Raw genomic sequence first — 125,467 nt, forward strand, 5'->3', positions numbered from 1 at the left:
AGGTGTGGTTAATCCTAGAATTTGGGAAGCAGAAGCAGGCAGATCTCTGAATTTGAGGTCAGCCTGGTCTACATAGTAAGTTCCAGGACAGACCAAGCTGTGTAGAGACCATCTCTCTCTCTCTCTCTCTCTCTCTCTCTCTCTCTCTCTCTCTCTGTGTGTGTGTGTGTGTGTGTGTGTGTGTGTTCCCACTAGCACACACTCATTGTATGTGGTACTGTGCTACATAAGAACATTTTCAGATAGATGTGTAATGCTTTCTGAGCACACTCTTCAGAGCCCTCCCCTCCTCTCTCTCACCTTTCACGTGCCCTCCTATTAATCTCCTCTGTTCCCCTAGATAGACTTCTTTCTACCTTCTGAATGTATTTTATGTATCTATATAAAATCTGGTGTGTGGCGGGGCTGAGTGGAGAGAATGGCTCAGAGGTTAGGAGTGCTATCTGCTTTTTCAGAGATCCAGAGCTCAATTCCCATAACCCAGATTGGGCAGCCCACAAGCACCTGTAAGTCCAGCTCCAGGGTGTCGGATGCCCTCTTGTGGCCTCCTTGGATACTGCACTCACATGTACAAACCCACACTTTGAAATCTAGGAACCTCATATGAAAGACATTTGACATTTGTATTTCTGAATTGACCATATTTGCTTAATATGATTGTCTCCACTCACATTTATCTGCCTGTATATGATATAATTCAATTCTTGGGTTTTTTTTGTTTGTTTGTTTGGTTGATTGGTTGGTTGCTTTTGCTGTTGTTTTGGTTTTGAGACAGGGTTACTCTGTGTAGCCCTGGCTGTCCTGGAACTCCTCTGTACACCAAGCTGCCTTTACCTCCTGTGTGCTGGAGGATTAAAAATGTGTGCCACCACTGGAAGATTTGATTTCTTAATCACTGTCATTCTGATAGGGTCTCAAGTAGGTCAGACAAGTCTAAAACCAATATGTTGTCAAGGATGGCCTGACCTCTGTTCCTTCTTTCTTCACCCATGACGTGCTGGGGTTACAGGCATGAGTCACCACTCATGACTAGGCATATGAATTGTAAATGTGTACACCTGAAATGGTAACTTTGACCTTGTCTGTGTAGCCCTTTTCTTGCCTTTCCATTCTTTGACCTGCTGTAATCATTTAGGGCTGCGGAGTACCTAGAGTGGCTTTCACAGAATCTCACCTCCATAACTACAGTTCCCACCATGGCATGTTTAAAAACGTTTTCTAACATATCATGTTTATTCTTTGACCAAAATGTGTTATTCAAAGTGTATTTTTTATTTTCAAGCATATGGCTACACTCTGGTTATCTTGTTACTGATTTCTAGCTTAATTGCATTATGGTTGGACAATATGCTCTATGTGATTTTGTGATTTTAATTCTTTGATTTTTTTAAAAAAGACTTTTCTAGAATATGACTGGTATTTAGAATTTCTGCATATGTTTAAAAACATTTTGTCAGTGACAGCATCTTTCTAGATGGGTCTATCAGGTCAGGTCTGTTAATTCTAGTCAGAATTTATGTGTCATTGTGGTTCACTTATTTGTCCATTTGATATTTTCCTTTTCCTTTTATTTTATTCTATGTGCATGGGTGTTTTATCTGCATACACATGGTGATATTTTCTTTGTAATCTAACAAATAAAGCTTGCTTGAAGATCAGAGTGCAAAACTAAGCCACTAGTTAGCCACACACCTAGTTAAGAAATAAACCACTATTTAGCCATAGAGGACAGGCAGAGGTGTCCACACTTTTAATCCCAGCCCTCAGAAGACAGAGGTAGATGGATCTCTGTGAGTTCAAGGCCACTCTGGGCTACATGAGAGTGAATAAATCTAAAAGAGAAACAGCGCTCACACCTTTGATCCCAGCACTTGGGATGACACTCTTTTAGTCCCAGCACTAGGAAGGAATATAAGGCAGGAGCTCAGTGCAGTGTCAGGGCAGCTGAGGTTTGGTGGAGAGCATTGCAGTCTATAGCCATGCTGAGGACAGGATTGCCATTTTGATTGGGATCTTGGTCGAGGTAAGAACTCTCTAGTGGCTTGGCTGCTTTGCTTTTCTGATCTTCAGATTGAACCCCAATATCTGTGTCTGGGTTTTTATTATTCATGCTACACACATATATTTGTGTATCATGTGTGTGCTTGGTGATTGAGGAGACCAGAAGAGAGCTTTGAATTCCCTAGGACTGGAGTTATATGCTCTATGTGATTTTGTGATTTTAATTCTCTGATTTTTTTTTTTAAAAAGACTTTTCTAGAATATGGGTGGTATTTAGAATTTCTGCATATGTTTAAAAACATGCCTATTATTTCTAGAAATGCATGTTGACTTCAGTCTATTTTGTTAGATGGTAAGACAGATAAACATGCCTTAGGGCAGGGTTGTTGGGGTTTATCCTCAGTTTGCTTTCTCTAAGCTGCTTTTAAATTTTAGAAGTCTGGGAATGCTGGGGAGATGGCTCAGCAGGTAAGAACACTGACTGCTCTTCTGGACAATCTCAGTTTGATTCCCAGCATGTACACAGGCAGCTAACAACCATCTGTAACTTCTGTCCAAGGGGATCTGATACCCTCTCTCTTCTGGTCTCCCAGGCATAACACACATGTGGTATACAGACATACATGCAAAACATATAAAATAAGAACAAAACTAAATATTAAAAAAAGAATAGAATGTACATCTGGAGAGGAGAGAGAGAGAGAGAGAGAGAGAGAGAGAGAGAGAGAGAGAGAGAGATTATTAGCTAAGAGTGTTTGCCTGAATCCAATTCCCAGTACCCATGTTGAGCACTTCATGCCTGCCTGCAACTCCAGCTGCAGGAGATCCGATGCCCTCTTCTGACCTCTGTGGGTACTGCACACATGTGGCATACATTTTCACAGATTCCCACATATCCACAAATAGAAATATTAAAATAGATCTTAAAAAATACATTTTAGGCCAGTTGGTAGTGGCTTAAACCTTTAATCCCAGCACTTGGGTGGCAGAAGCAGGCAGATCTCTGAGTTCGAAGCCAGCCTGATCTATAGAGTGAGTTTCAGGACACACACACACACACACACACACACACACACACACACACACACACGAACCAATAAATAATTAAATAAATAAATTTTAGAATGAGTCTTTGTTCCCAAGTACGATTTTCCTATTCTTGGTTGATTGGTTGGTTGGTTTTTCAAGACAGGGTTTCTCTGTGCAGAACCTGCCTATCTAGGAACTTGCTGCACAGACCTGGCTGGTCTTGAACTCACAGAGATCCACCTGCCTTTGCCTCCTGAGTGTTGATATTGAAGGAATCACCATGTCCAGCTAAAAATGCCTTTTTTCACTTCTTTTCCTGAAGAGGATTTTTTCTAGCTATAGATTTCTGACAGCTCTCCTCTATTCCTGCTATTCCTTCTTCTTATATGTAGCCCAGGATGTCCCTGAAACCATAGCAATCCTCTAGCCTTAGTCTCCTAAGCGCAGGCATCTGACCCAAGAATTCTTTTTCTTTTTAAAATGCAGAACCCTTCACAGGTTTCATGTTTTCATAGCACAGGGATCATGCTACTCATTTGTCATTCCACTTTTAGTACTAATCCAAGTGCTGCCCTGGTGAACACAGAGACTTCCTGTATTTTGGAATTCTAAGATTATGTCCCTCCTGTCTCCCATGTGTTCTTCTTAATGAACTATTGGTTTCCTAAGCATGCTCATTGTTTTCTCTCTAGATGTGTTCAAAAAGAAAAGAGAGAAGAAGGAAGGATGAGAGGGAGGGAGGAAAAGAGGGTAGGAGGGAGGGAGGGAGGGGATGGGATGAAGGAAATGAAGTAGTTGGGTATGGTAATTCAGGCACCGAGGAGATGGAAGTTGGAGGATTGTGAGTTTAGGGCCAGCCTGGGCTACATGGCACCATGTCTCATGAATAGATAAATAAAATAATTAATAAATAAAGTTCAGGTAAGTTCTTCCTGAATGAAATGCCTCACCCTTGCTGTGTCCTCTAAGGACTAGACTGTCCTTGCTCAGCACCTAGGGCTGGGTATTTTCCCCTCTACTCTGAAAGCAAACATTGTTTCCCTTTTTACAGCTACACCAGAATGGGGCAGCGAAAGTTTCTTTTTCACCACCCATCACAGTGTTGCAGGACCTGAGCTCACTGTGGGAGGCAGTGTGTGTTTGGATCTGATGTCCACAGCCTCCTGTGTTTGAACACCTGTCTTCAGCAGGTGGTAATGCTTTAAGAGCTTGTGGAACCTTTGATATGGGATCTAGCAGGCAGATGGAAACCTCTGGGGGGTGGACCCTGAAGGTAATAGTCATCTCTGGTTCTGCTCAGAACTCTTTGCTTCCTAATCCTCCAAGATATAAAAAGCCATTATTGAAATTTCTGCCTCTACAAAAAAAGGGTCTCTTCGGCCACCATACTCTCCCCACCAGATGGACATCTCCCTCTGAACTGTGAGCCAAAATCAACCTCTCCTCCCTTAAATGGCTCTCTCAGGTATTCTGTGATAGCAACCAGATGTAACTAATATGCCGTGTCTTCATGGGCTTCATTTAACAGCTTGCCAGCTCTGCCAAGTCTGCTCTGTGCCACGATGTAGTCCTGAGATACCCAGGCCAGTGACAGAGTCCTACTGGCCATATATATTAGAGACAGCACATCTACAGGTTCCACAGGAAGGAAACAGAAGCTACCAGATGCCTGGCTGGAGACACGGGCATGCCAGGATGGGAGACCAAGAGTCTGTCCCAGCCCAGCACTAAATCCTCACGGCCCAGGGAACTGGGGCAATGCGGCAAAGAGAGAGGAGGTGAACTCTGGGGACAATATGTACAAAACTTGGGGGTGTGTTTCTGTTCACCAAGTAAATCTGTGTGGGGCTCAGAGAGGGGAAGTGTTGAGGAGTCTGTTAGGCAACACCCTACCATTTGGTGCTTTCCACCAGTGAAGCCAGTCATGTTCCAAGTGTCTGTAGGATATGAGAACATTGTATTATAGACCTTGATAGGATAACCACAATCAAGGAATATGGAATGCATATATATATATATATATATATATATATACATATATATATATATATATATATGTCACACACACACACACACACACACACACACACACACACATTTTCCTCTGAGAAGTTCATGGGATCTCAGCAAACCATAGTTCATACATCACTAAGACCATATAATGTAAATTGTCAATTGTTACTAGCTGTTACTGGCCCCACCAAACTTTGAAGATGGGTACGTAACACAAAATGCCACTGTAAAAGGAAGGAGGTATGATTGAGACTTGTTAAGGACTGAGTTACCCCCCACAAGCCACCAATAATCCATATGTTGAACCCTAGTCTTCAATACAACCATTTAGAGATAGGTTTTTGTTTTGTTTTGTTTTGTTTTTTGAGACAGGGTTTCTCTGTGGGATGATCCTGGCTGTCCTGGAATTTGTAGACCAGGATGAACTCCAACTCATTGAGATCCGTCTGCCTCTGCCTCCCAAGTGCTGGGTTTAAAGGCATGCACCACCAGCAGCTGGCTTAGAGACAGATCTTTAAGACACTGCGTTGTGTGAGGACACAGCAAGAGGATGGCCATGTGCAAGCAGAGGTCTCAGGAGAAACCAATGGCACCAGCATCTTGGTGTCAGACTTCAGGTCTGCAGGGTCGTGGCTGGTGACTTCCTGTTGTTTGATCTAGTCAATCTGACCTGTGCTGTTAAGAGAGCAGAGACAAGACTGACCGGCTCCAAATCTATCTGAATGTGTCCAACTCTAAATGACTCAAGAGCAACAGCCTTGACTGAGTCATTTCACTTTAAGTATAAATGGCAAGAAAGACCAACTCTGTACATCTTGTTTACACAAGAGACAGGCATCATCTGTCAGCAAAGCAAAAGGCACAAGCTGGTTAATAATTTACTTATGTCAATCAATAATGCTACCTGAAAGTACCAGAAACACCAGATGCACCAGCTTATCAACTACATCAGATGCAACCCTATCATGGGGGTTATAAAAGAACTATCTGGAGACTAAGATGTAGAGGGAAAGACTGGTCACCTGGAGAACCGTCAGAGAAAAGGACTCCTGCCTCTGCCCTTGGGCTCCAGCCCAAGTGTGTCCTGACTGACACTAAACTGACTGTGCCTTGAACAACCTGTCACCAGAGCTGCACTTGACATCACTGTACCTGAGTAGCTCTGTGGTCACAGGTTAGTGAGGCTTCTTATCTGGATCCTACAGACTGTTTCCTGTGTCCATAGCCTGTATAACTGTTTCTCCCCACCACCCTCATCATTGTGGGGAGTAGAATGTGTCATCTGAAAAGTAATATTAATGATTAAGATGGAAATGTAAGGGGCAGGAGAGATGGCTCAGTAGTTAAGAGCCTTTGCTACTCTTGAGGAAGACCCGAGTTTGATTCCCAGCACCCACATCACACAACTCACAACCTCCTGTAACTCCAGCTCCAAGGAATCTGCTGATGCTCTACCCTGCTTCTAGCATATAAACACATACACACACACACACACACACACACACACACACACACACACAGAGAGAGAGAGAGAGAGAGAGAGAGAGAGAGAGAGAGAGAGAGAAACTAATAAAATAAACCTTTAAGAAAAGATTACTATGGACCTGTGACTATCAATGGCCAAGCATCAAACAAAATCAAGACTACTTGGTCCATTGCAGCCAATGAAACTGATGTAGCTTGTGAATCTTCAAATGTGTCTATGTTTCTGATATAACTCATACTAGCCTAATAAACAAAAATAAATACAAGATTGCTTTCATTTGGGTGTGTCTGTGGAGGTGGAGGATCAGGATTTCAAGGTCATCCTCAGCTATATAGCAAGTTCAAGGTCAGCCTGGGCCACTTGGGAATCTATGTCAAATAAAACATTTAAAAAATAAAGGATCTGGGTATAGTGGCATGTGGGTTTTATTTCAGCACTTGAGGGTGCAGGCAAGGTAACCAGGAATTCAATGTCATCCACTGCTGCATGTCCTAAACTTCTCCATCTTGTGGCATGGGCAGCTTCCCCCTGAGTGCACTTGCTTTCCTGCTCCCTTCCCTGTCATTCTATCCGCAGTTATGGTTTTATGAAAAAGTGCCTAAAACAAGTTGGTTGAGACATACAAGTAGAGCCATGGTACAGATGATTCTGCCCATGGAGGTTGGCACAGGTTCCAAGACTTCTGGCAGCTCCAGAGTGTTCCAATGGGCCATCAATGTGACTCCATACCTGGGTAGTCAGCAGTGATCACTCTTCGTTGGAACAGACCCTTATTCTGGGTATGTGTGTGTTTTTTTTTTTCCCAAGACAGGGGTTTTGTCTGTGTAGCCCTGGCTGTCCTGGACTCATTCTGTAGACCATGCTGTCCTCAAACTTACAGAGATACCCTTGTCTCTGCCTCCCAAGATCTGGGATTAAAGGCATGCACCATCACAGACCATGGGTATGGCTTTTGTCTTCAGTCCACTGAGCTTTCTTTGGTATTGTCACATGGACTCATTGACTTGACACCCTCTCCCCGTCTGTCTGTCTGTGTGTGTGTGTGTGTGTGTGTGTGTGTGTGTGTGTGTGCCAGCGCGCAAGTTTGATCAGCATCAAACTCAGGACCTCACAAATTCTAGGCAAGCATTCTGTCCCAGAGCCAAACTCTGACCAGGCTTGTTGACATTTATGCTAACCCATTTACAATAGCTTCTGACCAAACAAACAAACAAACAAACAAACAAACAAACACACTGCTCATGAGACTTACACTTCTTTTTGTTAGCTTGTTTATTTTTCTCTTTAATACAGAATCTTGTATAGCTCATGTTGGCCTTGAAATTGAAATCTTTCTGTCCTTTTGTTTTAGCTATTGAGTACTGGAATTGCAGGCAAAAGCCACCACACCTGCCTGGCTCATGGTACTTACACTTCGCCCATTTTTTGTAATCTCAGAGCCTTGGAACAGCTTGCTTAAGGACTCCATTGGCCAAAGCTGGAGAGCAGGCCTTGCAGGGCAGAACCCTGTAGTATCAGATACAATTTCATGCAGTCATTAGTGAATGGTTCCTGTTTCCTGCAACTAGGATTGGAGACTCCTAGAGCTTGGGGAGAGGTCAACCTCATCATTGCACCTAATGGTCCACTTGCAAAAGCATTTGCTTCCCACGTGCTCTGTGATCTGCTGACTTAGATCCCCAGCAAAAGGTAAGTGTGTGAGTGAGTGTGTGTGTGTGTGTGTGTGTGTGTGTGTTGTGTGTTACCCTGGCAGCAGGGTGTGTGTATGTGTGTGTATATGGTGTGTGGGGTGTGTGTGGTATATGTGTATATGTGGTGTGTGTGGTGTGTATGTATGTATGTATGTGATCTGTGTGTGTGTGTGATGTTACCCTGGCAGCAGGGTGTGTGTGTATTTGTGTGTGTGGTGTGTGTATGGTGTGTGTGGTGTGTGGGTATGTGTGGTGTGTGGTGTGTATGCATAAGTGTATGGTGTGTGTGTGTGGTGTATGTATGGTGTGTGTGTGTATGTGGTGTATGTGTGGTGTGTGTGTGTGTGGTAATGTGTGGTGTGTGTATGTGTGTGGTGTATGTGTGGTGTGTGCATATGTGTGTGTGTGTGTGTGGTGTATATGTGGTGTGTGTCTGTGTGTGTGTGGTGTGGTGCGTGTGTTCTGCCAGATCATGGTCTACCTGATGGAACTCTTCATTCAGGTATTCCCCCTCCCTGGATTTATCCTGTCATCCAACCCACCAGCAGCTCATTACTCACTCTTATCAGGGGCAGGCCCAGACAAAATATTTTGTGAGGTTTGTTGTTCTGTTTTGATACAGAATCTTATTCTGTAGCCCAGGCTGGTCTGGTTTTTACTATATAGCCCAGGCTGACCTCTGACAATCCTCCTGACCCAGCCTTTTGGACTGAGATTATGCCACCACACCTGGTCACATTTAGAAGTGGGAAAGAAAACTAACACGGAGGTACAGACCTGTAATCTCAGCTTCTCAGAAGGCTAAGGCAAGAATATTGCAAGTCCAAGAGCTGCCTGGCTACACAGCCAGAGGAAGATAGTGAGATCTGTCATAGAATTAAAAAAAAAAAGGCCGCCAGTTGTCTCCAAGCATGCAGCATGCACTCCTTTGGAGGCAGATGCAGGGGCTCATTGTAAGTTAAGGCCAGTCTGGTCAATATAGTAAATTCCAGGACACCCAGGGAGCCTGTTATCATTAGGTTATTTTATATTAATTAGTTAATTAACTTGGAGGCAGTGCCTCATTATGTAGCCCTGGCTCCCCTGGAACTCCCTGTGTAGTATGTAGACCATGAACAGAGGGTTCTTTCTGCCTGCCTCAGCCTCCCAGTTGCTGGGATGAAAGGTGTATATCACAGTACCTGACTGTTAAGGTTACCTTTAATTGTAGCTTGGCACCTGGGAAGAGGGTCTCAATGAGAGATTGTCTACACTGGCCTGGCCTGTGGGCATTTCTGTAAGGAACTTTCTTACTAATTGCTGTGAGAGGACCCAGTCTCCTGGAAGCACCATTCCTATGCAGCACCTTTCCCCCCAACTGTATAAACATGAAGAAACAGAGCTGGACATGAGCGAGCAAGCAAGGAAGCATTTGGGTTTTCTCAGTTTTTGACTGCAGATATCATGTAGCTAGCTTTTCGAAGTTCCTGCCTTGACTTTCCCAAAATGGTAGACTGGAATTGCAAGCTGAAACACACCTATTTGTTCCCAAAGTTGCTTTTCATTGGGGACTTGGTTATAGCAGCTGAAATGAAACCAGAACACCCTATCACAGGACAAAACAAAAGAGTGAGGGAACAAGAGACTGGGATATAGCGTATTGGCACAGCACTTGGTCCTAGGTTCTATTTCTAGTATAGGAAGGGGCATGGAGCAAAGAGAAGCAGGGAGGACAGAACTGAGTGTTGGCATCCGGAATAGCATTTGCTCACTGAAACCTGAAAGCATCTCTCTGGCTACAGAGCCTTGGAAAGCAGCTCTAGGAGCCGGGAAGTCAAGGGTTAAGGGTTGGAACACCCACGTGCAACTCGCGGGCGCTGCTCATGGCTGCTCACATCCAGCACGCAATGAGGGTGAGTGATTCCTACCAGGGATAGTCCCGCGTACTCGCGTGGCCCTCAGCGACCCGCAGGCACATTTAAGCAGGCTGGTTTTTAGAACCCCGCCTTGCGTGGCAGGGTCCTCTGCAGCCCCAGGGTCATTTTCAGCAATGTCGTCTCTCACTTGAACCGACCCGAGACTTATTTCTTAAAGGAATAAGCGAAGCGATCTGGGGAAGCCAGGGGGCGGGCGACGCTGGGCCGGCGCCGGCTGGAGCGCCTGCAGGGGCGGGCCGGGGTTCGGGGCGCTGCCCGCGGTGACGCGCGGCCCCCGCCCGCCGCAGCGACACTGCGATGGTTGAGGCCGTCGGACTCCACTGCCCGAAGCCTGATCGCGGGGAACCTTGGTGAGCAGTGGCGCTGTCCTTGGGATCCCACACACCCCACAGCTGACCCGGGAGGGGACGAGGGACGCGCTCATCAGGGCCCTTTACGCTCCGCCGGGCGCCTGGCACCGAGTGTCTAGGGCTGGCGGCTGCCCTGCGCTGTGGGCTGGAGGTGGCACGGGGTACTGGGGATGACACCGGGATGGAACGAAGTGGTGACGCCCAGGGTGGCGGAGATGGCACCGGAATAGAAAAGGGTGACGACGCCCAGGGTGGATGGGATGGCGCAAGGTAGCGACTCTCGGGGTGGCACCGGGATGGAGCAGGATGCACCGGGGTGGAGCAGGGTGGCGGGGCTCGCTCGACTTCCTCTTCCCCCACCCCCTCCAGTGACCAGGGGTCCGGAGGCCTTGCCCAGTTTGGGGTCTTCTTTGCCTCTCTAGATTGCTTGCGCTCCATTGGCCATTTATTTCACCGAACCGGTTTCCCGCGGTGTGCCGGAGCAGGGCCAGCCCTGCGCAGGCCTAGGGAGCCGCCGGTGACGCTGCGCTGGGTGTGGACGCGCAGGTGCGCCACCGCCAGGGACTAGCGACCGACTCCACAGTACCTCCTCCAGGATGGTGCTGCTGGGAGCCTTTTTAGATTTTTATTTTGGGGCAGATGGCTTAAATTTTTCCCATGTCCCCCTTTCCGGAATGGACATACAGCAGTGGGACGCTGTGGATATGCGGAGACCACCGAATTACCATTTGCTTGCATTTGGGAGTTGGTGAGGGGATACCAGCCTTGCCAGTTTTTCTAAGGAAAGGAGGTGCTATCCACTGACCTTGCCCTGTTTTAAAAAACAGTTGGGATTAAAAAACAAACAAAAAACAAACCTTCTGCTTCCCAGCTAGACTCAGGCTTTCTCCACAAGGTGGTGAACCGCGCAAAGCCCCCCTATGCAGGCTGCCTGTAAATATAGTAAGCTGGTGGTGAAGCCGGTGGTGACTCACAGATCTGGGTGCTCACTGGCAGAACAACAGGACACCAGAAATGGTTCTGGCCTTGGTTGTGGGTCCCAACTAGAGAGCGGAGTTGCAGGAGGATGTGCTTCCTGCTTGTGGTGTGGGTGGAGTAAAAAAAAAGGCCAAGACTTTCTTTCCATCAAGATACGGGATTAAACAGCAGAACACAAGGCCTTCTTCTCTCAGGGAGCCAATGTGTGGCTGTGAATTCATACGCTTATAGCAGTCACCTGCAGTATTGCACTCTACACTAGGGGAGGAGGAGCCTGGTTTACCTTCTTGTTTGTAACCAAGCTTTGAGGCACAGAAACACGGAAGACGTTGGACTGTTTTCTGCAGGAAGAGTGCTGGCCAAGCCCATGTGGTTCCATGTGGTTTCTGTGTCTGTGAACCTGTTTCCCCTTGCCAGGGGTTGCCCTGGCAGAGCCAGGATCCATGGCTGTAAGGAAGTGCCATGCAAACTGGTTTGACCCTAGTTTACAAGAGTCAGGCATGTGCGAGCCACCACAGCTAGCTCAAACAAAGACTAGGTAAGTAAACATTGCGATTTGGAGAGGAAAAGATGGATGTAGGCTGAGTCCCGATGGCCCAAAGAACCTGTCACCAGTGGTCTTTGCTGTCCTGCCTCTCCCATTTCTCACACTGGAAGAATCTGCCACCCACAATCTGATCATAGCAGGCAACTGACAGCAGTCGACCAGCTGGTTCAAGGTCTGGAGTTTGGGTACCGAAGTTTGTGTTCATTGTGATTTCAAAATCCAGGAGAATGAAAACTGCTATAATAATTAAAATATGCTGCTGGTTGTGGTGTCTCACACCATAGTTCCAGCACTCTGGAGGCTGAGGCAGAAGGATTGCTTTGAGTTTAGGCTGGGCTATAGAGTGTGCTCCACACCCTGTCATAAGTAGCAGTTCAGACATTGTCCTGATTCTCTTATGGCTGGAGACTGCACATGAATCCTTCACCATCACCTTGCCTAGGTCTCTAGTGAGAACAGCATAGCCTGCTCCATCAGAACAACCAGATGGGCCCTTCCCCCACCTCCCTGCTATTTTTGGCTTTATTATGGCAGGTGAGAGCACTTTTCAGGATGTATATATCCTCTTAACAGATTCTAAGCATAATGGTTTCAGTGTGAAATGTCTCCCACATGCATGAACATCTTGTCTTCAGAGCCTCAGCCACTGAGCCCCCCTGCTATGAACCTGAACAATACAATCAGTCCTCCTTTAAGTTCCCTTTGACCTAGCATTGGGTGGCAGCAACGAGAAAAGCCACACACAAAGTTCATAACACTTCCAGTGTCGGTCATGGCCAATTACCAGCTGTGAGCAGTGTTCCATAGTAGATATCTAGAGCAGGTGTCTGCCCCTACTGTTCACCATTGCAATCTTATGAGTGTCTGGCTTGGCCATGGAGGACACCTCATAAGTGGAGGCATATGGCTCTTGTCTGTGATTGATTTATTTGACTTTCCATAATGTCCTTAAGCAGCATGTTCAGTCATGCTTCTGTAAATGGTAAACTCCCTTCTTTGTCAAATCCAATTATATCACCATGTGTACCCCTCCCCATTTTTCAATCCCTTCTTGAGTGCTCTTAGCCCACTTTAGTCAGTGGATTTGCTGTGGATCACTACAGTACCATGAGTGTGTTTTGCAACTCAGGAGTTGATTGGGAGGAAAGTGGCCACAGGAGATCTATGTGTGCTCTGCTGGGCTTATCCTGTCCTATGTGGTTGTGTGTAGGAGCCAGGAATGGTGCTGTCCAGCTTGGGTACAGGTGTCACAGCCTGGAGCTTGGGAGAAGATGCTGCTAGCAGTGTTCCTGGCCTGGTTAGGTGCTTCCTTTGAGTGTTAAGAATATAGGAGGTGCAGCCCACACTCACTGGCTGACCTAGGCCAACAAGACTACTGTATTCACCAGGTCTCCTCAAACCCCGTGGGTATATTCTATGGTTGGTGATTGTCTAGGAATAAACAGAATTGAACAGAAGCTGTTGCCTGGCATGACTGGTACAGGAAAGGGAGCAGCTAAGCTACAGAGGGCCTTAAACTCTCCCTGGAAGTAGATAGAACTCAAGGGCAGGGTCTATGGTGGTGTCTGCAAGGACCTTCACCTTTTAAGAGACCTGGTCTGCCCTGCTGAGGCCCTGAACTTCGTTTGCACAAAATGTGTCTGTCTCTTTCTTCACTTCCCTCTGTAGTAAGCCAGATTGGATTACCTTGTGTTTCTCACCTGCACTGGGACTGGAGGATCAGAGGGTAGGTCCAGCATGGAGACATTGGTGACAGCATTCCTTTTGCCACTGGGGCCTTGCTGGCCTTACAGCTATGCTTTCATACTTTGGGTACCTCTGCAGTTCTGATTCTTTCAGAAAGATTGGCCCTCCCAATTGCCCTTCACACAAGCAGTAGACTGTAGACTGTGCACTCAGAAAGAAGCATCCCTTCCTACTGGCTCATTTGCTTTCCTTATCTCTCCCTTTCTTCTGTCTTTTGTGATGTGTGTGTGTGAGCATGCATGTCAGTACATACATCATATCACACATATGTGGAGGTAAACACTGATCCTCAACTTCCATCTTGAGACAGATCTCTTGTTGTTTGCCACTGCACAATGTTAGGCTAGCTGTCTCCAGAGGCTCTGGGATTCTTCTGTCTCCAACTCCCATAAATCTCAAGTAGGGGCACTAGGATCACAGACACATGACCCACACATGGGTTCTGGGGATTCAAACTCGAGTTTTCATACTTTCATGGAGTGGTTAAGACCTATTGAACTATCTCGCAGGCCTCTTTTTCTTCTCCTTCTTTTCCTTTTTTATTTGATGTGTATTGGTGTTTTGCCATGGATGTTGGGTCCCCTGGACCTGAAATTACAGTTGTGAGCTGCCATGTGGGTGCTGGGAATTGAACCCAGATCCTCTAGAAGAGCAGCCAGTGCTCTTAACCACTGAGACATCTCTCCAGCTCCTCTTTTCCTTTTGTTATTTCTTTGTTGTTGTTGTTGTTTTGAGGCATTGTCTCATTGTGTAACCCAGGCTGGCTTGGGCTGAACTCACTTTGTAGCCCAGCTCACACTTATGGCAGTTCTCCTGTCCTAGCCTCTTGTGTGTGGGGATTACAGGTATACAACACCATACCTAGCATTTTGACCGATTGCTTTCTAACTTAGCTGTTTCCCCTCTGCTGATGTTTTATGGCCTCTGTATTATATCCAGTTTTGTTACACACGCATGTCCCTGCTACAAACCAGGCTACTCTCGGTTCTAGGCTGGCATCTTTCAGAGTGGAGAAATGCAGAGCAGGATTGTGTTGGTTCAGTGCTCACCTTTGATAGGAGGTTGGCAGGTAAATGGTTTTTGCCATGTCCATTGGGCACTGGTGAAGCCTGTGTCCTCAGAACTTCAGAGTGAACTGTCGAAGAATCACTAAGAAGCCTGGGTTAGGGGGACCTTCCAGCCACCACCACCCTCAGCTGATATTCCAGAGAGAGGAACCTTCTGGAGCCAGGGCTTGGGAGCCTGTGTGTTCTTCCCTGGGCTCCAAGGCTAAGGATCTTCTATGCCCTCTCCTCTCTCCCCACCTCATAGCACTTGAATTAAAATCCCTGGAGGAGAATGCTTTGGAAGTAAGCCTAGGTGGAACTGAGGTTCAAGATTCTTCTCCTTCTTCACCCATGCCCAGTGCCAACCCTGACTGTCTGAGGGCGCAAACAGGCTGTGTAGGGCTACCCAGGGCAAGGTCAGTGGAGGCCTTTCTGGAGACACCAGAGGAAGCTGCTATCTCCCACTGTCCCCGGGGATTCTACTACATGACAGGCTTAAAGAGGGATGGAGGTGACTTTGTAGGCTGTGTGCCTACAAAGTTTTAATTGTGAAGAAACACACATTATGCAAAAGGACACCTGGGGGCTGGAGAGATGGCTCAGAGGTTAAGAGCACTGACTTTTTCCAGAGGTCCTGAGTTCAATTTCTAGCAACCATCTATATAGGTGGTTCACAACCATCTATAATGAGATCTGATGCTCTCTGCTGGCACCCAGGCAGACATGCAGATAGAATATTGTATACACAATGAATAAATAAATCTTTTTAAAAAATGAAATACAATAAAATTGGGCACCTGAACCTGTTATCTTGAGCATGGTTCTGTGGCATTAAGTGCATTTATACTTTTGCAAAACCATCATGGCCATCACCCTCCTCCAGCTCCATTTTCGTCTGGCATAACTGAAATGTTAGGAGCTGGAGAAACAGCTCAATGGTTAAGAGTCCCTTCTGCCCTTCCAAGTGTTAGAGACACTTGGTGTCACACAAAGGAATTTTCTTTTTATAAAAAACAATTTTTTGATATAAGGGTGTCCCACGACCCAAATAGGCCTAGTAAGCACACTGGGTCAGGAAGAACACTTACTTGGTTTTTAGTCTAAAGCAGGTGGTGACTGTACCCCGAGGGGTACAGTGTAAACAAAAGTTTTAAAACAAAAGTTTTAAAAGTCGGGGGAGCTTAATGGTGTGTGTGTGTGTGGGGGGGGAACTCGTGACCCTTGGCAGGCCGACTACCTCTACTAGAATAAACTTTATTCAAGAGGACCTAAGTAGAGTTCCCAGCACCCATGTTGGGTATCTCATAAGTGCCTGTAAGTCCAGTTCCAGAAGATTTGACACACTCTCCTGGCCTTTGTAGAAACATGTAGACACACAGACATATAAATTAAAAATAAATTATATATATTATACGTATAATATATATATACATACATAATATATATATATATATATATATATATATATATATATGTGACAGGGTTTCTCTGTATAGCGTTGGAGCTTTGGAACTCACTCTGTACACCAGACTGGCCTCAGACTCACAGAGATCCACCTGCCTCTGCCTCCTGAGTGCTGGGACTAAAGGCATGTGCCACCAATGCTGGGCCCAAAAAAAAAAAAAAAATCTTTTTAAAAACCCTGAAACTTCATCCTCCTTAATGACAACTCCCCGTGGATCTCCCATGCCCCCAGTCTCTGTTCTGGCTGTTCTGGGGACATCAGAAGTGAAAATCACAGTGTGGATCTTCTTGTGACTGGCTTATCTTACCAAGCGTCATTTCTTCAGTCCTCATTATGCTGCACTGTGACACTCATCTATGCCGCTGAGTGTGCTGGCATCCCCTTCTGTCCTCTTCTTTTTAATTAAAAAAATTTTAAATTCATGCATGTCTCTGGTGTCAACAGGCTGGAGGAGGGCATCAGATACCCTGGAACTGGAGTTGCAGGAGTGGGGAGCTGCCTAACACGGGTGCTGGGATTTGAACTAGTATCCTTTGGAAGAGCAACAAGTGCTCTTAACTGATAAGCCTTCTTACCTTCTTTCCTTCTTTCTTAAGGCTGGGGAAGACCATTATTGTTTGCATTTATCCTTAAGTGTATGTGTGTGTTGTCCACATCTTTACCTTGAATACAGTGCCTCTGTGGACATGGCTGTGGGAATAACTGAGGCTGTTTTCATACTATCTATATCCAGAGTCCACTATTAGTGTGAATCCCTGAGCCACTCTATTTATTTATTTAGAAATAGGATATCATTATGTAGCCCTGGTTGGCTTCAAACTCACAGAGATCCCAAGTGCTGGGACTAAAGGTATGTGTCTTTTTCCCAAGTGCTGGGATTAAACGTGTGTGCCACACTCATCCTGAGCCCCTCTTTTTTGTTTGTTTGTTTGTTCTGTTTTTCAAGACAGAGTTTCTCTGTGTAGCCTTGGCTGTCCTGGAGCTTACTCTGCAGACCAGGATGGCCTCGAACTCAAAGATTCGCCTGCCTCTGCCTCCCAAGTACTGGGATTAAAGTTGTGTACTTCCACCCTCTGGTGGAGACCTTTTAAAACAAAACAAAACCCAAAAACAAAACAAAACAAAACAAAACAAACAAACCCAAAGCACTGCCTGCACCCAGAGTGGAGTTCCAGATCATATGGCCGTCTGTCTGAGGTGCTGCCACAATGTTCCCATAGTGCCAGCCTCAGTTTCCATTTCCACCAGTGGTATAAAAGGTTGCAACTCCTGTGCCGCACTTGCTTTCTGTTTTTTCCATGGGCACACATCATCCTGTGGCTGCAAGGTGGTGTCCCCCTGTGGATTTGATTGGCATGTCTGCGGTGGTTACTGACAATAAGCATCATCCACCTCTATGCTTGCTGCCATCTGTATGCTGGTGTCTCTCTTCCTCTTGACATCTCTGGGAAGCTCTTCCAGTAGATTTTAAGCCCTTTGAGAAGATCCATACCTGACTTTCTTCCCCACTTCCTAGGTGCAGGTAAGGACTACACTATAGGTGTAGTTCAGGTTCCCCATATCTTAGAGGAGCCTGGAGTGTAGTGAGCAAAGTAAGCGAAAACTCAAGGCATTTGTTTATAGTACTTTACTAAACTAAGCTTTAGTCTTAGATTTGGTGAGGGGGGGAGGTTGGGGGTAAGATTTACACAGTGACATCTCTTTGTGGTAAGCACCTTTCCTCCTGGGGTTGCATAGGCATGAGGACACACACCCCAGCCCTGGCACATGCAGGAGAATTCTCATACCAAGAGCCCGCCCCACCCCCAGCTCTGCTGTCCCCACAGGAAGAGGTAGCTCTTTCCTTAACACATTAGCTCAGCCCCCTGCACTTCACAAGAACAGACCTGCCAGGCTATGCCTTTGTGTCTGGGCTCTTTCACGAGTGCCATGTTTCTGGGCTGACCCACTTTCATCCGTGTCATACTCGTCATTGCTGAGGAGCCGTGCATTGTACGGTTCTGTGTCTCTCTCAGCCATTCACCTGCTGAGGGACACAGGGGCAGCTGCCAGTCTCGGGCTGTCATAAAAAAGTGTTTCTTGATATTCCTTTTCTTTTCTCCTCCTCTTCTGCCCTAGCTGTGCTGGAACTCAGGCTGGCCTCCAATTCACAGAGACCCACCTTCCTCTGCATCCTGAGTGCTGGGATTAGAGATACACCACTATGCCTGGCTTGATGTTGCTTTTATAAAAATCAAAGTTTTGTTTTTGCCCAATCTGTTTTAGTTTATTTTTAATTAGTTAATTTGTGTGTTGGTGTGTGTGTGTTTAAGGACAATTTGCAGGAGTCAGTCGCCTTTCCATCATGTGGGTTCTAGCAATTGCACTCAGGTCACCAGGCTTGGCAGCAAGTGCCTTTACTCTCAGAGTCATCTTGCTGGTCCTAGTTATTTATTTTTCAATTAAATATTTTAGATTAGCATACAAAGTAATGAATTATACCAAGGTGTCTTCATACATGTGTTAAAATTATAATTCAGCTTTGGTTATCATACAAAGAAATGGGTTTCACGATGTCATTTCCAGACACAGATATCATGTTTTTTATTTTTATTTCTCCTCTCCCCAACTTCCCTCCTCTGTCCCCTCTCTCTTTTCCTGGTCCCTTTCATCCCCGGTTCTCCCCTGTTCTGTTTCATGTTACACTTACCCTATTACCATTTCTTCTCCCTACTTACCCTCCCTTTATACCTCCTCTTCTCCTTTAATCCTAGCACTCAGGAAGCAGAGGCAGGGGGATTTCTGTGAGTCTGAGGTCAGCTTTATCTACCTAATGACTTCTAGTCTGGGCTACATAGTGAGACTCTGTATTACAAAAAAGTGAAAAATGGACTATCAACCTGTCCTTATTTTCTGTCTCAGAGTCCCATCCTGGTCCCTATGGTGCACCAGTTATGTCTCCTGGCTCAGCCTTCCTGTTTTCCATGGCCTTGAGGCTTGGGAGGCTACTGATGTTGTTTATCACTTGAGTTTACCTGATGTGTCATGTCAAACAGAGGGAGGATGTGATCTGGGAACAAGAAAACCTCAGCAGGGACACCGGGCCCAAGGTGTTGGACATCCTGTAGTTCCCAGTACCAATGCCCCTACCCTGGGATGAGGTGCTCTGTAAGGTGGCAGCTTTCCCTTGCTGGTTGGTATCATCATGCTGAGCCTGTGCAGTCATTTCCTGTTCTGCTTCTGGCTTGAAAACTGTGCACTTGCATCTTGTGGGCTCTGGTGGGGCGCACCCAAGGCTGCAAGTCCCTTCTTCCCATTTGCAACCATTAAGTGCAGTTTTGTGGCGAGGAAAGGCGGTTCACATTCCTTGGTGATGAACTTATTTCAATCAGCAGAGGAATCCAGTAGTAACTTTATGCCAAGGCCAAATTCCAGTGATAACAGCCTTTATCTATCTCTGCAAATGTCTCTAGTTTCAGCTTTCAGATACAGGAAGGCCCCTGTAAGCTTTCCATAATCCTGGGTCAGGGGAGAGGCTCTCATTCCATAACCCAGGCTGGCCTTTGACCTCTTGCAAGTGTGAGGGTAGCAGGCATGCGCTGTGCCTTGCTCTGTATCCAGAGCTCAATGCCCGTTTGCTCTTGATTCTGGAACTTAATTGATCTTTTTGCCTGAAAGCCTTGAAGACTTTGTCTTTCTGTAGCTTTGATGTCTCATAGTTTTACTAGATATGTGTTGGAGTCAATAAACTGGATTTAGCTTTCTAGAGACCTGGTGAACCCTTTGACATTCAAGGGTTCTTTTTAAATCCATATGGGAAGCTTCCTTGTTATAGCTTTAAATTTTATTTATTTATTTATTTATTTATTTATTTATTTATTTTATATGTAGGGGCATTTTTGACTCTCTCTCTCTCTCTCTCTCTCTCTCTCTCTGTGTGTGTGTGTGTGTGTATTTAGTGTTCCACAAGGCCAGAAGAGGGTGTTGGATCCCCTGGAACTGGAGTTACAGAAGTCTGTGAACCTTCATGTGGGTGCTGTAATAACACATGTCCCTAGAAAAGTAGCCAGTGCTCTTAACTGCTGAGATATTCTCTGGTTGTCCTGGTTATAGTTTTAAATGTTCTCTGGCTCTTTTGCATGTCTTTGCCTCTGTCTCTCTCTTCCAGGGACATGTGTCTCTCTCTAACTTTTGAAGAAAGTTCCTGTCCCCTCCCCTCCATTCCTCACATTTCTTTACACTGTAGCCCATGCTGGCTTGGAATTCACTGTGTGATCCCCACTGGCCTTGGACTCATGAATTCTGCACAGTCCACTCAAGTGACTGAAGATAAAAGGCATGAACTCTGGAGACCAGGCTGGCCTCGAACTTGGAGAACCAGCTACCTCTGCCTCCTGAGTGCTAGAATTAAAAGCATATGTTACCAGGCCTGGCCCTTTTACTGTTTTCTTTTCTGAGACAAGGTTTCTCTGTGGTTTTGGAGGCTGTTCTGGAACTAGCTCTTGTAGATCAGCCTGGTCTCGAACTCACAGAGATCCACCTGCCTCTGCCTCCCAAGTGCTGGGATTAAAGGCGATTACCACCAAGGCTCAGTTTTTACTGTTTTCTTTATGTAATTTTATTTTCTTTTATCTCTTTCCTTATTGATCTTCAATGTCTCTTATTAAATTTTCATTTGAGTCTGTTTTCCCTTGAGCATCTTAATTTCCCATTTTAAAGGTATTTTTCCTTATCCCAGCACTTGGGGAGTAGAGGCAGGTGGAACTCTGAGTTTGAGGTCAGCCTGGTCTACAGAGTGAGTTCCAGGACAGCCAGGACTACACAGAGAAACTTTGTCTTGAAAAAAACAAACACAAAAAAAGATGTGTGTTTTTCTTCTAGTCATTCAATAATTCTTTTATTTCTTCTCCCCCTCCTTCTTCTCCTTCTCTCTTCCCCTCCTCCTTCTATCTACTTTGGCTTTGTGATTTTTTCTTATTTTACCCCTCATGACAGGATATCTTGTAGTCCAAGTTGGCCTTGAATTCATTGTGTAGCTGAGGCTGACCTTGAACTACTGCGTCTATCTCCAGAGTGCTGGCATTATAGGTGTATGACCCTCCTTCTCATTTTAGCTTTTGAACAATAGTTATGTTTTTTGTTTGTTTGCTATTGTTTTGTTGTCATGCCCTCAGACTGTTTAGGAAGTTGTCTTTTGCTCTGTGTACAGTTTTCCTGCCTTGGGTTGTTTTAGAGACGAGTGTGTACCTTGTTCAGTTTTCCTCATGGGAAGTCTCCTTTCTCAGTTCCCGCAGATCTCTCCTGTGGACGTGGCTTCCCTGTACAAGATTGCTTTGAGGGCACACTGTCGTTCCAGGTTGATGGAACCCTGGCATTGAATGATAGCTTTCTCTTTCTCCTTTTCTCTCTCCTTTTTAACTTGATTATCTCCCCTCCACCCCGTCTCTCCTTTATGTATTCAAGACTGGCTTTGAGCTGGCCTGTTCTCTGACCTCAGCCATCACAGGCTAGGATTACAAGTGTGTACACTATGCCCAGCTATCCTCGATTCCTTAGGCAAGAGCTATAGCACTGAGATACAGTCCCAGACCTTAGATTTTTATGGGTGGCTCTAGGTATTGAATCTAAGGCTTTCAACAATCTAGGCAAGCCCTGTGCTCCTGAACTTCATCCCTGTCCCTACCCTTGCCTCCCTTTAAGTCACATGTCTGCAGCCTGCTCTTTTCCAAGACAGTGGCCTTCTGGGTTCTTTGAGATCCCTGCTGTGACCTGGCCAGCAACTGCCCAGTTTCCTTCAGCTGGTGGCTCCCACTCACCTGGGCTGTACACTCCTTCCCTGTCTGTTTCTTGTGAGTTTCCCAGGCCTGCCTTTGCTTTCCACAAGGGCCTGAGGCTGGAGTGGGTGAACAGCAGGAGGGTGCAGCCTGGGATCTGTTCCTTTTTCTTTTCACTCACATTTGCTTGGCAGTTTTGATGTTTTCTGTCTCTAAGTGTAGATCTGTGAAGAATTTTTAAGGCCATGGAGTTGGTTGTATGGTTTAGGGAGTTGGCTAGTCCAATCATGTGTGATCTTTCAGGATGCTCATTCTTGTACAAGTCTGTGAACTTGTATTCTGGGGCAATTCCTTAGAGTAGAACTGTTGAGCCATAGGACAGGGGTGTGTGTGTGTGTGTGTGTGTGTGTGTGTGTGTGTGTGTGTGTATGGTTATGAGTGTGAGTGGAGGTCAGAGGTTGATATCAGTGTCTTCCTAAGTCAACATTTACCTTATTTTTGGAAGCAGGGTCTCTCACTAAGTCTGGAGCTCATTGCTTCCACTAAACTGGCTGGCCAGCAAGCCGTGGGACCCTTCTATCCCTGCCTCCCAGCCAGCTGTTCTAGGGCTGGCCACTGGCACTCTTGCTGCTTTTTCTGTCTCTCCAGGAGCCTTTCAATGGCTGTGAAAGGGGACAGCAAGCTATTTCCACAAGAGTCCTTTTTGGGTAGACAGAGGAGGAGTTAGTTCATCACCAAAGGACTCTACACTCTTCTTCATGGATAGCTGCAGAGAGGCTGGAGCAGGTGTGAAGTGGGCTGTCCCAGTACACGTGACAAGTGTCCTCCTGTGATGTACAGAGCGCACGCCAAGTTGTACTTTGTTGCCTGTGTGCAGAACATCAGCATTTGAGAAATGATGTGGGTAAATTAAAACACAACCTTCTCCCCAGCATTAGAGGATACCAAGTGCCAGTCAGCTTTGCCAGAAGCTGCAATGGAACCAAAAGGCAGAAAGAGAGATTGTGACAAAACACTGTCATGGTCCACATGGCAACAGAACCAGCTGGCAGGATCTGGGCATGGAAATTGCCTCAAGTCCCAGCTTTAATTAATGCCTGCTTGAGTGTGTCATGTCCCTGCTTGACCTTTCGGTTTATTTCTTTCTGACGTCTTTTTATGTTATTGTTTGTTTTTTTTTTTTTTGAGACCGGGTTTCTCTGTGTTTTTGGAGGCTGTTCTGGAACTCCCTCAGGCAGGCCGGAACTCCCTCCCTCTGGAACTCCTCCAGGCTGACCTTGAACTCACAGAGATTCGCCTGTCTCTGCCTCCTCAGTACTGGGATTAAAGGCATGCACCACCACTGCCCTGGCTCTTTCTGGAATCTTCAACCTTTTGTGTGAACTTGAGAACTTTGTCAGCAGGAGCTTAGCACTGATGTCCTGGCTTTGACTCCTCTCACACCAAAGTTTGTGTGCCTTCATCTTAATAGTTAGCCTTCTCCCCACGTGAACTGTGGGCTTCAAACCCCTATTTCCTCATCTGGTTCAAAGACCCTGAGGAGAAATTTCAGCCCCACCTACACACTGGGAACAATGTCATTCCAAATTCATTTTCAAGGTGTTGTTGACCCTGGTCTACCTGGGCACTAGTGCTACTCTTGTCTGTCTGTCTGTTCTTACCAGCATTGGCTGCAACTTGTCATTGCATGAGAGTGTTTGGGTGAGTATTCTGTCCTTGTGACATTGGGCTTACAAAGAAGAAAGGTTTTTTTTTTTTTTTTTTTTTTTTTGGTTTGTGGTTGTAGAGGCCATGACTAACTTCCAGGGTCCCTACTGAGCCATGGATGACACTGCACATTATAGCAGAGGAGGCCACTTATCTAGTAGTGGTCAGAAAGGCTCTGCAGTCCCAGTGTCCCCTTCAAGGCACAAGGCACACTCTCTAACCTAACACCCTCCACCAGGACTTACCTGTTATAGGTTCTGCCTTTCCAGACTTTCACACTTGGTTTTTGGGGAACATGCCTTCAAGCTACAGCAGAGCTCATGGCTCTCAGTCTCGCCCTACAGTCTACCACTTGGGCACAGCCTGCCTTACTTCCAGTGGGTAGTAGGCTTTGGCACATCCTCTTGCTTTGGTGAATCCTGACTTTCCAAAACCTTGACCTTTCCCCCAGCTCAGCCTGTTAGGCTTGGATAAGGAAGGTGCCCAGAGCCAGGCACCCGGAAGTGGTAGATGTGACACATCCATAACAACTCCTTTCCGTGAGATGGTTAAAAGCCTTTGAAATACACATGTCTACAAACCTTGGCATTGATGGAAGTTGTAGAGGGTGGGTCTCACAACTGCAGAAGGGTACTGGGCTCTTTAGAGGGTGTGGGAGTTGCTATGGGCTTAAGTGAATTCTTAGGAAAGCCTTTATGTTTGCTCCAGAGTGTGAAGGTATAGAAACTTCCTGCCTTGCATTGCCTGCATGCTCCGTCCTCATGGATGATGAGTGGGCCATGACAGCTTAGAAAGGACAAATCAGTTCTTCCTTAGAGCCAACACATAAAGCCCCAAACCAGACTCTGCCTGTTGCTGTTTGGGCTGTCAGGTGTCTCAGGTGAGCAGGGCTCATGGTGGACTGGTTGTGGAAGTAGGGTCTCACAGGATAGCTCTCTGGGCTGTTTACCAGCACTTGGGATGTGAGGGCAAGCTGCCTTCCCAGGGTGTTTCAGTGGCTCCTGGAGTCCCTGAGGCTGCATGCAGACTGTGACTTGGGCAAAGGTTTCTGTGCTAGTCGAGCACAGAGGGGCTTCTGAGAAGGAGTTGGCGCTGGACTAAGTTAGAGGTAGGGATGAACTTCCTTCCTAAGGACTAGGATTGATTTACGGTTGGGGAGCTAGTGCAGGGCAGATGGCTTCCCACAGGATAGGCAGGTACTCATGCCTTATTTCCATTGCAGCTTTGAGTGTGCCTCCCACACTTCTGTGTATCTTTGAACAAAAGCAATCAAGGCTTAAGCCTGCAGCATGTACTCACAAGGTTTTCTCTGACAGGAGTCTTAACCAGCCCGTGAGACTTCATTGGCCCCATGTTCCTTTTGCAAGTTGAGGATATAGTCCCTGGGCCTTGTGTACCTGGGCTGATTTTTCTCCCACAAGGCTGTAGGATCAGGGTCCTCTCCGTGAACTTGAGTCTTGGCTGTGTCCTATAGCACACTAGTAGGTTTTCTTTTTAAACATTTAAAATTATATTTATTTATTTATTTATTTATTTATTTATTTATTTTTGTGTGGTGGATGCACGTGACAGAGCATATTGCAGAAGTTAGAGAGGATACTTTGTGAGTCAGTTCTCTCCTTTTAACATGGGACTCCCAGGAATTGAGTTCAGGTTCTGAGGCTTGGTGAGACATCTCACTAGTCCCCAGGAATTGTTTTTCTTTATCATTCTTTCAAACATGGTGACTCTTGCATGGATTCTCCTGTCACCTATGCCTTGGGTACCTTCTAGTTTTGCTATGCCCAAGGTCTGCCTGCATATGTGTTGTGTCAAGAAGTTATAAACTTGGTGCCGAGAGGGAATAGATTCCCACTGTGAAGTGTTCTTGCAGGCAGGTACCCATGGCCCACAGGTATGAAAACACAGCTCCATTCCATTTGGTATCCTGCAAGATACCAAACAACACATGATCTGAAGTCTGCTTAGATCTCTGTGAGTCCACCCTGGATGGAGCTGTGGGTCTTCACAATCTTGGACGAGGCCAGGGAAGGAAGGAGGACTGATGGCTCTCCCACAGGCTAACAAACTATTGCCCTTCCCCTTTGCCATTGGAGTTTGAAATGGAGGCAGTTGCTAGGTGAATAAATGGTGGAACAGATTGCCTGGGCTTTACCAGTTTGAGCAGGGAAGACCTACATTAGACATGGCAGCTTCCACTGGAGCATAGAGAGTTTCTCCTGCTCCTTGGTCTACTGTGGCTGGTTCCAGATCTTCCAGGTGGACGGGGGCACTGGTGTGGTTGCTCCTGATCCTCTGAGGCTCTGAAGCCCATTTCTAGGCCTTGTTCTGGAAAAAGAAGATTCTCCCTGGTGGCTCAGCCTGGGTGTTGGGCGTAATTGTGGGGACCTATGTGCTTCTTCTGACTGTGCAGGGAAGGAGTTCAGTGTGCTCTGCAGATCCTGGGCCTCTCCCCTCCCCCAACTCTGCACCTGGCAGGCTGTGTTGTGTGGTTTTTTTTCCAGAGAGATAGAAAAAACAAACAAACAAACAAACAAAAACCATTCACCCAAGGTAGATAGGCCAGTGCCAAGGCAAGGAACAGGTTCCATCCATGTCTAGCTTGGTGATCCTGTGAGTTCACTGGGTTACGTATAGAGCATGGGGACTCACCCCTGGGTGACTCACAGGCAACTACACTTCTGTATGTTTCTCTAGCCAATTGATTGGTTCTTACATAGTGGCAATTGGAATCTTGGGGAGTTTAGAGACTACCTGTGGATCACAGGAAGGCCTTATGAGTTTTATGACCCATACCCCTTCCACAAGAGATCATTAATGGGCATGGTCTCATGAGATCTCAAGTAGGTCATCACATCTGCTCTGTTGCCAGATGCTGATAGTTATGATAATCCAATCTAAAGGAAACAGCTATACAACACTTGCTTCATCCACTACCTAGAAGAGCTCAACACCACACTCCCCGGGAACCCTTGATGGCATTTTATATCTCCTATGTCACTGTCACCTTGGACCCTATGCCTTACATCCTCGGAAGGTCCATGCTTCCCTTATGCATTCTCTGTGGTAGATAACTGCAGGCCTGGGGGTGGAGGGGAACCAGGGCAGAGGATCAGGGCATACTGTGACTAGTCCATGTGGGGCTGTCATTCCTCAGAGATTGGCTATCCCTTCCTCCATGGACTCTAGATCTGTGACAATCTTTGAGCTCGTGACTAGTGTGACTTGAGATGCTCTGAAGTGACATAACTCATGTACTCTCTCAGCTAGGGAACCCTGGGATCAAGCAGATGCTGAAGCCCCTCCTCTTCCTCTGTCACTTTCCTCCCACCTCAGGTGGATGTTGGATGCCAGGGATAGGGCCGCCCCAGGCCCAGCAGCAGCAGAGGCTTATCGAAGCAAGTATGACAAATATGTTTTTGGAATCCCACTCACAGAGTACCAAATCTGCCCTGAGTCCAGACTCCCATCCTGGATTCCATACTCCCATGCTGAGTTCCAGACTCCCTGTCCTGGGTTTCAGACTCCTGTCCTAGGTTCCAGATTCCTGTTCTGGGTTTCAGACTCTTCCCCTAGGTTCTATACTCCTATGCTGGGTTCCAGACTCCTCTCCCAGGTTCCAAACTCCCATACTTGGTTCCAGACTTCTGTCCTTCATTTCAGACTCCCTCTTAAGCTCAAGATTCCCTCTTAAGCTCCCAGAACCACATTCTGGGGCCTTCTACCTCCAGCCCCTGACTCCAGGCACATGCTTTCAGCCTGCATTCTACCAGAGTTCCCCTTGAAACAGAAGCAAATATGAAAAGACTCACATTTGCCGGCCCTTGAAAAGGAAGGAGAGGGCAGAATGCTTGGCAGAGCATTGCTTATGCCTGCCTTGTGTGAAGGAGACTGTTTCTAGAGTGCTGAGCAGACCCTAAGCCACACCCTGTGGTGGCAGGAAAGCTGGAGCCAAGAGTTTGCAGGAATACATGACCAGCTTCTCTGTTGTCAGGCCATGGTGGACAGAGGATGGTCAGAACAAATCCACCCTCCCTAGGTGGAGCACATGATTGAACTCAGCATACAGCTGAGGCCAGGAGACCAGCAGTTATGGCATGACAGGTACTGTTTGTGCCCTTTTGCTTTGGTCTTTCCACGGCCCCATGTACAGTTACCTCCTCCCTTCCAGTGTGGCAGAAATGTGGGGCCCTCAGCTCTGGGCATGCTGGACTGAAGGCAGCAGCTGTGCCCCATATTAGCCCCCATGAAAGTGGCACCATCCTCTTCTCCCCTCCACCAGCATGAATGCCTGCATTCTCTAATCTGGTTTGCACGACATATGCCAATTAGCAATGGGCATAATGGCACTGTGTTCCCTTTGGGTACTGAGTACAAGTCAGGGAGAGGACTCAGAAGCAAGAGGATCTGCCACCAGCCCTTCCCAGGACCAGATGGGTGTTTTGTGGGATCTTTAGCCATCTTTCCTGGAGATGAGTGTACATGGTACTGCTCTCAGAGCCTTTGAGTGCCACTTGCTCCAAAGTGGGCCCGGGGCAGGGCCTAGTTAGTGTGGCAGATTGCTGAGTTACTTCAAGTGCATGTGTGTGTGTGGGGGGGTCTGTATGGGTCTGTGTGTGCTTGTGCGTGGGAAGGACTATATCAGGGAGTAGGTGATCACATTTTCTGAGTGGATGGCACTATTGAAAATGTATACCTTAGGTTCCAGAGTCCCAGCTGCAATGCACTGGCCACACCTTCCAGGCCTGTGGTGTCCCAAGGTTCAGGGGGGCCTTCAGGGCCAGACATGGCAGAAGGTCACTGCAAATTGTATTTGCAGCTACACACCCTTACTTTTGGGTTTGTAGGCGTGAAGAAGAGTCTTTCTCCCTTCTGAGCTTTGCTTCTCCTTTGGGAGGCCCCAGTGCCAATAGGCAAGGTGACGTCATGATGCATCTCAGTGGTACTGGCTGTGTCCCATCAGCCTCTGTTCTCTAGCTGGGAATAATGCTGTGGAGTTTGCCTTCATAGAAGCCAAGCTTTCCTGTGGATGGTGGAAGGGAGGAACGTTCGGGTCAGGAGGCAAGAACCCTGACATGTCAGTGTCCATCTATTTCTACATAAAATATTCAACATAGTTAACATGGTCACTGCAAGGAGGCAACTCTGACCATGTATGGAAGGAAAGGTCAGGACTAAACCTACCACTTCTGTATTCCCAGTCCCACCTCCACAATGACTAGTGATGCTGAGCCAGTCCTCAGGATGCCCCAGCCTCAAGTCCCATACTGAAGCCATTTGCTCCATATTGCTGTATGAGTGCTCTCAGGAGAACATGGAAGCTGATAGCTTGCAAAGGCCCTCTCTACTCACAGTGGAGACAGGGGGCATAAGTTAGAGATATGGCCTGGGCTACCCACCACTATCACCAGCCGCAGTGACTCTCAGTAGTCAGACATCCAGAGACAAGGCTATTTGAATCTTGAGGGATGTTGGGAGTTTACCCATGGTTTAACCTTTTGTTGTCAGAGTACAGATGCTACTTAAAATGGTAAATAGAATTGCTGGCACCATTACAACCATGCTACATTCTTCTTCACCAACTCTCACAATGCTGGGCTTAAATGCCACTGGAATCGGCTCTATCCCAGGGTTCAGGAGGGAGAGGAAAAAAATAGAAAAATAGATAAGGGAGAGAGGAAGGGAGGGGCTCATTTAGGTGTTAGAAATATGAACCCTGGAGCTAAAAGGCACCAGAGCCAGAGCTGCAGCTGCTATGGCTAGTGGTAATTCTCCTTTCTCATGCCCAAGTGTATGTATTTTCTTACCCATTCATACACAGGAGTGGAAGGGCAAACACTACGGTAGGAAGCTACAACTTAAACTCTACCCAATACTCAGACCTCACCCCCCAAGAGCTACCTGATATGATATCAGGCTCAAAATTCCTACTAAGCCTCAAAAAAAACTTGACTGTCACCGCCATCTCTGTGTGGAAGCACTTTAGGGAGACTGAAGAGCCAGACCTTTCCTCTCCCACACTTGAGGCTCCACTTGAGATTTTCCAATAAAAAGGCAAGGGTGAGATGGGCCTGGGTGATATCCTGGTCAAGTGAGCAGCAAGCAAGAGATAACATCTTGAGGGGCACGGATAAAACAGCACAATGATCTAATAGATACTAAAAAAGAGAGAGTTCAATAAATTGCAATATCCATTCATGATGGCAAAACACAAACATTTAGCAAATTCAGAATATAGATGGGTTCTTGGACCCGATGAAAGGTGCCCAGTGGATCTACAGCCAACATCGTGCTCAATGAGAGACTGTTGAGAATTTCTCAAGTCAGAACAGTAAGGCTCTTCTTACTGTTCTCAAGTGTTACTGGTACTTATCCAAGGCCATAGAAGGAAAAATAAAAAGTAGAATTAGAAAGGAAAAAGAAATGAAGCTGTCTTCCACATATATCATCTATGCAGAAGAAAAAAAGTATGGAAGATGCTTTCAGAACTTATTATTAGTTTATCAACCTTCTCTCCCAAGGTCAATAGCAAAAGGATCACTGGCATTTTAGTGAGGGTTCTCTAGAAGAACAGAACCAGTAGTGGTGTGTGTGTGTGTGTGTGTGTGTGTGTGTGTGTGTGTGTGACTAAGGATCAAATCCAGGGCCTTGTGCAATCTAGGTAGACACTCTATCATCAAGTCACATCCCATACAACTTCACTGAAAGACATTTGAAAATTCCCAGATGAGATGTGAATGATGCTATGACAATGTCACAGAGGCATCAACTTCCCTGAGGCCCTCTAACTCAGAACAGTCCCAAAGCCCAAACAGGACAACAGGACTTAACAGAACTTCATAGAACTTGGCATACTGGCTCACAGGGGCTAAATCTGAACCAAAGGGCAGAGGGGATAGCTTTCTAGACACGAGGCCTTTGTCCAGCATTAGATCAGTGACACTGGTGCCAGAGGCCAGCACGCTGTGAGGTGACTATGACCTAGTGAGAACCTCCAGGCTAGTGGCTGACATGGGAAGACCAAAACTGAGAAAAAAAAAAACTTCCAAAGAACTAATGAAGACTATTTTTTACTTTGCAAGTAAAGATGTCTTAAACAATAAATGAAAATATCATCAAACTTAGAAGAAAAGATGGATGAAATGATTAACATCACTGTAGAGAGAAGACAATCTAAAAGATCTAAAAACCAAAGAAAACCTAAAACTAGTGACAACTTAACCCGTAAAGGTTAATAGCCAAGAAAGCCTTATTCAAGGCAGTGAGTGATAATCACTCCTACAGAGACTGAGAGTGAAGGAAGGGACCACATGAGCCATGGACATAGAGGCAGCCAACACAGACATCTAAGATGGCTCTCATCTGTCACTAGAGAAGAAAGCAAATCAGACTCAATCAGTGTGGCCAGCATGGAGCATCACCAGGTGTGGTGAGGAGGCAGTTTACCATGACTGGGGGACAAGCTCCAGTGTTTAACAAAGTTGAGATTCCTGTTCCCCTTTGCTAGCCACCCCCACCCCTGGTTACCTGCTCCAAAGATGGTGGGTGTGAGATTCATACCAGAGTTTCACTGTAGTACCATTTATGAAAATAGAAACCACCCAACTCCTCATCAGTAGAGAGGAGGTAGAAATCTCAGTAATGTGATTTTTTATATCTGTGGGAACACAGTGGAAACAAACGAAGATCTACACACCCAGTGTGGATAAACATCAAGAGCACAATGTTGGGCAAAAGGCTCTGCAGAGTATGACATCATTTATGCCATGTTCCACAACATGAGAAGCAAGAATAGGATGGTCATGAATATAGTTGTGAAGGGAAAGTCTGAGTTGTGAGCAATTGCCGTGGGAGGTGTGACCAGGAATGGGACATAGGAGCACCCTACCCCTGGCAGTAGCTGATGTGGTGGTAGCTTAGATGGATGGTGGGTTCTGACGCTGTGGGGTGCAGGAGATTCAGGGGCCAGGTGGTGAATCAGGAGGGGAAATGGAAGGAAGAATGGAGTTGGGTGTGGGGCAGATCATCTGGACTTTACAGGTCTGAGACATCTCTGAGAAGCAGGGGAAGAATGCATGGAACTGGATTTCCAGTGAGGAGGTGGCAGGTCTGTGGGTTTGGGAGTTATTGAGTCTCTCCTAAAGAGAACAGGTGACAGTGGCCCACTAGCAGGGAGGGAGGACAAGGGTGAGGCTGGCAGAGGGTGAAATCCAGGGGCCTCTTGGTGACAAGAAAGATGACACAAGATTCCCTTGGGGGTCACAGTTGTCCAAGTGCTGTGACAGGAGTGGCCCTGTTATTTGAAGCTTCACTCCTCACATTGGCCTTAGGGCCCACTCCTGTTAGGCTGTTGGTTCCATCCTGAGGGCGGAGCCCTGGTTCTGAGAGCTGGAAGGGCTTCTGCAGGAGGTTCATGAAGGATTGCTGTTTTCTCATTGGTTTTCAAATTTTGTACACTGAATAGATTTATGCTTTTAATTAAGTGTATGTGTGTGTTTGTGTGCACATGCATGGGTATAATTGTAAGCTACCCACTTTCTGCGCTCCGCTGGCCTAGAGAGCAAGCAGGGTCTGGACATGCAGACCGATGTGTTCGTGGACCTGTATGTGCCGCGGAAATGCTCCACGAGCAATCACATCTTTGGTGCCAAGGACAACACATCCATCCAGATGAATGTGGCCGAGGTTGACAGGTGCACAGGCCAGTTTAATGGCCATTTTAAAACCTATGCTGTCTGCGGGGGCCATTCACAGGATGAGTGAGTCAGACGATACTATTCTCCGATTGGCTAAGGCTGATGGAACTGTTTCAAAGAACTTTTGACCAGAAGAGATGGGAGAATATTTGTCATAAATAAAAGTGAGACAGTAAAATAATAATAATAATAATAATAATAATAATAATAATAATAATAATAATAATTGTAAGCTACCCGGCATGGGTACTGGGAACGGGAATCAGGTCCTCTGTAAAAGTAGTACATGCTCTTAACTGCTGAGCCATCTCTCTCCCTACCATCTCCCCAGCCCCCATAGACTTCTTCCCTCCTTCCTTCCTCCCTCCTTCCTCCCTTCCTTTCCCTCTTTCTTTCTTTCTCCCCTTCTCTTTCTTTCTTTCTTTCTTCCTTCCTTCCTTCCTTCCTTCCTTCCTTCCTTCCTTTCTTCCTTTCTTTCTTTCTTTCTTTCTTTCTTTCTTTCTTTCTTTTTAGGTCAGGGTCTCACTGGCTGTCCTAGAACTTTGTTGTCCAGGCTGATCCATCTGCATCTGCCTCCTCTCTCCTCTGAGCACTGACTATATTTTATTTTTATACTTAGGAAACAGATATGCTTCAAATCAGCTGTTACTGAAGGGTTATGCCTTAGTATGGTTACCCAGACCCTGTCCCTTCTACTCCAACTCAGCCTGGGGTCTCTAGGAGGGTGCTGTCCCTTTCTGAGGCCCAGGTAAGGACAGCCTTTGGGGAACACATTTTTTACAGTGACAAATGAATACACCTACTTAACACATTTGCATACATTTGTTTTTAAAATAAAAATAGATTTTTCTGACTTAACAATACACATTCATGGCCTTGAAATGCATGTAATCCGGAAACAGGCAAAGCAAAAGGTCAAGTCCTCTGGGTTTCTGTGACTTAGAGGTAAAGCCATGAGATATTTTGGTATATGCATGTTCAGACTTCAAAAGCGTGCATTCCAGGGATCAGACTCAAGTTTAGGGCTTGCGTAACAAGTGCCCTTACCTGCTATGCTATGCCCACAGCTTGCGCTTTTTATTTTTCTGTGACTTTTCTGTGATGGCTGTGAAGAGCCCATGCATAGGTGCACATGTACTCATGGCAGCACACATGCACCACACACACACACACACACACACACACACACACACACACACACACACTGTGCATACTTTTTCTTTCTCACCATGCTGGGACTTGAGCCCAGGACCCACCATGTGGTTGTTATGTATATACATTTACAGCCATCTTTCAAAAGTTTAGCAATAAGCTGCCAGCACCTGACCCACTGACAGCACAGTTGTAGGGCACTTGTCAATGGTACCACTATTGGACCTTTAGGTTGCTTCCAGGTTTATGCTTTTGTGTTGTTGGAAACATCACCATAATCTTTATGTGAGTCATATTTAGTTCTTAGAGCACTGCCTGGTTTGGAGTGTAACCAGGTGTACTGTGAAATAAAATAAAGCCTGTGTGTGTTCTAATAGAAAGAGGAGTTGTCCTCCAAATGGGTGCTGACACTCAGGATGGCCCCATTGTGATGATGTTCTGGCTTCATGGTCCATCTTGTGCTACAGCACAGAGTGTGGTTAGGATCCTGGCCTCAGACTCCGTTCTTTTTCCTGTGGTTAAATCCTAGTAGGGCAGCCAGGGTTACTTTAATTGTTTCTTCCCCAATTCAAGCAAACTAGGTGGAGCCAGAGTGCTGCCTGCTGCTGGGGGGAACTTAGGAGACCCACACTTGCTAAGGAACTGCTTTTCAAGGCCAGCGGTGTTCCCCCGGAGTCACTGAGACCATGTCGTTAAGCTGTGTGGCAGTCTTCCATTTTCATTATTCATTGCTCTACCTACGTGCCCTTCAGAATGAAATCACCCTTCTTAGTGGAAACACATTCTGCTAGTGACCTTATAGTGACATAAAATCCCTATAGGGATTTGGAGCCCTAGAGGAAGAGAGGAGTAGAATGTATATGCTGCCCACAGAAGCAGCATGAGACAGACAGAGTAGGAGCTGTCTAGCCTCTGCTCCTCACACTCCCTTTCATGTGAGGACCTATCTCCATCCTCTCAGGAGCCAGCATTCCTCCCTTGGCTGTGTAGCTCAGAGCAGTCAGGATTCCCAAGGCAATACAACGCTAGAGTCTCCCCAGCTGTGGGCCTCCCGAGCTCTGAGCCTCCATATACAGCGAGTGAGCCCAGAGTAAGGAGAGAAGCCTCTGTGTTTAGGGAGAGCTCCAGCCATGATGGTTGCAGGGCTCTGCTTAGAAACGGCTGGAGAGATGGCCCCTCCCCCTGGATGTAGTCACAGCATGGTAAATTCCATCTGAAAAATAAAAGCAGAGTTCTTTGCTGAGTCATAGAAGCTTCAGAGCTGATTTGCACAAGCTGGGCCGAGTCTGGGCAGAGACAGCCACAGCATCATCTAGATGAGAGATGGGCCAAGAGAGCAGAAGCTGAGGCTTGAGAATGTAAGTATGTGTTCCAAGTACCGCAAATGCTTTGTTATTTTCCTTCCGGGCTAAGGTTTGTCTTTCTAGGTTTATTCTGCTCTAATCCTTTGCTATATTTAGCATGTGCATATATGTGCTAAAAGTTAGCAGTGTGATACCTTGAGTGCAGGAACATGTAAAGGAAGATGCTCATGCATGTACTTGGGGGTGGCTGGGCCTGATTCTTATGTGGTACTCCTTTAAAACATGGCTGTCTGTTTAATTGACTATGTAAGCAGAGCCTTGTCCCTGGCAGCTGGGATGGGGTGGAGGATCTGGGTGACAACTTTACTTGGTACTATGGAGACAAAAATCCCACAAGCAGAGCCTCTGGAAACTCTGGGCACAGCCTGGGAGCCTCTACTGCCTTTCCCTTCCCAGATGAATGGGGTGATGGATTGGACTTGCCTCTTGTTTTCTTGTGTGGTTTTGGCTTCTGTCCTCATCTTCTGCCTGCCCTCTGATTGGAGGGCATCTTCTCTTTAAAACTTAGTTAGGAATCACTTCTAAGCAGGACACTAGGAGAAGAAGCAGCTTGTATCAAAAGATATCCTCCTGTTATCTTAGAAAGGAGACATCACTATTACATGGTACCTCAGTTTCCCCAGTTGCTCAGAGAAAACGCAGTGCCGATGGGGTGGTGGTGGCTGGAAGGGCCACAGTGGAAAGGTATTGCAGGTAACTAGTTATCCTAATGATACCATGAGGCATCTGAGCAGCCATGAACCTGCACATCCGGGCTATGTTTACAGGCCTTCACCTGTCATCTTGTTATTGGTTCATAATAGGAGAAGAATACAAACAAGTCAGTCTTCCTTATTCAAATCCATGATCAGAGTTGGAGACTTGAGACTTCTTGGATTGAAGCCTCTGAGCAGATGAGCACCAGTGTGCATTCTTTACCCCTTCGACAACAGAAAAAGGCTGAGCATCAGGTGGTTCGAGGGGGCACAGACTGAGTTCTCCACCCATATTCTAGCACTCAGTGCTGCTGCTTCTGCTTTGGAAGGATAGTTTATCAAACACTTGACCAGATCGAAGGTAGCACCTTGCTTGCTTTTCACTGTTGTTCCCCTGGAGAACCCTAGGAGCTGCACCAGGGCAACTACACTGTGTGATAGCTTGAGAAGTGTGCCCAAAGCTGTCTGTGTTGTCATTCTGCTGGTGTCTCAGGGCATGGGAGGCATATGGACCATGTTAGCAACAGAGTAAAGGCTGGCGGCCTCACAGGAACTGGATTCTTTGTGGTTCAGTCCAGCTTTGTGAGAAGGCTGAAGCAATGGATCGAACCTCCGTGCTTGATATGGGGTGACTTCAGCTGGGCAAATGGGATGGTTACTCCAAGAAAAGAGAAGTTCTGCCCAAGGATATGTCTTCCCTAGGATGTGAACTTACTAAAATTCCCAGGTTTGATGGTGTATGCCTTTAATTCCAGCAATCAGGAGATAGAAGCAGATGGATCTTTGTGAGTTCGAGGCCAACATAGTCCATAGAAAGTTACATAGAAAGTTCTGAGCCAGCCAGGGTTACCCAATGAAGTCCAGTTTGTTATTTTTGTTTGTTGTTTGTTTAAATGCTCTCTGAACCAAGAGTAGGGGATGTGAATGTTTTAATTACTTTTCCTGTTGCTATAACATTACCCCAACAAAAACATCTTATTGGAGAAAGGGCTTGTTTTGCCTCATAGCTTGAAAGTCCAGTTCATCACAGTGGGGAATTCCTGGCAGCAGGCGCTGGAGGCGGCCGCTAATATTGCCCTTGCAGTAAAGAAGCAGAGAATGGTGAATGTTTGGGCTCAGCTCGCCTGGCTCCATTTGTTTACAGTGTGGAATCCCCTGCATAAGGGACAATCCCACTCACACTTAAGATGGGTCTTTTCACTTCAAGTGACATAATCAAGGAAATCTCCTGCAAGCATTCGAAGAGATTTGTCTCCAAGGTGATTCTCGAGTCCGTCTAGTTAACAATAACCAACACAGCACACCTGTAACTCTAGCACTCAGGGGACTAAGGCAGGGGGATAGCTGAGAGTTTCAGGCCAGCCTATAAAATGAGACTGTTTAAAAACAAACATCAACAACAACAGAGCCAAATTTCCTCTGAGCCACTGCTTTTAAAAACTTGATTTGTTATTCTTGTGTGTGTGTGTTTGTATGTGTGTGTTTGTGCACATGTGCACATGCATAGCATGATGGGTATGCATGTGGAAAGTCAGAGGACACCTTTGAGGAGTAGGTTACATTAGGTGGGACCAGGGAACAAACTTAGTTCTCCAAGCCTAGGCAGCAAGTATGTTTACAACTACTAACTCATCTCTCCAACCCTGAACCACCTTTCTTCTACACAACCTTGACTTCTGATTGGCTGACTGGGCTGGCTTTGACTCAGAGGAATGCTAGGGTTTGAAATTCCCACTGGAAGTCTGTGTGAATACACAGTCAGGGTCAGCCATGGTACAGCCCAGCCAACAGAGTCTAAGCTGAGAAGAGCTCTGTGTCTGTGTGATGCTCACATCACACAGCTCCACACCATTCTCTACTCTGTATTAAGCTGAGATCCAGTGTCAACTTGGCTGTGGGAAGGGTATCAGAAGTGGAGACTTTTGTGTGCTTTGTTCCCTGCTTAGAACTCCTGGTGATCTTCGTGGGCCCCTGATGAACTCTCTCACTAAGAGATAAGACTAGAATAGCTCCTGAAGCTCAAGGGTATGTTTGAAGTGGCTTCCTTCCCATGATTTGCACAGTGCTAACCCTGAGTGCTCACCTCAGGTTGCTGTGGTTGGCTTCCTGATGTGCCAGCTGGTGGATCCCTCTACAGTTTATTAAAAAGCACACTTGGCAGTAGTGTAGATTTGGTTGCTTGCTCTCTGCCTTTGACCTCAGAGCAGGAAGGAAATAAAGTCAAGGGCAGAAGCCCTACCTGAGACATTGATCTAAGGAGAGCTAGGTTGGAAAGCTTGGTCACTCTGGAGCTTTCCCAGGCCATCTCTTCTGTTTATGCATCAGGAAGTCCTCTCCTGTCCTCCAACCCCCTTTCCCTCCTCTTTCTTCCTCTCCTTCCCTCTCTTTCCTCCCTGCCCACCCTCCACAGAGTCTTGTGTTGTATGTAGTCCAAGATGGATTGGAATTTGTTATCTTTCTGCTTCAGCTTCCCAAGTGCTGGGTTACAGCATTATCATCTCCATTTAGGTTTCCACTTTTTTTCCCCCTAAGTAATCTTTCCCTGGTTCAGCATCCTGAAGATGCTGTTGATTTTCATCTTCAAATTCATGTTTGTCTAGGTGGTTTGTAATGGCTGTGGAGTGTGGTGCTACATTTTCTTTATTAAATTTATAACAGTTCTTCATTGTTGTGGTAAAGTACCTGACAGAAGCTGCTTAAGGAAATGTGGTGGCTTGAATAGCATGGCCTCCATAGACTCATGTATCTGAATGCTTGGTCCATAGGTAGTGACACTATTAGGAAGTGCGGCCTTGTTGGAGTAGATGTGTCCTTGTTGGAGGAAGTGTGGACAGTCATTGAGATCTTATATGCTCAAGCTATATGCAATATGGTACATGGGGATCACATCCTTCTGCTACATGGGGATTAAGGTGTAGAACTCTCAGCTCCTTTTCCAGCACCATATAAGCCTGCATGCCACTACATTTTCTGCCATGATAATAATGAACTAAACCTCTGAACTGTAAACCAGCCGAAGTTAAATGTTTTCCTTTAGAAGAGTTGCTGTGGTCATGGTGTCTTCACAGCAATAGAATAAATACCAAGACAGGAAAGAAAAAGGATTTATTTTGGCTTAAGGTTTAAGAGACCATACAATCCATCGTGTCAGGGAAAGCTCAGCAACACAAGTGTAAGACCCTGGTCATGTTGTATTCAGTCAGGAAGCAGAGAGATGAATGCTGGTGAACAACTAGCTTCTCTTTCCTTTCATTCTGAGACTCCCTCCATTCTATAGGACAGTGCTGACCACATTCAGTGCTGGGTCCTCCCACCTCATTAAAACCTCCCTACACATACCCTCATTGACATCCAGAGGTGTACCTCCTAGGTGACTCCACATCTCATCCAGTTGACAAGACCAACCATTGAAGAGTTCTTTTGGATCCTTTGTCATAAATCAGTGACTACATAGTACAATGATGTACTTTCCTCCCTTCCTCCCTTCCCTCCTTCCTTCCTTCCTACTTTCCTCCCTTCCTTCCTTCCTTTTCTTTTTCCCATATGTATACCAGTCTTATGCCAAAACACACTACATGCTTGCTATAGCTTTATTGTAAATTTGAAATTAGGTAGAAATTCCTAAGTCCGAACAAATTGTCCTTTGCTTTCCAGAATTGCTTGGGTAATTTACATACTTCTTTTTCAATACTTATTTCAGAAGCACTTCGTTTAGGATTTTCACTGTCTTGTTTTTTCAAACAGCATCTTAGCCACAAGTTCCTCAGTCCCTGAACATGGTTTGTTTCTCTGTGTACTTCAGGATTCTTTAATTTCTTTCCAAGAATGACTCCTAGCTCCAAGTACACAAACATTGTAACTATTCAGGTAAACTTAAACCAAAGTATTTAATTTTATTTTGGCGTCATCATGTATGGAATTGTCTTGAAGCAAAATTATTGCTGCAATATAGAAATATAATGATGGTAAACAGCATTGATAAACTAATAGTTTTCTCTTTTTGCCTTTCTATCATTTTAACTTTCCAAACTGTCAAATGTGCTCATGGTAGTTTCTTTGGGCCTTTATGGTTTTTTTGTTTGTTTGTTTTTGTTTGTTTCTTCGAGACAGGGTTTCTCTGTGTAGCTTTGGAGCCTGTCCTGGAACTAGCTCTGTGGACCAGGCTGGACTCAAACTCACAGAGATCTGCCTGCCTCTGCCTCTGAGTGCTGGGACTAAAGGCATACACCACCAACACCCAGCTTGGCCTTTATGTTTTGGATTGTGAGTCTAGTCTTTAATGGCTGAGCCATCTCTCCAGCTCCTTTAGGCCTTTATATGTAGACGAGCACATCCTGTGTGATTATCATTTGGCAAGCCCTTTAACATGTTCCCCTCTACAGTTTTGAGGACAAGTGATGAAGAGAGAGTTTCTTGCCAGGGTGCACATGTGGAAGTAAGAGGACACTTTGTAGGAACTGTTTCTCCCTGGGTCTCAGAGCTGGAAATCAGGTGATCAGGTTTGGTGACAGGTATCTTCACCCACCGGGCCACCTCACCATCCCCACTATGATTTTTAAATAACTGCTGATGGTGTTCCCTTTCATTTCTAATTTGTTTAAATTTTAATCATGGATATATTTGGAATGTTTTCAAAGACTTCTACATCTTTTGAAGTTAATTTTCAGTATATTAGCATAGTGATACATTGAATGGATTCACTTAAAATTATTTAACCAATTTTCTATATCGTTAATATGTTCCCATGTGATAAAACTTACTGATGAATTTGAGTAGCTAGTTTTGTTAGAGATTTTCATCCAACCTCATGAAAGAAAATCTCTTTTTGGAATATTTTTGCTAGAGTTTTTTGGTGTGTGTGTGTGTGTGTGTGTGTGTGTGTGTGTGTGTGTGTGTGTGCCTGTGTGTGTGTGTGCTCGTGTGTGTCCTTGTGTGTGAGTCCTTATGTATATGGAGGCCAGAAGTAACCCTCAGATGCCATTCCTTAGGAGCCATCTACTTTATTTTTTGAGACAGGATCTTTCACAGGCCTCAAGATCACCAATTAGGTTATTTTATTTGGGCAACAAGCCTGAGGGATCTGTCTGTCTCTGTCTGAACCCTGAGAGTGCAATGCCTGGATTTTCCATGGGTTCTAGGAATTGACTCAGGTCCCATGCTTGCTGACTGAGCCCTCTCCCTACCCTCGTTTTGGTATCAGGTAGGTTGACCTCTTGAGATGACTTGGGAAGTGCTCTCTATTATTTTTCTGAAAGCATTAGTACAGAATTGGTACTCTTACACTTTAAACACTGGGTGTATTTCCCTTTCTTTCCTTTAGCACATAAAAGTCACTGCGGTTGCCAGTGAGCATCCTTCTCTGGGGGATTTCAATGTCACAGGGTGAGTGGTGACTCCCTTCTTCCATCCTGATGTTGGTACTGTGTTTCCTCTTATTTCATCGGTTTTATTAGATGTTTATCAACATTATTGTATCTTTTCTAAAAACAAAAAACTTTTGGTTTTATTTTCCTGTTTTCAAATATATTGATTTCTGCTAATGTCTTTCTTCATGATTTACATTTCTTTTTTCTATATTCTTTGTGTATGTGTGTATGTGTCTTTTTTCTATAGTCTTAAGATAGAATTTGCTCATGATTAGAAATCTTTTTATGTTCCAACTTAAGCATTTTAAAAGGGATTCATTACTTTTAACCTAAAAATTGTATCACATTTATTGGTTGACTGACTTGTATGTGTATGTGGGTGGGTGCACACATGCCACAAGCCATGGAAGTCAGGAGACAACATGTGGGAGCCAATTCTCTCCTTCCACCATCTGGTCCCTGGGACTGAACTCAGTTCGTTAGGTTTGATGGCAAGTTATTTTGCCAACTAAGTCATCATGCCAGACCCTCAACACAAGAACTTGTTTAATTAAAATTTGATAATAAATAAAATTGTCATGACGTTTGTTTCCTCTTTATTTCTACTTTTAATATGTCCCATAAATCTCGGTATATTGTGTTTACATTTTTTATTCAGTTCAAAAATATTTTCCTAATTTCTACATTGGTAACTTTTTGTATATGAGTTACTTAGAAATTTTATTTGTTGTTGTTTAAATTTTAAGATAGTTACCTGGGAGAGGAGGCACACATCTGTAATCCTAGGACATGGGAGATGAGGGCAGGAGGGTCATCCTTGTCTCTGGAGGGTCCAGCTTGGGCTACATGAGGCCTCACCTCACACACATACACAGTTCATTTTTTTTATACATATATCTTTCTAGTACATATTCCTAATTCAATTTCTTTTTTTTTCCAGATACTGTACATTTAATCATTTAAGTAATTTAAATATTAATTGTATTTATCACCTAGCATACTGCTGTCTGGAGGTAACTGCATCCTACCAATGCCAGTTAGGTTATATTGGTTGATAACATTGTTAGGGCTTTTTATATCCCAACTAATGTCTGCGTATTTATTTCATCTCACTGAGGTTAAACGTCCCATTGTAACTGTGAGTGTGGCTGTTTCTACTCCTGTTTCTGTTAGCTTTTGCCCTACATATTTTCAAAGCTTTGTAGTTTGAAGCACATACAATTAGGATGGCTGTATCTCATTGAGAGAGTGATTGCTGTATTGTCATACATAGAGTGCCCTTCCCGGTCACTGGTACCTTCCACACTCTGAACACTGAAGAAGTCACTTCATGTTCTCACTCAGATCCATTTACCTTTTCTGCTCTTTTCAGCACTGATGTCTTGCAGTTAACATGGAGGTGCTTTGCTGTTTTATTTGTGAGTTTTGGGTGTTTTGTAATGGTTTGTTTTATTTTTATTTGTGTTTGTGTGTATACGTGTGCACATGTGCCTTTGCTGTCCTCAGAGACCAGAAGAGGGTGTTAGATCCTCTGGAGCTGAAATTTCAGCTGACTGGGCTGCTCCACATGGATCCTGAGAATTGAAGTTGGTCCTCTGGAAGAGCAGTGGGCATTCTTAGCCACTGAGTTCTGGTTCTTTGAGACAGGCTGGCTTTGAACTTGAGCTATAGCCAAGGATGCCTGTCTTAGCTAAGGTTTCTATTGCTGTGAAGAGATACAATGGCCATGGCAACTCTTATAAAGAAAAACATTTAATTGAGGTGGTGGCTTATAGTTCAGAGGTTCAGTCTGTTATCTTCACTGCAGGAAGCATGGTGGTGTGCAGGCAGACATGGTGCTGGATACATCTTGATCAGAGAGCAACAGGAAGTGGACTGTCTCACTGGGTATAGTTTGAGTAAAGAAGACCTCCAAGCCCAAGCCTACAGTGACACACTTCCTCCATCAAGGCCTCCTAATAATGCCACTGTCTACGAGCTTATGAACCACCATAATACCCTTGGACTCTTGGTCCTCCTCCTGACCTTTGTTTTGAAATGAGTTTGTTGTAGACAGCATAAAGCAGATTCTTGCCTTTTAAAATGCATGACCTGAAAATGTCTTATATAGTTATCATTTTGTCTAAGATTTGGTGATATGGTTGGATTTAAATCCATTTTTTTCCTATTTATTTTCTACGTGAGTCATCTCTTCTTTGTTCCTCTTTCCTTCTCTTGGGTCAAATATTTTTTAGGATGCCATTCTTCCTCTCTGCCACCTTGTCAATCACACCTTTCTTATTTCATTTTTAGTGCTTGCTTTAGGGTTTTAAAATCACTAGCTCACCAAAGTCTTTCCCAAAGGTGACTACTACTTCACATACCATGACTTCCCTGCCCCGTTCCTTTGGCTGTGTGTGTGTGTTTTTTTTTTAACCAGGTCTTTTATGGATGTCATTATTCCCACAGTGCATTGTTAATGGTTCTACTCTGAGTGACCTATTCTTTCAAGGGGGAAAAGTATGAACGACACCTTCTGTGACATGCACCCTCACCCTCATGTTCACCATACTGGGCATTGCTGACTCATGTGTAGATTTGGCCTCCATGTATCCATTTCTGCCAAGAAGACTTCCTTCAGCATTGTCTGTGTGCAGCTTTATCTGCTGCAGAACAGTCCTTCAACTTGTGCTTACCTGGAAAGCAAACATCTCCTTTTCACTTTTGGGAACCATTGTAATAATATACAACTCACACACTACATGGTTTACAGGTGTAAGCAGAATTCATTAGACTTTGTGCTTATGAGTTAAGATTATATCCCTCAATCCTGACCTTTGAACCCTTTGGTAGTAGTGTCCCACATCTGCTGCCCCAGCCCCAGTGACCCCTGACTGTATTTCCTGCCTCCGTGGCTTTGCACATGCCAGACATTTCATGTAAACAGAACTTCACACATGATGCTTCATGCCTGACTTCTATCACTGAGAACAGTGTCTTCAAGGCTCATCTTGCAGTAGTATGTGTCGGTTCCCCATTCTTCAGCATTGGTGAACAATAGTCAGTTGTGTGGATAGACCCCATTTTGTTTATTGGCTAATAATTTGGCAAACTCTTGGGGTGGTTCCGGCCTTTAGACCAAAATGAGTACCACTGCTGTGAATGTTTGTGTGCAGGCTTGTGATTGGACATGGCCTTTTCTTTTAGGTAAACTGAGGCATGGCATGACTGTTTTTAAAGCAGCTGCAATGCTTCTGCATTCCTACCTGTTGTGTCTGGGAGTCTTCCTAATTGCCCGGCAGCAGCCTGCTCTGCCTGCTTGACAAAGGACTCAGTCTGGAAAAGCTTTCCTTTCTCCAGCCAGTGCATGTTGCTGCTTTTCCCACATCATCTGGCTCCCAGAGCACCAGAAAGGAGGAACTTACTTGCGGCCCCTCAGAGACCCAGGTTCCCTCCTCCCAGGGGCTTCAGGCTTCGGGCTTCCGCTATGTCTGAGAGATGGGCAGTGGAGGTAGGAAGGGCTTCATGTTGTCCCCAGGGGTGGCTGTCCTTGTTGCACTCTCCAGCTCCTCCGGTGTTTGAGACTGGTCTCTCTGGTGGGTGCCTGGCATGAGCCTCTCAGGATCATGATCTGGATTCCCCCGAGTGCTAGCCTGTCTGCTTGTTGGTATTTCATCTGGATCCTTCTCACTCAGGTCTTTCTCTGGGGTGGGGTTTGTCACTGTCACTGGGGACTTAGCCCCTGGGATCCCTTAAACTCTGCAGTAGGCTGGAGGACAGATGGGATTTTGTAGATTATGTGCCTTTTATCTTGTGATTTCCTGGATCTTAAGCAGAGGTAATCATTCTCATGATTAATTCATATTCTCTGTCTCAGTGTGTGTGGAGGGGGGCTGGAATTGAAACTTATGACCTTGTGTATTAGGTAAATGATGTACCACTAAGATAATCTAGTTATATTAGATTCTTTTTTTTTTTTTTTTTTTTTTTTTGAGGCAGGCTTTCTCTATGTAACCCTGGCTGTCCTGGAACTCACTCTGCAGACCAGGCTGGTCTCAAATCCACAGAGATCTGCCTGCTTCTGCCTCCTAAGCAGTGGGATTAAAGGCATGCACCATCACCGCCCGGCAAAGTTTTGCCAAGTAGCTCAGACTGGCCTGAAATTGCTATGTTCCTGTCTTAGCCTCCCTCTTGAATGTGGGATAGTGTGTGTGTGTGTGTGTGTGTGTGTGTGTGTGTGTGTTGAGACAGGATCTCATGTTGACCAGGATGGCCTTGAATTTACTATGTAGGTAAGGATGGCCTTGAATTTCTGATTCCTTTGACTCTGTCTTCCAGGCATTGTGATTAAAGGTCCACACCAGGTTTATATGGTGCCAGGGACAGAGCCCACGGCTTCATGTATGCTAGACAAGCACTCTACCAACTGAGCTTTCTTGTATGTGTTGGTCTATCTTTCTTTTGCTGTATTTATTTGTTTACTTATGTTTTTATTAGCAGGGTCTTTCTCTGCAGCTCTCGCTAACCCAGAACTTGCTTATATAGTTCAGGCTGGCCTTGAACTCACAGAGATCTACCTATCTCTACCTCCCCAGTGCTGGGATTAAAGGTATAGCCACCACACCCAGACCAAATGAGTCTTTATCCTCAGCCCTCTCTTGACATTTTTTTTTTTTTTAAAAAAAACTTGTCTGTTTATGTACAAGCAAGTTTCTGGGTGGATGGGTGCACACACTTTTGGGTGTCCACAGGGCCAGAAGAGAATGCTGCATCCCCTGGATCTTGGGTTGCAGCAGTATTGATCTTCCCCTTTACCACCGAACTCTCTCTAGCTGCTTTCTCATGATTCCTAAAATCAATTTTACTTCTCTTTTCTGTAAAATACCTCATCTGGTAAGGTCACTTTCTTTTCTTTTCTTTTTTTTTCCATAGCTTGTTAACATAGTACAGATGCTTCCATTGCATTCTTGCAAACATGGCCCCCACTGTTAGCAGCCTCCTAATTGCACTGCAATCTATAGTAAAGATATGTGGTGTGGAAGCTATTGATCTTTTCTGTGTGAATCCCTTTCATCTGTTTAAGCCTGGAAAGGCTCTTCTCTCCAGAGCTTTGATGAATGCTCATTCTCACTTGGTCCCAGCAGCCTTCATGCTTTGATTTTTTTTTTCCCCCATCAAGTCTCTTTAATCCACTTGGAGTTTTGCTATAGAAAAATTATATCTATGGGGTTATTTTCCTCCCCCATCAGCCAGCCAGACCTTTCAATGCTATGGACAGTGTTCAGTACTTGCCCATTGCCTAGTGTCTTAGATGGGCTATTATTGCTGTGATGAAACATGACCAAAAGCAACTTGAGAGGAAAGGGTTTATTTCACCCATAGTTCTATGTAACAGTTCATCATAAGAAGCGGTGAGGGCAGGAACTCAAGCAGGGCAGGGACCAGGAGGCAGGAGCTGATGTAGAAGCTATGGAGGGGTGCTGCTTACTGGCTTGCTCATCATGGCTTTCTCAGCTTGCTTTCTTATAGAATTCGGGACCAACAGCCCACCCACAATAGGCTGGGTCCTCTCCCATCCATCACTAATAAAAAACTGCCCTACAGTAGGATCTTATGGAGGCATTTTCTCAATTGCGGTTTCCTCCTTTCAGATGACTCTGACTTGTGTCAAGTTGATATAAAACTAGGCAGCACAGTTAACATATTCCATGCTTACACAGAAGGTAGAGCCTGTTCTAGGACTGTGCTTTTTTTTTATAATCATCTAGGTGCTAATGGGATCTACCTCCACCCCTGAGGTAGCAAATTATTTAGAATAAAGAAGATTTTTTTTTTTTTTTTTTGCCTGTTAGAAACAGTTGTTTCCTTTATAGGCCCACACTAAGCATGTCTTTCAGAACCTCCACAGAGACTTTTTTATATTGCTTATGTACATGTTGTGGCCCTTCATGGAGTCTGTGTATTAACCACAGCAAACCAGGTTGCTCTTGGCAAGCTGGTATATGTTCAGCAGGCTGCAGTGTTGGACAAGCATGGGGCTGGGATAGACCTGAGGCAACAAGTGCAAGCCTTGCATGAGGAAATGACCCAAATGCTGGTTCTGGCCTACTCCGTCATCTTCTCTCTCCCCACGCGGACCTGCAGCTTTACTCCCATGACCTGCTTCCCAAGGAACTGGAAACTGGGCCTGGTTTGCAGGTGTCTCAGTGCAGTGTGTGGTGACACCTGCAGGGGACAGCAGCAGCACCACAACCCTGCTTCTGCCACTGATGCTGGCACTCATTTTCTACTGCTAATGTGAACAGTTGCCATGTGCATACAGGTTAAAACAAGGCAGTTTGTGTGTTTGAGCCCCAAAGCCAGCAGACCAGGGTGGGCTAAGGCACAGTGCTGGGGAGCTGCTCTTCCGGAGGCTCTTCATCCTTGCTCATTTAGGTGATGAGCTCCTGGAGGCAGCTGGGCTGATATCCACATTTTGTTTGTCTGTGGTTTTAGGTTTGAAAGGTATTTATTTAAGCACGCACCTCAATAGTCACCTGTGTGCTTCCCAGGATAGAATCTGAGCTGGCAGGTTTGACTATTTATGTACAAATAAGTGTAAAGAGGGTTTCATGGGACACTAACTCACACCACTTCTTGAGTTTTAACTGTCAAGGAGCAGGTAAGATAGAACTTACCATCATCATTCAGAATCATATGATTTGGTGTGTTTAATAGATTCATTTTTCTGTGCAGCTGATCTCCAGAGCATTTTCATCTTGGGAAAGTGAAACAGCTCCATTAATTGATTCTTTGTCGTCCCCCCCTCCCCCGTGTGTGTGTGTGTGTTTGACCAATCCACTACCTGCTGTGGGTGGATTCCCACTCACTGTGTCATTTTGTGGTGGCTTATTTAATTCAAGGCTGTCCATGCTGTGATGCTATCATTTCCCTCCCTTTTAAGGTTGAGTAACTGTTGCAGTTTGAGTGAAGAATGCCTTCATAGGCTCCGTAGTTCTGATCTGGAGGATAGTGGAAGCAGTGCAAGGCAGAGGTTTGCTGCAGGCAGTGGGTTGGTGGAAGTGGGCTCTGAGACTTTATTGCTCAGCCCTACTTCCTGTCCTCTTTCTGTTTCCTGGCTGCTTATACCATGTGACCAACCACTTCACACTTCTGCCTGCAGACTTTCCCTGCTGTGAAGAACTATATCTCTTCTCAAACACCAACCAGAAAAAAAAACAAAACAAAACAAAACAAAACTCGTTCTTCAGGTGCTTTTGTCACAGCACCAATAAAAGTAACTGATGCAGTGACATTCCTGCTCACGGGTAAACTGCAGCTGCTCTGGGCTTCCTTCTCTAGTCTGTTATGAGTAATGCGGCTATAAATGATGGTGTGTCCATGTCTCTCCAAGATCCTACGTTTTAATACTCCTGAATGTGTGCCCGGAAGTGGAATTTCTGGGGCCTACGGCAATTCTATTTTTAATTTTGTAGGAACTGCCAGACTGCGCTCCACAGCGGTCACACCATTTTACATTGTCATCAGTAACGCACAAGGTGCCAATTCCCCACATCCTTCCCGGCCCTGATTTATTTTTGACAGCAGTCATCCTAATTAGTGTCAAGTGGTATCTCTTAGCGGTTTTGTTTATTTCCCTGACAATTAGTGACTCTGAGCATCTTCCCATGTGTTTGACTATTGACTATCTTCTTTAGAGGAGTATCTGTTCAAATTCTTTATCCACTTAAGTCACATATATGCTTTCTCATTGTGCCATAGGAACCACCTGCATGCCATGGACATACTCATAAGGTCCATGCTCTGCTAATGTCCTCTCCTCTTCTGTGGGCTTGTGTGTGTGTGTGTGTGTGTGTGTGTGTGTGTGTGTGTGTGTGTGTGTGTGTGTGTGCTCACGTGCACATGGGTGCATGTATGGAAGCCAGAGGACCATTTTTTTTGGAGGGGTCAGTTCTCCCCTTCCATTTTGGTTTGAAGCATGGTCTCTGTTGTCTCTGCTGCTGGGCACTGCACTCCAGATTCTCCTGTCCCATGGTTCTCTTGTTCTGTGATTCTCCTGTCCCAGGAGTCTTCTGCCTCATGATTCTCCTGTCTCTGTCTCCCATCTTACTTACTCCTGGCATCGGAAATGCATGCCACTGCATCTAGACTTCTTCATGAGTTTTGGGGATCCAATTGAGGTTGTTAGGCTTGGATAGCTAGCATCTTTACCAGGTGGCCGTTCTTATTAGACCTGCTGCCCAGTTCTAATTTCAAAGCTTGGTAATAGGTTTGGAGGCCCTCTTCCTTTGCTCTGTGTAGCCTAGACACATGTGCTGGTGCTTGGTTTAGGATCACCTCCTCAGGGCCAGCAAGTCCTTCTTACACCCACCTTCCTGACCCTGTGTGCATATGAAGGTCAGAGGACAGCTTGCAGAGTTGGGATTTTTTTTTTTTTTTGCCTGGTGAGTTCTAAGAATGAGCCTCAGATTTTAGGCTTGGCGGCAAGTAAATTTTTGTTGCTCATTCCTATGTCTCAAATAAACTAACGAACCCAATTAGAACTCACAGCTCAAGGCTTTGCAGTACACCCTGAAGAGAGCTGTTCCCTGGAGTTCACGAGGTACTTACTCTGTTTGTCCACACTGGGTGGTGGGCTCTGTGGCCATTAATACAACATCTGCTTTCCACCTTGGGAAGAGCACTGGAGAATTTTGAATAACACATACTGTGTACATGAAATAATGGTAAGTGCAAGCCCAAGATGTCTTTCTTTGATTAAAAAGCTACAGCAAGACTGTGTATCTGGGGAGATGAGGCCAACACATGTATTTTGCCTTCTTCTCTTAGTACAGTCTTTGGACCATGAAATCAATACGAAAACACTGAGAGGGACAGAGGCAGCTGACCAGGGCCTGGTGACCCTAAGAACTCACAGCAGGGAACTCCATATTTTCCTTTTGCCTCACACATCCCAGAAGGGGAGTTGAAGAAGCCATCAATGAATGGATAAATAGTACAGCCAAGGAAACAACCGGAGCTCTCTACCATAGGACCAGGGAATGGCAGCCTATAGCAGATGCCTCATTGGGTATGCTGGTGGCAAGTAAGTTGTGCAAACATACCCGAGTTGTTAGAGAAATTCATATTACAACTGTAATGCAGTATTACCTACTGAAATGGCTAAAAAAAAAAAAAAAAGAAGAAGAAAAGAAAGAAAAAGACAATGTCAATTCCTCAGTTGAGGGTCCCTCTTCTCAGATGACTCTACTTTGTGGCAAGCTGACAAAAACTGACCAGCCCAAAAATGATCTCAAACTAAAACCTTTACCCAGCTCCTGTCAATCATAACCTCATAGGGGGCGTGGCTTGTCTGGTTCAGTTGTGAGTGCCTCACAGAGACCTCAGACAGAAGGACTCTTTCTCTTCTCTCCCCTCATCCTCACCAAATTCCCCCACCTTGCTTTCTGTAAACTTCATTTCTCCCAGAGGTCTACAAATCATCAATATAAGTGATTTCTTTGAAATGTGGTTAGAAATGAGAACACAATGCAAATCTTGGAAAATTCTATCTTTCGGCCAATACACTGACAGCTGCTATTCCTGTTTCCAAGGGCTGCTGTCAGCTCGTCACGATAAGCACTTTTTCCACACATTCTATCACACCTGCAGCAAGCTGTCTCACTGATTGTCATAACTGAAGGACAGCATGTCAGGAGAAGTCCATCAACCTCCTGATGACTTTGTCAGTACTCAGACAGAATATTTTGTTTTTCTTGTCAGGTTGGTAATATGCTACTTCCTGTAACTTTGTGGAATGACAACATAGCACAATAGATGTTCATGAAGTGGAACGCAGAACAGAAGGGACAAGGGATGTTGTAGTGGTATCTTTCCTTGGCACTAGTTCACTGGCAAGGCAAGATGCCACTACAGAATGTTCCTTAGAAAAGTAATGTCCAGTCCCTGTGTAGCTTTGGAGCCTCTTGGGACTTGCTCTGTAGATCAGGCTGGCTTCGAACTCACAGAGATCCACCTGCCTCTGTCTCCCGGGTGTTGGAACTAAAGGTGTATGCCACCACTACTTGACTTTGGTGTCCAATCTTAAAGACCAAAGAAGAAGGCTCTTCAGCCACCTATAGGCCTGCCTGGTGGCAGCCTCAGCAGATGCCTAGCTGTGGTCTCTCTGTCCTAGGAGGCCGAGGGAAGTTAAAGCCATGCTGCTTTGAGTCAATAGTTTTGGAGAAAAGTTTCACTTTGGTGACTGGCTTATATATTGCCACTTCCTGGGCCTTTGGATGCCCACAAGAGCCATCTGCAGAGCAGCCATACACACAGAGGTTAGGCTGTCCAGCTGGGCTCCCCTCCGTGCCAGAAGCCAATGCCGAATCCCTAAGAGAAGGAGAGGTCTTCCCAATTACTCAGAGCTACGGATCATCCTTATTCAAAACATAGGACAAAGGATGGGTATGAGTGTTTAGAAGCTTTAGCTGGAGCCCAGTGCTAGGTCTAGCCCTGGCTGACATGTTGGCCTGGAGCCACTCCTGTACCTGGTCAGCCTAGGGGGCTGCCACAGAGTGACCACATGGCTCTGCTTCCACCTAATGTTCTCTGCCTCTGGGTTCTAGGAAGCACACATGCAGTCAGACTTGCCTGGATGTCCCTCCAGGTACCTGCTCCTCATGTGATAGTGTACCTTGAGTAGGACCCCTGGGCACTGAACTTTTGGTCAAAGGCTCTCTCTAAGTTTGCCAGTGGCTGCAGCTGGCAGAGTTGGGGGAAACTTGACACTGAGATTCAGCACATCTAGTCAGACCTCAGCTTTGCTCTCTGTTGCTATTTACCCACCTCCCCCCCCCCAGTGCCTTCCACCAAATCTTCCTCCCACAGCATCCAGCTCCCCATCAGCACTCAGTGCCAGTCAGTGTGCCAGAGGCTCACCTCTTCCAACAGTCGACCTTGCTAGCCTCCACTCCAGAAACTCCCTGTTCCACCTGTGCCTTCCAGCTTGGATCCTGATCCCTGGTCACCAGCATTTGCAAGTTGACACCAACGGCCAAATGATTTGCCCCTCTGAGTGGTGGTTCTGTTCACAGGAATTTAGCTGCAGTGGAGATGTATCTATTCAACTACCGTAGGCCTCACCTGGTTGCATCTCTGGGAGAAATCCAGGTGTGAACTCTGCTGCCCTCCCCATGGCCCTCTGTGGACAGCAGAGACTACATCCCTGTGTAGGCCCTGCTTAACAAGGAAGTGCTGGTCCCATAGCCTGTGGCTCTTTTCTTTCTCCTCCTAGTTGCTCTCTCAGATTCCAAATTTGATGGGCCTGTGTCAGCTGCCACCCTCAACGTCACTTTATGTTTCCATGGAAATAAATTGTCAGAGTTATAATCTCTTCCTCATAAACAAGTTAACCAGAAAGAACCGGAGGGTGCTTTTTTTTTTTTTTTTTAATTCTTTTAACTTCTATTGATTCTTTGTGGGCTCCACATCATGCGTTCTGATCCCACTCATCTCCCCATCCCCTCGAATTTGCCCTCTGCCCTTGCAGTTCCCACATCCAAACAAAACAAAATTTAAAAGAAAAACCAATGAGACAGGTGAGAGAGAGAGAGAGAGAGAGGGCCATGGAAGTAGTGTGGTGGTGTGACAGGTTGAGTCACACAGTTTACTCTTTGGTCCATTCATCTTTTACTTACAAGTGTTCATTGCCATGAGTCATTGGTCTGGCTCATGGCCTCTGGCTGAGTCTGCTTTAAAGACTGCAAGGCTATGTGAGACAATCCAGACTGGACATGAATTATGGAGCAGACCTTGGAGGGGACAGTGCACCAAAGAGTGCTGCACGTTGAGGGCTTACTCTGACCTCTGCGTGTCCTTTAGGTCATACGGTGACATCAAAACCCATATCAGAACTAAACATTAAATAAACCTGTGGGCAAGCAGGGACACAGAGAGGAGGGGAATCTCCCCCCAGACAGGCCTCCAGTGAGCACCCTGAGATTTACAATGGTGATTAGCCTACACCAGGGGTGCATTCATCAACTGTAAAGCTCTCTGCCTGCTGTATCTCTCATCACAGAGAGACTGGCAGAGGTCAGCCCAACCCTTCTACTGTGGTCTTGGAAAGAAAATTTATTACTTCCTCGGAGACCCCAAAATGAAAGATGGCAGATGGAGCTATTAATTTAATGACTTCACCAAAGAAAGCATGAAAAATTCAGTTCTGCTCAGCGCTGACAGCAAAGTGGTACTTGCTTGGGAGCTGAGAAGCCCTGGGATAGAGCCCAGGATTCCCTTAGACTCAGAGGAGAATGTCCAGGCTCTTTATTTCACTAATGGTCAAACACACTTTAGTAAACATTTAAGGTACTCAGCATATTCTTTTAAAGATGCTTTTATTGTATTGTGTGGATATTTTGTCTGTACCTATGTCTGTGTATCACATTTGTCTATGGTGCCTGCAGAAGCCAGTTGAGGTTGTTGGATCCTTTGAAACTGGAGTTACAGATAGTTGTGAGTTGCTGTGTCAGAGCTGGGGCTGGAACATGGTTCCTTTTGAAAAGCTGCCAGTGCTCTTAACCCCCAAGTCACATCTCTAGCACTATAGTCAATATTTTTGTACTAATTCCAATAGGAACAGAGCAAGCTGGAACAAAGAGACTGTCCCTTGACTGTTCCTGCCCTGTGCCCTTCAGCATTGAGTGCATATTTCAGGACTGCCTTCCTTCTCTCCACTCTCTTTGCATTTGTGGCTGGGGCTGAGCTGACATGAAGCCAAGGACATCCTTAGTCTTCAGGTCTCTGCATCTCTGGGTTCCATCATATGGGAGCCCTTGCTCCATTGCAGCCTGCTACTGACTTCTGTCCCCAGTAGCACTGGCAGGCAGAGTCTGGCAGAGTTCTGCCCAGTGGTAGCTCAAGATGGCCCTCCTCAGGCCACATGGGCCTGCACTGTCTCATCAGCATAGCAAGTTAGGCTGTAAGCACTGTTCAGGCTTCTGGAAACGACCCCAGCACACACCCCGTGTGTCTTCTTTGCTCCCTCTTGAAGTCGGTGACCCCTCTGTATGGCTAGTAACATGGATATATTGAAGCAAGGCCTTTAGATTATTTTTCTTTTTCTGTTTTTGTTTGAGACAGGGTCTCACTATGTATGTAGTCTTGGCTGTCCTAGGGCTCCATCTGTAAACAAAGCTGGTCTTAAATTTATAGAGATCTTCTTGTTTCTGCCTTCTGAGTGCTGGGATTAAAGGTGTGTAATACCACACCTACAGTAGTTTGTTTCATTTTTTAGTTTGTTTAGTTGGGTTTTTTTTGGTTTGTTTTGGTTTTTGAAGACAGGATTTTTCTACGTAACAGTTCTGACTGCCTGAAACTCACTTTGTAGGCCAGGATGGCTTTGAATTCACATAGCTCTGCCTGCCTCTGTCTCCTGAGTTCTGGGATTAAAGGCCTGTACCACCACTGCCTGACAAGGAGTTTTATCTTAAAATAAGTTAAAAAAAAAAAAAAAAAACTACAGAAGACAGTGGGTAAATGTTGGCCATTGTGGTCCTACAGAGTCCCTGAACCTTTGCTGGCAGCGGATGAGGCAATGGGAGGAGTCAGGGGGATAAATTAAAGCAGGACTCTTATGTAGATGTCAGGGGGATAAATTAAAGCAGGACTCTTATGTAGATAGTTCTAGGCTGTGTCTGATACTCTTGACTAGAAGCTGGTACAGAATTGCCCCATGGGATGTGGGCAGGATGGGCAGCAGGCTTTGCAGGGTACGGAGACCTAGAAGGCACAGAAGTTAGTGAAGTAACATTAGGACCCATGGCTCCTTCCATCTAGACCAATAGTTCTCAGCCTGTGGGTCATGACCCTTTTAATGGTGGAACATATCAGTTATGCAGAAGCAAGGAAATAATTTAGTGGTTGGGGGTCACCACAAAATGAGGAACTGTATTAAAGGGTCACTGCATAGAAAAGTTGAGAACCACTGATCTAGACAAGGCCTGAAGAGTCCTTGCCACATGTTGAGTACACCATCCACAATAGCTCCCTAACTCAAGACATATGAAACTCTAGAGTTGCACACCAATCTCTTCTTAAAGGAGCCAAGAATCAGTATGGCCAATGCATGGAGTCCCTGTCTGAAGAAGGCACTCAACATCCTCAGCTCTGGGATGAGAGTGGAAGAGGTGTCGGTCATGCCCCCTCCCCAACACCAAGGCCCTGAGCTCTAGGCTGGAGGCCATGGCTGAGGGGCTCCTGTAGCAGCTAGCCATATACAATCTGCTCACTGGGCGTGTGCTTTTCCTCTAGGTGAATGAGAAAATGTAGCGGAGTAATACCTGCCAAGAGCTTGGCGTGGATACCCTGGCCCAGACGGAGCAGCTGCCCCTGGGCGTCTTTGTGGCCATCCAGCCTCACCATGTCAAAGAAGGGCGCGGGCAGCCGGGCCAAGGGGGACAAAGCAGAGGCACTCGCCGCACTGCAGGCTGCCAACGAGGAGCTGCGAGCCAAGCTCACGGATATCCAGATTGAGCTACAGCAGGAGAAAAGCAAGGTGGGCACTTAAGCCTCTGCTCCAGGTACTTTGGCCTAGGTCACCTGCCCTAAGCTCCTGCCCCTGAAGCCAAATGGTCTTGTATAAACGAGAATGTGGCCAGGTCTCTGCAAGGGTACTCCCTTCTTTGTCCTGGTGGGTATCTTTGGGGAAGAGAATGGCAGGTGGAGAGAGGTGGGAGTCCAGAATTCAGTGGGAGTACATGTAGGGACCCCTAACCAATGGGACATCCCTCCCACAGAGGCAGTGTGCTGTGGGTCCTCAAGGGCCTTGTCAAATGGCATAGCCCTGGGGCCAACACTGAGTTTCCCCTGAAGCATTCATAGTGAATTTGAACTAAACTAAATTTACATAAACTCAGAATTCCACAACTGGTTTGTAAAGCCAGAGCTGGCTGTGCATTGAAAAGTAACTACCCTCTGTGTGCATGCAGGAAAAGATGGGCCAGAAGCTGAGAGCTTCTTACTGTGGCCGAGCCACACTTGTGACCAAGCTTGTGACCTTAGACGTTTCTTTCGCTTGCCCTCCTCCAAATCACTTTGCAGATAGGTGAAGTGGCTTGTTAGGGACCCAGCAGTAGCAGTACCTTCTGTTCATCTGTGACAACAAGGGTCTTCTCATATGAAGAATTTTGGGCCATGGGCATCACCAAGCAGAGCATTTTTGTCACGTCTTCAGATACTCTGTCACCAACCCCATGCAGTAGCATTACATGTGTTTTATATACAGTTTGTCAAAACACACCATCTCATGATATCCTGAGGATGCCTTCACCTGATTATAGCATCTCAGCTGCTTCTAAGTTCCAGCATCCCTGTCATTCATCTGGAAACCTGTGCAGAACAGGTACTTGCAAGATTGACAGCAGCAATAAGGTACCCCTCAGCCTGTGTGGACATAGAGCCCACTGCAAGGACAGGTTGCCACAGGAAGACATCCCAGAAGCCAGATGTGCTTTGAACTTTCAAGTGCCAATTAGTGGGAAGACATGAGCACAGCACACCACAGGCCATGCATCCCTGGCTGCTTACCTGAGACTTCCTTCTCCAGGTGTCACCTGCACTTTGCCCCTTCCCTTGAAAACCCATTCAGTAAATGAAGACACACATCAGAAGTAGCCATCAAGTCTCCCATGAACTATAGCTTCTCTCAGTAACTGGAAACAGGACTGTAGGAAACTGTCAGGAATGTATGTAGATCTCATGGCCCCACCTACTCACCCAAGGAATATTTGCTTAATTCATTGTGTTAGTTGTTTTTCTTATTGCTGTCACAAGATACCTGGCAAAAAAACTTGAGGAAGGACAGGCTTATTTTGGCTCCCAGTTTGAAGGCCCAGTCCATCATCGTGGGGAAGGAGAGGTGGCAGGAGCTTGAGACAGCTGTCCCCAATGCATTCACAGTCAGGAAGCAGAGGGATGAATGCTGGTTCACAACCTGCTTTCCCTTTTATTCAGGCCAGGACCGCAGCACACAGACAGGTGCCACCCAGTCTAGAAACTGACTCAGTCTAGAAACTCCTTCCCAGGCATGCATGAAGGTTTGTCTCTTAGGTGAGTCTAGATCATGCCAAGTTGGCAATATTAATATCACAGTCATGGCCAATGGCCAATTAGGAAGTAAAGTATGAAACTGAACATTGCAATCATTAGCAATGTTAGTTCTTAGTCTTTCTGGAGTTTTTCCACCATAATTGTCAAAACTAAGACTTTATACTTCCCTCTGCAAGACAGAACTAGCCATAGAACTGTATCTCTGTCTAGTTTTCAAGAGATTCCAGATCTTCGGAAGCTTCTGGTGGATAAAGAATATCACTAGATGGCCAGGAAGACCCGTCCTAGGCAGGTAAACTTTCCATAGACCTCCAAGCATGTCTGGAAGAGACATATAGCTCCTTGAGCCACCTGGAATGCCACTGGGCCTTGTGTCCCCTTGCTTCACCAGTGATGACCTGTGCTAGACCTGTGCTGTGGGTTGGGGCACAGGCAGGACACTCAAAGGAGTACTGCTGCCCTGGAAGAAGCTGAACCTTCACAACCCCAAGGGAAGACCCCAATGCAGGACACTGACCAAAGGGCACAGCTACAGGTTATATGAAATCATTTCCACTGGGTAATGGGATCTTGGTTTGGACCCAGCAGCCAAAATATCTCAGTTGTGATCCTGGCCTAATGGCCAGTGTAGGCTTCTTTCTCTGACTGGGAATTCTTTGTGTACTGATGCTTTGCAACAGCAATTTCTTACTCTGTAATGTCCAGAGTCAAGTGTGGAAGGAGGGCCAGCAACTGCAGCAGCTAAAAGCTAAGCACCTCAGACCTCACCTACAGCTGACTTCTTGAGAAGCAGTGAGTGCATTAAGGCTTGTCAGTGAAGAACAGGAGAGTACCAAATCAAACAGGACCTTTCTCCGGCTCACACAGTGGGGGCTGGTAGTTCCATAATGGCGGGGGCTGGTAGCTCAATAATGGCTGTCGGCTGTCTGCACACTGGAGAGGTTGAGAACCTGTAAGGGATATGAAGCCAGGTGTCTCTCTCAGCAGCCCTAATTAGTGCAGCATTGAAGGCCTGGAAGTTCTTGGGTGTCACTGGCATTCAGTCTATGTAGGAAGCTTGAAGAAGCTGGACACTGAGGCCAGTAGAGAATGGCACCAGAAGGGACAGGCATACTCACTCAGAAGTGAAAGCAGGTGGGCAACACTGCTTTTCCTCAGACCTCTTTATATTTGGACTGTGTGGGGTTTGAATAAGAATGTACCCACCCCCTAGGCTCACAGATTTGAATGTTTGGTCACCAGGGAATGGACTACTCGAAAGGATTAGGAGGTGTGGTCTTGTTGGAGGAAGTGTGCCACTGGGGATGGGCTCTGAGGTTTCAAGGGCTCAATCCAGGCTCAGTGGCTCTGCTGTTCCTGCTACCTGGGGATATGGATGTAGAACCCTCAGCTTCTTCTCCAGCATCATGAGCTGCCTGTGTGCTGCCATGCTCCCTGACGTGATGACTGACAATGAAGTAAACCTCTGAAACTGTAATCAAGCCCCAGTCAAATGCTTTTCTTTTGTAAGAGTTGCTACGGTCAGCCAGGGACTGGCAGCGCTTGCCTTTAGTCCCAGCACTCAGGAGGCAGAGGCAGAGGCAGGCAGATCTCTGTGAGTTCAAGACTAGCCTGGTTTACAGAGCAAGTTCCAGGGCAGCCAAGGCTACACAGAGAAACCCTATTTTGAAAAATAAAACACAAAACAAAAAACAAAGAAAAAAACCAAGTGGGATGTGCCATTTTTATTTCTTAAAGACATATCTCACTATGTAGTCCTGGCTTGTCTGGAACTTAATATGTAGACCAGGCTGGTAGCTTGGCATTCACAATGATTCACCTGCCTCTGCTTCCCAAATTCTGGGATTAAAGGGGTGAGCCATCATACCAGGCCATCATTCATCTGTGGTTTTTTTGAAACAGAATTTCTCTGTGTAACAGTCCTGGCTGTCCTGGAACTTGCTCTGTAGACCAGGCTCACCTGCCTCTACCTCCCAAGTGCTGGGATTAAAGGTGTACACCACCACCACCTGACTCAAATGGTAGTTTAAAAATGAACATTCTAGCACATTACATTCAAAGTTATACTAATTTGATACTTACAGGCTGAAAAAAGATGGTAGGGACATATCAGAAGTCTTTTCCCCTCCATAATTTAGTCATTATGTGTGTATATGAGCAAAAAGTACATACAGTACAAACTCTGGCTGGGTGTGGTGGTGCACACCTTTAATCACAGCACTCAGGAGGCAGAGGCAGGCAGATCCCGGTGAGTTTGAGGCCAGCTTGGTCTACAGAGCAAGTTCCAGGATAGCCACCAAACCTACAAAAAAAAAAAAAAAAAAAAAAAACCCTGTCTTGAAAAAACAAACAAACAAACCTCTGTATTTCACAATATGTATGCCTTGCATCTAAGGTCCAGTTTGTTTTAGGCAGCATTGTCTGGTTCCGAGAATGGCTGAAACACTCACTGTCCTGCTTAGGAGAAAAATCTGCTTCTGTTCAGGACAGATACAATTTTCAGTTTTGAATATTTCCTTTAATATCAGATCCAGAGGGCTGAATGCACACTGACAGATGATTCTGAACACCAGCAGACTACTGTGGGAGGGTCTGGGGAGGCAGCATGAGGAGTTGGGAGGGTGGAGAGGACAGCAGCTAATAGTGCCCTGGATGGACCCAGGCAGAGTTGTGAGTATGAGGGTGAGCATGCATGCAGGATAGTCCCCAGGTTTTTGCCTAAGGCACTGAGAGAAGTCTGGATGAAGTATTTGTAGGGGGGATCCAGAGCTGTGGTTTGACAGGTGCCTGGGGGACCAAAACAGCCAAGTGGAAACTGTCAACTGGACAGCTGAGTATCTGTCTGCTATTCCATGGGGGGCACTGGACCTGAATGGGTGTGGGAGTTACCAGGTAATGGGAGATGTCAATTTGAAAGTCTATAGGAAGAAGGGGACCCAGGGCCAAATATGGAGCATTCAGGTTGTTGGCAATGAAGGGAGCCACATGGTGCTGGCCAGTGTTGGAACTTTCTTTTTTTTTAAGTTACGTGCGAGATGAGCACATAACCCGAGCTTTTCTATTGATTATAGTGCTCAGTCACGGCTGATCTTGTGTTTGTGTTAGCACAGTCCCAGGTGGCTGTATTTTCACAGCACTTGATGCCAAAGTCTTGAACTTAAAAAGAGGGAACTTGCAAATGTTTCCCTGGAGAAACGTGTGCGTACTATTCTGGGCACTAATGCTTCTGTGTTCATGGAGTGGGAAAAATATTCCCACAAGGAGCTTTGGTGATAGCCAGGGCTCAAATAGGATTCTCCTTATTGCCCAGAGCCATGGCTCCTTCTGCATGGAGCAGGCAGCCTGGTTTCCCTGACCCTGCCAGAGGCCAGTTTTGTTCTGTACATATATCAGACAAACCCACACCCTGAGATATCCAGGTGTAATCCCCTCTATTCCTCAGCCCATGTCACTCTACAACTCTGTCTGATTTTCCTGTTTTCCTCAGTCCTCATAATGAAACAGAAAAAAGCCTTTGGATCTGTAGATCCGTTACTGCAACATGGCTAGGTTTTTATTTTAATTAAATAGTTTATGTGTATGGGTGTTTTGTCTGCACCACATGCATGACTGGTACCCTAATAAATCAGGTAGCTAGAGTTAAAGATGATTGTGAGCCATCATTTGGGCACTATTCTTAACTGCTGAGCCATCTCTCCAGCCCCATGGCTAGGTTCTGAGGTTGCGACCTTCACACCTTTTTGTTCATGTTAGCAATGCCTACTGTAAGAAATGTGCCTGCCTCGTGATTGCAACACTGCTCACACCTAGTCTCAAAGTATTTGTCACCTATATTCATGGCCTACTAATGATCTTGACCCAATTTTAGCAAACCAAGCTTCTCTCTCTTCCAGAAGTTACTAATCCAGCTCAGGGGAGTGTAGACAGTGACCAGAAGTTCCAGGGAGGTTTCCGCAAGGAACACAAATAAAAAGCAAGTGTCTGTATGCCACATTGTTTTAACCTGTCTCTAGTTCTCAAATTCCCGGGTAGCTGGTTGGGGTAACACCCTTAGAAGCAGTGAAGACACCTGCTTTGCTGGTGACTCCACTGCAGGTACCAGGACATGGAAGATGCTGCTGGGTTTCCATTACAGTGATTCCTGGGAATGTCTGGAGGAGAATATTCAGAGATGTGCACAAGTATGTCAGGTACTAATCTCAGTTCTGTTAACAAGAGTGAAACGATACATAGCCACCTCATTATCCAGGCTTGGGAAATGGCTAAGTAGATCAGGGTATGCATAGTACATAGTGTGCCACTTTGGGGCTCAGAGATCTCACTGGGAATGAGTGTTTGCTGATGGAGAAACAGTTGCTGTATGGTTGAGGAGGCCTAGGAAGCACAGACAGGATGTCTGTGCAGATTTCTCTTGAACTTGTTTGTTCAGAAGAACCTTTCCCTGAGCCACAGTCATCAAGACACTTTCCTATGCTTTCTCCTAGAAGTTCTCTCTCTTTTGAGTTTATATGTGTGTATGCATGTATGGGACATATATGCAGGTATGGGTCTGAATGTATGTGTTCACCTGTGTATGTAGGACCAAGGTTGACACAAGCATCTTTCTCAGTTACTCTTTATCTTAGACATTGAGGTCTTTCACTTGAACCCAGAGTTTACTGATGAGGCTAGTCTAGCTATTCAGCTTGCTCCTTGCCCCAGGGATCCTCTGTAATTTCACGCAGTAGGATTGTAGGTGCTGGTTATGCAACCTCTGGTCTTCTGGCTTTTGTAGCAGTGCTGAACTTACTGAGCCAGCTCCTTATATTTTGCCTTCCACATATCCAAAACTCTCCTAAAGTTGACTTTTGTGCCTCATGCAAGTAGTGACTAAGTCTTCCATATGAATGTGCGATAGCCCAGGCACCTCATATTTATTTATTTTTTAATTATTTGTTTTATTTGGGGGGTTATAATATAATTATATAATTTCCCTTTCTTTTCTTCCATCCACGTATTTATTTTTTAAAGGCTATAACACTGAGTGTGGAGGACACCCATATGTGATCTCAGCACTTGGGATAGGGAGGCAGAAAGATGCTAAGTTCCAGGCCAGCCTACAACACTTACTAAGATCCTGCTGATCAAGACAGAAATGTCCTTACACCTGCACTACGCCACATGTTTATAACCAGCAGAAGGCATTTGTGTGTGTCAGTCCATGCAGGGGCAGCACTGTGGGCTGCATCCCCAGGCCATGTGACTCTGCAGTCCTGTTTTGCTTGGACAACACAGTAGTGACCTAGGCTTGAGCCTGGCCCTGTTTTTGTTTGTTTGTTTTCCATTTATCCTTTTGTCTCTGGCAAAAGGAAGATGGATCTAGATCAGCTACCATTCCCAAGAGAAGTGCCATTTAGTCGCTAGCTGCACTAACCCCCCCCCCCCCCCCCCCCCCCCCCGTCATTGTGAGCCAGGAGTCTGTTTTCCCCGTGCCTGTCTGAGGCTAGTTCAGTTCCTAACTCTTCCACAGCAGGACTTGATTCTGAGTGTTCTTGTTTTGCTCTTTTTCTTAAAAGCTGCTTTAGGGAGTCTTGGCTTTTTGCATTTCCATACAAATCTCAGCATGTACTTGTTAACTTCTGCGTTCTTAGCACCCCTGTGGATTGGGTTGCATTGAATTTATAGGTCATTTTGGGAAAAGCTGACTTCTTTATAATCTTGGGCATTTGGGTTTACGAACAGAAGTGACTCTGTTTATTTAGCCCTTTTGAATTTCTTACAGGCTGTAGCACAGAGGTCCTGGGTGTGTTTCTTAGCATGTATGTATTCCGTCATTGATCACCTGATATAGGGTACACCCTAGCATTTTCATTCCTAATGACACAGAAATCTAGTTGATTTGTTCACATTTGAATTTCTTGCCTCATCACATTCATCCAACCCATCTTCAAACACACACATCTTGTCAGGATGTGGGAGTGGCACAGCCAGTGAGGGATCATGTCCTTAGTGAGCGGACATGCCTCTGGCAGGCAGGTGTGCAAAATAACAGTGGTGCTCCAACCAAATAGACAGTTCTTAGACACACCACATGCCAGTTTGTTCCGATTAGAACCATCAACTAATCACAGAACGCAAGAACACAGATCTGACTCATCCTACAGCCTAGTTGGGGATGTTCTGGGGCTGTTCTGTTGAGCAGAGGTCACTTAAGGACACACACACACACACACACACACACACACACACACACACACACACGAGCAGAGAGACAGCTGAACTTTACCCTGACTAATGGCGGATAAAGGCCTCAGCACCTATCACACCTGTTGCTCATTTGGGCCTTTCCAAGGCAAAGCTTTGCATAGCAGGTTGTGTGTGTGTGTGTGTGTGTGTGTGTGTGTGTGTGTTTAAATCTTTTAACCATCTCTGGTGAGATTAAAACCATGGGAGCAATGTGGCAGATGGGTTCAGGTGCATGGGTTCTGTTTGATGTCTGTTCTTATAAAGGAATCAGTTCTCAGAGAGTTGACCAGTAAAGATGACCTTGGACTCTAGAGCACTCATAGTTGAAGGCTCAAAGACTATTTCCATAAAAACATTCAGAGAACATGTTCTCTCCAGCAAAAAAGTGGCTAATTAAGCATCATTTTTGAGCTAAGGGGTAGGATCTTACCATGTTATCTGTCTAACTGAAAACCTCAAAACCTTTGAGCTGTCTGCAGAGCTCGACAGCATTGGTAACTATTATTTGAGAGCCATAGATACTTTTGTAACATGAATACAGATGGCTGTTGCATCTATAAACAACTTCTAGGAGCCCCTGCAGGATGAGATGTGTATTCCTAGGGGTATGGCACCCTCCCTAAGATGGGAAGTGGTCATCCCGAGTGAGTCCCAGCACCATGTCTGACACAGAACCCCTGCAGCCTGCACTACACTTTTGGTTCAGATAGCCACTGTTCTGAATAGCATCTTGCCAAGCCTTCCAATATGCTGCCCCTCAAGTCCATGTAGCAGTTTGTTGCTAGAACTATATACTGCTTGGGAAACATTTATTTTTATGTGTATGAGTGTTTTGCCTGCATACATGTATGTGCACTATGTGCATGTAGTACCCACAAAGGTCAAAATGGGGTGTCAGATATTCTGGAACTAAAGTTATAGACAGTTGTGAGTTGCCATGTGGGTACTGGGAATTGAACCTGAATCTTCTGGAAGAATAGCTAGTGCTCTTAACCACCAAACCATCTTTCCAGCCCCTTAAGGAAACCTTCCTAAGTGAGTGAGCTCCAGCCTCCCCTTCCATCTAAAAGGAGCCTAAAGTGTATCAGTCCATAGTATGAGGCAGAGGCAGTGTGCTACAGCTGTAAAGCCAAAGGTTGTGGGCCAGTGCTTGTGTTCTGAGAAGTGCTTGGCTATTTCCTTACCTTTGTGCACACTGATGCAAGTATGTGTGTGTGTGTGGGGGCATGATTTCTCCCAAGGCTTTAAGTCTCAGGGAGTCAAACCGAACCACTGATCCCTGGATTCTAATCTGAGAGGATCAATGGGCAAGAATTAGTAGGATATACCTAAACTTGACAGTAGGAGACAGGGAGAATTATTCTAAGTAGATATGAGTACCCACTATGAAGCTACCATTTAATTTTTCCCCATACAAAATAGATGACTGGATTAGAAAGTTCAGAAACTGGCCTGGGTTGCATCTAGGGGCTGCTTTTGTAAACAGAGACACAGGAGATGTTAAGAGAGGTGCAGTGTAGTGGCCATTCTTGGTTCATAATTTCACATATCAGAGAGGGTTTGGCTTCTGTAATTGGCTGAGGCTCAACCACTTGGATACAAGAGACAACTCATGTTGCGCTGCAATCTGTTGGAACATCCAGCCAGGCCAAAGTTCACCATATTCAGAGGTCCCTTTGGACCAAATTCTCTGTTTAAGGGTTCTGTGGTGATTGTGTCACAGCCTTCGGTATCTGTAAGGAGAAAACCCTACAGTTGGAGATGTGCTCAGTGGTTAAGAGCACTTACTGCTCTTGCAGAGTTCTCAGAACCCATGTCAGGTGGCACACAACTGCCTATAACTCTGGCTCCAGGAATCTAGTGCCCCCTTCTGGCCTCTGAAAATACTCACACACAGGCATATATGTACATGCACACATACATCATTTTTTAAAAAATATGGAAACACGAGAGGTAGTCTAGAAGTTCAACAGTAAGAGAGCAGGCTTGTAAACATGGAATGCTAAGAAGCAGTTTCAGCCGGACAGAAGCACAAACCTTTAATCCCAGCACTTGGGAGGCAGAAGCAGGCAGATCTCTGTGAGTTAGAATTTAGCTTCGCTTACAGAGCTAGTTCTAGGACAGTCATGGCTCCTTCTGCATGGAGCAGGCAGCATGATTTCTGTTATACAGAAAAACCTTTAATATCAGATGGGGTGAGGCTGTGACCTTCATAGCAAAGCAAGTGTCCCTAGTTTCCTACCACTCTCTCAGCTGCCATCCAGGTGCTGGCGCCTTGCAGATTTTGAGTCTCTGCAGTTGACTCCCCAGGAGAGAAGGGCTGAGGTGGTTATCTACCGATTTCCTAACCAGTTATGCTGGGATGCTGAGCTGACCCGAGGCGGGGCCTACAGCCTCCCCAGTGCTGGTGTAGTGAGAAGCTATGCAGCACATGGAGAAAGTGGCCACACATGTAAAGCACCAAGGGAGCCTGGCAGGCCCCACTCCCAGGAAAGGACCTCTACTGTGGGAGCCAAGCTTCTTTTAAAAGGGATTTTTAAAAAAAGCAGATATGGTGGTAACTGCCACCATATCTACTGATACCCACAAAGCTGAGGCAGGAGGCCAGTCTGGGCTATTTGGCTGAGACTCTGCCTTGAAATGATATGTGTGTATACGTACATGATGTATATATGGATAATATATACACCCACACCCACACCCACCCACCCACCCCCACACACACACACGTAACATGAAAAACAAAAGGGCTGCGTGGAGCAATGGGAATACCCCTCCCATTTCCTAGCCTGCACCAGAGAGCCATGATGACAAACAACTCCAGAAATGGCAGGTGAGAAGCTCAGCCTGTGAAGTTGTCATCTGAAATTTTTCAGTTAGCCCCTGCTTCTCCCATCTCCGGAGTATACTGACAAGATGGTTACGTGGCTTGCAGCTGCTGCCACACTGTAGAGAAGGGAGAAAATTCCAGAGTACTCTGCGTGGTGCAGGATGAAACTCTCTAGGTGGAAATGTTGGGGTGGGAGTGGGGGTGGGGATGGGTTCAAATGTCAAATGACCATTGCAGAATCTCAGATCACGTCCAGTTACCGTAGGGAGAGAAAATGAATAAGAAACAGAGAAACATCCCTAAGAATGGTGAAAGCACATCACAGAAACTCACTCTCAAACAGAAGAAGCTATGAAGGGTATGCACAATGGACCTGAAAGACTTAAGAAAAACATAGAAAAGGTAAGACAGGACATGAATCCAAGTCAGAAAACTGTATAACTTAAATGTCAGGACTCACAAATTAGAAATTTTAGAAGTATAGATCTAGAAGGAACATGAACGTATAAGCCCAACAAATAATATCTTAAGAGAAATTGAAAGAGAATTTAAGAGAAAATATAAACAAAATTTAAAAAGTTTAAAATAGGTAAATGCTGAGGATGAGTAAACTCTAACATTAGGACAGTAGGGATCCCTGAAGATGAAGATATAAAAATAGAATGCAAAAATATGCACTTGAAAAAAAATGTGGTTATATTTGAAAGGGGCTGTTGTGATAGCTTACGAGGTAAGAGCACTTGCCCTCAAGACTGACAACCAACTCAGGTCCCCAGAACCCACATGGTGGAAAGAACTAATTCCTACAGATTGTCATTGGACTTTCACACTTGCAACAAAGTGTGTGCCTCCTGCCCAAAGAAATAAGTAAATAAATGTAATTTTAAATTTCATTTACTTAATTTTTTGTATGTGCATGAGTTTGTATGAGTTTATATGCACCAAATATGTACAAGAGCCAGTGGAGACCAGAAGAGGCTATTGGATTATTCTGGAACTGGAGTCATAGGTGGTTGTGAGCCTCAATATGGTGCTAAGACTCCTACAAAAAAAGTTTAAAGGGGGAAACTGCTTATTGAAAGAGCATACATGAAACCAAAACCCAGACCAGCAACCCCAGAGTGTACTCTATTAACATGCAAGAAACCAGGTGTCAATGCACACTGTATGTGAAGCAAAGCAGACCATGAGGTGATTGGGGGACAGCAGAGAGCAACTATGGATAAAGAGGAGAATGAGCAGCAAGCATACACTGAGGGGTTTGTGTCTGTAAAGCCTGCATCCAGTCTCAGAGAAGACATCATGCAAGAATTCAGGTGCATTGTTCCTATAGCTGCTTCTAAGACACTTCGTGGACAGGGACACCAACTGGGCTATGAGCACGGAACCCAGAGCCCCTCTGTGAGTTAGACCCCAGTGAAGGCATAGAAGCCACCTGTGGCTTGTGCTTAGAGCAGCCTGCCAGGCTTAGCCTGTCTAAATATATTGGAGATTATGAAGTGTTTTGAGATTTAGAAAGTTTTTTGATATTCCTGGCTTGGGGTCGGGGATGAAAGTATCAAGGGAGAGTGCTAGAATAGCTGTGAAATTGGTCATGCATTGAGGTTATGGACAATGGGGGCTTATGGAAAGTTCAAGAACACCAGCCATTCATGGTTATCACACCCAGTGGTGTCAGTATCAAAACTACCAAGTCCTGAAACAGTTGAGAACAAAAGTGCTCAGTGTGAAAGAACAGAGATTCAGCTGTGGGCAGGGCTCTAGGCAGAAGCTCTGTGGTCCTGACTTTGAACTTAATGTTGATATGAACTTGCAAGATGTGTGTGCACATGATATTAATACACACACACACACACACACACACACACACACACAAACCAGTAACCTATCCAGGAGGAATGAGTAGTTCAGTCCTAGGGCCATGGCTGCGACCTTGAAGTATCACTGTCTATGAAAATGAAAAGCGGTCAGAGCAACTAGAGATAACCAAAGCAAACCTGAATGGTGCCACATCCCACTGTTTGGGAAACTACTACGGTCTCAACAAGAGGATTCAAGAGTTTCCTGAAGAGGCATTCACTGACCACACATGGGACCAAAGCTCCAAGCCTTGCTGAATGTGAGATTTGCAAAGAACTGAGGCCCATCAAGTATGCTTGCATCCATGTGCTCCTCAGGAAACAGTTAGTTGGTATTCCATGGTTGGCAGAAAGCCAGTTTATTATCTCACAACTGAGCAATTAGAAGAAAGAGTCAATTATTTACCTTGCTTTTCCACCAAACCAAAGAGCAGCTGAAGGAAGCCCCCCATTCCTCCAACCTTGAGTGAAGCAGCCTCCCTGCCATTGCATGGTTCAGATTTCACTGAAAGGCCAGAAGAACTAGCAGGAAAGGAAAAGCCATGCTATGAGAATCTAAGGCAGGCTCTGGCAGGCATCAGAGGCTGCCCTATGTCTGAGAAAGCTATAGCATTTCTCATAGCAGCTAACACCGCCGATGCCAGTCTCTGCTGGCTGCAGGCTTCTGTGAGAGTCAACTGGCTGTGAGGATTAATCATGATTATGAACCTAGATGGAGAGACACCTGCATCAGTAAGGCACACCTCTGGGCCTGTGTGCGAGGGTGTTCAGAGCCAGATGGCATGAGGAACAGCAACTAAGAAGAAAAGAACCACTCTAAATGTGGTTGGCATTTCCCAGTAGTCTTGGGAGGCGGCAGAGGAACAAAAATGGCCAGCATTTGGCTTCTGCCCACCATTGGCTCCTGTTCACCATGAGGTCATTCACTCTGCTTTCTCATCTATCTCTCCCCATCTGCTATGCTCTTCCTCTACCCACACAGGCCTAGAAGCAGTGGAGCCAAGTGACCATGGACTGAAACCCCTGAAACTGTGAGCCAAGATGATCTGTTCTCCCCCAGCATGCCTGTCTTTAGCCAGCTTCCCAGAATTCCAGACCTAGCTACCTTTCATGTTGAGCCTTGAAGTTGCCTAGTGTTATTTCTCTGGGGCACAGAGGAAACTCCCAGGATTCTCCAGGGCCTAACTTCTGCCCAGGTTCCATGGCTGTCTTGGGATGTGTCTCCCACTCTGCCACATGCTTTGTTGGAAGTTAGTGGCCCAGCATGGGCACTGTGAGTGCTTTGGGAAGGGCAGGAGAGGAGAGGGCTTCTCATGGCTGGATTTTAGACAAGCCTTCCACACATGGGGCACAGGTAGATTCTTTTCTCCAAGGCAGAGTCTTAGGCCCTGGACAGAAGTAAGCTTTTGTCTCCAGCAGCTTAACGGTGGGACAGAGCTTCACTCCACATTTGGCTGTTCGGTTCACACTGTTTAACACTCTCCATAATCTCCGCTGTGACACAGGATGCACTCATTTTCTCTTTGCCCATCCCATTTGGGATGTTCTCACAAGGTCAGAATATGTGTCTGCTGGGAGGACAGGCAGGCTCTGGGTCCATAGACACTGGTTGGTGTAGGTTCTGGCACCACATCTCACTCAGAATTTGATGCATCCTCAGGGTCTAACCCTCAGGAGAAACTAGCTATTCCTGCCCCACCAAGCCATTCATTCTTCCTTCCTTTAAACACATAGAATGTTCTGGAATCATCCAAAGGATCCATAGAGGAAGAGAAGGGCTTTCTTCAAATAATTCAGAAGCACCATGTGGTGGCTCACACCTGTACTCTCACCTTTGGGAGGCTGAAGCAGGAAGATTCCTGTGAGTCCAAGCCTAGGTTGGACAGCGTAGTATTAGCTCTATGGCAACTTCTACTACAATGTGAGGGAGACCCTGTCTCAAAAAACTGAAAGCAAACAAACCCCAGCTGTTTTGTTTTTGTTTTTCTCTTACCTGGGATCCAGTTAAAACTGGAAAAGGAGGGGATGCAAGTTAAATGGGGGTGGGGGAGGGGCAGGTGCCTGCTTGCTCTGGTTTCCAGTAATGAATGGTCTGTTCAGCAAAGCAGAAGCCCACACTGCTAGATGGCTGCCTACTGTCCAGTGTGCAGGAGGGTCAGTCAGGGGCCTGCTGGGCTGTAAGAGAACAATAGAGCTGCCAGCCCTGGTGCCAGCTGTGTGAGTCAGAGTCACATGCCTGTCCTATGAGGAAGCAGCAGCAAATGACCCCTGAAAGTTGCCTCTTGCCGGGGAGGGAGATAGGCCAGCCATAAAGGCAAATAAATCAGGAATAGTTTGGACCTTAAACGTCCCCAAAGACCCCTGTGTTAAAGGTTTTGTTAAAGGCAATGATGTAAGCTAGAGGAGTCTTTTAAGTAGGCTTGGGCTGGGGAGACAGCTCAGTAGGGAAATGTTCACTGTGCAAGCATGAGGACCTTAGGAGTGAGCAGCTTTGCTGCTCTTTGGTGGTGGTGGGTAAGAAAAGTGGGAGCCTAGAAGATGACTCCAGCAAGATTCTCCCTGAAGAATATAAGAAGAAATAGGAGATGGGGGAGCATGCAAAATTAAATAGACACCGGTACAGGAAGGACTTACTATGGACTCATGGCTGGCTGCTATGGAAAAGTGGTAAGTGGGAAATACCAGTCATTTCAGAACTGATGGCATCCACTATGGGAATGAGAGACTTGAAGGCAATCGAGGCCTGTTTGAACAAGTTCAGTATAGAGTGACTGTTTTAGGGTTCTAGCCAGAAGCATCTCTGAGATTCATAGAGTCTTCCAGAAGCAGGTATGGGGAATATACACACCTACTGTGAGCAGGAAGTTGATCAGAACAATAGTAGCCTAAGAGAGGGATGTTTTTCCAACAGAAGCAGGCTGCTCCTCCCCAGGCAGAGGGATGCAGGGAGCTGTGACACCATACCTGAATCCTGCTGGGTCACTATTGACTGATCCCCTAGAGGGTCTTAGAAAGCCAGAACAGCCTTCAGGCACAAAGCAGGCTGCAGGTCTCCCAGGGTGCAGGTGATGGGATGGGTGTAGCTCTCGGTATCACCAAGTAACTGGCCCTTGGAAATTTGAGAATAAGGACCAGCGAGAAAAAAAAGTGTTTGGGGACCAGTGTTTGTGGGTGCCTGGAGCCTTGGGAAGCATCAGGAAAGGAAAGGGGTTGGTTGGGCTGTGGTCAGAGAGGCATAGGCTACAGAGCTGGGGCAGTTCCTGATGTGGGAGCAGCCAAGAGGGGCCTGTGGGTCTCAGGAGGGATGCACAGTCAGATGCTGCCAGCAGAGCAGACCACCGTGGACTCCACACTGTGGATGAGCTTGTCTGCTCATCAGGGAGAACCAGGGTGGAGGTGGGAGGTGAGCTCCATGAACCACAGGGGAGCCCTTGCGTTCTCCAGCCACAGGGCAGACAGGGCACATGGGAATTTTAGCTATTATCCATTATAGATCTATTATATAGTACTTGCTATAGTGGGGTGACCACTCAGCCAGAGCCTCAAAACATTTAAATGAACATGAAGCACATGGTCACATTACTTCCAAAATCTAGACACGAGATGCCATCTAGAAAGACAAGCTGGCTGCTAAGAGGCTTCCCCCTTAGACATGGAAGGTAAGTAAGTACAGCAGGTACATTGTGTGAAGAAATAGGATCTGGAGTGAGTGAGTAGAAACTGGCTTGAGGGCTCTACACAGGTGCAGACCTGCCGGTTGCTCCTCCTGCGCTCCTGTGGGGCTCCCCTTCTCCTGCTCAGTTTCCTATTAGAAGGACTTGGAGCAGATTCCCATGTGCAGAGAGTGCCCATGGCCACCTCTCCTGCTACAGTGCAGGGCCTTGCATGCTGCAGAACCACCATGCACATCCATGCCCTCCGCCAAGCAGGGTGGTTTGCTTTGACAGTTAAAAGCACATTTGGAAGTCAGATAGCTCCTAAGTTTGCAGGGCAGCAATCCTTTTTTAAATGTGTGGGCGTGTTTCAGCCCCTGCAGGCGTTCTGGGCTCCAACAACCTCAGTCTCACCTGTCTTTCAGGTCAGCAAAGTGGAGCGGGAGAAGAGCCAGGAGCTGAAGCAGGTGCGTGAACACGAGCAGCGCAAGCACGCCGTCCTGGTCACCGAGCTCAAGACCAAGCTGCACGAGGAGAAGATGAAGGAGCTGCAGTCGGTGCGGGAGGCACTGCTGCGGCAGCACGAGGCCGAGCTGCTGAGAGTCATCAAGATCAAGGACAATGAGAACCAGCGGCTGCAAGCCCTGCTCAACACCCTGCGGGATGGCGCGCCCGACAAGGTGAAGACCGTGCTCCTGTGTGAGGCTAAGGAGGAGGCCAAGAAGGGCTTTGAGGTGGAGAAGGTCAAGATGCAGCAAGAGATCTCAGAGCTCAAGGGGGCCAAAAAGCAGGTGGAGGAGGCACTGACGATGGTCATCCAGGCGGATAAGATCAAGGCGGCAGAGATCAGGAGCGTCTACCACCTGCACCAAGAAGAAATTGTCCGCATCAAGAAGGAGTGTGAGCGCGAGATCCGTAGGCTGGTACGTGATTGGCGGGCACATGGGAAGGTGGGCAGCAGGGCACAGCTCTGGTCCCTCACCAGCCCGTTTTCTCCACCCACCTTCCTTACAACTTCCCTAGAAGTTCTGAGGACTCCAGAGGTGCAGAAGTGCAGAGCCAGGTTTCCATAGGTCCCTCTGTTGTAGGTGACAGTGCTCCCTGATCTCCACTTAGAATAGGAAATGTTCAAGTCAGAATTCCTGTCCTCCCCGAAGGGGGCTGTGGAGGAGTCCCCAGGAGGATTCTGAGTTGGTGGACTCTGGATCAGAGAGGAGAGTCTGAGAGGTCTAGGTGTTGGTGAGGTGCCTAGAACATCTTGGAGATTCCTACACCACGTGTACATCTAGGAAGACAGTTTCCTAGGCCCCACCCTATGAGATGGCCAGTTGTACTCAATGGCTGAAAGCATCTGTGTATCCTAGGAAGCCCACAGCCCAGGCATCCTGTGGCAAGCTAACCTTCTCAGGACCAGTGTTAAAGAGAAGAGGCCATTCAGGAGTTGTGGGGAACGGGTTGAGTGTGACTCCCCTCTTGGAAAGTTATTTCTCAGGAATTTGGGGGAAATGGAGTTCTACCTTAGAGGCACCTGCCCTTTGCCTCGCCTTGCACTTCATCAGGACAGTATTGGTTACTTTTCTATTGCTGTGATAAGACACCATGACCAAGGGAACTTCTAAAAAGAAAGGGTTTATTTAAGCTTTCAGCCCCGGGGGAATACTAGTCCATGGTGGCAGAGTGGAGGTGGCAGGTGTTGCGGCAGCAGCCAGGAGCTCACATTTCAGACCACAAGCAGGGAACAGACAGAGAGCACTGGAGATGGTGGAAGGCTTTTGACATCTCAAGCCTGACCCCAGTGACACATCTCCTCCAACAAGGCCACTAGTCCTAGTCCTTCCAAACAGCCACCAACTGGGGATCAACTATTCAAATGCCAGAGACTTATGAGGGACATCCCATTCAAATCACCATAAGGATCCAGGTATCCTAGGTATTGAGGCATTCCTTAGGATGTAGCCATCCTTCTAGTTAGGGTATCCAGGGAGTCATCCTCCCTCACTTCCCTGGCTTTCTGGTGTCCAGAGACATGTTACAGGCCATACCACTTCATGGAATTTCAGGAGATGGCAGCGATTTTCTGGACATTGCCAGAAGGAAGAATTTGGGCATTATGAAGGAAATATGACTTTACCATGATGAACACAGAGTGTCTGCCCTATTCTTAACTTGGAAGCCCCACTCCTTTCCAGAATTTTCCCTGCTCCAAAACCCTCAGCCCTCTCTCTCTCTGTCCAGGGCCATATACCGTCATTGCCTTTAGTGACTCCAGGATGTAGCCTGAGATCCCACATAGCCTGGTGTGGCTCTGCCCCAGCCTGTCTAGGGCTTCTGGGAAAATGCACTCTGCCTGCTCCATCTGCCCTTCCTTTGTCCTGCGTGGAGATGGTGTCCTAGTGTTCACAGCAGAGAGAGGCAACCTTACTTCTCCACAAAGCTTGTAAGAAAGTAACTGTGCTCCATGGTTCCTTCCCACTCTGGTTTGAGTCCCTAGAGGCAAATACCTGGGACTTCTCCAGCTGGTGGCCTTAGACTTTATCCCAGACTGCCACAGTTTGTGTGAACTGTTTCTTCACTTTAATCTATGATGCCTTCTGTCTCCTGCACACAATGCCTCCCTCCCAAAGTGCTGTACGCTCATTGCTCCTAGTCTGGCTCCACCATAGTGTCCTGGGTACAGGAAACAGACGGTGCATCCTCTGAGCAGCCCCTGAAGAAAGCTGGAGGAGGGTGATGAGAAGAGTCCTGGGCATGAGGAGTAATCACTGGGTCTGGCCACTGGGGCTCCAGATCCACAGGGAAGGGCAGTGCTCAGCACAGGAGAATGTCAGGGTCAAGCCCCTGTCAGCTACTGTCAACTCCCAACCCAACATGGAGCAGGGGGCACCTGTCCAGACCCCTCACCTCCCACTGACCCATAGACAGGCGGGACCACTGCAGGGGCCAGCTGCCTGATGCAGGGTGGGAATGAGTCTAAGGCCTCACACATACTAGGCAAACACTATTACTGAGCCATATCCCCAGCCCTCCATCATTTGTGTTTCATAACCTGAAAGGAAGGTAGAGAGAAGATCCAGGGGGCAGAGAGAGCATCCAGGATGCAGCTCTACATTGGACGAGGGAAGGATATTGCTGCTGCTCAGGGTTACTTACACACCTGTGGCCCACATAGTGCCCCAGGGTCCATCCCATGTAGATCACACATCTGTATGTATTCCTCTGAGTTTTTTGTTTTGATTGCTCAGTTTCCTAAGTGTTTGTGTCACTAATACATGCCACATTTCCAGTAGAAGAGTGAACCTCTCAATGCTGTCAAAGCAGGATTTCAACCATTTGCCTTAAAGTGCTGCATCTCCCTCTGTCTCTTTACTCAGACCGACAACTCCAGACCTTTCTTCATTGCTCAGATGTGCTGCTCTTTCCTGCCCTGTTCCCCACCAGACCTACCTGCTGAGGACACCTTTGAAATTCACTGTGCTAGTGGGTAACACAGGCACTTTCTCATCTACACCAGGCAGGCGCTCTCTAACTGTCCTTCATCTGGGGAAAACCTACCATCAGTGTCTAAATCACCTTCTTGCCTCTCATCCTCCCTCACATATCTGCTCATCAGAAGTTGGGCCTTTGAGTTCACACTGAATTTATTATGTTTCTCCCAGTCTTGGCTTTCTGTTCTATTTTCTAGGAAACATCCTCAACTTCTCTGTTTGTTTCAGTCACTCTAAGTGTCAAAGATACTTGCCCTCAGAAGTAAACCCTTCAGCTCTCTCTGCCCCAGTCACCAATGTAACAGCAGCTCTTACTTCCCTGAGAGCGTTCTACTTTGCAGATTTAGCTCATTCACTGTCTGTGCCACTGCAGAGCCCCTTTCCCCTCCCGTCTTTCCTGTTGAGCAATTCTCCTTTACATCCCAGATGGGGAAACACATGGCACACATGCATGTGCGCGCGCGTGTGTGTGTGTGTGTGTGTGTGTGTGTGTGTGTGTGTGTGTGTGTGTCTGCACTCGAGTGCATGCATGTAATGTGTCTGATACCAGGGACTCTAAAGTGAACCTTCAAAAAATTACATATGTGGGTAAAGTATTTTCTTCTTTTTTCTTTCCAAAGAACTCCAGTCACTTTAGCTGGAGAAAGAAAAACTAAAGGCATCAGGAAGAAAGGAAGAATTAAACCTCTAAGTGTAGGGGAAGTGACTTTGTATACAATATATCTTAACATATACACAAAAAAGGGAAGATGTAGCTCAGTGGTGGGGTTTGGTTTTATCGCCAGAACATACTAAACTGAATAAAAACAAGATCCTATACAACCAAGAGATGGTTCTCAGATGTGTATCATACACAGGAAATGCCAGAGTGTGCCATGATTATCATTCTCTCCATAGAGCCATGTTGTATCCAAGTGGAAGATACACATGGTGCACCTCTCTATAGTACTACGCAGTCCCTAGAGGCCCTGGCATTCTAATGAAAGGACAGTCAGGAAATAACTTCGCCTGTTTCAGAGTCTCTCAGGGTTTTCCCCTATAGAACCCATAGTCAGTTTGGAGAATATCCTTTATCTGTCATTTTAATGATTGGAGCTATACACACCCTATTGTCAAGGCCAGTACTTCTCCTTGAGACCATACCCAGAAGTTTAAGAGCTCCATACCCAGCAGTCCAAGAGCTGTTTCTCATCCAATCCAGTCCAACAGGGAAGGGCCTTGGATTTACTTTCCATCTGCTGCATTTCTCACCATCCCCACCAGGTGTCACTGTTGGGGACTGTTCATATGTTCATGCTGGGATAGGGGTTTTCTTTTGACCCCTGACCTCAGCTGCCCACATATTTCCATTGGAGGTGCAGATTATCTCTTCCTTACTCCTGAGTTCACCTTAAGCCACTGCTTCCAGAGACCAGCCATGTATAAATTGTACAATTTGATGAATAATGAAAACCCGAAAGAATAGGCTTGACCCTGTGCCCAAGAGACAGGAGGTGCTAGAGCAAGCCAATGTTGCAAGTCACTGTTACCTACGAGTCAGAGATAGGCCCAAGGCTCCGGGTGCAGGGCCACCTCTTCCTGTGACACTGGCCAACGGGGACCTCCTTATTGATGGAGGCCTCAGGACTGCCTGCATCATTTCACTCAGCCCCTAGTGTGTAAGAGCACACTCTGCTTTCCGAAACCTAGTTGTGACTCTCAGGACTGCACAGGGCAGATGCATCTGAGGTGGGTGTCAGGCTTATAAACAAGTTGCTGTGTGCTTTGAAGGCCCCGAGGTGGGTGGGCCGCAAGTGATGCAGCTTGGGGAGAGGCGGGAAGAGCTTGATACAGACAAGGAGCCCGAGGCATTTCTGACGATTCCAGAAATAGAAGCTGTCTGGAACAGAGGTTGAAACAGGGCAGATCAAAAGGGGTGAGGATGTTGCCCATAGACAGGCTAATCCCAGAGCCTGAGGACAGGGCTGAGAGCAGCCCTGGACCAGAGAAATGGGAGACTCCTTGAGACCCAGTTCAGCATCAGTCTGTCTGGGTGTACAGATGGTGTCTGGGCCTTTGACCTAGAGATGGGGCAATGGTCTCCCTGGGCCCAGCAGGCCAGAGAACTCTTGTTTCCAGTCCCTAGACAGCAGCCCAGCCCAGCTCACTCACATAGGGAGATATCAATGAGGCCTACAGGCAAGATAAGCTTGGGGCTCTAGGGGCCTTCCCCATGGAGAAACCTTGGCCACAGTTACATTTGAAAACATTTAACTGTCTATGTTCTTTGCACTATTTGGCAGAGACTGTCATTTCTTCACTGGGCATACTGGCTAGCATGGAGCCTTAGACCAGTGTGGTGTGATAAAGGCCGAGAACTCCAGGTCAGGAGTGGTGGTCCTGAAGGAACCAGTGGCCTTGGGAGCTCTTCACAGACTGATGCCATCCCTTTGTGAGTCATCTAAGCTAGAGAATTTGAACAGGGGCCATGGCCCCAAAGAGGAGTGCCACATCAATCATTGGGCAGGGCTACACTGGGGCTGCTGTGGAGGGCACAAGTCTGAGAATCCTGCTGAAGTCCAGGCCCTGAGGACGGAACACAGTGGACCAACATCCCATCCACAGGTGTTCTGGAATAACTGGGCTGGGGAGGGAACTGAGAAGGTTCTGGGTTCATCTAAGAGCCACAAAAGCAGGTGCTATAATTTGAAGTTCTGTCTCTCTGTCCTGGCCAGTGGCATTGTCTGACTATAATTCAAGCCTGTTTGATGTAGTGCTTAGCTAATTGTTACATTCGGATCTGGGGCCAGGCAGTGCCCACGTCTGCCATCCAAGGCAGCAGAGTGCTGACCCCAGGACCCTAAATGATGGGCTAGGATGTGACCTAGTAGAACTCAGAAGCCTCAGAGAAAGGCTGGTGGAGAGGAGACAGAAGGAAGTATGGCTAAGATGTCACCAATAAACACTGGAGATACATCTGGCCAGGGCAGGGTATGGCTTGGGGTGGCTAGGGCTTTGAGACTCCTATATGGGTTCAACAGTCTCCTCACTTTTGCCCAGAAAGTCACAGTGTAGGGAGTGCAGAGTCAGAACCCTTTGTCCTCCTCTGCCCTGAAAGGGAGTTCAAGTCAGACAGACCCTCTTCTGGTGATAGGTGGGTCCTGTATGGTTTCCTTGGTTTCATCTGCACATATTCTACTCCATGCTCCTAGGTAAGCTAGTCCCTTGGCCACATATTCAGTACTGTCATAGTGAAGTGGAAGGGGTTGGGAATCTCACGCTAAAAGGTTCTGGAACATTCTGCACAGGCTCACAGTGATCTCAGATGGGGACGACTACCGCCTAACAGTTCTGCCTTCCTCAGAGCCTCCAGCTCATGACAGCTGAGGACGGGACTGTGCCGAGCCCTGCAGCATTCCTACAGGGTTGCCATCGAGTCTGGGAGGGTTCTGCTGTGCAAGTACACAGCAGCTACACACAGGCTGCATTTTCTAAAATACAACCTCAGGCTGTTATTCACAGCTCTATGAAACAGAGGAATTACAGGCAAGAAGCAATTTCCTCTCCCTCATAAAAGTCTGTGGTTTACAATATTAGCCCCTTCTACCCAGCCGTTAGAGCAGTTAGCTAATATGGTGTGCTAATATACAGCACTAATGAGAACTCTATAAAGAAAGCTATAAAAGTGAGACCAATCCCCAAGGCACCAAGTGCCTGCTGGAAGGCTGGGCCTGGCCTTGGTTTTCCATAATTTTGTTCCACCAAGGGCATGTGTCTCAGGGAGGTATTCAGAAAGGCATGGGGGTCCTTTCCTCTAAAGGAGCAGGCAGTCACTTGTCCCTTTTGAAAACAATACCACCAGATGCTACAGTAGTTTTCCCAAGTCCCTGAGTGTTCTTCAGCAATGCTTCAGGTTTTGCCAAAAGTCCATGAATTCCATTTAAGCCACCACAGCCCAGCTGCCAATCTTACAGCTGATTTGTCTAACTTCTGGGGGACATATCCCAGTAACCACTGCTGTTCAAGAAGAGGTAAGATCCCAGGGGCAAGGTCCTGGCCACAGATGCCCACTGAAGATGCTGATTTGGAACATGCTTAGGCAGATCAAGAGCCTTTAAAAATGTCAGTGTGTAAATTGTACTCAAACATAGCTGGATTTGAGCACTGGGCACCCACACGTGCCTTTCTGTCCATCATGTTTAGACTGAGGGATAATGCTATGCAGGAAAGGCACAAATTCAGAGGATGGTACAGAGATTGCAGCTTGCATGTGCCTGTAGCCACCATTGAATTAAGAGACCTGGTACCTGCAAACACTTTCCAGAGATGCCCTTGCCATATACTGCTCTTGCCTCTCCCAGCTTCCTGGAAACCACATCAGCATGTTCCCTGGCAATCTGGCGCTGAGTTATCCATTCTTCTCTGGAGGAGTTCACACTGCTTTGGGTTTGGGATATTGCAAATATCCCAATCATGTCCTTGGGTAGTCTCATGTACTGACTTCTCCTTTTCTATTCATGTGGCCAAGGGAAGTGTTGGGCCATAGGAAGATCCAGTGTTAACCTTAGAACACTCAGCTGACCAGAGCAGGTGAACCCACTTCCACCCCTGACTTTCCAGGGGGCAGGGCCCCCTTTATTCTGAATTGGAACCACAGCCAGTACTGCATCTCTATCCAGTACTGCATCTCTGTCACAGTAGAGAGAACAACCTCCCCATCCATGTGCCATTGGCTTTTGTAAAGCACCCATTCACGTACATTGGCTCTTTTTAAACTGGATGTTTTTCCTGATCGATTTCGGTAACTTCTCTCTGTATTCTGGCTAGTACAGCAGTCTTCTCAGTGTGGCTGCCCCAGGCACCCCAGCAGCATCTGTGCATAAGTATGGCTCCTGACATCAAGGAGGTGCAATCTGTCAAGTCTTTTTTGTTGTTGTTGTTTGTTTTGTTTTGTTTTTTGACAGTGTTTCTCTGTGTAGCTTTGGAGCCTGTCCTAGAACTAGCTCTTATAGACCAGGCTAGGCTAGTCTTGAACTCACAGAGATCTGCCAGCATCTGCCTCCTAGGTGCTGGGATTAAAGCCATGTGCCACCACCGTCTGGCTGGCCATCAATTCTTTTAATGTGTAGTTTGAATCCTGCTTAAAAACTTCTTTACTTGCCCTAAGGTCACGTGAACACTCCTGTGCTGTCACTAGACAGGATACTGTTTCACCCTTTACTCCACATGATATGTGCTTTTGTAAATGCTACAAAATGGTTCCTTACTTGCTCTGTGAGTGTCTACTGTTGTGGAACTAATTTTGGGAAGTCTGCACCTCCTGTTAATGAAAGTATCATTCTGGCTTATATCATGTGTCCTTACTGCTGTGGGTTGTTTTTTACCTTATGGAAGCCTGTCTGCTTTTCTACCCAGTACATAGTATCTTAATCCTGTCACCATGAAGTAAGTTTCGGCATCTTCACCAAGGGTAAAGTCTCCAACTTTGCTCTTTATCTCTTATGATAGCATATTAATTTCCCTGTACCATTTAGATCAATCAGTGCATTGGTTTCCACAGAAAAGCACCTCTTCTTTAGGAAGAGATGTAGTCTGCCGTCCTGTGGTTTTTCTGTGATTTCTCTTAGCCACACTTCATGTATTTCTCTCTTGCCTTCGTTTGCTGGGTTTCTTCATGTTTGATATTTGGTGCTATCTGACTTGACATTGCATTTATTACGTTTTAAAATATCTTTCCTAATTTTTGTTGCTGATACATAGTAATATCATTGGTTTTTAAAACTGGTCTTGAACCTTGAAGCCTTCACTTGGTAATTCTGATAGCCTATGTATAGGTTGGCTTTGGGTTTGCAATCAACAGCCAGGCCTGATGGCACAGGCATATAAGCCCAGCTATTCAGGAAGCTGAAAGAGGAAGGTTGTGACTTCAAGTCCTGCCTGGACAAGTTAGTGAGAGCCCGTCTCAAAATAAAAAGTGAAAGAAGGTCAAGGTTATATCTGTGTGATAGAAGATTGCCTTATGTGCAAGGCCCTGGGTTTAACCCTCCTTACCAAGGAAACCCCATGCTTTCTATGCATGCATTCATATCACCATGGATGAAGACAGTGTGATCCTTCCTTTCCAACCTCATGCCTTTGATTTCTATTCTTGTCTTAGTGCACTGGTTCAGATCACAAGTAGAATTTTGCAGATTATTTCTGGCTCTGTCCTCTCCCTAATCTCAAGGCAAGGCACCATCATGTACTTTATGACTGGAGATGCTGTCGGCTTTGGGGTGGTTAGTAAAAACCTTGATGGGAGTAGAAAACTCCCTGACACTTTAATTTGCTGACGACTCTTACCACGAGTGGCTATGGAATCTCATCAAATGCTTACTCTGCATAAACTCAGGTGACAGTATGGGATTTTTTTTTAAGACTTTATCTCATCGAGGAGAGAGATTACATCCATTGTTTTGCAATGCAAACTCCACATGGCATTCTTGGGATAAGTCTTACTTGACCATGATACATTGTTTTGTTTTTCATTACTGTTTTGAGAATTTACTCCCACTTTATTATAGGATTCTTGCCATGTTGTACGATCTAAATTTGGCTGGCTTTATAAAACTATCTTTAAAAACAGCCTTTTTCTTTTCTCTTAATAAGCTTTTGAAGGAGTGGGTAGAATCTTGCTCTGTAGCCCAGGCTGGCCTTGAACTCACCACTCTATGAATGCACAGCCTCCTGAGTGCTGGAATTGTAGGTGTGAACCACCATCTCTGCTTCAAGTTTCTTTTATTATTAGTAGTAGTAGTACATTTCTTCTTCCAGTGTTTGGACAAATTCACTAGTGAAGATCACTGGGATTAGAATTTTCTTTTGTGCAATATTTCAAATTATGAATAAAATTTATCTAATAAATAAACCTTTTCATATTTTCTACTTCTTGTGTCAAGTTTAGTAAAAATTTATTTCTTAAGGAATTTGTCCAATTCATATATACCTTTAAATATATTGACATAAAATTGCTCTTAATGTTCTGATTATACTTTTAATGTCTGAGGAGTCTATGATGACATGAGTTCTCTTCCGCCTCTTCCTATACCTTTTTTCCCCTCTCTTCCCCCCTTCTCCACTATCCCCAATCCACTATTGCACCATCAAGCACATAAGAGCTTCTTGAATCTGAAATGATGTCTTTTTAGTGGCTTTGAGAAATTCTTCACCATTATGTAGGAAAATATTTCTTCACCTTTCCTCTCTGTCCACTGACATGTATTAGACACCTTAACTATACCCACTCTTTTTTAAATGTAATTTATTTTTATTTTATGTGCATTGGTGTTTTGTCTGCATGTATGCCTGTGTAAGGGTATCAGAAGCCCTGGAACTGGAGTTACAGACAGTTGTGAGCTGCCATGCAAGTGCTGGGAATTGAACCGGGGTCCTCTGGAAGAACATCTAGTACTCTTAACCACTGAACAATCTCTCCATCCCCAAGAAAAACATTTTAACAATTATTTTCTCAGATTCTGTTCTGCTAACTCTAATGTCTCATTCATCTCTGGGCCTGACCTTTACATTTGATTTATCTCCAAGGCTACAACTCTTCCATGCCTTCCAACAAGTGTTGCCATTTTGGCATATACTGGATGCTGGGGGAAGTGTTATAGCTGTGCAGAGTGAGTTTCCTTCTGGGTCTGATTAGGGTTTAGAGTGGATCTGTTTCACCCTCATTACCCTGAAGTTTTTGCTTATGGTGCAGTGTGTGGATTCTGCAGCCTCTGGCCAAATGCCCACCCCATTCACCAAGGTTAGCTGTTTCCAGGGAGGGAGACCCCCCAGGGACAGGCTGGGCCAAGGCTCCCATATGCTTTCCTGACTCCAGCATCCCACTCCTGTACTGAGTGCTTGTTTAGCACACAGAGTTGCTGACTGTGCAAGGCTAAGTGTAGTGCCAACTTCCCCTCCCTGTCTGGAACTAACATTTCAAAGGACCTTTTAGGTGAGTCTAGTGGGATCCACCATTGTCATTCTGTTGAAAAACTGCCACAAGATTGTGGGTACCTGAACATTCTGTCCATATCCAAGTTGTCAGTAACGTGTGGCAAGTTCTTCACTATGCCACAAATCCTCCTGTCTCTGGAACACTGAGGGTGGGGCATGTGCAGAGCCTAGCATGTCTTATTTGTTATTGCATACCTACTCTCAGACTGCCTCTGAGGATAACTTGAGGCTGCATTGTTATCCTAGCATCCTCAGCTCCAGCTTAGCTTACCCCTCATACCCTCTGCTGTCTAGGCTGCACCTGGGCCACCACCAGGCTCTCCATCTGGTCAGCATTTTCTCTCCCATCTCTCTTCCACCCTCAACCCTCAAGGGTTCTCCCCTGTTCTCACCACCTGACTAAGCCCTTCCAGGACCAGCTTTTAGGGAAATGAACCCCACTACAAAGCACGTTGCCCTTCCTCATCTCCCACACACCCTGCTGAACAGCAGCATTTGCTGGTACAGAACCCATGTTTATCTGTTTGGGGTCATCTGCAGAACCGGGAGAGTCACTGGGAGAAGACAGATGGTGTGAGCGCCCTCTGTCGTCACTGAGAAGCACTGGGCAGCAGTGCCTGTCTTAGGAACCCAGTCAGATGGAAGCTCCCAAAGCTGTGGGGGACCTACCACATTGAGAGGTGTGCCCTGAGCAGCAAGCTTGCCTGGTGGCCATTTTGGGGTATAATGGAGGAATGATTCTCAGTACATCAGAGGAGGGGTAGATCACATTTACCATATCAGCCAGCAGAGGAACAGGGGAGGTGCCCCTAATCTCTACCTCTGTACCTGAGGTTGGGGATCTGCCTGTTGATGGGCCAGGATGTTCTGATGCAGACCACATGGGGGATGGGGAGCATTGTAAGGAGCATGCTCTTTGAGTCAGGCTCTGAAGCACTGTAAGTCCTCAACAAGCATCCTCCTGAACACCCTTTGCTGGAAACTCAACAGTCCCCAGGAACCCCTCTGTGGTTTCCAGACAACATCTATAACTGAGAATTAGGAGCAGTGGCAAAGCACAGGATGAATCCTGGTGGTAACCAGCAGGCTCCAGCCTGATCCTGAATCTCAATCTGAAAAGGGTGTTCCCTTCACAGGGGCAAGGACATGTGGTTTCATTTGTACATGCTGATTGCAGAGTGAACGGGTTCAGGAGAGGACATGTGCCAGTATGTGGTATCAGGAAACTGCCACAGGCATCTAGGAGAGACAGTAGCATAGATGACCTGTTCCTCCAGGTTTACTGGGACTTCCCAGGCTTAGTGGTGAGGATATACACTAGAAACCGCTTAGTTTAGACTCACAGGAAGGTTACTTGCCAAATGTGGGGATGGGTGTGGACTCAAAAGAAGGTAGCCTGTCCTATGAACCCAAAAACTACAGAAGGGAAGATGGAGGGGCATCATTGGCCTAGGAGCCCCAGCCTCCAGCCTGTAATGACACAGGTCATACTTGGTTAGCAACCCTTCACGGAAAGGGAGTGACATTTGTGGGCACCAAGATACATGTGGGCAGGATTCCTGTGCGGTTTGCTGGGGTGTCTTGGGCCATCTTGTTCGTTGTGGTTCAGTGGATACAGTAGTGGCTGCCATGAGTGAGGAGCCACCCTGCTAGGCAGAGCGCCCTAGTCTGGATGGGGCCTGGCGTACTGCAGATGCATGCTCTCATCCCATGAAGGCTTGCCGACCTATCCCAGCATGATTAGGAGACAAAAAAATCAGACAGGTTCAGTTTAAAACAGTGAGTGAGTGCTGGGCATGTGGTGCACACTTTTTAATCCCAGCACTCAGGAAGCAGAGGCAGTTGGATCTCTCTGAGTTTGAGGCCAGCCTGGTCTACAGAGTGAGTTCCAGGACAGGCTCCAAAACAATACAGAGAAACCCTGTCTTGAAAACAAAACAAAACACCACTGAGTGAGAAAACCACAGACTTAGGAGACCCTGTCACCAATTTCTACACGGGTACCCTGTGCCTATTGACCTCAAAGACAGGGCTGCCTTTGCTCAAACCAGATGCTCAGGCAGCCATTTCATGCTTACACAGGAGCTCTTCTTCTGTTTTGATTCCCAGAGGCTATTAATGAATGGCTGGATGAGAGCCTAGCCTCAGAACCTAGCTGCTTTCATAAGGTTTTATGTTTACCAGCCCAGCCGTTCTGCTTCCCTGATCGTCCATGTTGCCCTTTGAGCACCATGGCATGCACCACTGAACAGGAATTAAGCCAGTAAGGCTTTATTTTTATCTTGTTCTGCCCATGGCTTGCCTGGAATTTGTGGCCAAGGTTAGTTACATATCTGTCTGTGTTTCCAGCTACCTTCAGCACAGACCGGCTGTCTTTGAAATTAAGTTGTTTCCCTCGATGTTGCCCTGTTACAAACCTAGTGCTGGTTATACTTACAGCACCCAGGTCCCCTTTTCCCCTCCCCATCCAGGGTCAGCCTCAGGCAGAGCATGGACCTGCTTGGGCAGCCCCAGTAAGAGACCCAGGATACAGGTAGTATATATGTCCCAAAGGGCTTCCTGATGCCACAATTAGGTCAAGCACAAAACACACTGCCTTTTGGGGAAGGTAGGAGGGCCATCACTAGCCCAGCAGTGACCAGGGGCTGTGATAGGATAGATGCGGTGGGTGTTGCCTTCTGGAGCCTGCTCGGCCAGCTGTCCCTACCCTCCCCTGAAAGTCTTAGTCTTCAACAAGATTCACAGGGAGTATATGTGACCTGGAAATGCATGGCTGCGCAGTGTTCAGCTTTTGGCCATCCTTCAGAGCCAAGTCCACCTCCTACCTATTCCAAAGAAGAATCTTGTCCACCGTGCCCTTAGTAGCAGGTGTAGATATGTCAGGGTGAATCTCTGCTTTGCCCATTACACTGAAGGAAGCAAGAACTGCAGGTCTTTGAACCCTGCCCAGTGATGCCCATTACCATGGACACACAAGCAAGGGATGGGGGCTTCTTGATGAGTCACCCTGACTGGCAATGCAAGGATACATGTTGCCTGGGGCCTGTAGAAGGGATTCCTCACTGGGACCAGCCCAGGGTGAGCCAGTTGGATTTGGATGACCCAGGGCTGGGGTACTATGCAGCATGGGTGCCCATCTCTCATCTAGAATGTCTGCCTTTGCTTCCGGTCCCAGAGCCCAAGACACTCTCTGGTGGGGCTACCATCCCCGGGACTTTTTCCTCCTAATGCCACTCTGCCTGTTTCGATGGTAACTGCAGATCTGTACCCTGCCTGCGCGGTGTGATTGTGTTCTGTTCTCCTTGTAGATGGAGGAGATAAAATTTAAAGACAGAGCAGTCTTCGTGCTGGAAAGAGAGTTAGGGGTTCAAGCCGGGCATGCCCAGAGACTGCAGCTGCAGAAAGAGGCTCTAGATGAGCAGCTTTCCCAGGCCAAAGAGGCTGAGCGGCACCCAGGCAGCCCCAGACGGGAACTCCCTCATGCAAGCGGTGCAGGAGACGTCTCCTCAGACCACTCAGGAAGCCCTGTAAGCACCCCCAGGTCTCGTCTCAGCCAGCCCCGAGTCGTAGACACATAGTACCATGGAGCTGTCTGACTCAATGCAGCAGCTCCATGGGAAGTCCACAACCTGTACCCAGCCAGCTCCCCTGCTCCAGACACTGAACAGCCAGCCCCTACTTACCTGGCTCTGGCCAGGAGGGCTGATACACGGTCTCCCTCCCTCATCAGCCCAATAGAAGCACTGATCTTGTTGCCTCCTGGGCCCCAGATTGCTAAAGGTCACTTGCAGGTCATGGCCTGCCCTTGGTTGGTGGGGAGAACCCTCTCCAAGCATGAACTGCTTCCCTTCCCTCCCATCCCCCTGTGCACGGGCTCCAGCTCTCCCTCCCCTATGTCTCTGGCCTGGCCCCTCTTGTGATTGTTGCTAGCACTAACATCACCAGTCACTGCCCACCTGCTTTTCATGTGGCCTTGACACTTTCTGCTCCTTCTTAGTCTGCTGGTGACCTTGTGGGTCAGCAACTGTATAACTGTAAGCATATTCATTCGTCACACTCCTCATTCAGATTCTCTGTGGTGGTCTGCAGTACCCTGGGAGACCCTCTAAGTCTTAGGCCCCCAGCCTCTCCTGCACCTGTTGAATGAGGAATTTGAGCCATGTCCAGTATCTTCTGGACATCATTTTCTTTGATTCAGGGACAGAAGTTTGAGCTGATTCAACCTTGGGCCACTGACTTTGGAGGATATCATTTACGATCATATTACAAATTGCTTTCCTGAGTTAGAACCAATACCTGGCATGCCCTGGTTCTGTACAGACCACTGCAATAGTGCCAGATTCCAAATGTGCATTAGAATATTTTCATTCATTTTTTAATGTTCCCGTGTTCTAAAAGTGAGTTTTAGAAACTCAATTTGAGGGAGCCTACTTCTTGGGAAAACAACTCTAGAAAGTCTACAAGCAATGTCATCTTTTAAGAGTTACTTGCTTCTTGGCAGGGCAGGCCTGTCTGGAAGGTATAGCTGGGCTGCAGCCCAAAGGAAGCATGTATCTGGTCTTCATCAACACTGGGCTCTCACACTTGCACGCCCTGACCCGCCACATTTGCATATGGCCGACATCTTTGCTTTCCCATCTTGCTGGGTGTAGTGCATGAGCTCCAGGCCAAGGGCCTCTGCCAGGAGGGCCCTGCCAGCAGCCACTGGGAAGCAAAGGCAGTCACAATGCAGAAGAGTGTTGTTCTCCAGCTAGATTGGGGTTCATGGAGGTTTGTATCTAGGAACAGTTATTTGCAGTTGACTTTTGTTTTAGGAACAGCAGTTGGATGAAAAGGATGCCAGGCGCTTCCAACTTAAAATCGCTGAGCTAAGTGCTATCATCCGTAAACTGGAAGACCGCAATGCCTTGCTGTCTGAAGAGAGGAACGAGCTGGTGAGTTACTGGTAGGGAGCTTTGTATTCTATAGGTTAGGACTGCAGTTTGGGGAGAGGTGGAGGTATCCATACTAGAATTCCTTATGAAAATGAGGAGTGATGGTGTCAAGGGACAGCCTTTCCTCAAAGCTTCTTGGTCGTGCTACTATAAAACTATAACGAAAACACGGGGTGGGCCATAGCACACCCCCACTTACTGCTAAGTGGAGCACTGGCCCCACCCTGCTGGTCTTCACCTTTCTCTCCATCTGCAGCTGAGCTGAGATGCCTCTGTTTTACCTGGGTGTGAAGTGGGCAGGGAACGGCAGGACTCTCCCTGCAGCCTGAGCTAAACTTTCCATTTTGCACTCTGTCCCTGTAAGTTCTGCACCCACACATTCTGAATCTATAGGCCTCACATCTACAGACAGATTCTGCACCTATAGATTTTTTTATTCATAGGTTTCCTCACCTACATATTCTGAATCTACAGTTATGTATGGACAGGCTCCACACTTATAGGTTTCATGTGTGTCCATGAAGCCAGCCATTTAAAAAACTTCCATTAGTCCTGCACAATAAGTGTCTCTCTCTTTATGCTTTGTTTCCTGAACAATATTATCCATCAAATAACTGTTTTTACTCTGTAGATAGATTATTATAAACAACCCTACAATGTACAGCACACTGGAAATGTGCTAGTCTCCATGCAAGCACCATGCCACTTTATACAATTAATTTGACACCTGTGTGTTGGGGATCCTCAGAGTATATTCACGTGCCCTCCCCCAAAAGACACAGAGCTCCCTGACTGGTCAGTTTGTTGTCATTGTATAAAGACCTGTCAGTTCTATATCACATAAAAGCTCATATTATGTAATAAATATTGTTTCAGTTAAAGCGGTTGAGGGAAGCTGAAAGTCAGTACAAGCCGTTGCTGGATAAAAACAAACGTCTTACTCGGAAAAATGAGGACTTGTCCCACACTCTGCGGCGTATAGAAAGCAAGCTGAAATTCGTTACCCAGGAGAACATAGAGATGGTGAGTGCCTGCTAGGTCTGCAGAAATAGTTACTGGGCAGAGCTAGGCAGCACCTCGTTTCCTCTGCCCTCCTTTAACACCAGAGGGTGTGCAAGTCACTTATAGCCCCAGGAGTCCTGTGCAAAGAGGGACAGGACCTCCAGGCCTGCTGAGGAGCACCAAGCCAGATGCCAGGGTAAACTCCACTCTTGCCTCTGCCATTATGCCAAACTGCTGTCCTCCTGTTCCTTCATGCTCTGAAAGTCCCAGAGGCCATGAGGAAAGTTAGATCAAGAGTAAAGTGACTCAATAGATGTCACAGGAGTCATGTCATTAGCCCTTTCAGATAATAGTCCATCTCCTCAGACAGTTCAGGTGCTTTGTCTGGGCTATCTGGGAAGCTGTCTGGGGCCTAATGTATGACCAAGATATAGGCCTTGGCTTCCCTGGTGCCCTGCTACAGGCTGCTCCAAGCCCAAGCAGAACCGTGCTTGTCCACAGCAAGGAAACCTGAACTGTCACTCAGGCCAGTAGGGAGGTCCTCCCTTCTTGCTTTGCAGGCCAATCACTCTACCCACCATGCTTGGTGTTTCAGAGGCAGAGAGCTGGAATCATCCGGAGACCCAGCTCCTTAAACGACCTGGATCAAAGTCAAGACGAGAGAGAGATCGACTTCCTAAAGCTCCAGATTGTGGAGCAGCAGAACCTCATTGATGAGCTTTCTAAGGTGAGCATTGCTACACTCCCCTGCTGCTATGTGCCCTCTGGAGCCATGTCCATCTGCTATCCTGTGCACCCATGGGAGGGAGCTGTGTGCCCCTGACATCGTGCGCCCCTCTGGGGCTGTACACTGCATAGACTCTGTGTCCATGCACTCCGTCTGCACCTCAGCCCGTAGCCCCCACATGCCCTCTGATGCCACACACAGCCATCTGCAGCACACCTCTACTCTCTGTGCTCTCTGCCTCATCTCTCTGGGGTAGAAATGGGGCAAAGGAGAGCAGGGATGCATTGATGGGGTCTCCTCAGCTGCCCCCTCCTTCATAGTCACTACCTAAAGTGACCTTTAAACAGCTCTCTGCCTCCAGTCTCCTAACACTGCATGCCTCAAGGCCCAAGGCCAGCAGCGCTGCCCACGTTGATAACAAACTACTGTAGCCAGAAAGCTTAAGAACATGCCATCTATTTACTGTGAGTTTTGGAGGCCAAGGATACAAGTTCAAAATCAAAGAGTGGATGGATGGCTGTACTCCATGCACACACTCTGCCTGGGGTCACTCCTTCCCCTGAGCAGCTCTGTGGACTCCAGTGTTCTCAGCTGTGGTCTTATCTTTCCACTCGATACCACCGTGGCCTCCTCCTCTTCTGTTTCTTGTAGGAACCTTGCCACTGGGGTTTATGACTCAGATCTAGTATAGATCTTTACTTAATTACACCTTCAAATACACTATTTGGAAATCAGGTTCCATTCACAGGTTTGGTGGATAGGGCTGTGGACACTTTTTGAGGGCTACCATGCTGGCCCCACTTCTCTGTCCTTGTGCCAGCCTCCACATCCCAGCATGGGTTTGTAAATAGTGCTTCATGAAACTCTCCACCCTATCTTAAGAGTACCCTCTGCTTCCTATTGGAATCCTGGTTGAGTCCATGATGAGACTATTTATTTATTTCCTTCCTTTCTTTCTTTCTTTCTTTTTTTTTTTTTTTTTTTTTTTTTTTGTTTGTTTGTTTGGTTTTTTTTTGTTTTGTTTTTTTGTTTTTGAGACAGGGTTTCTTTGTATTGCTTTGGAGCCTGTCCTGGAACTAGCTTTGTAGACCAGGCTGGCCTTGAACTCACAGAGATTCACCTGCCTCTGTCTCCCGAGTGCTGGGACTAAAGGCATACACCACCAACACCTGGCTGAGGCGATTTCAAATTTCAAAATGAGCTGCCTCTGTGTCCTTTGGAAGGTGGCAGCAGGACAGTGGCATAGACTTCTTTCTCCATCCCCTGACTCCCCAGACTGTGGGTGGCCACTGGGATGGCCTTTGCTGACCCTGCTGGGGGCCTGAGTTCCTTCCTCTCTCAATCTCAACAATAATAATGGACGGGAGCAATGGGAAAAGATTGGGATCCTGGGTGCTTACAGATACCTATCATGGCAATTTCTGAAAGGCCTCTTTCTCCTGCTCAGAGTGAGTAACAGGATACCCACTGTGAACAAAGACTTCTGGTATTCTAGAAGGTGCTGGGAGTCCTCAGAAGAGAGGAAGGAGTATTAGGCACTCCCTCTGGGAAGTGAGTGCATGGCCCTTAGGCCTGTACCAGCTATGTGACTCTGAGGTTAGAATTTAGAAATTCTGGGAGCCATTCTCTCTGACCTCTGGAGAGCAAGGTCTTCCCTGTCAACTCTGTGACATGGTATTTTCTTCCCCTAGACCCTGGAGACAGCAGGCTATGTGAAGAGTGTGTTGGTAAGTACTGGCGGGCACCGCCCTACTTGCTGCATGATCCCCCTGCCCCTAGTGACTCTGTGAACCCATTCTGTGCCCATGGCCCCTTATAGTCTAGACAGAACAGCTGTGACTTCTTGAATGAGACTTAGTATTCCCTGACCAAAGATGTAGTGGCACCAGTTCTTGGGTGTATAGGAACAGCTGCCCCAGGTGACACAGCACCAGCTGTAATGATTTTTCTGTTTACTCCCCAAAGACCTGAACCAAGAGGCCACCTTTGCCACCCCTATCAGTTTCTCCCAACTAACATGAAAGCTATGTTGGCTGGCTCTTGTCACCCTCATGACAGCGAAATCACAAACGCTCAGGGTAGCTTCCCAGCAGTGAAGCAGACACTGGCCTATACAGGGTCTCAGGAACTGTTTCTCCATAAGCAAGGTCCCCTTTCCACAGAGCGAAAGGACCCGGAGCACCTAACCTCCTTGAATGTCCAGTTTCCCACAAGCCCAAGGCCCACCTACATGGGGGCTTGCTTGCCTCATGCTGACAGAGGATTGCTAGTGTGTACAATCTCCTTAAGAAGCCTTCATGCCCAAGAACACCTTCTACAAAATGTGGTGCAAACCTATGCCTGTGCACCTTGCCAGGCAGCCGATCTGCTACTAACCAGAACTTTCCAACTGGCTTTGCAGGAGCGTGATAAGCTGTTGCGGTATCGGAAACAAAGAAAGAAAATGGCAAAACTCCCCAAGGTAAAAGAAGGGGAGGGCTCGGGCATAAAGTGCAAGCTTCCAAAACCTGTCTAAGAGGGATGAATTTCCTCCTTTGCACATAAAGAGAAAATTTTATTAAAAAGTGTCACTCTGAAATAACCCATGTAGGACTCAAAGCAAATCCACTGTTTATCATCTTAAATTTTGTCAACTAAGATCAGGCCAACCTCGCTTGGAGAGAAGGACCCTGTTTATCTGAGGTTGCAGGGTCATAGTTGGGACTGTGTTACAGGGTTTTTGTTTTGTTTTGCTTGTAGTCCTGGTTTGTTTTAGAATTTTCATCCAATCTTTTGAGAATTTTATAATTTATACAATGTATTTTGATCATATCAACCCCCCTACTCCCCACTCCAGTTCCTCCCCAGTCCCTCTCCCCATCTACAGACAGCACTGATAGGACTCATCGGATTATAGAGAGGCCCTGGATGTCTTTACCATGCAAACCCATGGTGGTGTTAAGTCTATTATTCAGGGGAAATGTGAGGAAGAAACTCTGATTGAGAGTAGACAGAGGGTCTCACAGTTGTGAAGAGAAGCAGTGAGACTTTTTCTGAGAGTTGACGTTTGGTGAGTTCACAAGGTCAGTGGTCAGTGTGCACCCAGCCAGCTGAGTTCAGCAGCCAGGGCATTGGACACACCCAGGACCTGTTCCACCAACATATCCCCACTGTCGCCTCAGTGTTCAAGAGGAGGGGGGGGTCAGAATCCAAAGGCCTAGAGGATAGGAAGCCTGGGGCCAGGCAGCAGGCACCAGTGTGTGGTGGGCACTGGCCAGTGAAGAGCTGGAACACAAGGGGCTGGCGGGTCTACAGCATAGACACTCTCGCAGCACGGGCAGCATGGGGCAGCAGGAGTTGAAGCCAAGAGGGAGGTGGTGTGTGTAAGAGTGAAGGCCTTCAGAGAAAGGGCAATGACGTGACAGGAGGAGCCCAGCCCACCTGTGCGGTTTATGCTTAATAATCAGAGATCAGGGGGACTGAGGTTTGATGAAATTGCTTCAAGTTCGTGTTTATTTGGCTTACCTGTTTTCTCTGTTTCTATGGAGAAGCCTGGTAGAGACTGGGGTGCAGAAAAACAGTTGGGGTGCAGGGAATTCCTTCTGAAAGGACAGGATTCCCCTAAGCAAGTGTCGGGGGGGGGGTCATTCAACTAGAAAGGCAGGGCAGCGGTCAGCTCACTGGAGAAAAGCCCAAAACACTGCTAGGCAGGAGGAAGATGTAAGATGTGGGTACCTAGGAAGGGACATGAGGAAAGGGGCTAGAAAATGTAGGCTGTGAGGGCACATGGTATTCCTAGTCCCAGGTTCAAGCTTTCCTTGAAGGTTCTGGAAGAGACACAAGTTCACAATGGCCAACCACTAGTTCAGAATCAGTTGAGGAAGGAGACCCTGACTGTGGCCAAAAGAAGATGAGAGCTTCCTGGAACTTGTAATACTCCTAAAACCTGGATGAGCAAAGCTAAGGATTTTGAAGGAAGAACTTCTCAAACTAGCTGGTAGAGGATTTGGCTTTGCTTGGCTTCTAGTCCAATCTGTCAAGGACAGATACAACAGAGTCCTGTGGCTGCAGAGTGAATGCACAGTATCTTGGAACTCACTGTCCACCCTGCATGAATGAGTTCAGGAGGCACAAAGATCCGGTCCAGGAACCACTTATCCAGGGCCACTTCCCCATGTACCCTCCATCATCCTTCCTCCAGGACAACCAAACTGGTTAATAATGCCCAGACCACCGTCTTGGCACATGGGAGACTAGCCCTGGCCTTCTTAAAGGACAACAGCAAACATAGAAGGGGGTGAATGGTATTAGGGCTGCCCAGTGGGGGGACAGCTGTTTAGCTATGACCCCACACATGAGCAACAGGAAGAGGAAGCAGAGCTGGCCTAGGGCTGCCAGACCCACCTGGCTTGGGTTGCACTAATGCATTGCATTTGGGTCAGAAGCCAGTTGTTGTGGAGACCTTCTTCGGATATGATGAAGAAGCTTCCTTGGAATCCGATGGCTCCTCCATTTCTTATCAAACTGACAGGACAGACCAGACCCCATGCACCCCGGAAGATGACCTGGAAGAGGTAATTTGGCTCTCCCACAGAGTTGTTTGACTAGCTAGCCCTTGGGGGTTGGTGAGGCACTGAGTCAGGCTGGGCAAGGGATAGGGTGGAGGTCTTACATGAATGCTGCTCCCTTTGGATCTTCAGGCTTGCCCCTGCCAGTCCTCTATTTGCACAGTAAGGAACATCATTTATATTGCTTGGGTGTGTGGCTACTGAAGGCCACTCCTTGCCTCCCTCCATGCAGCTAGAACCCTCTATGGGGTTTCAGAGGGCTCTCCACTCTCTTCAAAGGCTTCCCAGAAAAGTTTGAACCTCTAAGCAAGAGGCCAGCACCATTTCAGGGTACATCAGTGTTCTTAGTGTATAAAAACAGGCCACGTGTCCTGTCTGGCTAGCCTCTCCTGCCAGAGTGATGGCCACCTCAAGTCCAGCAACCATCTCGGCTCCCAGGTCTGAAAATTAGGATGTGTCCTTGTGGGGGCTGCTCTAGCATGGCCAACCCCTCTGGCAGGAAGTGTGGTTCGCAGCCTTGAAGGGGCCCAGTGGACAGGTTATTATGGATGGCCTGCCCTGGTAGATGCTGGAGTGTGGCTCAAAGGCTTTGGACGTGATTAGAAATCTAAGCTATCATAACATATACATTACTATCAGCCTTAGGGAACAAGCGGGGGATGGGGAGGGAAGATGGCTTCAATCACTTCTAGATAATGGCCTACTCTCCAAACTGAGGGCCCCCAGGGCTCCAAGGTGACAGCAGACCCACTTGCATCTGCTCTCTAGCTGTGGCAGCAGGTGACAGTGCAGCTAGAAGCACACGTCCAGGGGTGATTCTATTGGTGAGCCTGAGGTAACCCATCCTGACACAGGCATTAGGGTGGGGTGGGGGTGGGGGAGCTGTACTTCCTATGACCCTGTACTCTTTTCCCAAAGCTCAGTGTATTTCTCATGACACGTTTCTGCCACTGGAGCTGTGGGGAAGCATCTTACGTCATAAAGAGGCCTCAGGGTCAGGGCAAATAGGAGTTCCAACTGAGCCCCTGGTCACTGGCTACCAACCAATGAGGCTTATCTTGGCTTCTTCATGGCCAGTTCAGCCACCCACCCCAGGAGCCAAGGGTCACCTCCCAGGAAAACTTCCCTCTAAACTTCCCAAGTAGTATCCCTCTCTACAAGCTGCAGAGTCCCTCCAGCACACTTCTTAGAAAGACTAGTCACTGTACCTCATTGGGAAGAGTGGAGCCCAGCTATTTGGGGGTGCTGCTATGTGGGGCCCAGGTTAATGCTATATCTCTCTTTGCACATGCGGTACCCGTGTGGTGCCTATGTGCTTCTCTAGGGTATGGCCAAGGAAGAGACGGAGCTGAGGTTTCGGCAGCTGACCATGGAATACCAGGCATTGCAGCGAGCCTATGCCTTGCTGCAGGAACAAGTCGGAGGGACCCTGGATGCAGAGCGAGAAGTTAAGGTCTAAATGACTTCTACTCTGCGATGTTCCAGCTCCCACTCAGCACCTCCCTGCTTGTTCCCAGGCTCTACAGGGACACTCAACTTGCTTAAACTTTTGAGCTAAGCTCATTGTATCCCACAGTCACTGGGTCTTGGGTCTTAGCACTAGAACCTTTAAAAGCCAGGGTTATGGAACGTGAGGCTGGGTCAGTTTGAGCTAGGGTGGAACTGGCATGGATGGTGGCCATACAGATATGGGTGAGGATCCCTGTCTCTGCTAAAGGCTATAGCCAGGATACACAGGACCTTCATACTGTAAGATAATGCCACCTTTACAGCCTCTGAAGGCACGGGGATAGGCTAAGGACAGTGTGGGAGCCGAGGTTTGTCGATGGGAGCTGCAAAGCTCCTCCTGTCTGCTTCTCTGGACATGTTCCATCAGTCAGCAGTATCCAGGCAACCCTGACCAGCAAGGCTTGAGAGGGAGTGCTCCCTGCTGACTATTGGAGGCAGTGAGAGCACTAAGACTCAGAGAAGGACACGGGAAAGGGGATTCTCCTCACGGCTTTCCAGGGGACACCTACCTTAGAACTGTGGCTGGTACAGTAAGTAGGGAGACAGGCTGCTTCCTCAAGCGATGGGGCTCTCCTGAGCAGAAAGCTGTGAGGTCTTGGTCCTGGTAGCCCACACTCTCCCTATTCACCCTGCAGGGCAAGAGGCAATTCTGCAAATTAGGGACTTGGAAACACAGCACAACTACTTACCAATTAACTGGACTGAGGCAGAGTGCTCTACAGCCTGTATCTCTGAGTCTGTCTGTCTGCTGTTAGAGAAAATTTGATGTATTCTTCCTCCTTTCTTACAGACCCGTGAGCAGCTGCAAGCAGAAATGCAGAGAGCACAGACCCGGGTGGAGGACCTGGAAAAGGCACTGGCTGAGCAGGGGCAGGTGAGTTCCTCTGGGGTTCATATCCTTTACCTGAACTAAGGGGTCCTGGGAGAGGCATGGCCCTCAGTAGTTTCCAAGTTTCCTATTCAATAAGGATGGAGGGGGTGAGCACATACCTATAGTATTCTCCTGCAGGGTATTCATGTCTGCATTTTAATTCCATTTTCAAGGATATGAAATGGATTGAGGAGAAGCAAGCGTTGTATCGAAGAAATCAAGAGCTTGTAGAAAAGGTATGCCCTATCTCCCAGCTGTACATGCATCTGGCAAGATGCCTTTGTGCTTACAGAGTGAGTATGCGGTAGACTTTGTAGGCTGGTAGTAGACTCGGCATGAGTTCCAGGCCTTTCTGTGGTTCACCCTGTAGCAGCCCAAGACAGCCCACTTCCTGGAAGAGGAGACAAGGGCTGCTTCTTTCAGGTTCATAGGAGCTGTGTCTGCAGTCATTGTAGTAACTGCTGTGATTATGGGTAAGAATGGCTGGAGAAATCACTGGAACCAATCTGGTCAGAAGCCATGTGGGCCAAGGATCTTCTAGCAATGTCCACCATGAGACTGAATGTCCTCAGAGTAGAGCCTCCTCGAGAGTCCCCAGGTGAGGCTGGACTTTGTTCCCAACTGTGCAGCTTGAGTAGGGCAGTGCCTCATAATATCTTCAGCTATGGGCTCTCTTGGTTGTCTATGCTAACAGAACACTCAAAAACAAAAAATAAACAACAACAAGAACAAAACCTCAACTCCATTTCCCTGGCTGTGGTTTTATTGGTTGTCATATTTTATCTAATTAAAACAGGTCAGAAAACATGGGTGAAGAGCCACACTAATCTTAGCAGTTTCCTGGTGCCAACACATCTTCCCCAAGGTGGGCCTAGACAGGAGACTTCTTTTTGCGGTACACACTAATACTCGTGTACCCCCACACTTAACACCTGTGAGCACACTCAGATGCACATACCCACTTTAAAAATCTGTGCTCTCCAGGAAGCTGAAGAGAAGACAGACAGGAAAGAGCTTGCTGAGCAGGCTTGAGGACCTGAGTTCAGATCCTGGCACTCATGCAAAGCTGGGTGGAGCAGCGTGTGTCTATAGTCTCAGCACTGGGAGGGACTCTGGGGCTTGCTGGCCGGCTGAATTAGTGAATTCCAAATTTAAAGTTCTGTTTCAAAAAAAAAAAAAAAAAAAAAAAAACAAGTGGAGAAAGGTTGAAGGAGATGCTCCATGTCAACGTCTGACATCCACATGCACATGTGTAGATGTTCATATCACACACAGGTATGAGAACATACATCAACACACATGTACACCTATGCTGCCTTCTGGATTTGATGATACAAAGTGGCAACCTGGCCCTACAGGTGCTTCAAAGCTGCTAAATACTCAGGGCAAGAGCTAGCACCATGGAAGGGTCTAGAGCAGACTGAATTGGCTCACTTACAGGATATCTACCTTGCCGGTCTCCTGAATAGTAGAACTGGCTTATGGGTCTCCAAGTTCAGTGCTGGGAGAGATGGCTATAGCTGCCTCCTCCACGGTGGACATCCCGTCTTCGCGGAGCAACTGAGGGTGTGAACCCTGAGTGGTGTGTGTTAGTCTTTGGTTTTGGTGTTGTTCTGTGATGCCAGTGGTCAAACCCAGAGCCTTGCACATGCTAGGCATGTGCCCTTCCACTTAACACTGAACTACACACCAGCCCTTGTGTGTTCACAGGACACAGGAAGACAGAACCTACATCAAGTCCACTCATTATTGGTGCTATCTAAACACCTGAATTATCCACATCAAATCTGGAATGTTGCCAGGCAACCACACACCCATTCATTCCTCCCTGGGCCATGGACCAGCCTGAGCTCCCAGAATTGCAGAGGGGACAACTTGTCCTCAATAGCTTCCTTCCTTTTCTGTGTTTGTGGAGCAGTTCTCTGGGCAGCCCCGTCATACTGGGAAAGTGGCCCTGTTCCCACAGAAACAAGCAGCTGTCTAAAAAGCTGGTCTGCCATCCCTGAAAGAATCAGATGCTTTCTCGGCTCACCCACTTTCTATTCTTCAGATAAAACAAATGGAGACAGAGGAGGCCCGGCTGAAGCACGAGGTCCAGGATGCAAAGGACCAGAATGAGCTGTTGGAATTCAGGATCCTGGAGCTTGAGGTAGGGTAGACTTGGGAGCGGGGCACACAAGCTGCTGGACCATAGGGCCGTAATCTGGGATCCTCTTCTCAAACCTCTCAGCTCTTGTGATGAATAAAATCCCAAAGGCTACGTGGGAAAGAAAAGAGGCCAAGTGGGGCCACTGTTTACCTCCCAAGAAGAATGGGGCACTTGGGGTAGGGGTGAGGAGTGGCAAGCAAGAAATGGGCATTGTAAAGGGAAAGGAAAACAAGCAGAATGCTCAGGGCTCCTTCCAGACCTGTGACATTAGCAAAGCACTGTGACTGCAGCTGCACTGAGGTGACCAGTTACAGGGACATTGCCCAGGCCCTGGTGCAGCCCAGCAGATATTCAAGGCCCTAGATGGAGAGGTACCATACAATGGTCAGATGCCCTTCAATTTCACCCTGCTGTCCCTGGCCTATGCCCTCTGCTGTGACCTACAAAGGAGGAGAGGCAAAGATCCTTGGGAGGTCAGACTGGGGTGGGGGGTTCATGCCACTGTGCCAACTTTCACTGTGAGGACAGGTGGGTAGTGTTGCTCACTAAGGCTAGAGGAAGTTATTACATAGGTGTGTCCCTGATGGGCATTCCCACACAGCCCTGAGTCCTCCACCTCAGTCCCGTGGGCAGAAAGCCTGTTGGACATTGAGTCCAGATGGACCTTCTACTAGGAATCATCCTGTCCACCTCCCTGGGTACTGGAGGGCCATGAAGCTGCCTGGCTGTCCTCCATGAATTCTGGGCTTCTGTGTGCATCCTCTGTATAAGGACTGTGGACCCCATCAGTGGTCTCCTCTGGCACTCATTTGTCTGTTCCATGGGTGACTCTACCTGAGGTCTGTCCTCTAAGCTTCTTCACAGCCTCTGGGACTCAGGCTGAAAGACCAAGTGAACCCTGGGATGGGTCCCAGTAGGCCATGTGACCAGGGCTCTGTAGAGCCAGCATCCTGCCACCTGGGGCAGCAAGCACACAGAGACAATCTTCTGGGCAAGTCCATGGAGGTTTCTTCTCAAGGGCTCCCCTAGAGCTGGTTTTGGGAAACATCACCTTGAGCCTCCAGTGGGTGGTCTTACTCGGTGTTGCCCTGGCACCAACTCAGAGCACCAGGGAGAGAGGAGATAGGGTGAGAACAGCTCCACTCTTGCCATGACCAACTGTCTTCTCTTTGTCTCAGGAGAGGGAGAGGAAGTCACCTGCCATCAACTTCCACCATACGCCTTTTGTAGATGGGAAGAGCCCCCTGCAGGTATATTGTGAAGCGGAAGGTGTAACGGTAAGACTCCCCCTCCCTCCATCACCTTGCATGGCCCACCAAGCTGTCACTCACATCTCACTCTGTCCCTCTGTCTGCCTCCTAGGACATCCTGGTCACAGAGCTGATGAAGAAGCTGGATATCCTGGGGGATAACGCCGTAAGTGTATGTTGCTCTCCTGACTTGTGCATGCCTCTTCACGCTGACCACCCCAGCCCAGCCCTCAGGCCCAGGGGCCCCGTAAGCCCACCCCAGCCCCATCATAGGCTCCCTTGACCAAACCCTCTCCTGAGGTGAAGAGCCTGCTTAGATGACTCCTGAGTTTGGGAAAAGCCTGCTCTTGGCTCATTGTGGCTATACCCTTGGGGCCTAGTCTCCCAGTTCTTGCTGCCTAGTCATGTGTACCTAGTTTCTAGACCCTCTTTGGATCATAGCTCTTCTATGACCACAGTGTTGGTCTGGGGGAGTGTTGCTCTTCAGCAATCCTGATTCATTGGGATTCTCAGTTCTTTGATTTTGGGGTAGAAGCAGAGTCAATAGGTAGTCTCCAAATTACATAGGGAGGAAAGTGCCTATTTCTGCAGCAAACTCCTCCAAAGACTACTAATTATCAAGTGGACAGAGTCAATGCAACCCTCCACTATACCTCCTAGATTTCCTTCAGGCCACCATTCTACCCTCTGTCCACCCTACACACATACATACATACATACATACATACATACATCTTCTCTCTGGTCACCCTATTTCTGTCATCCACTCACCAGTTCCTTGTCCATCAATCTGTCCTTTCATCCATCTTCTGTCTACCATATCTACCACCCATCTACCTTTAATCATCCCCACGCGTCCCTCTATCCTGTTTACCATTTATCCATCCATCCATCCACCCACCCACCCACCCATCCATTCACCCACCCACCCATCCATCCATTATCTTAATTCCATTCATCCATCCTCCATCAGTCCTCCTTCCATATTCCCCTATACCTTCTTCCTTCTTCCCTCCATTCACCCGTCCTGCAATCACTTACCTATCTATTCTCCATGCATTATTACATACTTGTTGATCTCTCCCACCACCTCCACTGTGTCAGCTTTGGTACTGACAGGAGCCTTCTCTTTATCCTCTCATTTCCTGGGACGCTGTGAGGAACAGAGCAGGGAGAAGCACCTTCAGGGAGTTCCCAGATGGCTATGTCCACCACTTAACCACTCTTGATGGTTCCTTTATAGCAAAGATGGTGAAGTCCCATTCAATAGCAGGGATAGTCATGATGCATTGTGCCCTGAGGTCTAGCCATAGGTGCAAGTTATGTCATGGATTCTAACTTCTGGTTTACAGCTAGAGAAATTGATGGCTCAGTTTACGGAGCTGATTTAATGGCAGTTTTGGCGATGGCTCCAACCAGGTCTGTGTCTGGATTCCTAACACAATAGCTCCTCACTTAAAAGTATCTGTATGTAGCTTGATTTCCCTAGGGTCATCATATAGCCTCTGTGGTCACTTTCACAGACCACAAGGGCAGAGAAAGATGACAATTGGAGGGAATATAGACAGGTCTTACATGTAGGAGACCCTGGTATTTCCTGACAATGAGCCAAGTTCCAACTACTTGTCACAGTCTAATAATTTACTGCAAAAAGCCTGAGCTTGTGAATTCTATCTGGAAGCAGTCAGTGGCCCTGCTGGTGAGGAACCAAGTGACTGTCACATTCATAGTTGGGGTACATGAGTGCCATGGCTGCTGTTACCAGACATGTGCATTTCCTACCTGCCTCAGGTTCCTAGGAGCCGGGATACCAGGAACAGACAGACAGAAGCCCATCCTTCATTGCAGGTGGTGCAGCTCAAGCTGCTGCAGTCACCTCACTGTCACCTGGAGTAGAGGGCAGGACCTCCCGGGCTCAGAGGGTCAGATTGCATATTAAAAAAAAATGCCCCCAAGAGCACTTCAACTTGCTTTGATACATCCAAGTAGATCCCTTCAGTCACCTTGAAGCTACTTTGTTCAACCTCCCTAGTGTTCATCATCCCACCCAGCAGACAAAGCTATGACCACACAGCTCTGCCCTTAGGGGGAAGGAGCTTCTAGAAGCCTCTGAGGCTTCCAAACAGGAGGAATGAAGAAGAGTAGGAGGGATGAGGAGAAGCAAGGAAGAATGGGAGCGGTAGATACAAGAAGAAATCATGGGTGGGAGAGGAGTAGGGTGGAGGGATAAAGAACACTGAAGGCCAGCACTGGTAGACGAGGCTCCCATTGTACCCATCCCAGGCAGTGCAGCCCTCTGCATCCCTGCCTGCCAGAGCAGACACCTGCGAGGACCCTCATTCTGACTTGGAGGTTGAGGGAAAGAAGGAGGTACCTGCCTTTAGGGAGCTCACCTTCTAGGAGGGAAGACCTAGTATCCTGGAAGTTCTAGGGGTAAATGGGGCTCCCCCATTCCAGGCTTAGCTAGCCACACCTCCTGCTCCTCTTGATGCATCTCACATGGGAACTGGGCAGCCAGATCCAATGTAGATGACAGCCTTATTCTGAGTGTGTGGCTGGCCACATCCAGACAAGGGTCCCATTTGTCCCCAAAGCCAGACAAATCCTGCTCAGAAAGACCTGGAGGCCCTTTGGGGGGGGGGAACGTGAATGCAGAACTAGTCGAAAACAAACCAGTTCCCACACACCTGGGGTCATTTCACAGCCAAGGATACTGGATCTTCACCATGGCTGCATATGCATAATGCTGGCCTTAAGGGAAGACTAGGACAGGACAGGACAGAAATACTTGTCTCCAAGACATGGTTTAGGTTTGCCTGCTGGTTAAGCTGCCCTGGCTGGTTTGTTGAGACTTGGTATTCTGACAGTGAGAAGGTGATGTGGATAGCACCGCAGAGTGGACAAGGTGGGGGTAAAGGACATCAGACGTGCAGAAGGATGATTGAGTGAAAGTACCTTTTAGCTACAACCCCAACTCCATGTCCACTCACCACCCCCACTCACCCACACCTATCTCTGACTCTGTGTTCTGCTTTTGCACACAGAATCTGACCAATGAGGAACAAGTGGTTGTCATTCAAGCAAGGACAGTCCTGACCTTGGCAGAAAAGGTAACAGGGACTCTGTGGGTGTCGGGGGAGGGGGGAGGGGCAGGCTGCTGTAGATAGATAAATACTCTCTCTGGGAGGAGAGCCTTCAGGGTGAGGACATGGTCCCCTAGGTCATATCTGCCTAGGGAAACTAGCCCACACAGGTCCAACAGCAATGCCAAGTACCTCTACACAGGGGAGATTCAGCCAAACACTGGCCCAAACAGCTGTCTCCACCCTGTAAGGAGTATGGTTTTTCCTCCTGCCACCTCTGGTCTTGTCCCGCCGCCGTGCCAGCCCCAAATAATACACTGAGACTCTGTATTAGATATAATTCTGTTGGCCTGGTTACTTGTTTCTTATCTGCTAGCTCTGTCTTAATTATTAGCCCATTTCTATGTATTTCCACCTGGTCTTACCAGGGAGAGGCGGCTGGCGGTTCTTCCTTCTCCAGACTCTCCATCTTGGCTCTCCTTACTACTTCCTCTTTCCTCCTTGTCTCCTAGTCCCGCCTATCTTACTTTCCTATTGGCCAACAGTGTTTTATTCATTAACCAGTATAAGAAACATATGCAGAATGACATCTCCCATCACCACCCCCTCCCACAGACACTACCCCACCTCTACCTCCTCCACAGACACTGCCCCAATGCAGACTCTCACCTCTACCTCCTCCCACAGACTCTCACTGCTGGCTTCACCTCTGCCTCCTCCCGGGGGTTGGAAGCTGAGTTGAGTCTGTAAAACTGACAGTGTTCCTTGGTTCCCTGATCTAATTCTGTTTAGCCCCCCAGCCTCATCCTGGTCCTGCCCCCAGTCCAGACTTGCTTAGTGGGCCACCCTTAGACCTCCAGCCATTCAGGAAAAGGGGATCCTGGTAAACAAAGATTTTGGGAAACAGGCCACCCAACCCTTCCTAGCAGAGTTCTAAGATGCACTTATTCCTGCTACTCCCCAAACCTGGGAAGGAAGGAGTGGCAGACATCCTGAATGACAGGTGGCATGGGTAGTGGGTCCTGGATCTAGGTGGAGCCCACAATACCAGCCCAACCCTAACTCCCCTTCCTTAGTCAGGCCTCCTTTGATCTTCTTCCAGGCTCTCTCCTTGGAGTTGGGTGGGAGAGGGTTGACATTGACTTCACAGGGGAGGTGCTAGCAGACACTATCACCTGTTCATTGTGTTTGTGCCCAGTGGCTCCAGAGGATTGAAGAGACAGAGTCAGCTCTACAGCGGAAAATGGTAGACCTGGAGAGCGAGAAGGTCAGTGGAATCTCCAGGAGTTCCCCTGAAACCCATGTTACCAGGTCTGAACATTCGCCTGAGGCCAAGGCCTGGCCCCCTGTGTTTCAGGAGCTGTTCAGCAAGCAGAAAGGCTACCTGGATGAGGAGTTGGACTACAGGAAGCAGGCACTGGACCAAGCTCACAAGGTGAGCAAGCTGAGTGGCAGACATCTACCTTCTTACCCATCCCAGTGAACATCTCAAAGGCCTGTGTGGCCAGGCTCAAAACTTTTAGGAGGTACCATGACTCAGTGTGGAGTCTCTCTCTGCCTTTCTCAGTCTGACTTCTGAGGACGTGTTTCTGCCCATTCAGCAAACACTTCAAGAGTGTAAGCACATGAGGACTCGCATGGATACAGGCATTTAGACACACTGAGAACTAATACAGATGCATTAAATTAGTTGATAGGACATTGATGAGCATATAGTACATTTAGGATTTAATTGGAGACAACGGAGTGTTCACAGGGAATCTCATTCTATTGGAGACCCTCCTTTTGTTCATCTGAAACTTGGAGAAATGGAAGTTTAGCCTGTTCTATATATCTTGTCATCCTTGGGGGGGGTCATAATCTAAAGGGAATGTCCCTATTTAAGGAATAAAAGTTCACACATGGTAGGTAAACTATAGGCTAACCGAAGGAAGAGACAGTTCCTCTGGTGACCTAGGTTCATCCTCTGGCATATCCTTATCCATAAACAAAGTCCAGATTAAAGTTCTCACTAGCAGGAGTGTGTGAAACCTGCAGCGTTTACTCTAAGCCATGTGCAACCACACTTGTTATAAAAGGCTGGCACTCAGGATCTGAGTCTGACCTCACTGATAGAGTTGTTGCCTGACATGTCTGAGGCTCTGGGTTCCCTCCCCAGCCCCAAACAAACAGTGAAAGAGTGCTTTCTGAGATCCCTAAAGTTCCATTCCCTCTGAGTAGCTGCTGAGGCAACAGCACAAGGGCACTGTGGTACCAGGACCTCAGCAGGGAGCCCTGGCTGCTGTTTGACCCCCAGCTCTTCTAGGGTGCCTGCTGGATAGGAAGTAGGGTGTCTGTGACACTCCAGGCCCTTTCCCCAGAGACCACTGAGCACACTTCCTCCCCAGGAGGCTGCCTGCCCTGGAGAGGGTGGGCCTACGCCTGAAGGAGGGGGAGGGCTGATGCCTGTCTCCTGTCCCCAGCACATCCTGGAGCTGGAAGCCATGTTGTATGATGCCCTGCAGCAGGAAGCCGGGGCCAAAGTGGCTGAGCTGCTGTCAGAAGAAGAGCGTGAGACGCTCAGGGTGGCAGTGGAGCAGTGGAGACGCCAGGTCATGAGCGAGCTGCGGGAGCGTGACGCACAGATCCTGAGGGAGCGCATGGAACTGCTGCAGGTTGCGCAGCAGGTGCTGATGGCGGAGGCGGGGGTGGGAGGGCGGGGGCGGGGGTGGACTTCCCAAGACCCAGCTTCGTGGGGGCCACACGACTGACCGACAGCCGTGTCCTCCAATGACCACTCCCATTCATACTCAGTCCATGTCCCTCCCTAACTAGCTCTGGTTGTGTTGCTAAAGCCTTTGAGTGGTAGCTCTCCATGGACTCCTGGCTTCCAGGACTCCTACAGGGCATTGTCCCCTGGTGGTAAGAGTGTTGTCTGTGGGCAGCAGCTAAGCAGCCATTACCCAGCCCCGTTGTTTATGAGTCACAGTCTCTGCCTGTGGGTTGGCCTGAAAGCAGCTTCCATGGACACACAGGCCAGATGATCCAAAACACGAAAAAGCTCAGACTGCAGATTTAGATAAGCTACCAGACTGGATGCTACCTTCCCATGACAGTCAGTAGGCCATCGGACAGGACTTATCAACCCCTAAGATGTGCCTACACTCCTTTACACATGGGCCCACTATGGCCACTTTGGGCTCCAGGGTAGTCAGGGTTAGGGAGGTCACCCCGTCCGTCTTGTTCTGTCAATGGGATGTCATTGGTTCTCAGCTGCTTCCAAGGTCAGGCCTCAGCTGCAGAAGGACAGTTCTAGTTGGTAGCTCTGCCTGCTGGTTGCCTGTTGCTCTGTATAATGGCCCTGGGAAGGACGTAGGCCAATTCCTTGCTCTTCCGCTTGAACATTATAGTCAGAGGACATTGGTCTCATCAAAGGAGAAGTGGGGAAGGATTCTCACTGTCTTTGAAGAGAAGTGGTGAGCTGGGGACCACAAAGTGGCTCAAGGCTGGACCAACACAGTATCTGCTTTGTGGGCTATTGTCCACCAAACATGTGAGGGGAAATCTTGACCCTTTTATGGCTGGTACCTCAGTCCTCTGATTATTGAATATCTTCCTTCTCTTACTGTTGCAGAGAATAAAAGAGTTAGAAGAAAGAATAGAAACCCAGAAGAGACAAATAAAGGAGCTGGAAGAAAAGGTAAAACTAACGAATGGGGGAGGGTGCAGCTGGAGGGTGGGAGTTGGGCTTGCCTGGCATCTACAAGTTCAAGCCTTGCCGCTGAGACCTGGCCTGCATGGTAGCCCATGAAAAGCAGAGTGGGAATGAACAGAAAGGGGCCCATTGGAGCTGTGGGTACACTGGGCCAGAGCCAGGAACCCTCACACAGCCTAGTCCTGTAGCCTTTGCACTGCCCCAGTTTCCCCTCTGGATCCATATGTTGGACCAGTGACCTAGGGTCCTTCTCCATGCTGGTGCTGTGGGTGGTGCAGATGGGTTTAGTCCTCCAGGTTCATCATGCTTGGCTGTCTGAAGATCAGGTTCCTGAAAGATAGGTCATGCTCCCCAAGAGTGGCTCTCAGGGCATGGGGACCTTTTGCCCCTGATCCTCAAGTAGTGTCTACAGGACCAGAGATGCTGGGGTGCCTACTCAGGTGCTTTCTCTGGACCCTGGCTCTGCAGCCTGTGGTGCAAAGTCTCTCTGTCCACTGGTATCAACAGATTCAGCACTCCCCAAACCAAGTTGACATTTGTGCCTAGAGACCCCTACCCCTTGCAGAATGCTGTGCTTTCTTTTCTATATCCTGTGTGGTTTGGGGCTAGTTCCCAGGTTTCTGAAATCAGGTGCTTTCCTGAGTTCTATGATTGTTCCTACCCATGGGCAGATCTCATCAAAGTGACAAGATGCAGGAAGTGGTCAGTGGGACCCACTTGTCTGCCTTGTTACTTCTGGGGAGAACAGGAGGCAGAGCTTGGGCAAGGTAGCCTCTAGACCACCTCCTCACCAGCCTCAACCATGGCCTGGAGGTATTTCAGCCAGCCTTAGCAGTGACAGACTGCCATCTGTGTGGCATTCTGTAGCTATTGTCCAGCAGATCTCACTTAAATTCCCAGGTCTACCATGAAGATAGTACCCCAAAGTCAAGCAGGAATATGCTTTGAAACAGGGTCCCAACAGGGACTGCCTGCAAAACTCCAGGCCACATGGGCAAACACTCAACATGCACACTGGGTGCCCAGCCAGGCCAGGAGAAGACAGTCTTACTGTTCACCTGAGTTTCTAACACTGTAACTCCGACCTGATGGTCCGAGGACATTAGTCCCACCAAAGGTGGAGCCCTGGGAAAAGACTTCCACTCTTTAGAGAGAAGTGGCAAATTGGGGGCTGCTAGGTGGCTCAAGGCTAGGCCAACATGCTAGCTTCTCGATGGGCTACTTGCCTGTCAAATAAACGCAAACCCCTAAGGTGGCAAAGTCTTCCCCAGACTGTATGCTTGTGACTTAACCCAAGGGTACATGTTTGAATTAACACAAGAGCAACATTAAGTTTGCTGCCTGGGTTTTCTAATTTTGTTGAATGGCTGAATGTAATTGCTTGGTTTTTCTCCAAGTTAGTCTGCCCCCTACCCCAAACCTAACCAATACTTCGAGTCTATTCAATGTTTTGGCATATTTTGTTGTTTTTAAAGGACCTACTACCAAAACTAGGGCACTTGTATGTGCTGGGTACTGGAAGGGTCTTCCTGTTCCACTGTTATCCTCGGCTCAGTGACTCTCTCCATAGATCCTGGTGCTGGGAAGCTTGGCATGCTGTGTGGGTGTGTGGAGCCCACAACTAGTCCCCCAATGTTATCTGGGGTAGCATTGCCACCCTAAGCTTAGGGTTCTCACAAAGCCCCTTAAATGTATTGTTCTTGCCTGCTCCTCCCAGCTGGCCACGGTCCCTCTCTGTCTATGATCATGGCTTGTTTCTTTATAGACACACTACAAACTCTTATTTTTCTTTCTCTCTCCTTGTGTTTCTCCATCCTCCCCTTTCCTTTTCAGTTTTTATTTTTGTTCTTGTTTTTCTCCCTAGCTTTCATTCTCTGGTCATAGCTGTTCTTGGCACACTGAACTGGTGAGTACGTCAGTGGCTACATTTCATGGTGTTGGGAGACAATAGTGGTCCCTGCCTCCCAGCAGCTGCCTGTTTGCCCTCAGAGAAACAGAAAGGCCACTCCTGGCTCTTCCAGAAGGCTCCTTGAAAAGTTACCTCCCTTTCAGAAACCAAAATCCCTTCTCCAGGCACTGGGTCCACAAGAGGGTTTGTGGCATGCTCAGGACCAGTACCTACTTCAGAAGTCAGTATCCACTAGGCAGCAGAAGGTGGCTTTATGAGTTTTCTGTGTCCTCTGTAGCTCAAGTTCCATGTCCCCAAGTCACTGGGTCACCTACAATCACAGAAATGGTACTAATGTGTAGAGTCATGCTCTGTTTGCACACAAAGGCCAGACGCCATGCTTGGTCACTACTTTCTACTCAGAGATGGGGACACTTGGGACATGTGGGACACTTGGGGCGCAGCTTATCTCAGTCCCCTGGTTCTGCTATTTAGAAGGTACAGAGAGATCTTTTTCAGGGGACCAGCAGTTATATTTGCTATCCTTCTTCATCCCCTGAGTCTCATGCTTGTGTCTTTCTTCTAGCCCTCTGAAGAAGTGGACCTTTGTCCTCTAACAGGACCAGAGAGCAGCAGGTGCCAGAGAAAGCATGGGAAACTGAGTATCAACACTGAAGACTCTGGAGGGTTTGGGGTCTGTTCCCTGCCCTGTGGAGGATGAGGGTAAAAGCACTGTGAGCTGCTGTCACTGTCCACTTGGGGTGAGCCAGGACTAGAACTTGTCTTGCTGACTAGCGCTTCTCTAGGAGAGGCCTAGCCTTGGCTACAGAGTCCTGGTGACCTTCAGTCCAGAAAGCAGACTTTATCCCAATCACAGCAATGTGTAGTGTTCCCTGCCATGCAGGGGTAAGAACTGCTCCTGTGCTGGAGCCCACACTGGACACATCCCCTTGTTCCCATAGTGACCATCAATGCTCTTGGAAGAAGATCTCGGAACTGCCCAGACTTGCCCCTATGGCAAGATGAAGGCTGTGGTCACAGTGCTGACCTAGGAGGATTCCCTGTGACATCCTGGTGTCACACTAAAGTCACTCACTGTGGTCCTGAACACTTGCTGATGGACAGATCCCATGCCCAACCTTGTTCTGTTACACTGGTGTCTCTGTGAGGGCAGATGAGAGTTATGACTCCCCCCACTCCACACTGACCTCCTACACTACCCCCAGACACAATGGCTAGAATCCTATTCCAGTCTGCTGGCCAGGAGCACAGAAGGAAGACCAGAGGAGAGGCCAGGGGGGCATACTAGATGAATATGCAGAGGTCTGGCCTTGAAGAATGTGGATCAAAGCACAACCCAGACATGGTGGAGACGTGGCCCTCCTGACCTGGAAGACCCTCAGCAGGTGGATCTAACCTGAGAACTGCAGGCAGCAAGGGCAGGTGGTAAGAGTAGCTGAAGATGGCCTCATCCAGAGCCTGTGCCAGGAGAGAAGGAGAAGAGAAGATGCACCCAGTGGTCTATGCACCTCAGAAGGCAGCCACGGTACAATGGCCTGCAGGTAGGTGGCAATATCTAGTCACTGGGGACAGCCCTCCTTCCCACACTGTTTAGCAGCCTGCTAGTTTTGCTTGAATAAATGTACCCTTTGAGATGTGAATGAGGTCTCCCCTGCCAGAAGAGCCTGGAGTGGCTGAGTGTCAGTGGGTAACGGGCTGGGGGCGTCCTGTATCTATTTCTGGATGTAGCCCACAGTTGTAAGATCCTCACTTTCTCTGCTCATGCTAAATCAGATGCCAGTGTCCTCTGAGAAGAATGGCTAGTGCATTCCAGCCCCACCCAGGTGCTAGCAGAACTTCTGAGGCAGAAGCTTCTTATCCCATCTGTGAATCCATCTGTGCCTGTGGCTGGACCCCACACATAGTGGGAACTTCCTTCCCCAGTGCAGCGATGTCCCCAAAGCTCAAATGAACACAGGGCATCTTCTTCCCCATCTCTACAGACAGGAAGCTCTTCCCTCAGACATAGGTGCCCCATCCTGCCCAGTCCCCATGGAAGATGGCAGAGCAGCTACAGTGTGGGTTAGAACTTTCCATCCACTACACACATAACATGGATTGAACCCAGGGCCTGGAACATTGGAGGAAAACTCTCTCCCCCTGAGCTATTACCCTAACCTTTGTTAGTTCTCTCTCTCTCTCTCTCTCTCTCTCTCTCTCTCTCTCTCTCTCTCTCTCTCTCTCTCTCTCTCTCTCTCTCATTAAGTTGCCCAGAACTCATTATGCATCCCAGGGGTTAAAATGGTGGCCCCACTGACTCAGCCTTCTGAATAGCTGGGACAACAACCCTAGCTATACTGTGTGTTTTGAACAGATACCCATGACAGGATGACCCTGTTGGTCCCAGGCCCTGTTGCAAATCAAAAGAGCTTGGTCCCCTCTGGGCCACATCCAGACCCTCGTGGGGAGGAGGTGACTGAGAACAGGTTTCCCAGAGACACTCTGGGGCTCTCTGGGAATTGGGCAGATGCTGTCAGGGTGTGTGTATCTCTTGGGACAAGGGGCTTGCTGCAGCAGATTTCAGCTTCCTCTAAGGGATGAAGCTTGCCCAGCGTGGGGAAGGGCACAGATCCAGGTCCTCACACCCAGAGCTACCTACAGGCTGCAGTGAGGTGTTTGGCTCCAGTATGGCCTGTTCAGCAGAGACATTCCACCATCCAGGACTGTGCAGTGGTCTCCTTGTAAGGGGTCCTGGTGAGGTCACCTGACCTGCCATGGATGGGGCAGAGCCTAGAACTAACCAGGGAACATGGCGGAATCTATTGCTGAGCATAGGGGCCAGGAAGTAATGGAGGCAGGGATGGGAGCTGTGGACACATCCCATGTGGAGATGCAACAAATGCCCCAGAGTGGTAGAGGCTAGCTCTCTTTCCACCTACAGCAAGGAGAAGTCCTGTATAGCCAGTGAGCGCGGTCTCCTGGGCACATGCTCCTCCTCATGAGCGCCCACTGCATCTGGCTCAGCACCTGTGTTGTGTGTTGGCCTTGTGTTCATCTCCCCCACATCTTTTCACTCTGGGAGGCCCTGTAGGCTGGGCCCTCAAAGCTGAGCCTCTCTCCCACAACAAGCATGTCTGTTGTTCAGAAAGACTAGCATGCCCAGTGGAGAGAGTCCACACAAGAGCCAACTCACCAACAGCATGAGATTGTGAGACCTGTCTGTTCAGCAGGGTGGTAGGAGAGATTTACATCACACTTGGGTGTATGTTCTTACAAGCCTGTCTTATATAATTCCCTGGTCTTCAGTGTGAGCCAGGCCCCCTGTGCAGGGCAGTGTATGATCTCTGTAGCCTCTAGTGTCTACAGTCACAGTCAGAAAGCTGACACAGAGGCTTCTTCTAGATGGGAGCAGTAGGCCACCTGGCTCAGTGCTACAGGAAATGCCAACATGAGCCACACGGGGGCGCTCCAACCAAGCAAACCCTGCACAACTAAGGAACAGGCTGCAGGCATTCAGGCCCCTGCTGTGTTCCTTTTGTAACCAACTCCACTCTGTCACTGTGGTGTTTTTCCACTTGTTTGGCAGGAACAATCCTAGTCTCAGATCATCATGTGCCTGGCCTCAAAGGTTGTGGAAGCTGGGCAAAGGAGTGTAGACACAGGTCAGCAAAATGCTGACGTCTAGTGGAAACAACCCTAAATTCCGAGAGAGGCCCCTAGGTGGCAGGCCGTGCCTGTCCCATTGGGTAAAACCGTTCCTATACTTGTGGGCAAGTGGACCTCTAGGGTTTGCAAGTTACTGCGTCTTAAGTCTGAGCAGTCCCCTCATGAAGGATATATCAGAATTTCTATGCTGTGATAAACACCATGACTAAGAGCAACTTGGGAGGAGAGTTGCTTTCATTTCATGTACTCCGTCATCCAGGAGAAGTCAGGGCAGGAGCTCAGGCAGGGCAGGGACTGATGCAGAGGCCATGGAGGAGTGTTGTATACTATCTCAGTCCTCCTGGCTTGCTGACCTTTCTTTTTTTTCCCTTCCTCCTCCTTTTTAAAAAAGATGTGTATGAGTGTCTTGCCTGAATGTCTGTATGTGCACATAGTGCATGCTTGATGCTCTCAGGGCCAGAAGAGGATGTTTCATCCCTGTAACTGTGGTAATAAATGATTGTGAGCCACCTTGTGGTTGCTGGAAGTCTCCGCCCTCTGGAAGAACAGCCAGTGTGTTAACCACTGAGCCACCTCTCCAGCTCTTATATACCCTAGGTGCCTAAGGGTGGCACCATCCATAAGAATCTGGGCCCTCCCTCCTCATTCACTGATTAAGAAAATGCCCTACAGGCCAATCTGAAGCAGGCATTTTCTCAATTGTGATTCCCTCTACACAAATAACTCTGGCTTGTATCAAGCTAACAAACAAACAAAAAACAGCAACAACAGAACCAGGACAGAGGGAAAATAGGGCCATGTGAGGAGTTCTGGGGGTATAGGCAGGCCTGGTCCCCTCACAGGTGTCTCTCCCTGTCTGGACATTAGTAGCCATAGGCAGTGTATTAGTTATGTTTACGTTGCTGTGACCAAAATAACCCAATGGAGCAGCTTCAAGATTTCAGAGGGCTCAGTCCTTTGTGGCTGGGACTGTGATGAGGCTTAGATCCTGATAGCAGAGCTACTCATCTCAGAACACACAGGAAGTAGCAAGGGAGCAGGACAGGAGGAGAACAGGGACAAGACACTTCCAAGGGCCCATCCCCTATGACCTACTTCCTCTAGCTAGGACATGCATGACTGAGTCTGTGGGGATAGTGTGTGTTCAAACTACAGCTATCAGTGCCCCATTCCCCCAAAAGCATTTTGTGAGTATGGGTTACACTCACACCATCTATCTCCTGCTTCCCGGCCACTAAAGTCAGAGTGGTCAAGGTAGAGGGAAGAAAAGTAAAAAGTCATGACTACCCCTTAGCTTGGGTAGCTACAGAGCAGCCTAGGAGCCACAGCCAGAGGTCCCCTGAAGCTGGCTGGATTAGCTGCATAATACACAACAAAAGGAACGGCGATCTTGGAGCAGGAACTGATTCCAAGAGCGGTACAGGGACAATTGAGCATCCCCTTTTCCTGGCATTGTGGGCCAGAAAAACCTGAGGCCCCTCTTGCCTGAGGGCCACAAAGCCTAGGGTCTGTGTCTGATTATGTCCCAGGTGCCGCTCTAAGAACTGCCGGTTGATGTATGTTTGGCACAGTAAAGGCAGTGACAGAATGTCACCTGCTTTCCGACTGAACATCACCATTCACCCCAGTGAGCTTTCAAAAAGCTCTTATTTTGAAATGATTTTTAGATATACAATTACAAAAACAGCTGTAGAGAGGTTTTGTTCCTTTAATTTTAAAATTACATGTGTGTATATGTAGGTACATGCATGTGTGTGCATGCTGTTCATGCCATGGCACTATATGGAGGTCACAGGTCAACTTGCAAGCTAAAGTTCTCTCCAGTTGTATGAGTATGAGTTAGGAAATGAACTCAGGTCATCAGGCATGGTAGCAAGTGTCTTTACCTGCTGAGCCATCTCACCCACCCTTCCTTCCTCCTTCCTCCCTCCCTTCCTTCCTTTCTATGCACTTCAGGCTAGTCTTGAACTCACTGTCTTCTTGCCTCTGCCTTCCAAGTGCTGGGATAACAGGTGTTTGCTATGACATCTGGCTGTGGGAGTCCCTATCTTCCCTTTCCCTGGCTTCTCCTGGTGTTAATATCATGCATAATACTCTTGAGGCATGTTCCAAACAGTAGGGAATGAAAAAAAAAAGAAATAATGAAGACATGACTGCTTCTAGTTATGGTGGAGGAGGTTATTTTAGATATACGATGGGAGAACATAGTAAAGGCACATATAGGAGACATCTAGGGACATCTAGGGGAATCCAGAGTGCTCATTATCAGACTGAGATGTGCCATGAGGGGAGGGGGGAGGGGAGAGAGGGGAGCCAGGTGCAATAGCCAGGAGGCACAAATGTTCAAAGAGGCAGAAAGAGTGGGTAGCCAAAATGGTTGTATCATAGAGGGAAGAGCAGCCCAATCCCCTGGTAGGGGATAGGGTATGCCAGCTAGGAGGACCCTGTAACAGGTAGGGACTGAGGGATGCAGGGACACCTTGGCAGCCAGGGCAGGGGGCAGGGGTAGTGGTGGTGACCGAGCTCCTTTAATGCCAGCCTTGGGAGGCAGAGGCAGGTGAATCTCAGAGAGTCTGAGGCCAGCCTGGCCTACAAAGCGAGTTCCAGGACAGCCAGGATTGTTACACAGAGAACCCTGTCTCAGAAAACAAACAAACAAACAAACGGCACCTCAACCTTTTGTCCTGGTTTGAAACATAACCATTAGGACTGCAGTTTCCATGCCCAGCTCCCACATAAATACTGGGTTGGTGTGACAACCTGTTTGGAACCTCTAAAGATGGATGTAAGAGACAGGGACCCCCAGAGCAAGCTGACTAGCTAGACTGCCTGAATCAGGGAGCCCCAGATTTAATTCGAGACCATCCCTCGACATGTAAAGTAGGCAGTGACAGAGGAGGAACCAAATGTCAACCTCTGGGTTCCTACATGTACACACGTGTGTGCCTGCACACATATAAACGAGAATGTGTGTGTGCACCCCCACACACACACATAAAAAACCATTAATTTTTTAGTAGTGAACTTTTTGGTGCATGGGCAAAGAAAACACTGGCTTGTTCTAAGTTACAGATGTTTTCTTCCTTGTTTCCTTCAATTTGTCCAGGCCCTTTTGTGTTGGAGGCAACGTGAAGGTGGTTCAATTTTTAAGAGTGGCCTTGTCCCCTGAACCTCTAATAGGGAGCTCCTCCCCTCCTTGATTAGCCCTTCTGCTTGTCTGGAATAAACCTCCAGCTGGTGATACGTCCCAGCTGGAGTGGCCCTGCTCGCTCTGTTCCCGCACTGAGGTGCAGTCAGGGTAAGGCTGTTGGTGGCATGTTCCGTGCTGGCCCAGACAAATTCTCTGGTCCCATTTGATCCTGGAGGTTGGGGCTGGATCTCCAGGGACTACATTCCTCCCAGCTCTGGGTCTGGAAGCTCACAGGGTGTGAGATTAACTGTCAGTGGCCTCAGATTTACAGCTCCTCATGAAGCCAGCGCCCGAATGCCAATGAGCACAGTCTCAGGCTGCTTCCAATGTGCTGTGGTCCAGGCCAGCCAGAAATGATGGTGTTCATCTTAAATCCAAGGGTAAACTGCTCTTCTCGGAAGACACCCACAGTCCATGAGCATTGTGCAGACACAGAATAAAACAAAAATGTATACATGTGATATTTTCCCTTTTAACCCAAAGAACATATCTTCTTAATGACTTGGTATATATCATCCAGAAATAAAAGGGTACAGTAGTTTAGCAATTATTCCCTAGGTGTGAACATTGAATTTGAGGCTGGCCCCTCATAGGGCAGCTGCTGTATTTGAAAAATTTCCCCTCTCCTCTCCAAAGGGGCGTGTAGTCTCTGCCTGGCTCCCAGGGGCTCTCAGCCTGCCCCACCCTCCTATGGGGCCTGCCACACAATAGCCACGGAATCTAATCAGACTAGGTGTTGGGTCTTTTCATATTTGTGAGCTCTGTAGGGCCATTACATAAACTAACACCCAGCTCTGACATATGGCACCCAGCTCTGACATCTGGCCCTTCCCCCATAGAGCCTGGGCACCGACTCTGGTACTGCTAAGAAAACGGCACTCACTGGTTCTCAGTCTTTAATGAAGGACCTAGTGCATGTGGGTTTTGCAAGTCACATCATTGTGCTAAAAGTCACCAAGAAACATCCCTAGATGTGGGTGACTCCCACCCTGTGAGAATTTACCTCTCACACAGTGCATGCAGTTTACCTGAATGGCACTTTTGAGGTGCTCCTGGGAGTGTGTGTGTGTGTGTGTGTGTGTGTGTGTGTGTGTGTGTGTGTGTGATTTCTGGGTACCCACTGAGGACTGAAGATGCTGGGTCAAGTGATATCAATATCCAGATCGAGGAAATACTTCAGACCCCTTTCCAATTTGTCCTGGCTGCAATGCTTTTAATTGTGCTCTGTCTTTAAAAAAAAAAAAAAAAAAAAAAAAATCTTTGTTTTTCCTGACAAAGACGGTTCTCAAATATTTCTGGGTGTATTGCACAAAATCTCAGGCCAGACTGGAATGACTGCTGGGAAATTGAGGATATCCCCTCCCCCTTACTGCTCCATTGTCTAATTTACTCTTTTCCTCAGGAGCTTTTGCCTGGGGGACAGCTGGCGCCCATCTATAAGATGGCCATCTTGGTCTGCGCAATAATGGATCCTTTCATAACAGGACTGCGAGGCCATTAATAAGAGATGTCATTGCTAGAGAGGTCAGTGTTAGAAGCATGAGCAGGATACCCCCACTGTCAGCTGAGTGCAGCTGCCCACAGCCAAGACAGGAGAAGAAGCCAAGAGCCAATAGGAAGCAGGTGAAAGTACTCACACCTGCGTGTGCCTGGGAAGGGTGCAGGATGTGTGCTTATGCATTTGATTATGTGTGTACCACTGTGTGTAAGCACCTGTGTGTTTGGTTGTGCATGTGCACACCTGCCCATTGGGTTAGCTGTATCTAGTCAGCAAAGGGATGCTGAACAATGTGCTCAGTATCCAGTCAGGAGCATAGGCAAAGCCTTAAGTAGCACTGGCCTTAGCCTAGCTGTCCACCATGAACAAAGCCCCAGAAGCATCTAGCCTGACCTGGCCCCTGAAATGACTCTTTGTCTTTACCCCGGGAAGGCCTCTCACTTTTAGCAACCCTCTAAGAGCTGAGGTGGGGGCTACCAGGTAAGAACAGGCTGGTGCTCTGTGTCCCCAGACTGAGCTGACAGGGTAGGAGGGGGAACTGTGGTGCTTCTAGCCTGTCTCTCTGCTGGCCCTGCTCTCCAGAACTCAGGAGCAGTGGCACTTGGACTCTGGCTCCAAGCCTTAGGCAAGACCACTGTGCACCCTGGTATGTTAAAGTAAGCTCGGACACAACACCATCTTCACAGCACAAATCGCCCCTCCTGCCTGGTGTGGGGCCCAGAGTGGTGTTCTTTAGCTTCTAGTGGATTTGGGCTTTCTGATCCCACGCAGGGCTGCATCCATCAGAGCCCTGGCTCTCTGGACTTAACACCAACCTTTTGCTGCCTCCATCTGCAGAGGATCGGAGTCTTCTGTAAACAAAGAGAACAGGAGGACTCAGTGGCTGCTCCTAAGGCCTGAAGGATCACAAAGCAACTGAGAAACACCAGGCAGAAAACAGTGGTGGCTGCAGATGTGCTGGGGTTCCATACCACATACACACTTTTCTCTCAGGCCTGGGACGGGAGTGTCCAGAGGTCCTTGTGTGCCCTCTTTCACGAGCCTTTGGTGGGAAGCCTTTAGGCAAGATCACAGTGTAGCCAGTAATGTTGAAGTGAGCCTAGGGCACACATAGCACAATTCCCACAGTACTGATCCCCTTTCCTGCCTGCTACTGTGCTCTCTTGTCTACCTCCAACCTCTGCTTGCTCCCTTACTGTGGTGCCTGGCATGCAGCACTCTATAGCAGCAACCCACCCTCTCTTTGTCCTATCCAGGGCCTCCCCTAGAGGATGGGACAAGAGAGAGATCACTAGAGCCTCCCAATGGTGAGCTTTGGGTGGAGCGATGGAAACGATGGCCCTCTATGTCCCAGGTTGTGACCCAGCCTTCTCCCTGAACCCAAGCCTTTCTTGCTTGCCCTCTGGGGAATGGGTGGAAGACTGAGCCTAGGGAGGTCAGGCTCCTGGGTTCCCACCTAAACAAAGTATCACTCAGGATCTTGAATTGGGTCCTCAAAGCACTGGGGTCCCAGAGGCAACAACTGTTTCCTGGAGCTTCTGTTCTGACCTTGCTTAACCAGGGAGGACAGCAGGGAACCCAGGGCAAGCATGGTCCTCGAGAGAAACAACCCACTGAAGACACACAGCCGTCTGTACAGAACAGGCTGATTACAGAGGTTGGTTCCTATGACCCTAGAGGCTGAGACACACCTCCCCAGTCTGAGGCCTTCAAGCTGGAGCTCTAGGAGGAGGGGCTGAGAGGGCTGAGCTCTGTTCCCAGTCCTGCAGGTGGCAATTTAGAGGCTTCAAAGGGAGAATGAGCTTCAAAGGGAGCTTGAGCCAGGGATCAAGCTGAGCCCTGCTCAGAAGAGTCGGGGAAGCGAGTTTCAGAGCAGTGTGAGGCCTGGCCTGTGCAGGATCGCAGCTGTGCAGGCCAGCTGGCAGATATCAAAGCAGGGAGACCTGAGACCACCCCAACCCCCATCCCGTTTTGAAGGTGGGGCTTTTAGGACTTTGGAGACACTTCTGAGCTGCCAGAGGCCATATACACAGTTGTCAGCAACTCTGGGAAGCCCTGGAGAAGGGGCAGGCTCTCTTCTCAGGAGGCAGGTGAGGGGCTGGACTGACCTGAGGCTACAGGGAAGGGGGGTGCTGAGGGAAGCTCGGGGAACTGCGCCCATCTGCTAGCCCAGGGGCTTAGGTGGAGTGGCTGTGAGAAAGTAAAAAGATGCTAAGTCGCTGTCTTATCAGGTTTTCTATTCCTTGATACTATCCCAAAGCAGAGCGTTGGGAATGAGGCTTTGGCTCCAAAATGGCCCTGTATGCTTCTTGCTTCTGTCTGGGCTGGATGTGTTTAGTTAATGTGACTGGGCAGGCAGAGCTCATCAGGAAGACCCTGCTTTTAAGCTGTCCTCTAGTGTCTTGTGATGGATTACTTTGGGAGCCCTGGAGCATAGTGTTTGGGGGCTGCAGGGTCCCAGCCTTCCCAGTGGGCTCCCCAGATGGGAGCTCTGTTTGTCTTTGCATCCTGGCTGAGGCTGTGGGCCCCAGCCTTTTTCCAGCGTTCCCATCTGCAGCAGTTGAGTTTCATCCAAGCTGCACTCTTGGGGACCCAGGAAGGTGTTCATCTCCTGTGCCAACAGCTTACTGTTAGGAAACAGCTGAGAGCCTGTGGAAGTTCTCAACAAAAACACAGGCGGCAGGGCTGCTCCCTGACTCTGTTTTGACATAAATCAACATGCTGTTTCCCCATCCATATGCCAGGGCCATTTCTTGCGCTATCCATGGGTGTTGTTTCTGCAGCTCAAAAGCCCGAGTCCGCATGCCTGCTGACTGAGCTCCCTACTGTAAGTAAGCAAGTGGGGGAGGGGCAGGATCAGGGACAACCCTGTTGTTACTATCCTACCCTTACCCCACCCCACTCTACCCGTTTTGATTCCACAAGCTGAGCCCTTGGGTGTGTTACCAACTCAAAGGGTATCCCCAGTCTTACTGCAACCCCGTACTGAAATTTCATTAACTGCTCACTCACCAGAGAGAGGACAGGCTGTGGGCCTGGTGCTGCCTTCTTTAAGCACATCACACTGCCATGAGGCAGGTATTGCCTCAGTCTCTACTTCAAAGGGCATGGAGCTGGCAGCAGATTCCCAGGTGTGCTCTAACCCCTGCAGCCAGCATCATCTCCCGAGTGCTGCTCCATCAGCTCCCGTGCTCTCGAGGAGGTAAGCGGCAGTCTGTGCCTACTCCAGTTGTTGCTGTGGAGTCCTTGGTACACCCAGATAAGCACTGCATGAGAGAGCAAAACAGCCAATGGCTATGCTCACAGTGGCTAAGGATCATGTCCTGTCCGACCACAACCTCATGGCCCATCATGCTTCCCAGTGGCAGAGGAAGTAGAATATTCCAGGGTCACCAAGATCACCCCCATGCTCAACTGCTCACTGGGATTCACAGGAGTTGACACGTTGTCCCACTGTGGTTGAGTCATCATCACAGCTGTGTCATTGGACATACAGGTTCATCCACACAGGAGAGTGGGGAGCACAGGTGGTGCTCTTCCCTTCCCATGAGGTTTCTATGGAGCACACTCTCCACCCGAGGGAAACAACGGCCACACTTATGCAGCAGCACTTCCGCTGGGTGAATCCACCTGAGATTCATAGTTCCCGGCTTTTCGGAGGTTTGCTTGGTTGGACACCCAACCCTGGTCTACTAAGTTCCAGACCTGGGAGGGAAGGCAGGACCTGCTGTAGTCTGATCGTTTGTGTGGTCCAAGCAGAAGTTGTATTCCCAACTCCAGGTTGTGGGCAGGAGAGTAGCTTCAGGCTTCCTGACTACAGAGGCGCTTATGAGTGAGAAGTTGGGGTGCTGAGCTAGCTCTGGGCCAGCAGTTCATGTAACACTGAAGAGCCCCATACTCACAAGATGGTTTTACTCTTGCTTACCCTGTACCCTGCATGGCTCCAGTCTGACTGGAATCTTGAGCTGAAGCTGAACTAGCATCCAGAAAGGGAGTAGATGAAGGGAGAATAGCATTATTTTCAGAGGCCTGAGCTTGGGGAGTGGGGCAGAAGGGATTTGTGAGGACTAAAACCCTGGGACCAAAATAATGTCTCCATGTATATGTGTGTGTACCCAGTATGCATGTTATATGGATGTATGGGTGCATACATTGTGTGTGGTGCAGTCACAGATGAAGGCAGAAGTTCAGCCACTCTAGAAACTGTACGTGTGTATGCGAATGAGTACTGTGTGCCTGTATATGTGTATGAATGTGTTGTATACTTGTATGTGTTGTGTTGTATACAGATGTGCACAAATGTACAAGTATGTTCAGTGTGCTTGTATAATATGGCACTGCCATAGATGGGGACAGAAAGTCACCCACTCTAAAAGCTGTGTGCGTGTGGCATATGTGTGTGTGAGTGTGTGTGTGCACGCGTGCGTGTGCACGCGTATGTGAATGTGTGTGTGTTAGCATTCATACACCTGCACGTGCAGTCACAGATGAAGGCAAAAAGCCACCCACCTGGAAATAGTGGCAATGAATGAACTATGTAAGCAAAGCAGGGCAGCTATCAACTCAGAAAGTGCTAGAAAGAACAGCCCCAGGCAATTGAATGTCCTTTCTCCTTTCGACTTTGAAAGTGGCTATTTAGGAGTCTAAATTATTTTCAATGGATTTTTATTTCTTCTTGTCATATGTAGTTCATACTCTGAACAGTTGATCGCATAATTCATAGAGTCAGGAGTATGTGGTAAGAGCCATGGGTGGGAGGGTTGGAGAGTCGATCATCAAGGCCTCAGGCCTTATTAGCCTGAAGTGTCACCATGAGAATTCCCCCTTATCTCCCTTGGAGCTTTGACTTTGTACCTGGAAAATAAAAGGTCTAGAATAGAAAGAGTCCCCTTCCCCCATTTTAATATTCTAAAAATAGATAGCTCTTTAACAACCTATTTAGAAGTGGTTCAGATTAAAGGTAGAGAACGTGTTATTATAATGACAGCATCGATTCCAACTATAATGTGTGCAGAAGCTAGCATATGTATAATGTGACTGTTTACTTTAACTCTTTAAAATTTTTTGAACCTTAAATTTTTTTTTATGTGTATGGGTTGTTCTGCCTGCTTGTGTGTCTGTGAACAACATGTATGCAGTGCCAGTGAAGGCCAGAAGAGGGGGCTAGATCCCATGGAGCTGGAGTTACATTAGCTGCTTTAGGGGTTCTAGGAATCAAATCCTGGTCCTCTAGAAGAGCAACCAGTGCTCTTTAATCACTGAGCCATTTCTCTAGCCCCTATTTTTTTTTTTTTAAATTCTATGTGAGGTAATACCTCTTACGTTAGTGTCAGCAGCTGTGGCCCTGGGTCTCTCCCACCCACTGCAGCAGGGGCTGATCTACTTGAAAGAAACTTTAGCAGCTCCTTTGGTGGCTAGAAACATTAAAAGTTTGAAGGTAATAAGAGAAAGTTAGAAGCCAGAAGAGGCACATTTCTTAAACTCAGAGAAGAAAAGGAAATTGAGAAGAAATTGGCAGCCTTCAGGGATCACTGAGGGAAGGTTGGGATGAATTCTACAGTGAGGAATACAGACTAATTCCACTCTGTGTGTGAACGTGCAGTATCCTAGGAGGCTGCAGCCAGAGGCTGCAGATGTGCCATTAGTGTGGGATCCACAAAGCCAGCGCCACCATAATGGGACACTGTTACCCACATGAAGAGTCAGTCTGATTGTAGCTCTCTCTCTCAGTATTCCTCTTGACCCTATGCTTTGAGTGCTGCCCCACATTGTGAGCACTCCTGTTTGTGTCTCAAGTATATTGCACTAAAGCCCTTGTTCCTACTCTGTTTTTTTTTTTTTCTTTCAGAGAGAAAACAGTGCACGCATAAGGATGGTTCAAGTGAGATTTCTGTTATGCTAGATGGTCCATCCACAGTCCAGGAAAGTCTTCCCTTGTGTGGACCAGAATACATCCTTGGTTGGAGGTGGCCCTTCTGTCCTCATCACATCCTTGCTAGTCTAAGGTTGTCACTCTCTGTGCTGAAGTTAGGAGCGTGTGTGTGTGTGTGTGTGTGTGTGTGTGTGTGTGTGTGTGTTCATTTGAGTGCTTGCTCAGTGAGAGGTCAGTGAATGGATTAGAGCCCTTTCAAAGCACCTGGAAATTGACCGCACTGGATAGTGAGATACACAGCCAGATGTGACTGCTACATTCAGCATTGTATATTACAAAGTCCAGTAGCCAGGGGGAGGAATGAGAAGGTTGTCTGAAAGTATTAAGTTCATTTTATATTTGTGTCAGGAGAAATGTTCTGGTGTGGTGCAGATGACCGAGTGGTTATACACCCTTAGGTCAAAATCAGTGGAGAGTTTACAGGATTGGACACACAGGCCTTTTCTTCAGTGGCTGCAGGATTTCTGCTGGGAAATACACTGAGTACACTTGGTTCTTCCTGTTGTCATTCATGCCATAGTTCCTGATGCACTTGGACAAGGCACTAGTCCAGTCATGGCTTCCCTAGCTGAACCTGACATTGGGTTTGGCTTTTGAGTCTGAAATCTTCCATACTGTCTAATTTAGATGACTATCTTCTCTTGGTCCATTTGCTGTACTCAGCACCGAATGGCAGCAATAGCCTGTATTAGCAATGCTGCCAGATCTGTAGGTGAGGGAAACCACTGGGTTAGAGACATGTCTGGAAACTGTCTCAGTTCCATGCAGCTTCCTGCCTACCAGAGGTCCTGGCACAGTTCCTAGTGAACTTGCAAGAGAACAGTAGCTGATTGGAAACAAACAAAAATTCCACTGGAAACTCACCCCACCTCACATCCCTCTGGTTTTGTTGGATCATGGCTTTGCATGTGTGGGAGTGTCTGGAATAATTTCCTAATATCCACTGACACTAAATCACAGATCTGGGAACCTTTTGTTTGTTTGTTTTGAAGAAAGACTGTACAAGAAAGAGAAGCGTGTAAATAGGTACCAGTGCTCATGAAGTCATTATTGTTTATGTGTAAAGTATATATACATAGAAAGGGAAATGGCTCAGAGAATGTTAGATAATATCCCACAAACCAAACTGCATTTCCACCCAGATGTGTTCCTGAAAGCACATGATTAGCTGGAAGGCTGTACTCTCCTTACATCTCATGGTTTTTATTCAATGTGTCATAAGCACCTTCTTGTCACATGATCCCAATGTTGGTTCTGAACTTTGGGTGTGTGTGTGAGGGGGGTGTACATGTGAGTCTTTGTTACTGATTCTTGCCGCCAGTGAGTATTTGAAGAGCTCAATCATTTCAAAAGTAAGGTGCATTTTCTAAATCCCAGACTGAACCTATCACCAAGGGCTGGGTTAGACGTGATCCCTCCCACATTTGAGCTCTTGCTGCTAGCTCCTAAAACAGGACAGGCATCTGTGCTCATGGCACTGCCTTGCTGAAGCAAGGAGAGGGATCCTGACATGTCCCCCAGGAACTCAAACTGTGTCACTGAGGTGTGGGTTGTCAGCCTGCTCACTCTGTGTGCACAACACAGAACGGAATAAACCTTTTTCGTTTGTCTAAACTAGAAATCCACATAAACCGCAGAGTCCTTCATGAACAGCCATGTGGTGTCTACTTCGTTTCCATGGTCTAGCGTTCTGTTGCTGAAGGCCTATGGCTGTGACTTAAGTCTCTGCCCTGGCAGACTCTGTAGCCTTCAGGAAACCTGAGTGCCTTATATGGCTTGTAAACACCACCTGGGAGTCAGGAGGGAGGGTGGAGAGTGGCTTTGAGGCACTGATAGTGGATCGGCTCTTGCCATCACTCCGTCATTGAACCCTTACGGTGGGTTGTGTGTTATTACACGGTGATGGATTTAAGTTTAGGCTCAGGAAAATCATATTGTGAATATATGTATCAAAGCATATATTTATTGTATCTTTTCTAAAAAAAAAAAAGCTTTATTGTAAACTTATGCAAAAAGGAGCAGAACTTGGTTTCTCATGGCAAAGTGCCAGGAAGTATTTGTGTTCAATGAAGCAATCCTTAACACACACCCCTCTAAACACGCGACCTTTCTGTTCAGTGCTAAACAGTATTCCCAGGCTTAATCTAGGTTTGTATGGTGGGCAGTTATAAATTTTACACATATTTTTGTATTGTGGTTCCTATAATATATACCAGAGAATTTTTACTTATTTGTAAATTATTGTACAGTTTTAATAAAACTTGTTTTAAATCCTAGCTCAAGGAGTCTCCATGAGTATTATTAAAGTGTGAATTTATTATCTGTTAGCCTTTTCTGTCTTTACCATGTGGCCAGCAGTGCCTCTTTCCATGCCAGAAAGGAAATTTGGACCTTGCACATACCTTACCTGCAGCCTCATCTAGAGATACCTAAAGCCC

The 125,467-nt window shown here is 47.4% G+C and overlaps 1 protein-coding gene across 24 annotated transcripts; it reads left to right on the plus strand.

Annotated features, from left to right (window-relative positions):
* Positions 1-9,982: 9,982 nt before the first annotated feature.
* Jakmip3 (Janus kinase and microtubule interacting protein 3) lies at positions 9,983-110,222 on the plus strand. 24 transcript variants are annotated; one of them, XM_051193247.1, is made up of 23 exons: positions 9,983-10,112; positions 55,273-55,516; positions 72,062-72,559; positions 86,398-86,616; positions 87,904-88,023; positions 88,900-89,046; positions 89,621-89,752; positions 91,444-91,479; positions 92,154-92,213; positions 94,174-94,305; positions 95,624-95,752; positions 96,599-96,682; positions 96,853-96,915; positions 98,730-98,828; positions 100,007-100,105; positions 100,191-100,250; positions 103,123-103,188; positions 104,360-104,428; positions 104,519-104,596; positions 105,624-105,827; positions 106,775-106,840; positions 108,720-108,761; positions 109,330-110,222. In XM_051193247.1, the coding sequence occupies exons 2-23, from the start codon at positions 55,277-55,279 to the stop codon at positions 109,462-109,464; spliced, it is 2,778 nt and encodes a 925-aa protein (XP_051049204.1). In that variant the 5' UTR covers positions 9,983-10,112; positions 55,273-55,276; the 3' UTR covers positions 109,465-110,222. The 24 variants fall into 24 exon arrangements, with proteins under 24 accessions (XP_051049204.1, XP_051049203.1, XP_051049206.1 ...); XM_051193246.1 differs by lacking the exon at positions 9,983-10,112 and adding an exon at positions 10,139-10,486; XM_051193249.1 differs by lacking the exon at positions 9,983-10,112 and adding an exon at positions 10,139-10,486 and having other exon boundaries at positions 100,191-100,244.
* The last annotated feature ends 15,245 nt before the right edge of the window (positions 110,223-125,467 follow it).

Source organism: Phodopus roborovskii, unplaced genomic scaffold (assembly GCF_943737965.1).
Source record: "Phodopus roborovskii unplaced genomic scaffold, PHOROB, whole genome shotgun sequence".
NCBI classification, from domain to species: domain Eukaryota; kingdom Metazoa; phylum Chordata; class Mammalia; order Rodentia; family Cricetidae; genus Phodopus; species Phodopus roborovskii.

Bases quoted from the DNA above. Each gene is read 5' to 3' on its own strand.
- Jakmip3 (XM_051193247.1), top strand. From the start codon at position 55,277: ATGAGAAAATGTAGCGGAGTAATACCTGCCAAGAGCTTGGCGTGGATA. The intron at 96,683-96,852 runs GTGAGTTCCTCT...TCCATTTTCAAG, and splicing joins CACTGGCTGAGCAGGGGCAG to GATATGAAATGGATTGAGGA. The intron at 96,916-98,729 runs GTATGCCCTATC...TCTATTCTTCAG, and splicing joins ATCAAGAGCTTGTAGAAAAG to ATAAAACAAATGGAGACAGA.